This window comes from Haliotis rufescens, unplaced genomic scaffold (assembly GCF_023055435.1).
Source record: "Haliotis rufescens isolate VD_foot unplaced genomic scaffold, xgHalRufe1.0.p SCAF_13, whole genome shotgun sequence".
NCBI classification, from domain to species: domain Eukaryota; kingdom Metazoa; phylum Mollusca; class Gastropoda; order Lepetellida; family Haliotidae; genus Haliotis; species Haliotis rufescens.
In genome coordinates, this window is record NW_025963813.1 from 26897580 (window position 1) to 27025049 (window position 127470).

The 127470-nt window shown below is 43.3% G+C and overlaps 2 protein-coding genes across 2 annotated transcripts; both read right to left on the minus strand.

Moving 5' to 3' along the window:
* Positions 1-19322: 19322 nt before the first annotated feature.
* On the minus strand, positions 19323-39818 carry LOC124152510 (glyoxylate reductase/hydroxypyruvate reductase-like). Its single transcript, XM_046525471.2, has 5 exons — positions 39767-39818; positions 39247-39332; positions 33680-33863; positions 24259-24429; positions 19323-22300 (listed from the first exon to the last, which is right to left on the minus strand). Exons 2-5 carry the CDS (start codon positions 39280-39282, stop codon positions 21708-21710), a joined length of 984 nt encoding a protein of 327 aa, XP_046381427.1. The 5' UTR covers positions 39283-39332; positions 39767-39818; the 3' UTR covers positions 19323-21707.
* A 20332-nt stretch (positions 39819-60150) lies between these two features.
* LOC124152509 (proteinase-activated receptor 1-like) lies at positions 60151-109147 on the minus strand. Its single transcript, XM_046525470.2, has 2 exons — positions 108986-109147; positions 60151-63799 (listed from the first exon to the last, which is right to left on the minus strand). Exon 2 carries the CDS (start codon positions 63428-63430, stop codon positions 62174-62176), a length of 1257 nt encoding a protein of 418 aa, XP_046381426.2. The 5' UTR covers positions 63431-63799; positions 108986-109147; the 3' UTR covers positions 60151-62173.
* Positions 109148-127470: the final 18323 nt, after the last annotated feature.

The following is a 127470-nucleotide window of genomic DNA, read 5'->3' on the forward strand; positions in this document are numbered from 1 at the left end:
GCAGGAGAGTTACAGCAGGAGAGATACAGCAGGAGAGACACAGCAGGAGAGTTACAGCAGGAGAGATACAGATGGAGAGATACAGCAGGAGAGATACACCAGGAGAGATACAGCAGGAGAGACACAGCAGGAGAGACACAGCAGGAGAGATACAGCAGGAGAGATACACCAGGAGAGATACAGCAGGAGAGATACAGCAGGAGAGATACAGCAGGAGAGACACAGCAGGAGAGATACACCAGGAGAGATACACCAGGAGAGATACAGCAGGAGAGATACAGCAGGAGAGATACAGCAGGAGAGACACAGCAGGAGAGTTACAGCAGGAGAGATACAGATGGAGAGATACAGCAGGAGAGATACAGCAGGAGAGATACACCAGGAGAGATACAGCAGGAGAGTTACACCAGGAGAGACACAGCAGGAGAGATACAGCAGGAGAGATACACCAGGAGAGATACAGCAGGAGAGATACACCAGGAGAGATACAGCAGGAGAGATACAGCAGGAGAGATACAGCTGGAGAGATACAGCAGGAGAGACACAGCAGGAGAGTTACACCAGGAGAGTTACACCAGGAGAGATACAGCAGGAGAGACACAGCAGGAGAGTTACAGCAGGAGAGATACAGCAGGAGAGATACAGCAGGAGAGATACAGCAGGAGAGACACAGCAGGAGAGTTACACCAGGAGAGTTACACCAGGAGAGATACAGCAGGAGAGACACAGCAGGAGAGTTACAGCAGGAGAGATACAGCAGGAGAGATACAGCAGGAGAGATACAGCAGGAGAGATACAGCAGGAGAGTTACACCAGGAGAGACACAGCAGGAGAGATACAGCAGGAGAGATACAGCAGGAGAGTTACACCCGGAGAGATACAGCAGGGGAGTTACACCAGGAGAGTTACACAAGGAGAGATACACCAGGAGAGATACACCAGGAGGGATACAGCAGGAGAGATACAGCAGGAGAGATACAGCAGGAGAGTTACACCCGGAGAGATACAGCAGGAGAGTTACACCAGGAGAGACACAGCAGGAGAGTTACACCAGGAGAGACACAGCAGGAGAGTTACACCAGCAGAGACACAGCAGGAGAGATACACCAGGAGAGATACACCAGGAGAGATACACCAGGAGGGATACAGCAGGAGAGATACAGCAGGAGAGTTACAGCAGGAGAGTTACAGCAGGAGAGATACAGCAGGAGAGATACACCAGGAGAGATACAGCAGGGGAGTTACACCAGCAGAGATACACCAGGAGAGTTACACCCGGAGAGATACAGCAGGAGAGTTACACCCGGAGAGATACAGCAGGGGAGTTACACCAGGAGAGTTACACCAGGAGAGATACACCAGGAGAGATACACCAGGAGAGACACAGCAGGAGAGACACAGCAGGGGAGTTACACCAGGAAAGATACACCAGGAGAGATACAGCAGGAGAGATACACCAGGGGAGTTACACCAGGAGAGATACAGCAGGAGAGTTACAGCAGGAGAGTTACAGCAGGAGAGTTACACCAGGAGAGATACACCAGGGGAGTTACACCAGGAGAGATACACCAGGGGAGTTACACCAGGAGAGATACAGCAGGAGAGTTACAGCAGGAGAGATACAGCAGGAGAGATACAGCAGGAGAGATACAGCAGGAGAGATACAGCAGGAGAGATACACCAGGAGAGATACAGCAGGAGAGACACAGCAGGAGAGTTACAGCAGGAGAGATACAGATGGAGAGATACAGCAGGAGAGATACAGCAGGAGAGGCACAGCAGGAGAGACACAGCAGGAGAGATACAGCAGGAGAGATACAGCAGGAGAGACACAGCAGGAGAGACACAGCAGGAGAGATACAGATGGAGAGATACAGCAGGAGAGATACAGCAGGTGAGACACAGCAGGAGAGACACAGCAGGAGAGATACAGCAGGAGAGATACAGCAGGAGAGATACAGCAGGAGAGTTACACCAGGAGTGTTACAGCAGGAGAGACACAGCAGGAGAGTTACAGCAGGAGAGATACACCAGGAGAGATACAGCAGGAGAGATACAGCAGGAGATATACAGCAGGAGAGACACAGCAGGAGAGTTACAGCAGGAGAGATACAGCAGGAGAGATACAGATGGAGAGATACAGCAGGAGAGATACAGCAGGAGAGTTACACCAGGAGAGTTACACCAGGAGAGATACAGCAGGAGAGACACAGCAGGAGAGATACAGCAGGAGAGTTACACCAGGAGAGATACACAAGGAGAGTTACACCAGGAGAGATACAGCAGGAGAGTTACACCAGGAGAGATACAGCAGGAGAGTTACACCAGGAGAGATACAGCAGGAGAGTTACAGCAGGAGAGATACAGCAGGAGAGTTACAGCAGGAGAGATACACAAGGAGAGATACACCAGGAGAGATACAGCAGGAGAGATACAGCAGGAGAGTTACAGCAGGAGAGATACACCAGGAGAGTTACACCAGGAGAGTTACAGCAGGAGAGTTACAGCAGGAGAGTTACAGCAGGAGAGTTACAGCAGGAGAGATACAGCAGGAGAGATACACCAGGAGAGTTACACCAGGAGAGATACAGCAGGAGAGTTACAGCAGGAGAGATACAGCAGGAGAGTTACACCAGGAGAGATACAGCAGGAGAGATACAGCAGGAGAGATACAGCAGGAGAGATACAGCAGGAGAGTTACAGCAGGAGAGATACACCAGGAGAGTTACAGCAGGAGAGATACAGCAGGAGAGTTACAGCAGGAGAGATACAGCAGGAGAGTTACAGCAGGAGAGATACACAAGGAGAGATACACCAGGAGAGATACAGCAGGAGAGATACAGCAGGAGAGTTACAGCAGGAGAGATACACCAGGAGAGATACACCAGGAGAGTTACACCAGGAGAGTTACAGCAGGAGAGTTACAGCAGGAGAGATACAGCAGGAGAGATACACCAGGAGAGTTACACCAGGAGAGATACAGCAGGAGAGTTACAGCAGGAGAGATACAGCAGGAGAGTTACACCAGGAGAGATACAGCAGGAGAGATACAGCAGGAGAGACACAGCAGGAGAGATACAGCAGGAGAGTTACACCAGGAGAGATACAGCAGGAGAGACACAGCAGGAGAGTTACAGCAGGAGAGATACAGCAGGAGAGACACAGCAGGAGAGATACAGCAGGAGAGTTACACCAGGAGAGATACAGCAGGAGAGATACACCAGGAGAGTTACACCAGGAGAGATACAGCAGGAGAGTTACACCAGGAGAGATACAGCAGGAGAGTTACAGCAGGAGAGATACAGCAGGAGAGTTACAGCAGGAGAGATACACAAGGAGAGATACACCAGGAGAGATACAGCAGGAGAGTTACACCAGGAGTGTTACAGCAGGAGAGTAACAGCAGGAGAGATACAGCAGGAGAGTTACACCAGGAGAGTTACACCAGGAGAGATACACCAGGAGAGATACAGCAGGAGAGATACAGCAGGAGAGATACAGCAGGAGAGATACAGCAGGAGAGTTACAGCAGGAGAGATACACAAGGAGAGATACACCAGGAGAGATACAGCAGGAGAGATACAGCAGGAGAGTTACAGCAGGAGAGATACAGCAGGAGAGTTACACCAGGAGAGATACAGCAGGAGAGATACAGCAGGAGAGACACAGCAGGAGAGATACAGCAGGAGAGTTACACCAGGAGAGATACAGCAGGAGAGATACACCAGGAGAGTTACACCAGGAGAGATACAGCAGGAGAGTTACACCAGGAGAGATACAGCAGGAGAGTTACAGCAGGAGAGATACACCAGGAGAGTTACACCAGGAGAGATACAGCAGGAGAGTTACAGCAGGAGAGATACACAAGGAGAGATACACCAGGTGAGATACAGCAGGAGAGTTACACCAGGAAAGATACAGCAGGAGAGTTACACCAGGAGAGATACAGCAGGAGAGATACACCAGGAGAGTTACACCAGGAGAGATACAGCAGGAGAGTTACACCAGGAGAGATACAGCAGGAGAGTTACAGCAGGAGAGATACACAAGGAGAGATACACCAGGAGAGATACAGCAGGAGAGTTACACCAGGAGAGTTACACCAGGAGAGATACAGCAGGAGAGATACAGCAGGAGAGTTACAGCAGGAGAGATACACCAGGAGAGTTACACCAGGAGAGATACAGCAGGAGAGTTACAGCAGGAGAGATACACAAGGAGAGATACACCAGGAGAGATACACCAGGAGAGATACAGCAGGAGAGATACAGCAGGAGAGATACAGCAGGAGAGATACAGCAGGAGAGTTACACCAGGAGAGATACAGCAGGAGAGATACACCAGGAGAGATACAACAGGAGAGTAACAGCAGGAGAGATACAGCAGGAGAGATACAGCAGGAGAGATACAGCAGGAGAGTAACAGCAGGAGAGTTACAGCAGGAGAGATACACAAGGAGAGATACACCAGGAGAGATACAGCAGGAGAGTTACACCAGGAGTGTTACAGCAGGAGAGTAACAGCAGGAGAGATACACCAGGAGAGTTACAGCAGGAGAGTTACACCAGGAGAGATACACAAGGAGAGATACAGCAGGAGAGTTACACCAGGAGAGATACACAAGGAGAGATACACCAGGAGAGTTACACCAGGAGAGATACACCAGGAGAGTTACACCAGGAGAGATACAGCAGGAGAGATACAGCAGGAGAGATACACAAGGAGAGATACACCAGGAGAGTTACACCAGGAGAGATACACAAGGAGAGATACACCAGGAGAGATACACAAGGAGAGATACACCAGGAGAGACACAGCAGGAGAGTTACAGCAGGAGAGATACACCAGGAGAGTTACAGCAGGAGAGTTACACCAGGAGAGATACACAAGGAGAGATACAGCAGGAGAGTTACAGCAGGAGAGATACACCAGGAGAGTTACACCAGGAGAGATACACCAGGAGAGATACAGCAGGAGAGTTACAGCAGGAGAGATACACAAGGAGAGATACACCAGGAGAGATACACAAGGAGAGATACACCAGGAGAGATACAGCAGGAGAGTTACACCAGGAGTGTTACAGCAGGAGAGTAACAGCAGGAGAGATACAGCAGGAGAGTTACACCAGGAGAGTTACACCAGGAGAGATACACCAGGAGAGATACAGCAGGAGAGTTACACCAGGAGAGACACAGCAGGAGAGTTACAGCAGGAGAGTTACAGCAGGAGAGTTACAGCAGGAGAGATACACCAGGAGAGTTACACCAGGAGAGATACAGCAGGAGAGATACAGCAGGAGAGACACAGCAGGAGAGATACAGCAGGAGAGTTACACCAGGAGAGATACAGCAGGAGAGACACAGCAGGAGAGTTACAGCAGGAGAGTTACAGCAGGAGAGTTACAGCAGGAGAGATACAGCAGGAGAGACACAGCAGGAGAGTTACAGCAGGAGAGATACAGCAGGAGAGATACAGCAGGAGAGACACAGCAGGAGAGATACAGCAGGAGAGTTACACCAGGAGAGATACAGCAGGAGAGACACAGCAGGAGAGTTACAGCAGGAGAGTTACAGCAGGAGAGTTACAGCAGGAGAGATACACCAGGAGAGTTACACCAGGAGAGATACAGCAGGAGAGATACAGCAGGAGAGACACAGCAGGAGAGATACAGCAGGAGAGTTACACCAGGAGAGATACAGCAGGAGAGATACACCAGGAGAGTTACACCAGGAGAGATACAGCAGGAGAGATACAGCAGGAGAGACACAGCAGGAGAGATACAGCAGGAGAGTTACACCAGGAGAGATACAGCAGGAGAGACACAGCAGGAGAGTTACAGCAGGAGAGTTACAGCAGGAGAGTTACAGCAGGAGAGATACAGCAGGAGAGACACAGCAGGAGAGTTACAGCAGGAGAGATACAGCAGGAGAGATACAGCAGGAGAGACACAGCAGGAGAGATACAGCAGGAGAGTTACACCAGGAGAGATACAGCAGGAGAGACACAGCAGGAGAGTTACAGCAGGAGAGTTACAGCAGGAGAGTTACAGCAGGAGAGATACACCAGGAGAGTTACACCAGGAGAGATACAGCAGGAGAGATACAGCAGGAGAGACACAGCAGGAGAGATACAGCAGGAGAGTTACACCAGGAGAGATACAGCAGGAGAGATACACCAGGAGAGTTACACCAGGAGAGATACAGCAGGAGAGTTACACCAGGAGAGATACAGCAGGAGAGTTACAGCAGGAGAGATACAGCAGGAAAGATACAGCAGGAGAGATACAGCAGGAGAGATACAGCAGGAGAGATACAGCAGGAGAGATACACCAGGAGAGTTACACCAGGAGAGATACAGCAGGAGAGTTACAGCAGGAGAGATACAGCAGGAGAGATACACCAGGAGAGATACAGCAGGAGAGTTACAGCAGGAGAGATACACAAGGAGAGATACACCAGGAGAGATACACCAGGAGAGATACACCAGGAGAGATACAGCAGGAGAGTTACACCAGGAGAGATACAGCAGGAGAGATACAGCAGGAGAGATACAGCAGGAGAGTTACACCAGGAGAGTTACACCAGGAGAGTTACACCAGGAGAGATACAGCAGGAGAGTTACACCAGGAGAGATACACCAGGAGAGTTACACCAGGAGAGTTACACCAGGAGAGTTACACCAGGAGAGATACACCAGGAGAGATACAGCAGGAGAGTTACACCAGGAGAGATACACCAGGAGAGTTACACCAGGAGAGTTACACCAGGAGAGTTACACCAGGAGAGATACACCAGGAGAGATACACCAGGAGAGATACACCAGGAGAGATACACCAGGAGAGTTACACCAGGAGAGATACACCAGGAGAGTTACACCAGGAGAGATACAGCAGGAGAGATACACCAGGAGAGATACACCAGGAGAGATACAGCAGGAGAGTTACACCAGGAGAGATACAGCAGGAGAGTTACAGCAGGAGAGTTACAGCAGGAGAGATACACCAGGAGAGATACAGCAGGAGAGATACACCAGGAGAGATACAGCAGGAGAGTTACAGCAGGAGAGTTACACAAGGAGAGATACAGCAGGAGAGTTACACCAGGAGAGTTACACCAGGAGAGATACACCAGGAGAGATACAGCAGGAGAGTTACAGCAGGAGAGTTACACAAGGAGAGATACACCAGGAGAGATACAGCAGGAGAGTTACACCAGGAGAGATACACCAGGAGAGATACAGCAGGAGAGTTACACCAGGAGAGATACAGCAGGAGAGATACACCAGGAGAGATACACAAGGAGAGATACAGCAGGAGAGATACACCAGGAGAGTTACAGCAGGAGAGTTACAGCAGGAGAGATACAGCAGGAGAGTTACACCAGGAGAGATACACCAGGAGAGATACACCAGGAGAGATACACCAGGAGAGATACAGCAGGAGAGTTACAGCAGGAGAGATACACCAGGAGAGATACACCAGGAGAGATACACCAGGAGAGATACACCAGGAGAGTTACAGCAGGAGAGATACACCAGGAGAGATACACCAGGAGAGATACACCAGGAGAGATACACCAGGAGAGTTACAGCAGGAGAGATACACCAGGAGAGATACAGCAGGAGAGATACACCAGGAGAGATACACCAGGAGAGATACACCAGGAGAGATACAGCAGGAGAGTTACACCAGGAGAGATACAGCAGGAGAGATACACCAGGAGAGATACAGCAGGAGAGATACACCAGGAGAGATACACCAGGAGAGATACACCAGGAGAGATACACCAGGAGAGTTACACCAGGAGAGATACAGCAGGAGAGATACAGCAGGAGAGATACACCAGGAGAGTTACAGCAGGAGAGATACACCAGGAGAGATACACCAGGAGAGTTACACCAGGAGAGTTACAGCAGGAGAGTTACAGCAGGAGAGATACAGCAGGAGAGTTACACCAGGAGAGATACACCAGGAGAGATACACCAGGAGAGATACACCAGGAGAGATACAGCAGGAGAGTTACAGCAGGAGAGATACACCAGGAGAGATACACCAGGAGAGATACACCAGGAGAGATACACCAGGAGAGTTACAGCAGGAGAGATACACCAGGAGAGATACACCAGGAGAGATACACCAGGAGAGATACACCAGGAGAGTTACAGCAGGAGAGATACACCAGGAGAGATACAGCAGGAGAGATACACCAGGAGAGATACACCAGGAGAGATACACCAGGAGAGATACAGCAGGAGAGTTACACCAGGAGAGATACAGCAGGAGAGATACACCAGGAGAGATACAGCAGGAGAGATACACCAGGAGAGATACACCAGGAGAGATACACCAGGAGAGATACAGCAGGAGAGTTACACCAGGAGAGATACAGCAGGAGAGATACAGCAGGAGAGATACACCAGGAGAGTTACAGCAGGAGAGATACACCAGGAGAGATACACCAGGAGAGTTACACCAGGAGAGTTACAGCAGGAGAGTTACAGCAGGAGAGATACAGCAGGAGAGTTACACCAGGAGAGATACACCAGGAGAGATACACCAGGAGAGATACACCAGGAGAGATACACCAGGAGAGTTACAGCAGGAGAGATACACCAGGAGAGATACACCAGGAGAGATACACCAGGAGAGATACAGCAGGAGAGTTACACCAGGAGAGATACAGCAGGAGAGATACACCAGGAGAGTTACACCAGGAGAGTTACACCAGGAGAGATACAGCAGGAGAGATACACCAGGAGAGATACACCAGGAGAGATACACCAGGAGAGATACACCAGGAGAGATACACCAGGAGAGTTACACCAGGAGAGATACAGCAGGAGAGATACACCAGGAGAGATACACCAGGAGAGATACACCAGGAGAGATACAGCAGGAGAGTTACACCAGGAGAGATACACCAGGAGAGATACAGCAGGAGAGTTACACCAGGAGTGTTACAGCAGGAGAGTAACAGCAGGAGAGATACAGCAGGAGAGTTACACCAGGAGAGTTACACCAGGAGAGATACACCAGGAGAGATACAGCAGGAGAGTTACACCAGGAGAGACACAGCAGGAGAGTTACAGCAGGAGAGTTACAGCAGGAGAGTTACAGCAGGAGAGATACACCAGGAGAGTTACACCAGGAGAGATACAGCAGGAGAGATACAGCAGGAGAGACACAGCAGGAGAGATACAGCAGGAGAGTTACACCAGGAGAGATACAGCAGGAGAGACACAGCAGGAGAGTTACAGCAGGAGAGTTACAGCAGGAGAGTTACAGCAGGAGAGATACAGCAGGAGAGACACAGCAGGAGAGTTACAGCAGGAGAGATACAGCAGGAGAGATACAGCAGGAGAGACACAGCAGGAGAGATACAGCAGGAGAGTTACACCAGGAGAGATACAGCAGGAGAGACACAGCAGGAGAGTTACAGCAGGAGAGTTACAGCAGGAGAGTTACAGCAGGAGAGATACACCAGGAGAGTTACACCAGGAGAGATACAGCAGGAGAGATACAGCAGGAGAGACACAGCAGGAGAGATACAGCAGGAGAGTTACACCAGGAGAGATACAGCAGGAGAGATACACCAGGAGAGTTACACCAGGAGAGATACAGCAGGAGAGATACAGCAGGAGAGACACAGCAGGAGAGATACAGCAGGAGAGTTACACCAGGAGAGATACAGCAGGAGAGACACAGCAGGAGAGTTACAGCAGGAGAGTTACAGCAGGAGAGTTACAGCAGGAGAGATACAGCAGGAGAGACACAGCAGGAGAGTTACAGCAGGAGAGATACAGCAGGAGAGATACAGCAGGAGAGACACAGCAGGAGAGATACAGCAGGAGAGTTACACCAGGAGAGATACAGCAGGAGAGACACAGCAGGAGAGTTACAGCAGGAGAGTTACAGCAGGAGAGTTACAGCAGGAGAGATACACCAGGAGAGTTACACCAGGAGAGATACAGCAGGAGAGATACAGCAGGAGAGACACAGCAGGAGAGATACAGCAGGAGAGTTACACCAGGAGAGATACAGCAGGAGAGATACACCAGGAGAGTTACACCAGGAGAGATACAGCAGGAGAGTTACACCAGGAGAGATACAGCAGGAGAGTTACAGCAGGAGAGATACAGCAGGAAAGATACAGCAGGAGAGATACAGCAGGAGAGATACAGCAGGAGAGATACAGCAGGAGAGATACACCAGGAGAGTTACACCAGGAGAGATACAGCAGGAGAGTTAGAGCAGGAGAGATACAGCAGGAGAGATACACCAGGAGAGATACAGCAGGAGAGTTACAGCAGGAGAGATACACAAGGAGAGATACACCAGGAGAGATACACCAGGAGAGATACACCAGGAGAGATACAGCAGGAGAGTTACACCAGGAGAGATACAGCAGGAGAGATACAGCAGGAGAGATACAGCAGGAGAGTTACACCAGGAGAGTTACACCAGGAGAGTTACACCAGGAGAGATACAGCAGGAGAGTTACACCAGGAGAGATACACCAGGAGAGTTACACCAGGAGAGTTACAGCAGGAGAGTTACACCAGGAGAGATACACCAGGAGAGATACAGCAGGAGAGTTACACCAGGAGAGATACACCAGGAGAGTTACACCAGGAGAGTTACACCAGGAGAGTTACACCAGGAGAGTTACACCAGGAGAGATACAGCAGGAGAGATACACCAGGAGAGATACACCAGGAGAGATACACCAGGAGAGTTACACCAGGAGAGATACACCAGGAGAGTTACACCAGGAGAGATACAGCAGGAGAGATACACCAGGAGAGATACACCAGGAGAGATACAGCAGGAGAGTTACACCAGGAGAGATACACCAGGAGAGTTACAGCAGGAGAGTAACAGCAGGAGAGATACACCAGGAGAGATACAGCAGGAGAGTTACACCAGGAGAGATACAGCAGGAGAGATACAGCAGGAGAGTTACACCAGGAGAGTTACAGCAGGAGAGATACACCAGGAGAGATACAGCAGGAGAGATACACCAGGAGAGTTACACCAGGAGAGATACACCAGGAGAGATACAGCAGGAGAGTTACAGCAGGAGAGTTACACAAGGAGAGATACAGCAGGAGAGATACAGCAGGAGAGTTACACCAGGAGAGATACACCAGGAGAGATACAGCAGGAGAGTTACACCAGGAGAGATACAGCAGGAGAGATACACCAGGAGAGATACACAAGGAGAGATACAGCAGGAGAGATACACCAGGAGAGTTACAGCAGGAGAGTTACAGCAGGAGAGATACAGCAGGAGAGTTACACCAGGAGAGATACACCAGGAGAGATACACCAGGAGAGATACACCAGGAGAGATACAGCAGGAGAGATACAGCAGGAGAGTTACAGCAGGAGAGATACAGCAGGAGAGTTACACCAGGAGAGATACACCAGGAGAGATACACCAGGAGAGATACAGCAGGAGAGTTACAGCAGGAGAGATACACCAGGAGAGATACACCAGGAGAGATACACCAGGAGAGTTACAGCAGGAGAGATACACCAGGAGAGATACACCAGGAGAGATACACCAGGAGAGTTACAGCAGGAGAGATACACCAGGAGAGATACACCAGGAGAGATACAGCAGGAGAGTTACACCAGGAGAGATACAGCAGGAGAGATACACCAGGAGAGATACACAAGGAGAGATACAGCAGGAGAGATACACCAGGAGAGTTACAGCAGGAGAGTTACACAAGGAGAGATACAGCAGGAGAGATACAGCAGGAGAGTTACACCAGGAGAGATACACCAGGAGAGATACAGCAGGAGAGTTACACCAGGAGAGATACAGCAGGAGAGATACACCAGGAGAGATACACAAGGAGAGATACAGCAGGAGAGATACACCAGGAGAGTTACAGCAGGAGAGTTACAGCAGGAGAGATACAGCAGGAGAGTTACACCAGGAGAGATACACCAGGAGAGATACACCAGGAGAGATACACCAGGAGAGATACAGCAGGAGAGATACAGCAGGAGAGTTACAGCAGGAGAGATACACCAGGAGAGATACACCAGGAGAGTTACAGCAGGAGAGATACACCAGGAGAGATACAGCAGGAGAGATACACCAGGAGAGATACACCAGGAGAGATACACCAGGAGAGATACAGCAGGAGAGTTACACCAGGAGAGATACAGCAGGAGAGATACAGCAGGAGAGATACACCAGGAGAGATACAGCAGGAGAGATACACCAGGAGAGATACACCAGGAGAGATACACCAGGAGAGATACAGCAGGAGAGTTACACCAGGAGAGATACAGCAGGAGAGATACAGCAGGAGAGATACACCAGGAGAGTTACAGCAGGAGAGATACACCAGGAGAGATACACCAGGAGAGTTACACCAGGAGAGTTACAGCAGGAGAGTTACAGCAGGAGAGATACAGCAGGAGAGTTACACCAGGAGAGATACACCAGGAGAGATACACCAGGAGAGATACACCAGGAGAGATACAGCAGGAGAGTTACAGCAGGAGAGATACACCAGGAGAGATACACCAGGAGAGATACACCAGGAGAGATACAGCAGGAGAGTTACAGCAGGAGAGATACAGCAGGAGAGATACACCAGGAGAGATACACCAGGAGAGATACACCAGGAGAGTTACAGCAGGAGAGATACACCAGGAGAGATACAGCAGGAGAGATACACCAGGAGAGATACACCAGGAGAGATACACCAGGAGAGATACAGCAGGAGAGTTACACCAGGAGAGATACAGCAGGAGAGATACACCAGGAGAGTTACACCAGGAGAGTTACACCAGGAGAGATACAGCAGGAGAGATACACCAGGAGAGATACACCAGGAGAGATACACCAGGAGAGATACACCAGGAGAGATACACCAGGAGAGATACACCAGGAGAGTTACACCAGGAGAGATACAGCAGGAGAGATACACCAGGAGAGATACACCAGGAGAGATACACCAGGAGAGATACAGCAGGAGAGTTACACCAGGAGAGATACACCAGGAGAGATACAGCAGGAGAGTTACAGCAGGAGAGTTACACAAGGAGAGATACAGCAGGAGAGTTACACCAGGAGAGTTACAGCAGGAGAGATACACCAGGAGAGTTACAGCAGGAGAGTTACACCAGGAGAGTTACAGCAGGAGAGATACAGCAGGAGAGTTACACCAGGAGAGTTACACCAGGAGAGATACACCAGGAGAGATACAGCAGGAGAGTTACACCAGGAGAGATACAGCAGGAGAGATACAGCAGGAGAGATACAGCAGGAGAGATACACAAGGAGAGATACACCAGGAGAGATACAGCAGGAGAGTTACACCAGGAGTGTTACAGCAGGAGAGTAACAGCAGGAGAGATACAGCAGGAGAGTTACGTCAGGAGAGTTACACCAGGAGAGATACACCAGGAGAGATACAGCAGGAGAGTTACACCAGGAGAGATACAGCAGGAGTGTTACACCAGGAGAAATACACCAGGAGAGATACAGCAGGAGAGATACACCAGGAGAGATACACAAGGAGAGATACACCAGGAGAGTTACACCAGGAGAGATACAGCAGGAGAGATACAGCAGGAGAGTAACAGCAGGAGAGATACAGCAGGAGAGACACAGCAGGAGAGTAACAGCAGGAGAGATACAGCAGGAGAGACACAGCAGGAGAGATACAGCAGGAGAGTTACAGCCGGAGAGACACAGCAGGAGAGTTACAGCAGGAGAGATACAGCAGGAGAGTTACACCAGGAGAGATACAGCAGGAGAGTTACACCAGGAGAGATACAGCAGGAGAGTTACACAAGGAGAGATACAGCAGGAGAGATACAGCAGGAGAGTTACACAAGGAGAGATACAGCAGGAGAGATACAGCAGGAGAGACACAGCAGGAGAGACACAGCAGGAGAGTAACAGCAGGAGAGATACAGCAGGAGAGACACAGCAGGAGAGATACAGCAGGAGAGTTACAGCCGGAGAGACACAGCAGGAGAGTTACAGCAGGAGAGACACAGCAGGAGAGATACAGCAGGAGAGTTACACCAGGAGTGTTACAGCAGGAGAGACACAGCAGGAGAGACACAGCAGGAGAGTTACAGCAGGAGAGATACACCAGGAGAGATACAGCAGGAGAGATACAGCAGGAGAGATACACCAGGAGAGACACAGCAGGAGAGTTACAGCAGGAGAGATACAGCAGGAGAGATACAGATGGAGAGATACAGCAGGAGAGATACAGCAGGAGAGATACACCAGGAGAGATACAGATGGAGAGATACAGCAGGAGAGATACAGCAGGAGAGATACAGCAGGAGAGATACAGCAGGAGAGTTACACCAGGAGAGATACAGCAGGAGAGACACAGGAGGAGAGTTACAGCAGGAGAGATACAGCAGGAGAGACACAGCAGGAGAGTTACAGCAGGAGAGATACAGCAGGAGAGATACAGCAGGAGAGTTACAGCAGGAGGTGTATCGCCGCGCTGATACCGCTGACAGTTCCTTGTTTAAATCGCTATTTCCTTCACGACAATACAATGTGGGTCAAGTGCACAGGGTCTGAATGCCTCAGAGCTCCTGCCACTTCCCCCATAACTTCCCATGTGCATCATCACAAATTCGTTAACAGCAGCAGACGTGACCCAGTGGTTTAACAAAGGGAGCGGAAATATTTTGCAGTTATATAACAGCGTGTTACCTTGATGTAGGATGGATGCCCCAAGTCGTTGATTGGTTGGTTTGTTGTTTTAAGCCGCACTCAGCAATATTCCAGCTATATGACGGCGATCTGTAAATAATCGAGTCTGGACCAGACAATCCAGTAATTGACATCATGAGCATCGATACAGGCAATTGGGATACGATGACATGCATCAACAAAGTCAGCGAGACTGACCACCCGATCCCGTTAGTCGCCTCTTACGACAAACATAGTCGCCTTTTACGGCAAGAATTGGTTGCTGAAGACCTTTTCTACCCCGGATCTTCACGGGTCGATGCCCCAAGTGATGCAAGACAGTGGTCAAACCCACGAGCAAAGTATAGTGACAAGATGAGAGCCACAATCACGGCGAATCTTGGATTTAAACCAATCTCATTAAAATCAGATCTTACTCGCTATCGCTGAACAAAGATCTGAGGACATCCCATTACGGATCACGTCAGAGCGACCTTTCATCCGACCAATCAAAGCGTCGCTTACCAGATCATGAAAGTGACAAGCGGAATGTGTTTTCTAATCATGCAACCTCGAAAACGTTAACAGGGGGTGTTCCGAACGACAGTTACGGCCCGTATCTCTCGCTTCCGTGGCATAAACATTTGAACAGAGGAGGCGTTGCACAGTACGTAGGAAGCATTGCCATACAATCGCAACGATATATAAGACATATTGAAATGTTCGTTTGTTCAGTTTTTATACTTTTAATTGAGAACTGTGTCAACATATTTTTCAAGCGTGGTCTGAAATGCAAGTCGCCAGGTTGAAACGAGTGCCGTAAAATTCGAGAAAGCGAACTTTTTACGAGATACAATTGAATAGAGTGGTCTAGAGGATATAGCGTCTGCCGGGAGAGCGGAAGGTCGATGGTCTAATCACACAGCTGTGTCCCACGGAAAGACGCTTAAAGATGGTATACTTGTTGTTTCCCTGCCTGGCGTCGGCATTATAAATTTTACTCAGTCAATATACATTTTCATTGAAAAATGAGAATGTACTTCAGACAGATTGATTGAAATTGACTCCTCATTTTAATATCAGTAAAATCTCAATGTTTGAAGCAAAATGAAGATATATAGTTAATGGGGCATAAGCACGCACACATGATTTTACTACAAACAGATAGTCACCGTAGTTCGTATTTACCCATATCACGATCTGCTGACTGCTTTGTTCCCGGGCTTTATTTCCGACACCGCTCGGCAAAGTCCGGCGGTCGCCATTGTACAGTGTGAGATCATTTTGTATTAGAGAATTAGTGGCCCAACTTATTTAATTCTCTTGTGATCGAATGACACTCTGTTAATGTACCATGTATTGACTAGATGTATGTTATCTCTTATATGTTCGCTACTATATTCTTGTTTTGAAAATGTTTTTTGTATTTATGACTTGCAAACATTAAGGGAATTTGTATCTACATTCAGATATTTCTCATGTTCTTATGGTCGTTTTTGCCTCATCAATATTTGTACATAGCTTGTGGTGAATCTTTAATGATACCGTTGGATAGCTTATATTCAGCGCTTTATTTTGATACTTACGTTCAGTGTAGATGTAGTGGTTAGTTTGCTATTCGTGTTTTCCCCGTGTTTAGAAACAAACGTTAGCTAGGCGCCCCAGTTAGGCGTATTCCCCGGCGGTCCATGAGGTGATGTCACCTCCGACGTCCGCGCGCTGTATATCTAAAATCTTTCCAGGTTATATTTCTTCACCCTCCAGACTTCGTTACATCGTTCACGATTGTCTCGCTACTGGAGTGGTCACGGTCGAAACTCGTCAGTAAATGGGTTCGGGGCTATGTCGATCAAGATTCTAACTTTGTCTGGTTGAACTGAACTAAACCACAAGAGTTTGTTATACATAGTTTTGCTACTTATCCGTGGATGACTAACCTTCCCGCGTTTTCTAGGCACTCTGTGTTTCCAATACTCCGTTTTTCTAGTAATCCGTGGATAACCAGCCTTCCCGTGATTGTCTAAGTATTTGGTCTGTATGTCTGTCTGTCTGTCTGACTGTCTTATTCCTATGACACCCCACAATCTCATTAAAATCCGTTCTTAGTTCTCGCTGCCTCAAAACAAAAATCTATGGACACTCCATTTTAGGGTCACGTCAGACCGACCTTGCGCGAATTTGGAATGACTGACAAGGATTAGCAAATCAGAAGGCAGCTTTCTCGTGCTTTACTGCACCAATTTCATATTGGCGACTAAGCTTCGAAACATATTTTGACAAATTCTCGATTAAAAATTTGAAACCCGAACAAAAGAACATTCTGGAATGGCTAATAGATGGCCTATATTGTATGGATTCAGTCATGAAGCCCGTAACTATCGTTCGGTACACCCCGTGTTTAGAAATCACATTCCGACTGTCACTTTCATGATCTGGTAAGCGACGCTCTGATTAGTCGGATGAAAGGTCGTTCTGACGTGACCCCTAATGGGATGTCGTCAGATCTTTATTTAGCGGTAGCGAGAACAAAGATCTGATTTTATGAGATTGTGACACCCCCAATCATTGGAGCACAGCTCCGTGACACAGTTTCAAAGGGTGATTTTGTTGTTGAACGTTTTGCTTGAACTGTTCAAGGACATGTGAGACATTATATACAATTTATTATAATAACATGAAGACCTTGAGTTGACTTTTACAACACAATAAAGCTTTGTGGGTCAATTTCCTCCCCAGAATGAGTGCCAACAGGGCCTGAGAAGCTGGTATAAAACGTGTTCACATTACCGTCACTCATTTATCTGCACTCAAATCACATCAGGTTCATTTGAAGCGAATATAAAACATCCCCCCAAAGTGCTTCAAATACGGATGCAGACGAGTGATAGCAGATAACAGAGTGCTTGCCTGCTCCGGTTCATTAATTTGTTTAACCAAAATATCCCCTGGTGCATATTTTCAACCTCATTTTCACAGGGGTTTTTTTGGAGTAGGTTAATGGGTGACCGTGTTCGGCAGCTTGACTCGAGAGTTTGTCTTTGGCCCTGTCCAACACTGAAACACGGGTTACATCTTGTGCCGCCCTAGGCAAATGATTTTGTTCAAAATATTTTCGATCAGTCAGCAGTAAATGGGTACACGGTAGGATGAATTTTACGCTGTTTTGTTTTAAGCTTATTCCAGTCGTATCACGACAGGGGGACGGAATCGGACTCGTTGTACCCAAGTGGGGAATCGAACCCGGCTCCTTGGCGTGTTGGGCGAACGATTTTACCACTTGGCTACCCTACCACCACCAAATCCCGCGAGATAATATAAATATACTTAACAAAAGACCAACGGTATTTTTAATGAACCGACATGGATATCTGGTAACGAAATATTTTTTTTTCTGCGCAGTACGAGGTACATGGAAATTGGTAGTTTGTTTGTTTGATGTATATCGCCGCACTCAGCAATATTCCAGCTATATGACGGCGTTCTGTAAATAATCGAGTCTGGACCAGACAATCCAGTGAATAATATCATGAGCATCGATCGACACAATTGGGATCGATGACATGCAAGTCAGCGAGTCTGACCACCCGGTCCTGTTAGTCGACTCTTACGACAAGCATAGTCACCTTTTACGGTAAGCACGGGCTGCTGAAGACCAATTCTACCCCGGATCTTCACAGGTCGGTATATGTAAATTTCCAACAACGAAGTAGTATTTGCAGAGGCACCTTGCATCTTCAGCTGTTGTGGTGTAGGCTTGGTATTTGAAGAGGTATCATTTCAACCAGACACCTAAAACAAGATTTAAGGACATCCCATTACCTTTCATTCGGCCCAATCAGAGCGCTGCTTACCAGATCGGGAAAGTGACAGTCGGACTGCGTTTTCAATCATGCAACCTCGAAAAGGTTAATAAGGGGTTTTCAGAACGACAGTTACGGACTGTACGACTGATTCCGTCATCATCTGTCTCTCGCTTCAATGTGATAAACATTTGGACCGGAGGAGACTTTCCACTGCCGGTAGGAAGTACCGCCAGTCTCGGCCATCTCTTATACATTCCAGAATTTTCTTTTGTTCAGTTTTCAAATTTTGAATATTGTTTTCTGGAATGAGTCACCTGTTTGAAACTAGTGCCTTTAAAGTCGAGAAAGGTGCTTTCTGATTGGCTAATGTCGACTTCATGTTAGTCATTTCATTGGTCGGTCGAAATATCGCCCTGATTTAACATGTAATTTGATTTCCTTAGATCTTTGTTTAGCGGTAGATCTGGAGTTAGGTGTCATCTCTCGACGTCGCGTTGGTCACCAATTGAACATTACCCTCAGCCCTCTTCAGCAACCCATAGTTGTAAAATGTGACTATGCATGTCATAAGAGGCGACTAACGGGATCGGGTGGTCAGGCTCGCTGACTTGGTTGATGCAGGTCATCGATCCTAATTTCGTGGATCGATGCTCGTCACATCAATCACTGGATTGTCTCGTCCAGGCTCGATTATTTACAAACCGCCGCACTATCGCTGGATTATTGCTGAGTGCGGCGTTAAACAACAACAAACAAACAAACAAATGTACGAACGAACATTAACCAAGGATGAATACGTACAGTGTGGAGAGAAAAAAGAAGACTTAAGCAAGTTTTATGTTTTTTATTTGCATTAAAATACATAGGCATTAAAAGGGAGCCTCAATGTGCTATATGTACAAATCATGCCCTCTGCGAACGTGTATTTGACAAAACAAACATAACAATCTTCAATGTAAGCACGTCAAACATGCCTTATACTACCAATACTCTCTCACGCCCACATACGAGATCAACTATGCCTGATCTAAAAATCTGAAATCCAACATGTAATTCTTGGATGATGACGTGAATCCCCGATCGAAACAGCGACATGAAAACAATATACAATACCCCGTCTACTGTTTTCCACCAAACAATATCCACCTCTCGTATTATTTACCCGTTCTTTGTTTTGTTACCAAAACATAGGCAGTGTTCCATCACCCCATTTTGCTACAAACCTCTTTGCGAACACAAATGCTTTATGAAATGGCAAATTCCCACTTGGAATTCGTTGTTTTGAGATAAATCGCCCCTTTTCCCTTCCTGACCAAGACTTGAACAAAGAATTACTAGCATTTTGTCGCCAAGCTGAATTTTGTCTCCAAAGCAGTCTTCGTTCTTAGAAACGTACAAAAGGTAGAAAACTCAAAAGACAGAAAGGCTTGCATAATTGTCATTATTCTGAAATGAATAATATTGTCATAATATATACCTGTATATAGCCATTTGGTCTGACTCACAAATTGAGCAACTGTGTGCAACGTGCTTGGTTTAGATCAAGTATTAGTCTGCTACTGTCCTATATCACTACGAATGCACAGTGAAACGCCGTTAATCCGGTCGGTACACCCCCTTGTAAACCGTCCGCAGGTACAAATGACCGGATTAACGAATCAAAAGTACGGAGTTATCTCCTTTGTGTGTACAGAGTTCTATCCCGTGAGTGTGCGGAGTTATGTTTCGTGTGAATATTACTGTATCATAAACCCATCAGTCAACAGCTCTTACTGTTTCTGATCCCCTTTACAATGATTATAACTGAATCCTAAAACGCTTTGGCTTTTTCCGCTAAAGCGTTTGGTGTTGAACCAGACAAAGCAGTTGTCCAAGACACCGAGTTTGACTATTCGATACACAGCATCTGTCGTTATTACCTCCCTTGCCGTCCTAACATTATATGTCATTCTCGACCAATTCAACTAGCGGAATACAATGCTGAAAAATCCATAAACAAGACGCATAAAACTATGTACAAAGCTCCTCTGGACTCGACTGGCACAATAACTGTAGGCACACTTGCTGTCACTCGGCTCGCTTCTGTCCCATATGTTATCTCGGCCAACACTGGGTGGGAATCAATAATGAAATATATCAAACTGGTTTCAAAATCGAATGTCATACTTTTCGCACTACATGTGACAGGTGTCCGTATATAGATGACAGTGACTTTCACCACCCCAGGTAGTGCCAGGTGTGTGGAAAGCCCTATGCCGCAATACGCCGAATACAGCTTGCATGAACCTATTGCACATTGTGACTGCATCCGGGCAACCAAATAGTTGGAAATAATACCACCTAAGTATGGCACTGAATCGAGTGCGCATTGCATAAAATAACAAGGAAATATTTATGAGGTACAAAAGTCCTAGTAGAGAATTGCACCATGGTCACATAAACGCAAACAGTTAGGGAATTCAAATCCAAATGCCACACAGCTAGATTACAGGAGTTAAAGGACCGGGGATTTCCCTGCACAATAACAAAATGTGGGGCCAGTTTTTAGTTTTTATTTTATTTAATTTTACTTTATTTTTATTTATATATTTTTATTTTTTATGGGGGGGAACAAATATAAAAATAAAAATATTACATTCAACTCCTTAAAATATTTATAACTTTTGATAGGTTATACCTGTTAATCCATTATACACCATTTCTTATACAAGTCCTTGAAAGCTTTTCTTACAGTGTCCCTATCAAAAGTTGAGTTGTATATAACTGTGCACCATATTTCAGACAGAATACAAATTCAACATTAAAGAACATTTCACAAATGCGTAATTTTGGATAACATTTAACATTTGCCACTGAGAAATCTTGCCGCAGTGGAATACGGCGCAGCAATGCTGACTTCCAATGACTATTCTAACTCCGTGAATTTTCAATTCGTCACCACTCGCCATCTTCCCGGAACCAGCAATGGGCTTATTATGTCCGTTTGCGCGAGAACCAAGTTTATAAAATTGCCCCATTTGCGCGAAGACGGAACCAAGTTTATAAAGTTGCCACGAGAAGAGCACGAGTCGCCATTCGGCTAGTTCCGGACTGACACGAGTGCCTCGTCCTGTGACCAGCCCTCCGAACAATAACACGGGTACAAGGTAGCCAGGGAAATAGAAGCTCGCAGGTGTTATAAGCTCAGCATGTGGTCCATGAAAAACACCAATCTTTAACACACTTCCTTGGTCTGGTCCTCAGCGCACAGGGCATTCTTCAGACTCGTTGCCACCGTCATTGACAACTTGTGGCGCATGTCATACAACCTCTCGTCCGTCTGAGGTAGGAAAACACAGTTGTGGAGACCGGTCAGGGGGTACTTAAAGGGAACAGGTTCCTGGTTGCAGTCGTTAATGCCAGCAGCAGCAATGTGCCCGCCCCGAAGGGCTTCATACAGATCAACGTAGCTCATGGCGTTGCCGTTCTGGCAATCAATGATGACGGCGGTGTTCTTCATCTGCCGGAACACTTCCTTCGAGAACACCTGCGGTGGGTTGTTGTCGTGCTGTACACAAATACACATAATGTCTGACCGGCTGATTAGCTCCTTCCAGGAAACGATCTCAATGTCAGCGTTGCAGGTCTGCTTGCTGTAGAGATAATCTGCTGCTATGATGCAGGTCACGCCCAGGTCTTTCAGTCGCTTAGCAACGCCGTGACCGAGGATGGTTAGGCCGTATATACCAAAAGTCTTGTTGCGAAGGTTCTTCAGGCACACGGTGCTAACCGTGCCGTTTGCCAAATTGCAGTTGTCCAAGTAGGTTGCTGAAAAACAGAGAAATGCTCATGATATTAATCACTGAATTGTCTGTTCCAGACTCGATTATTTACAGACCGCCAATATATTGCTGGAATATTGTTAAACAACAAACAAACAAACAAAATAGGATAATATACATATTTCATTAACAAATTGGCAAAAAAATTTATTTCTATTGTCTAGCTACCGTTGTTAACATCATTCTTGGCTGCGTGTTGCAATCCCTTCCCAAAGAATATTAGTGAATGAGTATCACGGCGGGGAGGGTGGGGCAGGAGAAATGAGCTTCAAAATTGTACCCTTGTCTTCGGCGTGACGAGCGAACACTAAAACCGCTAGGCCTTTCCTATCCCCCTTCAAGAATATTAAATGGACCTGCGCTGACAGGGAAGGGCATTAACCAAGTAGCCAAGAACAACTACTTTCCCGCGCAGTGACAACGTACAGAAATCCCCCGGGAAGAAGGATATCCTTAACACTAACATACCTGGTCCGGGATTGCTGTTGCTATTTTCATCCAAGGCTACCATCCACAAATATTATTTGCTCAAAGTCATTAACAATTACATGATGGTATTAAGATAAGGCAAAAACAGTATAACGTTTCGGGTTTGGCCAAGGATAACGCGACGAAATGCGACGGCTGGGATTTACTTAAAAGGTAACATTGACAAACAGTCAAACATAATATGCATGATTCAGCAACTCTCACTCGAACTGTACAATATTTGTACTGTGGAGTGAAATCGTAGTTGTACTAGAATGCCTTTTTGCCCGCGACTCATAAAAGTTCAGTTGAGTTATATCTTCACTGCACTTGACAAGCCATAATGTCGTATATTCTCCCCACACCTTCAACACACACAACCTGCATAGACTCGACATGTATCCTGCGTCTAGTGCAGTTTCTTCTCTTAGTTTTAGGTAAGAAGGTTAGCGTGTTTGTGTGTGTGACAAACCATGTCAATTAAATCGAAACAAATGTACGTCATTGGAAAGCCAACATCAATTCACTCAAAATAACACCGACCGTTAAGATCAATATTTACAAACGAAAAGTTAGAAAAACAAGATAGATGTTCTAAAAAAATATTTACAAATCGAAGGACCCCATATGTACATGCAGAACATTCATTATTTTTCGTCATTTCACCCTATTTGTACACATGGCTGAGTGGTTTGAAAAGTATACTACTCAACTTTGGTAAGGATAATCGGGGCGGTCGGGTAGACTAGTGGTTAAAGCGTTCGCTCGTCACGCTGAAGATCCGGGTTCGATTCCCGACATGGGTGCATTGTGTGAAGCCCATTTCTGGTGTCCCCCGCCGTGATATTGATGGAATATTGCTAAAACCGGCGTTAAACCATACTCACTCTATCACTCACTAAGGATAATCAGACATAAAGACAGGAATATCCCTATCAAAACTGGAGTGGTGTATTTCAGTTGTATCCCGACCTGTATTTGACGTTTACCACTTTGGTGAAATCTTTTAGCACATCATAGTGCTGATAAACATAATCAAGGCAAATCTTGGATTTGAACCCGCAATCGCAATCGTAGGTTTCAATTGGCCGTAACAAGACTTTCTATTGCCTGCGAGTGAGTGAGTGAGTTGGGTTTAACGCCGCTTTTATCAGTATTCCAGTTATATCGCGGCGTGTCAGCATAATGTGGGAGGAAAGCCCGAAGTGATGCATGTCTCAGGTCACGGGTATGGTGCTGACAAACCTAGAAACATAATCGGGGCGAACCGGGATTCGAACCCACTATCATAGGTTTCTGGCGTGCCCAAGGGACGCAACTCTGCACAGCGAATCGCGGCGCCTTGACGACTTGGCTACCCGTGCCCACCTATTGGCTGCGAATAGACGACTGGGCCACTGTGTGTGACAGCTGTGTTATGAGAGTGTTTGTACTGAGAACGGAGCAACAGAGAACGCGCACTGGGATTTATCTTACCTTCGTTGGATGTCTTAAAGGCAAGAAGAATGAGTGCCAGAGTGAGGTCAGCTAAGCCCTGCGTTGATTGGACGGGACTGACGACAACCTGGATGCCACGTCTGTTGCATTCCTTGACGTCGATGTGATCCGTCATTGTCGACATGGTGGCAACCGCTCGCAGAGATGGCCCTGGTGGACGAAAACACAATTTGACAATACTTTACATTACAGGACAAACACAAACGGGCATGAAATACTCCTTTCCCCCTCCAAAATGACATGTCGGGTTGTGTGCAAGGCAAGAAATATTGGACGGTTTTCAATATCTGCTCCGGAAACGAGCATTACCCCCATTTTCAGTCAAAGTAATGCTATAGAAACTCGAAAAATAAATTTGTCAAAAATCCAAAAACTATCTAAAGGCACCAATTTACCACTAGACCTACCTATGTGCCAAGTTTGGTTAAGATATCTTTCACGAAACGAAACGAAACGAAACGGGACGGACAGACGGACAGCACTTCGTGGAGGGGGATAACAAACTGGTTTCCTCCAAGACATCCTGGTTTATCCAGCGTTAATATATACCCGTAGGCGTTTACCACTTGTATAATGCAGACAATCCTAGAAACATAATCAGCATCTGATTCGAAACCATAAACTCTGGTTTCGGGAACGGCAAAGGGACGTAACTCTGAACAGCGAGCGGCGACGCCTTAGACGACTGGGCCACCCCTGCCGTATTTGTATTGACCCTTATGTTAATACTCGTATAACATTAGTAACTGCATGGATGAGTGAGTGAGTGAGTGAGTGAGTGAGTTGGGCTTAACGCCGCTTTTAACAGTATTCCAGTTAAATCACTTAATGTGAGAGGAATGACCGAAGTTATGCAGTTTTCAGACGTTTACCATTTCGGTGAAACCCACGAGCACGGGTATGGTGCTGACAAACCTGGAAACATAATCGGGGCGAACCGGGATTCGAACCCACAATCAAAGGGTTCTAGCGTGCCAAAGGGACGCAACCCTGCACAGCGAATCGCGATGCCATAGACGACTGGGCCACCCGTGCCCCCTGACATGGATGAGAATGGTCTAATCAAGAATCCATCTCTGGAACAAAACCAACAGATGTCACCACTCAGATGTTCTCGTAGGTTCTCGTAAGTTCATTGTGAGATCATGCACATCGCTAATTGAACATCTGTTCGTTAATGACGGCATGTCAGGATACAGTCCGAGCAAGAACAAACTAGGTTTGACGACGGAAATACACTGCACTAAGCTCGGTCGAAAACGGTATCATTTAAAGAACTCACGTTAACAAAAATCTAGTTGCGGGTTGAAATGGTCTCGGAACACGGCTTCATTGCCTGGCGTGAACCTGGCGCAGGTGAGCGGTCGTTGATATCGTTTTTGTTTGTTTGTGTGTTGTTTAACGCCGCACTAGGAAATATTCCAGCTATATTACGGCGGTCTGTAAATAATCGAGTCTTGACCAGACAATCCACGCAATTGGAATACGATAACATGTATCAACCAATTCAGCGAGCCTGACCACCCGATCCCGTTAGTCGCCTCTTTCGACAAGCAAAGTCACCTTTTACGACAAAAATGGGTTGCTGAAGACCTATTCTCCCCCCAAGGCGTGGCAGCTTGATGTGGAAGGAAATCCCAAAATGACTCTCAGTCTCAGTTCGTATTTGTATATTTGAATATACCGCAAGCCATCTATTTGATGTTGTCACTTCCTACCTAGAACACTTCGCCGAACCCTTTGCATAAACGAATTGATTTTGTACATAATCATATGTAAATGTATGATAAAGAATTTTCGTGACCCTAAACATTTTTTCATTATTTTGTTTATATTTTTTAAGATTTTGCAAACACAAAACTATTTTAAGTCGCAAATACAAGAGATGGTGAACCGTCCCTGTGTGTTAAGTAGGGAGAATTTACGTTTCAAGGTTTTACATTTGTTATGAAATAATTTAGTTTTCCGGTAGACAACTACACACAAGATGTGGAGCTGGATTACCTGCAGATGTACCCGCGCAAAATTAATATTTGAAACCTCACGCTGCGTGTTCGGTTCTAAATCAATTTAGCGCAATTAAATCTAAAGGTGGCCAAGTTCTACATTGAAAACGCAGTATGTGTATCGCCTTACCACCACAGCAAGAAGAATCTTGAATGGGTTTTTTAATCCATGTCAACAAGTTAGTGAGTTGGGTTTATCGCCGCTTCCAGTATTTCAGTTACATCACGGCGAGTATAACAGTCATATCAGGGCGAGTATTTCAGTTATATCACGAGTATTACAGTCATATCAAGAGTATTTCAGTTATATCACGAGTATTTCAGTTACATCACGGCGAGTATTTCAGTCATATCACGAGTATTTCAGTTATATCACGAGTATTACAGTCATATCACGGCAAGTATTTCAGTTATATCACGAGTATTTCAGTTATATCACGAGTATTTCAGTTACATCACGGCGAGTATTTCAGTCATATCACGAGTATTTCAGTTATATCACGAGTATTACAGTCATATCACGGCAAGTATTTCAGTTATATCACGAGTATTTCAGTTATATCACGAGTATTTCAGTTACATCACGGCGAGTATTTCAGTTATATCACGGCCTGCAGCTTGTTGTCGAAAGAAAGCGGAAACTTTTCCAGGTCTTAGACGTGTACCCCACGGTATTATGCTGACAAACCTAAGATTTGTTTCTTTGTTTGTTGTTTAGCGCCGCACTGAGCAATATGACGGCGATCTGAAAAAAATCGAGTCTGGACCAGACAATCCACGCAATTGGGATACGATGATATGCATCAACCAATTCAGCGATCCTGACCACCCGATCCCGTTAGTCGCCTCTTACGGCAAGCATGGGTTGTTGAAGACCTATTCTACCCCGGATCTTCACGGGTCGACAAACCTAAAAACATAACCAAGACGAACCATGTCGAACCCATGATCAAAGATTTCTGGCGCGCCAAACGGCAAGAAGAAACACTCTTTCGTACATGTTGCTCTCGTCGTTTGTGAAGAATGGAGAGTCCGCATTCCATCCCGTCCTACACAACTGTTTCATTGATCAAGGTTAACATCCAACACTTGTTACAGCTACCAGACATCTCGTGATAAGAAACCCGACAACCTGGTTGTCGCCTCGATTTGATAACACGGTTCTACGGTAACGCTCGGGTAGCTGTGCACTTTCACGTGCACAGACGCGATAACGGGTTTTCGTCTGCATATTTGCTCGATATCTGATAATAATCACGCCCCAGCTGCCCGACCTTCCACAGATGGTCGTCTGATGGTCAAATGATGTCCAAAGTTCACGTCTGTCTGTTAAAGGTATGTTGGTTGGGTTCAAGTCTTGGTCCTTGAGGTCACTTGCCGCAATTGTTAACTTACGGCTGTATAGGTGTAACTGTGCGGCTATCACGATGCCACCTGTATCCTACATCCTACATCTATGGCCTACTGACACGCTCACGTAATACGAATGACACACACATGGGTGTGTGTTCGAGGGATTGACAATCATAGCGCGAAGCTAAGGCGACAAACAAGATCAACTTTAGGTCAGAGGGTTGTAATTGACTGACATTTAGTCCCCAAAACAAAATAATCTTATTTTGAAATATATGTCTACAAAATAAAAAGAACATAATCCAAATGGAGCCCAGAACAATCCTTAATTTCAGAGCTGAGGCAATCTAGACTTGCCAAATCATTCAAGACTTGAGTTGGACTCGTTTCTAATTCTCTAGGGTGGGGAGGACATACTAGGGCCAGTTCCACCTCTGTGTGAAGATCCGACACACCCCCATGGGATGTCGAGTCGGGTTAACTTTCTAAACAACCAATCAACATCGATGTTTCGAATACCTTGGAACGATCGTGTGAAGCATTTGGTGCAGCATATCTGATTGCAGTTTCTCAAAAATGAACATATACGGACAGTTCCGAAAAGCAATATTCCAGCTATATGACGGCGGTCTGTAAATAATGGAGTCTGGACCAGACAATCCAGTGATTGACATTAATGAGCATCGATCCACGCAATTGGCATACGATGACATGCATCAACCAAGTCAGCGAGCCTGACCACCCGATCCCGTAAGTCGCCTCTTACCACAAACATTGTCGGCTTTTACGGCAAGTATGGGTTGCTGAAGACCTATTCTGCCCTAGATCTTCACGGGGGTTCCTTCTTAATTATACAGATATATAACAAGTCACGTGTATCAGCATGTGGTTATAAAAATCGGCCTTCCGAATCCTTCCGAAAAGACACAACATGAATGTATGTATTGTTCATTTTTATTCTATAGAGCGAAGTGCTGAGGATTATGGTTTACTATGAAAACCTTTTCTAATTCTCGAGAGGGAGGATAATTTAGAAACGGCGAGAAATGAGAAGCACAGAATACAGGCAGCCTGGTAGATAATGGACATCCACCTGTTGAGACTGTGCAGGAGTTTATCCCACACTGTCGGTACAGAGGACATCGCACGGTTAACTGAACACTAACACGTCGCTCAAAGCTGAAAACGTTCTGGTTCGCATGACTTCTCTTTTATGCGCGTATGCGTATGAGTTTTTCATTATTTCGTTGTGCGGGGATATTAACAGTTGGGGCATTTTTATTGCTATGGGACGGTTTTCAGCTGAGATATCAATCTCTCCCCTTTCGAATTTAAAGCCTGTGCGAGCAAACATTTGGGTCATATCATTGCACTTTTCGAAGACAATTAGCCTACATTCTGAATCATGTCATCAACATACATACGTATGAATAAAAGACAACGATATACGTGATGTTTTAAAGTAAAGTCTTAAAGACAAATTCCAACTTGACTCACTCTCTGGACCATCGCCTAGTTGCTGATCCCAGACTAACATTGTAAATGAAATCTTTTGTTACAAAATACATTGCTTTCTGAATAACAACTTCCGGCGATAAACTTGCGGTTGTTATCCATAAAGTTGTATATACGTTTTCTTACTTACACACCAACTTCTAGAATGCCCATCAAACAGTTATTTTCCTGAAGCTGATTTGTGAAATAGAGCTGGCTAGACTTGCTTTTGCATAAATCTAGATAGGTTTTGTTTACATGAAATACATATATTCCAAGGTCATGGTGCAGGACTATGCTGACCCGTGTGTGTCTTCGTATCACAAACCCGTAGGAATTCAGACTAAAGTTCACGTGTCAAGCAACCTATGCCTTTGTTTGTTTTCGTTGTTTGTTGTTTAACGCCGCATTCAGCAATATTCCAGCTATATGACGGCGGTCTGTAAATAATCGAGTCTGGGCCAGACAATCCAGTGATGGACATCATGAGCATCGATCCACGCAATCGGGATACGATGACATGCATCTACCAAGTCAGCGAGCCTGACCAACCGATCACGTTAGTCGCCTTTTACGGCAAGCTTGGGTTGCTGAAGAACTATTCTACCCCGGATCTTCACCATTGTCCACAGAAGGGACTAACTGGATCTGGCCGCCCGGGTCCGCGACTTGGTCTATTGCATGTCACAACATCCCAACTGGATCGATGCTCACTGGATTGTCTGGTCCAGACTCGATCATCTACAGACCACTGTCATATAGTTTATCAATTGGGCGTTAAACAACAAACAAAACAAACATTATATTACAGACTTTCAAATGACTTTCCATTTTGCAACATCACCAGAAAGGGGCTTCAGGTTTCACACCCTAGCGGCGAAATATAACAGGCCTTCGGCGTGGCGAGAGAACGTTTTAACCTAGGCTTCCTTAACGCGCTATTTCCGACTTGTAAACAGACAAAAGGTTTAAGAAAAAACATTGCTTATCTGATCGGTGACTTAAATAGTATTCACCCAATAGGGATGACAATGCATTTCAAGTCATTTAAAGTTGGAAATAAAGTGGTCATAATGACAGAGCAAAACTGATGGCACTTGATAAGTAATGACGAAGCGAGAATGCTTATCTGGCAGATGTACTATATATGGTCGTCAAACAAGGGAGCAGTGTAGGTTTAATAGGTTAATTAATATTCCAACAACTCTATTTATCTATTTATCCCCCTTCGGATAGGATATTGTATTCGCCGTATTCTGCATTGATACATTGTATGGTGCATTTGTATGGTTCTGTGTTGACAGTGTCCGTTAACATACACGCGGTATTCTGTATGGAAACACTGAAGTGTATCGTCGTCTTACGCAGTGGTCCCTCTTGGTGGTGTTTCGTACGTATACAGTAAACTACGGTTATAACGAACTCAAATGGACCACTAATTTTAGTTCGTTGTAACCGTAGCTCGTTATAAGCATATATACAACATCTATACAGCAAATGGCCGGGCCCAATAATAAAGTTCGTTATATCCGTCAGTTCGTTATAAGCGTGTTCGTTATAGACGTATTTTACTGTATATACACGCCGTGTATTCACCATGATACATTATATGATACATTATATGCTATATTTACTCAATTTTTACTATTGATAGTGGGTGACGATGGTTTTACACCTCTTTTTATTCAGGAATATCGTTGTTGTTGGTTTGTTGTTTAACGCCGCACTCAGCTATATTCCAACTCCAACTGACATTCTCCGTCAGGACCTCGTGGGGGGTTTATATCCATAACAAAACAGCCAGCCGCCGACCAACGTTTCCCAGTTACATGCATTGTGGGTCGCCTAATTCAGGCAGTATTTGACACTGAATGATTGTTTGTTTTGTTTGTTTGTTGTTTTACGCCGCAATCAGCAATATTCCAGCAATATGACGGCGGTCTGTACATAATTGAGTCTGAACCATACAATCCAGTTATTAAACAACATTGGCATCGATCCACGCAATTGGGATCGAATACATGCATCAACCAAGTCAGCGAGCCTGACCACCTGATCCCGTTAGTCGCCTCTCACGACAAGCATAGTCGCCTTTTACGGCAATCATGGGTTGCTGAAGACCTATTCTATTATGTCTACCCCGGATCCAGACTCGATTATTTATAGACCGCCGTCATATAGCAGGAAAATTGCCGAGTGCGGCGTTAAACAACACACACACAAACAAAACTGAGTGAGACCTAGGTCAGGACGACCCTAGAGCAGAAGCCTTCAGCAAAGTGACTTATCTGTTGAAATGGTAATTTGTTTTGTTGGCTGTCAGATTGGCACGTGAGAACGTTGCCAGAATATGCCCCCCTCACACTGCGGAACTACATCGTTGAATAACAAACTGTGGGATTCACATTACACACTTGCTGGTCTCATCCCTGTCAGAATTCGGTCAGACTCGGTACATAACCGGTATACCACATGCTCGCGAAGGCGACTAGCACAGAGTACCAGACGGTCACATCATGTGACCTTGACGGGTGTGGACTACTTGTGACCAACGCATCCACGCACTCGACCGGGACGCCCCTGACTGGCGTCACACGTTTCATAATGTGATGAGTCGAACCTGGGTCTTCGGCGTGACGAGCGAACCACTTGACTACCCAGAGTCTTTCACGACACGTATATTCGTGAACAGAGAACAGAGCGCCATCGAACGAAGGATGTCTGTCTGTCTGTTCGTTGGTTTAACGCCGCACTCAGCAAAATTCCTGCTATATGACGGTGGTCTGTAAATAATCGAGTCTGGACCAGACAATCCAGTGATTGACGCCATGAGCATCGATCAACCGCAATTGGGATCTTTCGTCAAGCATAGTCGCCTTCTGCGGCAAGCATGGGTTGCTGAAGACCTCTTCCTGCCCGGATCTTCACGGGTCGAACGAAGGAGGTAACGTTATAATGTCGAGTCGCAGTATATGCTCAGGAATGCTTGATACCTTGTGACACAATAAGACATCTAGCTGCTAGTTCCTCGAAAACAAAACGTGCACCTTCCAAATACATGATATGTCGTTGCCACGCGACGTCTATATATAACAGATTACCGGGACCTGGCTAGGTCGTTCAGAAACAAGCAGAACAGGTACACAGGTAAACAAGGCAAAAAGAACCCCTTTCTCCCGGGTAGGAATTAGAAGTAAGCTGATGAATGTTTGCAGGTCGGATGCTATGGTCAAGGTCAACTGCGGAACAAGGTTCAAGGATGTCCAGGAAAGAGAGTCAATCATGAGGTGAGGTTGTTTGTTTGTTTGTTTGTTTTTAACGCCGCACTCAGCAATACCCCAGCCATATGAAGGCGGTCAAAATAATCGAGTCTGGACCAGACAATCCAGTGACTGACATCATGAGCAAATCCTGATAACCTGATCCCGTTAGTCGCATCTTAGAACGAGCATAGTCGCCTTTTCGGCAAGCATAGGTTGCTGAAGCCCTATTCTACCTCGGATCTTCACGAAAAATGGATTTAACATTGCATTCATCTCGTGTCTGTGTATGTGCGCGCGTGCGTGGTTGTGGATACTAGTCCGGTTTTATAATATTTGTACACTGAGATACCATGCCGCTGTTTAACATGGAAACCCGACCCAGACACAGCATACTGACACCGAGCCAGGCCTTGTTTTTGGCTTGACGAGTGATCACGTGGCTAACCACGCACGCCTATGTTTTTAACCGCATGCTAATACACGTGACTAACCTATCTACATTATCATCAAGGAAACTAAATTCTTTACCTCATACATTCTTTACCTCTGATTTATGATATATTTGTCTATGTTCAAGGAACCTTGACAAACTACATCCAGAGTATTTTGAACTTAATTACAGTCATTGGGCATATGACCCGTGAAGATCCGGGCTAGAATAGTTCTTCAGAAACCCATGCTTGCCGTACAAGGTGACTTTGCTTGTCGTAAGAGGCGACTAACGGGATCGGGTGGTCAGGCTCGCTGACTTGGTTGATGCATGTCATCGTATCCCAATTGCATGGATCGATGCTCATGATGTTAATCCCTGGATTGCCTGGTCCAGACTCGATCATTTACAGACCGCCGTCATATAGCCGGACTATTGCTGAGTGCGGCGTTAAACAACAAATAAACAAACAAACAAACATTGGGCATATACATGAGACGTGTGCATAGCTAATGCGAAAAGAATTCTGAAGTAACATGTTATTCAGTAAAAAGAATGTCAAACACTTTTTCTTTTATTGTTCTCAACCTAATTTTAAGAGAGCTTCAAGCAAATGAAGCTTTCGCGCCTTTCGTGACCTGGGTTGCGTTCGGCTAAGCTATCGTAGCGCTCAGGTCGATCGTAACTCCCATACTTATACACACTTACGACTGTCGTTGCGTCACGATCGCTTCGTGGAACGGACCCAGCTCGAGTCATGACGGGACAAAATCGTGTTTTCTAGGGAAAAGTGCGAGTGGTGATGAATGATCTCGCACGTTTTCGCTTAGCATCAAGGGGAATAAATAACTCACCTGCCGCGTCTAAAACCTCTCTGTCGATCTGGTCACTTCGCATGCACAGGATGCCCTCCACACCCACCACGCTCTGCAGAAGTTCCCCCCGGGGGACCCGCTCCTCGCTGTTCCACATGGACACGTTACATCCCTCCAGCAGAATGTCAACACCTCGCTGGGGCACCGTGCGTGTCACGTACACCTGCAATTGAACATGGAGGTCCGGTTAGAAGAAGAAGAAATAGAAGAAGAAGAAGAAAAATTGTTTATTTTTGTCTCACCCATGGTCACAAAATACATTACACCACAAGATAAAAAATGGCCACCCATTCAGGGTTATGAGAGACATTTAACATATAAACAAATTATAAATTAAATCACATATTTAAAAACATATAAGTATTGGGTCACACGAGCAACCTGCGCTTACAATATCAAATATTACCCACGATCTAAATATAACCTACAATACAATGCTTAAAGACGACCCGCAATGTAATATTCAGACACAGACCGCTGGAAACAGTGCAAGTGTACAAGTAATAAATTAATATTATATTATTATGATAAATTTACATCCATACGTCGTCGAAACATCAGGGACACTGTTGCAGCTAGGCAATGTTGTATCTCCTCGTTTTGCATAAGGTAAACAAACTGATTATTTTTGTCTAAACTGAGAAAATTATTGTCGGTGGTGTGAGCGTCCATCAGTAAGTTACAACGGATATCCGAGTATGGTCTGCAGTTCATTAGGAAATGAAATTCGTCTTCTACGATATTTTGATTACAATAGTTACAGGTTCTTTCCTCTAGAGGAACTGGTGGTCGACTAAATCTTCCTAATTCAATTTGAAGAGGTAGAGTGCCACATCTCAATTTAGCGAGATTACTTCTATGTTGTCTGCTTCTGATTAATTTAACGTATGGTTCTGTTAGAATTGGTCCATTGCAACCTATGCCTGTCGTATTGCATCCGATGGTCAGGCTCGGTGAGATTATGGCGTGACAACGTCCACCCACGGCGTGGATCGGTGTTCATAACATCAATCACTGGATTGTCTGGTTCAGACTCGACTACTTGCAGGCCGACGTCAAAACGCTGGAATATTGCTTTCAGGGACAGAACAGTTCGTATGGTAAAAACTAATGATACCCGGAACAATTAATGGAGGAAACACGGTATTTTCAGCCAACAACCAACAAGTATTTTGCTTACAGAGATACACTCATCCTCGATTATCCAGGGTATTATCTCTCTGCTTAGTATGATACATACCCTGGACCCGTTCCTTACAATAACTAGGTGACATGTACCACACGCTTATGAGAGACACATCATAGTGCAAACTGTTATTATATTTCCGACGTTAATTTTCCAATCGCTAACATACATATTAAAGAATTATATGACCATTACAATAAGTTAATCATCATTAAGTGTTCAAGATCAATACGACCCGTGAAGATCTGGGGTAGAATAGTTCTTCAGAAACCCATGCTTGCCGTAAAAGGCGGCTATGCTTGTCGTAAGAGGCGTTTAACGGGATCGGGTGGTCAGGCTCGCTGACTTGGTTGATGCATGTCATCGATCCCAAATGCGTGGATCGATACTCATGATGTCAATCACTGGATTGTCTGGTCCAGACTCGATTATTTACAGACCGCCGTCATATAGCTGTAACATTGCTGAGTGCGGCGTTAAACAACAAACAAACAAACAAAACAAAGATCAATGCAGTGAACACAAGTTGTCTGGACCTCGTTATTCCGGATACCCATCGTTTATGGACGATTACTCTGAGAAAACATGCGGGGACATGATTCGTCAATAGGGACGCATTCGGGCCCACTCGGGTTATTCCGGTAGTATGGTTGACTGATTTCAACATCATTACGTCCGATCCCTCCAAAAGTAATTTGTTCAATCGATTTCGAAGAAAGCTTGTAAAATTTCACATGATTTAGGTATACAGATATCAAGCAACCTTTGTGTAATGGGTCACGACAGCTGTCACATTGTGTGGGTTAATGTGATAGATAGTCACGTGAACCAGTGAAATTCCTTTATTGATTATCAATGGATATGGATTCCTCTCAATCCTGGCAGAGACATCACAGATAAAGGACGATTAACATCTATATTAACTATGTTTTACTGTTTATGTTTTTCTGTGATTTGGAGATTAATGGACCTCTCATTACAGCATATAAAATTTGACCATAAGGAAGTTGTGCGTTGTTCAACACTCAGTAATATTTCAGCTATGTGACAGACCGCCTCCGTGGTCTAGTGTTAGAGCGTCCGCCCGGAGAGCAGAAGGACCGGGCCGGGGTTCGATCCCCAACCGCGTCATACGAAAAAACGTTAATAGATGGTACTTGTTTTCACCCTGTCCGGCGCACGGCATAAAGGGCCTAAAACAAGGACTGGTCGGCTCGGAGTCAGTATACTGTGTTTGGGTGGGGTATTCATGTTAAACTGTGGCATGGAATCTCACTGAGCTAGCACCATAAATCGGCATCAGTCCGGGCTATTTCAAGCAGCCACACACACGTGCATGCACGTCGCTATGCAAGTACAATTATCTTGGACGCGACGTTAAACCCACCTCACCTCTGGTATATGACGGCGGCCACTAATAATCAGTATCTTGTCCAGAGAGTCCAGGTTCATGCTTCCCCAAAACATTTTAAATTTATACTAGAACGCTATTCCCTGCATTTTGGGACGGTTTATGTTAGATTTTATTTGTTAGAAATAGTGGTAATTTATTTATTGTTTTATTACTTATATATATACGTGTCCCCTCCCAACCACCCACATTTTTCGACTTTCATTCAAGAAACATCTCTGATGACATATGAAATCTGAACATTTAAAACGAATCGATATTACTTTTGTCTGTTTTTACATGCTCATTCGTGTGTGTGAAGATTCCGATTTCAAGTTAGACAAAACAAATCATGTTCAACCGTGCAGATTTTGAGTTAATAATTTACTGCATAGATGATTAATTGAGGATTACTTATTAACAATTGTGTTGGTTTTTTAGGTAAAAAATAGGTGTGCTTTTTTTGGTTAGGTTTAAGCAATAATAATGTGCGTGGGATGAACGTGCTGGCTCGTAACCCTGGGCGACAGATGTTGCATGTCACCCTAGGTGGCTTGCACAGTGCATGATATTCATTCCATCATGAGCAACATGCTTGTCTTAAGGTGCGACTAACGTGTTCGGGTGGGCAGACTCGCTGACATGGTTGATGCACGTCATCGTATACCAATTGTGTAGATCGATGTTCATGATGTCAACCACTAAATTGTCTGGACCAGACTACATTATTTACAGACCTCACTCATATAGTTGGAATATTGCGGAGTGCGGTGTTAAACTACATGCACAAGCTATTCAAAGTTGAATGAGAAGAGTGTCACTTCATCGAAGATTTTCGCGTGAAGCAACATAAGTGTTTGATTTAATTTGTACACAAAGATTTGACTCCTTAAAACCAAAAGAAAACACCGTCCGCTCAACACTGTATATACGCATTAAAGTTGGCAACTGTTGACAATTTGTTTGGTGTTGGCAAAAGAACAGATCTTAATTATAAATAATCCTCTTACGTTGACATAAACGTTCACATTGCAACAAATACACACAGTGCAAATTCACACATACATTTGCATCTGCTCCAGACATGATGCAAATTTGCTCCTGGTGTAAATATATACACATGAGTAAACGCGTTCACGTGAAAAGTATACTCACGTACGTATTTCTACACACGTATGCACATACACACACACACATGTATAGAGGCGCATGTGAACAGGGTAATAGTTTACAATTCGAAAGAGCTTTGATCAAGTCGACACTCTGACGTCACATGGACACAATTTATAAGTACGACTGGTATAATAGTTACGTATTTATAACATGTAACGCTTTGAAACGTGCTTGACATTGACACCTTCGTATTATGTACATGACTTGTGTGTATATCGCCTGGGATATGTTCCCGAAAGCAACAATTGCCTGCGAAAGTACCCCCCACTTGACAATTTGTAAAACATTACACAATTAATCCCTTGTGCGAGATTACCTGTAATCCCGCGTGACAGCTGTTCCAGACACGTCACAAAGCTAGCGTTTTAATTGCTACTTTCAATATCAAACAAGATGGCGATATGTCTATTTACGAAATAAGGCGCAATGGTTTCTCGTGTTGTGGCATTAATTGTACTCGGGCGGTAAATAAATTGTATAACTCTTTCTGACAATAACACCTACTTGATCTACAGGAAATTACACTATTCACAGTGAACTGTTGACAAAACGACGTTTGGTTTTATAACAGGTTGACAGCGACCGTGCAAGCAATGTTATCCATGATAAATACCGTTGAAACGTACCTACACTCCCAACAACCCTGCAAACAGCTCAACTCATTGGTTTTTTTTACACCTAAGTACACATTATAGAGTGTATGACGCCAGCTTCCTCTGATAAACTTGCCTGTTTTTTTACACCTAAGTTCACATTAACGAGTGTATGACGCCAGCTTCCTCTGATAAACTAGCCTGCTGACCGCCTACTGTACAAAAACATACCTGACGCTCCCAAAAATACAATATATTTTCATAATTATTGAAAACACATGTAGATTTGTATATAATACAGATAATAATTGAAAATGACTCCAAAACATTTGTAATGCGCATAGCCAATCTCGTGGAAGTGTCGAGGAAAATTATGGCATAATACATGCATTTTTAATGCTGCACTCAGCAGTATTCCGGCTATATGGCGGCGGTCTGTAAATAATCGAGTCTGGACCAGACAATCCAGTGATTGACATCATTAGCATCGATCCACGCAATTTGGATAAGATGACATGCATCAATGAAGTCAGTGAGCCTGACCACCCGATCCCGTTAGTCGCCTCTTACGACAAGCATAGTCGCCTTTTGCAAGCATGGGTTGCTGAAGACCTATACTACCCCGGATCTTCACGGGTGATATAACCAGTTATATATGCTCTATCATAAATAATATGAAATACACGTATATACCTAATGTGTTATCACAGGATTGATTCATCAACAAGGAGCTAGGCGACATCGCTTACATATGTCATTGACAAGTCACAATACACAACGCGATAACACTACAATCAGAACAGAAGACAGCTTAAAATTTAGCCTATGACATGACAACTCTGAGTTTTTGGCACATGACGATTCGAATATTATTTTTTAAATCCAGATATAGATCTAGTTGTTTGCGTATGGTTGTTACAATATCATATAGATCTACATATGTCCAATCAGACGTGGCAAGCTTCAGCAAAGTGTGACGCTCTCTTCAATCAAATGTTCTTTCAGCTGACTGTGACTCGTCAATTTTCCTGCCATTTTTCATGCTAAAGTTTTAATGAATAAATCTGTTTTCACGTCATCGCATGAAGGTAAGTGGATATATATATATGGATTTTCCAATAAAATTAACATTAATTGCTCTTTCAGAACCAATACGATGACTAATTTCAATTTCATAAACAAACAACGAAATCACGAATCGTACCTTAGCCCGAGTTTGTCGTCTCAATGGATCAGCCATTGTTGGAAGCCGATCAGTCTCGCCTCGATGCTGTATATTTCTGTCAGTTCCTTTAAACAAAGACTGACAGTTAGGGTGAAATGGACTTCTGACAAACTTGGCTTCTTCCGACTATCTATCTTCAGCCCACGGCAGCTCAAGCAGCGAATAAGCCGTGAAACTGAGAGAAATTTCACTGTAAACAAGTCGCCCCAGCTGTCTCGGAGACCGAGCTTGGTTTCCGATCAATCGCCTGATGTTCTGGTTTGTCCCGTGTGTTCTCATTGACTAGCTTAATCAGTTGAGATAAGGATGACAGTACCTGATGGTGAACCAGCTTATTGAGTCTATTCACCCGAATTGCGTCAGCATTCAACACGTCAACACATCGAACCAAGCTCAACAACACTGATGAACCTTGTGTGTCACGGTCGGTTAAATGCGGTCAGTTTGACCCATATAGAAAGCTCCTCACACCGTATAAAAGGCTTCGCTCAATACTTACGGCTTCGGACATGAAAAGCCTGGCTGTGTTGTAAGTAGCTGAGACGTCTTGTTTAAATATAGCACATCAATATGTTGTGTTCCCTGATTAGATTGCTAGTCACTGCATATGCTGCAAAACACTTATATGCACCGACCTCATAACATAGTGTTATGATTTGCAACTATAAAACGGCACGACATGCAATGATAACTGTCATTGGTCATTTGTTGGCGCAGATAGCACGAGGAAGGTTGCGTATTAGACTGGTCCCCTGCCTCTGTTGCGCACGTCACATAAAGCTGTGTGCAGCCAGCTGCAAGAGGACTTGGGACCAGTCCAGGTTACTGAGGTTTTCGTTTGTGGGACTGTGTATTTTACCCAACAGTGATTACTTCCCTTTGTCGCTTTTATTTTTCCTGAAATTCATCTTGCCTGTTACAATTACCGTTTACATATTATTTGAAGGAATCTGATGCACGAAGGCGAACATTTCAGGTTGTAGAAATTAGAAATAATGATACGGTGACACTCAGAGACAAATCTACAATTGTTAACTGACATAGGTTCACCTACTTTTTTTCCCAGCCAGTTAAAATGAGGATAAACAACATGTATGGGTGCATTCGTCCCGAGACTTCGATGTGATACCCGAGGCTATATATGGCGTGTGGGGGCACATCATCTGTAAAGGACAGTGTGTGCGAGTGTGTGTTTATGTTTGTGTGTGTGTGCGCGAGTGAGTGAGTGAGTGAGTGTGTGCGCGCGCGCGCGTGGACAAGTACAGCACAAACACAAACACACGCACATGCTCACACACGGATGCCATGGTGCTCAGAAACGACAGAGTGTGTGACATATCCACAACAGTATAATGGCGCGGCTTTATTTTTTGCAGTCGAAGTCCTCGATCATATTCGTTTTCGAGATGCAGAAATCACGTGTCCTTGTCTGCTTGCTTCGCTCCCTCGTCCCGTGAAGTCAGAAGCCTTGCCGTTGGCTGACTGATTGGTTTAAAGTTCACCTGACGCAACCTCCTATCGATGGACAGACAGACAGACAGACAATAGTATATTAACGTCTCACTTCTGTACATACATAAAACAGCTTTGTACAACTTGACATAGATAGAATGTACAGAACCATTCAATAGAATTATGAGAGACAAATTATCATAAAATTTATACATAAATGATATAAAGATGATATAGTAAAACGCTATCCATATAAAAGACGTTTTCTACGATAATGAATTAGAAAGCAGACTTTGGCAAGTATAAAACACACACTGGAGTCACTGAAAATTAAACAAAGTTTGTCGATATCAGGTATATCTAAAACAATCCAGTGATGGATATCAGGAGCATCGATCCACGCAACTTGGATTCAATGGCATGCATCAACCAAGTCAGCGAGCCTGACCACCCGATCACGTTAGTCGCCTCTTACGACAAGCATAGTCGCCTTTTACGCCGAACAATGGTTGCTGAAGACCTATTCTACCCCGGGTCTTCACGGGTATGTACAATATGCACAAACAGCTGTTTCATCACACATTTGACACGTGCAGGTTACACAATGTAATGCAAACAATGCTTACAAACATTCAGTTATTTACAATATAATATTACCCTGTTATGGTAACATTATGTGTCTATAATTCTGAATAATGCCCCTGTAAAGGCACGATAACGTAAGTTGTACTCTTGTGTGAGAGAATCCCACGACACGTCTTATACTGTCCAAACTGAAAAGACAAACTAGCCATCAGAATCTCCCATGTCCCAATCACTGACAAGGTCTTCACTTGAAACACGTGCTTTCCGCGAAGTAGGGTGTGTTTTATCGACTATCCCCTTCTGATCGAGGGTCACAATGCATGTAATGCAATGCATGTGTACAAGTGTTATCTTTCAGTGGAAATTTTGGGACCAGCCATGCAATTAAATGTTTCCCTAATGCAAAAACGTATGCAAAATTAGTGTGTACCCCTACCGGGATGCGAGTTTCTAGGGTCAAAGAATGTCTTACCTCGCCAGCCTCGATGATTGTGGTTCCGCGACGAAATCAGAAATTGTGCCAACTGACGTAAAACTGCTCCCGGTTAACATCGTTTGTATTTTGTAGTAGTCATTGGACCTTCCTGTACGCCCAAGTTCCAGGTGATTGTTGGTAAAATACCAAGTGTGATTCTGTGCCAACGAACCATGAACGTTGCTCAGGGGGGTGGTGGGGTATACGTAGTCAAGTGGTTAAAGCCTTCACTCGTCATGCCGAAAACCCGGGTTCGATTCCCAACATGGGTACAATGTGTGAAGCCAATTTCTGGTGTCCCCCGACTTGATATTGCAGCATAAAACAATACTCCCTCACTCAATCGTTGCTCAACTATGCTGATTTTCCGTACCCTGATTGAATTATGAACAGAACGCCGATCGGGAGTGGGGCGCTCATTCACTCACTCACTCTGCCTCTCTAGACAGCAGGGTCTTGGACGTGGCATGTGCGTTATTTCGCCTTGAGGCGAGGTATACATTTCAAGTGCGATATCAGTTCTTACTAGAAGCGCCCTTAAAACTCATAGTCAATCAGTATTGTCGAGCTTTTCGATCTCACTGCCCCTTTCTTACCTACTTCACATGTCATCGATCCCAATTGCGTGGACCGATGCACATGATATCAATCACTGGATTTTCTGGTCCAGGCCCGATTATTTACAGACCGCCGTCATATAGCTGGAATATTGCTGAGTGCGGTGTAAACCAACAACCAACCAACTTGACTACTTCAACGCACCCTTATTCCATCCTACCCTCTTCAACGTCTCTATTTGTTAAATGTTCATAATCGGCAGGAAGAGAGGGTTAGGCTTAACAATTTAACCACTGGGTCAACCCAATGACCATGTCATCAGAACAACGATGTGTTTACGTGTATGTCTTACTACATAGCCGAGCCGACACCGAGGTTTACATCAGCAGCACAAAGGGCCTCAGATGAATTATTCATGTGTGTGCATTACTCTAAATATAGCTCCTGATTCACGAAGGAGTGTACACATATGTTGATATAGGTGTTGCGTATATACCGGCCCTATAATCCCAAACGTGTACATTTGTATGTTCACACAATACTGTGTTCTATTAAATGCGCGTGGGGATATAGGTATGAAGTGGTCAAATTTTAGAAAAAGATTAATAATTTTAGTCTTCATATGTCTTCATGTGCCCATTCTTGATTACCCAGAGTACAACATCGAGGATGTGTACTTATATGTTTAGAATATCTCACGTTACAAACCCGTGAAGATCCGGGGTCGAATAGGTCTTCAGCAACCCATGCTTACCCTAAAAGGCGACTACGCTTGTGGTAAGAGGCGACTAATGGGATCGGGTGGTCAGGCTCGCTGACTTGGTTGCATGTCATCGTATCCAAATTGCTTGGATCGATGCTCATGATTCAATCACTGGATTGTCTGGTCCAGACTCGATTATTAACAGACCGCCGCCATATAGCTGGACTATTGCTGAATGCGGCGTTAAACAACAATCAAACAAAAAAACAAGTCAAGATCAATGCAGTTCATATATATTAAATCAGTTGCCCTTAAAATATGTGCGTGGGTTCTACGCCAGATAAAAATAACACGCTCAAAACACATTGTCCTTATCGCATGGACTTCGATCTCATCAACCTTGACCTTGCGGATGCGGACCATGACTTCAGCTGGCAAGCCAGGTCGGCGTGACCCTGGAGAATGAGTAATCAAGTTTAAAGAAACAAGGACCACCGGTTAACTCCGTATCATATTTACATTTACCTTCATCTCAAGTAAACAGGGGTATTTTATTCTCACAAGTGTATAACTTAATACTGACATTGTAGGCTAGACCACTTTAAAAAGTTCCTTGTTCCGAAAAAAAGTCCGACCTGAAAGCAGCGATAGAAGTCGGCACCAGTCCTGGACTCCTTGCCCTACTGCCCAATAGTTAAGGTATCAGAAGGAATAATAGAAAATTGTCATTTTTAAGGGTTTTGCTATGTGCCATCATTATAAGGACTGGTGGACTATAAATGTAAGTTGCTATCGCTGCCGAAAGTTAATGTGTGTTTTTTGCATGCATGGGACGAGGTGGATATATTTTATGTAATATGTCCTGACGACCAGTAATGGTGTTCGTGATATATTTTCTAATAACGGCCACGCAGATAAACACCATCTACTTCTTTATTTCATTGCTTTCATTTTATTCAGCTGTTATATATACACTTTCGGACTAAAGAAAGTATACACCAATGTTTGTTTGATGATGGCTGACAGCGGAACAAAGAAGAATGGTTATTCGGTGGTGATGTTTGTTTGTTTGTTGTTTAACGCCGCATTCGGCAATATTCCAGCTGTATGACGGTGGTCTCTAAATAATCAAATCTGGTCAGGAAAATCTAGTGATTGATATAATGAGCATTGATCCATGCAATTGAGCCTGATCATCCGATCCCGTTATTCTCCTCTTACGACTAACAGAGTCGCCTTTTACGGCAAGCATTGGTTGCTGAAGACATATTCTACCCCGGATCTTCACGGGTCGCCTTTTACGGCAAGCATTGGTTGCTGAAGACATATTCTACCCCGGATCTTCACGGGTCGCCTTTTACGGCAAGCATTGGTTGCTGAAGACCTATTCTACCCCGGATCTTCAAGGTTGAAGTAATAAGAAGAATTGAACTTGGGAACAGGGCCAAGCTTGGGTTGCTGAAGACCCTTTTGGCCTGGCAAACGCAAGTGTACTCCAGTGTTTGTTTGATGATGGCTGATAGTGGAACAAAAAAGAAATTGTTATTCGGTGGTGATGTATTCGGTACGAGATAATAGGCGATAAAACATAAGTAAGTCACTACAGGCTACAGTTTCAGCCTTGTAACGTTTGTAATTTGGGGGTCAAACCCCTTTTTCAAGCGTATAGATTCTTTTCCAGGCAGTGTATTTAATTATTTGGAAAATCGAAAAAAATATTATAATTTAAATTAGACCTTCATGTCCATGCATTTACACATAATGTGAGGTCGAACGTGCCCGTCAGGGGTGGTAGCTTAACTGAGGGGTTGGGGTGGCGGGGCTGAGGTATGCGGGGATCATTTCATCTGTGTGTAGTCTGTGAAAATACATATAATTGCCCCTAGATCGGCAAGGGGCAATGGGGGAGTTTTTGACGCGTCACGCCTATCTCCCAGGTTCGATTATACACAAGGATCGATCCAGTATGTGAGGCCATTTTCTGATTCCTCCCCCAGATATTCCTGGTTAGAATAGATCCCAAACAACCCATGGTCATCAGAGGCGACCAAATAGATCGGGTGGCCAGGCTAGGTGACTTAGCTAATGGCGTGTTATCCTACCCCGACTGCCTGGAACGTAATATCAATCTCTAAATTGTCTCGTCCAGACTCTTTGATGTAAAAACATAAGAAGAAGAAGAAGAAGAAGAATATTTTATTATAGTGTCACCCGCTGTACATATAAAATGACAAGGCAAGAATGTAAAAATTCAGCGGCCGGCCAAAATGGCCTACGAGACACTAAAAGACTCATAAAAACACTATTTTATATATGTACACACCACATTTAATAGCAATTATGAAAATAACATTCATAATATTATCCCCCATACAAACATCCTATATACACACAACCACATCCATTCCCACATCCAGACCTTCACTCACAGCAGCTTACGCAAACCACGCAAACACACCCGCACATTCAGACACACCCAAACCCTCATTGACATCACTTCAATCACATCCGAACCCTCGCTCGGACCCTCACCGTCACAAATCACTCTCACACACACCCTATTTCTTAAACACACCCTCACATGTATCCGTTCCCTCATCCACACCAACTCCCTCATCTGCATCCATCAACCACGTCCTCACTCGCATCCTCATCCCTCCCCGTCACCACCAAAAAGAAGCACCAACCACGCACAAAGACACCAGCAAAGCAACAATCTACCGCCGCATACACACACTCCCTCCCAACGACCCCCCCCCCCCCCCCCCCACACACACACACACAAACACACACTCACACACACACACACACACCCGCGACAACATGGAACAAGCACCCATCACAACCCCTCGGGCCAGCCCCCTATCACAACCCCCCTCGGGCCAGCCACCCATCACAAAAACATATTGTTGAGTTCGGCGTTAAACAACAAACACACAATAAACAAACAAACAAGCAACAAAGATACAGCTGGCGACCTGCCTTGAACCTAGACAGTACTCACCTAACTGAAGAGCTTATGTCACGGAGTGCATTTCCGGTTTTCCATGTCTCAAAATACCGTTCTACGTACCGCTGTACTTCGTACTCCTACTTCGGTTGAGTGATAGTATAAATTCTGCATCCAGTTACAGGTAATCAGTGCCTCGTGATGACGCTCTCTCTCTCTCTCTCTCTCTCTCTCTCTCTCTCTCTCTCTATCTCTCTCTCTCTCTCTCTCCAATCAGTTTTTATCAATGGTTCTGTTTCTAGTATATGGATTAAATACTATTTATTATAAGTACTTAACGTCGCTTATTATTTTCAGTATTCCTATACTGTAGGCCATGTGTAATGACAAAATTAGGCATATGTTGTTGAAATATGTGTTATATTTCCTGATAATGTGTCAACATTATGTAAAACGACATTTAAGCCTGTAAGACGGAGGCGGATCCGGGATTTTGAGTGCACGTAATACCTAAGTAAGTCACAAAGCGACTTGGCCAAGGGTGCAGTTTGTAACTTCCCATTTCAGCCATTTGTTAGACTGCTTAAAACAACATTTCCAGCTGGATGCCCAGCTAGGTAGCGACCTGTTACCTTAGAACAGCCCAGGTAGACAATAACATGACGCCAGATTGTTCTGTATCCTATGATTGTGATCTAATTTCTATTCTTTGAGAATATCCTTTTGACTATCCAACTAAAAGTATTTAGATTGAGTAGATACATGCAGCGTCAAAGAATGGTTATTTGCAGCGCCCGTGTAAGAAAGAAATCCTCAATATGAAGGTTTGTTGACTCAACATTTTAACCGCATTCTGCTTCTCTGTACTGACCGACATTCAGCGTCCGGGTATACCAGTATAGTTACATTCTGCTTCCCGGTCCGACACTACTTGTCAGTCTTCTCAGAACCCAGTGGCTACAGGACCCCTAGCCTGTAAGTTCCCATCCGTGATCACACCTCATTTTATCATCCAAAACTGGCTCCCACAGGAGATATCGCTTGGGTGCAATGAAATTGCCACTCTCCCACCCAGAGAGTGGAAGTGCGACCAGCATAGTGACTCTGCCACAGGCCAGCGCCATGTGACGCTACGTATCTAGATAAACATATGTCATAAAATTGTTAACTTTCATTGAGAAAATATCTTAAATCGTGAAAAACTATTTCCATTTGCGTAGTTTTCCTATGTTTACATTGGTTGTACGGCTCCACGTGCTGTCATCGAAGCCCAACGGAGAGCTAGCGATGCGGTCACTTTGATGCGTAAATATGTATTGTCATGCAACTCACTGTCGCAGTTGTAGTAGCATATCTGTATAATTATAAATACTTGCATTAGTCCGTTCTATTCTTATTTCTGAAAAATCGCGTTTGTTCACGAACAAGTGAGACGGCCGGTCACGTGATATGCAAATTAGCCTGTAGCCTGTAACGATAACTACGCAAAAGCAAGTAGATTTTCACGTTTTAGGATACTTTCTAAATGAACCGTAACCATTCTATTCGCTAGCTATCCTTAGGGCTTCGACGACAATACGTGGAACCGGACAACCATATTCAACAAAGTATAATACGCAAGTAAAATGTTCTACCTCACACATGTTAGGATATTTTGTCAATGAAAGTTAATAATTTCATGTTTATCTGAATGAATAGATATCTTTTAAAAGATGAAACACATATGTAATTTCAGAGACCGTATATTATTTGTTTTGGTGTCTTTAGTTGCCGTATTATATAAGGTTAGCAGAAAAATATTGGGCGAGGTGTCATCTTGGATTTTCCAACACCCACCTCACATATTTCACATGGAAATTCTGGTACCGAAATTCTTTATTTGACACTGTTTTGTGTTTTACTATCATTAATTGTGATGTGCAAGGACATTAATCTGTCTTTAGATCACGTTCGTGACTTTATTGATAAAGATTATAGTTAACATTTTCAACAAGGTTTGGCCTCTAAGGTTTGAAGAGTAGTCCACCTTTGACCCTTAACGTGCGGTTGTAAGTGTCAAGTTTACATTTTGACATGATATGTGCGATATGGATACCAGAGAGTGTAAACTTTTCGGCATAACAAATTCGTTATGGTGTCTTTAGTTGCCTTATACGGGGTCATATTAGGTAAGAAGAAAAAATATTGTGCTCGGGTGACGCCTCGCCAACTATTTATCTGCTAACCTAATATGACACTGTATACGGCAACTAAAGACACCATAACTAATACAGAAGAAGAAGAAGAAGAAGAAAATTATTTTATTTTCGTGTCACACACTGTACAGCAGTGACAATAAAAATACATAAATAGTGTGTACAGTGTCCGGCCATTATGGCCTACGAGACACGCAGGACGTCACATACATATAAGTAAAAATGAGAAATATCACAGCACATACATATACATAAAAATGAGTTATCACCAGTTATCACAGTACATACATATACATAAAAATGAGTTATCACCAGTTATCACCGGTTATCGCCAGTTATCAGAACATTCTGATACTAAGATACATGGAACTAGGCTGGTAGAGACGAAAGACACAGTTGTCTTCGCTCATACATGTGGTGAAGAAGCGCGGCTAGGGGTCTGACCACCTTATTGTTCCGCATAAAGAACACGGTCTGGTCGGCAGCGGACATCTGTATAAAGTTTGGATTTGATTGAGAAGCTAAATTCCATAAATCATAGCGTAAATCTGTATAGAGAGAACATTCAGCAAAAAAGTGTATTTCATCCTCAACAGCATTGCAATTACAGAATTTACACATACGTTCAATAAGCGGTGTTTTCGGGCGGGTGAATCTTCCTAATTCTATTTCTAATGGCAGTGAGCCGCAGCGAAACTTACTTAATATACTGCGCTGACATCTGTTCATCAATAAACTGACATGGGGTTCTACTGATAAAGAATCTTTAAATAATCTGTATGTACGTAACTTATTACCATTTACCTGGCCCGTATCGTTCCAGAGTCCATGTAACCAATCAGAATGGTCTAAGGATAACAGACATACTTTAGACAAGTTAAACTCTTCAGTAGAAATATTATTTAGATCATAAATTGGTAAATGTAAACTGACAAAGTAGTTGAAAACTGTATTATTCCAGGATCTACGGAATTTTACTGACCATCTGCAAATAATACTCAGCATTCGGGATTGATCTGCAGCATGCAAACTGCGCCAGAACCGAAGAATTTCAATCTTTTGTTTTGTAAATGAGGATGTCCAGCCCATTTCACCACGGACAGCCAAATTTGGAGTCTTTCTACCGACTGCTAAGAAAAATCTACACGCTCGGTTTTGGACAGCATTTATACAGCTAAATTCCTTAGTTCCCCAAATTGCCGATCCATAAGATAAGATAGGCTGGACCAAGTTATTGTACAAAGTTGTAAAAATGTTATAAGCTAAACCACCAACTGCTTTGAATTTACAAATTATAACACCAAGTGCCCTATTTGCAGATTTAGCTATTTCTTTAACTGTAAAATTCAAATCAAGATGTTCCTGTAGCCAGACACCTAGGTATTTATAAGCGTGAGTACTTTCAACCTGGTCAGACCCAATTGTAAACACAAAATCGGACATTTTAATGTAACTGGGACGATAGTGCACAACTTTAGTTTTCTTGATGTTGACAAGTAAGCGCCAACGTGCGCACCAGTTTGCTACACAGTCTAACATCCGCTGTAAAGAGTGCTCGTCAGGTGCTACGAGAGCAACATCGTCAGCATACATTAGGATACTCAGCATGTCAGTGTCCAGGTGGATACCACAGTGTAAGCTATTAATTTCAGCAGCTAAATCATTTATAAATACAGAGAACAAAGTTGGTGATAAAACACACCCTTGGCGTACACCTGAGTCAACTGGAAAGCGGTCTGTGTGGTGATCATTTACTCTAACACATGACCAAGTATCGTCATACATTGCCTGGACTGCTTGAAGAAAATTACCGTTAACACCAATTTTCATAAGTTTATACCATAGACATTTACGGTTAATTTTATCAAAAGCTTTCATAGCATCAATGTAACACACAAATGTCGATTGTTTTGATAGTTTCCTATTATTTATCACTGTGAATAAGCTGTAAATGTGCTCTTGTGTATTTCTCTTTGATCGGAATCCGTTTTGTTCATCTACCAGTATGTTATTCACCTCTAGCCAATTACTAAAACGGCAATTTAATATATCAGAATAAATCTTACAAGGCACGGACAGGAGAGCAATACCCCAGAACCATTACCTTGATTCGTGGATAACCTTGATTCGCGGATCGCGGTAATTATCGTGATATCTCGTAAATTAGGTCTCGTATGACGTCACACAGCGGTACTTTTGATGTACACCCTGCCACGCCTTGCTGACAAAAATGTTCCGATTCGCTGCATTGCAGGTAAGTACAGAAAAAGCAAATTCCAACACAGAGATAAATAGCCCCAGATCACCAATACCAAATAATATATTTACAAAACGTCAAATAAAAAATATACCGTAAGCACCATCCTTCACACATCTCGTCGTCTGCTTGTCTAGATGTCAATAAACATAAGTCACGTGACTTTGGGTGCTGGTCGTCTGTTAAAATTATAAAACTATGGCAACATTTTCGGACCATCTCGCATAGCTTCTTTTTTTCATTTTCATAGGGTTCACCGACGCCTTCACGACAGGGATACAAAAGTTACTCGCCTACAGCTTTGACTAATGCTTACTTATAAGTAAAAAACAATAAGGTTGCAGTTCATAAAGCAGCATAAAACTTCTCTGTACCCGAGCAAACACTGAGGGACAGGATAAAATTCAAGATCGATGTTGACACTTTCAAGTCAGGTGCGACTCCAATTTCTTTATGCGGATCAATAAACTAGACATGTTCACCATGTAAAATACATGGCATCCACCGGATAAGGATATACCAGAAAAAAGGTTATAACACGTCCCATTTTAATTCTGGAAACCCAAAAGTCCAGAAACTCTACGGTCTTTGTCCAGTCTCGGTTAAAGGTATTTACAAAATTAAAGATGTTGTTTTCATGGGAACATACCAAGGAAGAAAAAATGAAAAAATAATTGTTCAAAAACTCAATATTTAGACTATGTCGCCCATGGGCCTGCCCATGGGCGAGAATATGTTCCTTTACTTAAAACTCATGTTTTTGTTTCGCAAATACAGTTAATGTATTCATTCAAGTATCATGACACAAAATTTAACTCATTTTAACTTAATTCAACGATTTTATAGCGATATTGAAATATTTCGCCCTTGGGCGAGAAAAAGGTTTGGCCCATGGGCGAGAAAAAGGTTTGGCCCACGGGCAGGCCCATGGACGAGAATCTGTTCCTTTACTTAAAACTCATGTTTTTGTTTCGCAAATACATTAAATCATAGTATCATAGTATCATGACACAAAATTTAACTCATTTTAACTTAATTCAACGATTTTATAGCGATATTGAAATATTTCGCCCATGGGCGAGAAAAAGGTTTGGCCCATGGGCGAGAATATGTTCCTCTACTCAAAACTCATGTTTTTGTTTCGCAAATACATTAAAAGTATTTATTCAAGTATCATGACACAAAATTTAACTCATTTTAACTTAATTCAACGATTTTATAGCAATATTGAAATACTTCGCCCATGGGCGAGAAAAAGGTTTGGCCCATGGGCAGGCGATCCTGATGTGTATCATCGTTTAATGGGTCATTCATTAAAAGTAGGTTGTGAGGCGATATCAAAGGAGCCGCTCAATTTACACAGTGTCGTCCGTTTCGCGTGAACTACCACCCTACCCTGTCAGTTAGAGTTATGTAATCGGTACACAAATATATTTGGTGCGATGTCAGTGTGGAAGGAGTTTGAATTACGTCCGCCACTGGCCACAGAAATCCTCAAAGTATAGTAACAATCAACCAGGCCAATGCCGTACTTATAACCTAGTGACTCACGTAACAACGGCTGTCAATATGTCTGCTACAGCTACCATACCATCATCCCTGTCACAACAGGCGTATTAACGGCTTATTCAAAATATTAATTGTAGAAACGTCGTTACCAGACTAACGTACGTCGTATTCAGTCCTCAACTGGATGTTACATTCCTTATATCAGCTAACAGCCCTGTTTGTGAAAATATTTACTAGACAGAAGATTTAAAGACTAATAAAATCAATTGTAAGACCGCATAGACCATAAAACCGAATAAAATATGTCTTGGTATCATCTCTTGTGTATTAGATGATGGCAATGACCTGAAATGTTATAACGTTAGATTAAGAAGGAGAAACATTAAAGTGTTTACAATACTTGGAAACATGAGCAATAAGATGTAGCAACATAAACATGCATGGAATAGGGAAAATGGTGAAAATTGAAAAGGATTTTAATACAAAATTATTGAACTAAATAACTTGCCTGAACAGAAGGGGTACCCAAACTTGTTTGACAGTTATTCGTGTGTTGTAGACTGTCGAATGGGATTCATGTGTGTACGTAGGGTACGCATATCTATTGCAAGTTTTAGTACTCATACACTTTCTCTTTTTGTGGTGACTTGATTTCTATTTTCGTACATGATATGATTTCATTTTTATCTTTGGCTGCTATGTTTATATATGTTCGAGTAGCTGTCTGTCCCTCATAAATTGACATAGTTCTGCCTCGCTATTGCATCTCTTGACTACAGGAGATCTACAGCATATAGCGGATCTAACTGCAATTCTTGTTTTAACCAAGCCCGGGTTTGACATTCCAGTAACTGGATTCAGGTTGATTGCAAGATATGCATACCTCGTCATAGTGATTGTTGTGAATTCCTCAAAGTTTTGTTTGTTTGTTAGTTGTATAACGCCGCACTTAGCAACATTTCAGCTGTATGACGGTAAATAATCAAGCCTGGACCAGACAATCCATTGATTGACATCATGTGCATCGATCCACGCAATTGGGATACGATGACATGCATCAACCAAGTCAGCGAGCCTGACCACCCGATCCCGGTAGTCGCCTCTTACGACAAGCGCTTTCACCCTTATGCGTCAAGAATGGGTTGTTGAAGATCTTCACGGGTCCATTGAATGCAGGGATTTGTGTAAAGTCATTCAGACTGCATACAATGCCAACTCAAAAATTATACTCAGTGTCTCCGCAAAGTAATATACTACGGTACTTAGAGTACATGTGAGATTATACTCAGATTAGGGAGATGTTTAATCCATATAACGTGTTATTATTCTACCTAACAATGTATTTAATGAAATGAATGCAAAAGAAACTCAATGGCTAAAAGGTTTCATTGAAAAAACTACCCCTAGTCTTGCCTAATAAAACAACTGCAACCCGACACAGATTAAACGCAACTTACAAACACAATCATAATCTGGTTAGTCTGTATAACTCAAGGAGGCCGCTTACTCTGCCCACAGTATGACAGAATTGGGCAGTTCAGTAGTTAGGAGGTAAAACCAGGCAGGTACGCTGGTCACACTTGACTGGTCTGACTGATGATTAGGTCGTCTGATAATTGGGAGTGAACCATAGCAAGTCCTATCTGCGAAACTATTTGCTCCTTTTATGGGACCGATTAGTTTTATGACCATGGGCCTCGGCACAAGCGTGGTGTTGGAAGACAAGTTATACATGTACATCCGATATGGTGACTGTTTTTCGCTATTCATATTCTAAATACATTCATAATACCACAACATTTTAGTACTCCTCGAAACTTTACAATCACTTCAATATGTACAATAGATTGAACGACAACAAATGATATATTGCAGATTATTAAATCATTGTCTCTATTATCAGCCGCAAAGTTTGTATCGTTTGCATTGTACATAGAAATATTTTATCTGTCCTTTTGCAGATTTAGCCTCAGAATGTGTTCATTCGAATTAGGAACGAAAATAATTGCTTATCATGAGTATATATGATACAGTTAAAAGTTACTTGTACACTGTAGACGTATTCACTTTAAAGTCGCATACGACCTTCGCGAGCGAGTTGAATGATCCAGGTTAATTGGAACGAAGTCTAGAAAGGGTTATAAAGTTTTGTATTCGGTAATGTGTAGGTTTGTTAAATTTGTTTTTTTAAATTCCTTTTATTTCAATATGTAAAAACATAATTATGCGCTTAAAAACAGAGCTGACTTGATGGGAGATATGGCGTTAGCCACCTGAGATTGTCTGTTGGACACGGTTTAACCTTACTGTGTCCTCACCCTGGTTGTTGTAAGGGATTAAGAGCTACGGCTCATTGCATTTTTGGTTACAGCCTGTATCACTAAAGTGGACATGTGCAGGTGAACTCTGTTCAATTAGTATATGAAATGCCCAAAAATGTGAACTCCAGACAATAATAACCTGAGAGTAAATCCACGTGCGTCTGCCTTTCCCCTCGTTCACCTTCGAAATCCTTGATTATTATATCATGCCAGAGTTCTGAAATTCAGTGACAATGTTGCTGAATAGTAGAATCTGATGGACGTATTGTGCAGAACCTGTTTGACACTATGGGTTCCAGGACCACTAACACTCTAAGCTGAAAAAGTTTGGTCCTAACCGCCCCAACATCTACAAGTTTGTAAGCTTGTAGACATCATTAAGAAGTAATTAACAGTCCCATGCTGAGACCTTTCTCAAAATTCAGGCCGGTGGCAGGCTGCAAACAAAGAGAAGAAAATATCGCAACCCCGACACAAGTGTGCTCAGTCAAACAATGAACTTACAACCGGCAGAAAACAACTCCAGTCAATTGAGTATGCCGATGCTGTATCTCAGCCGTGTTGGCCTGAAAATTTAAACATGCTAATTAAATCCTTAATCGTATAATTATTTTTAATAGAAACCGTATCTTAATTTGTTCTGGCACTGTATCATATCGTGTATTTCATCTGTATATGTGTAATGTGTATATGTATAAATGACTACACTTATACCGCATATTCTGCAACAGACTATAATTAATCACCTTATTATTGTCTCTCCATTTACCATGGCTGACTGCAGTAATACCCTTTTAACAGTGGACACCGATATCAGTATACATGTAGGCTTTTTGTTCAAAAAGGAATATGCAGGAAATTAAATGTAACAATTAACTGTGTACTAATTACATGTTTGAATGTTATCAGTTTTACGTTCTGAGATACAGTGATGTAAGCATCTTCTACAATTAACAATACATGTATATACTAAAATGCAAAACTCTCTGCCGTAAGTTTTTGTGGAAATCATTCGATCAAGTAAAAATGACTGCCTGACAAGACGAATCAACTATTTATACCCGATAAAAGAAACTGCCTTATTTTAGGAACAGTGCTTTAACAGGACATTTGAAATTTCTAACAAGCAAATACATTAGAGACAGTGACTAGTCTACAGGTACGTAATCCGTATCAATCAAAGGTGTAAAAAAACTGAAAATCATATCTGTCTGAGACCTACCAAATTACCAAGTTTTATCATTACTATATTTATTACAATGCAAATACTTGAGTGATACATTTTTCAGAGGAGAGGGCATATACACAAGTATATTGCTTCCGTGTGTGAATGCAGGTTGTACTTGGCATCTCAGTTCTCAGTTTCATACCGGTTGTATAACTGAATTTGTATATGGAACCATGCGTACAGCATGACAATCACTTGCTATTCGTCAGTTTACAACACACATAACACGGTCAAACAATTTTGGGCACCGCTTTTGCAAGTTATTTAGTACAACAATGTTTTATTAAAATCTATTTCAATTTGTTTTCACCATTTTTCCTATTGAGAGTCGTTGTTACGTGCGTCCCTAAGTAATTAGTACGGCATTGACCTTGTTGATTGTTACTATACTTTGAGGATTTCTGTGGCCAGTGGCGGATGTAATTCAAACTCCTTCCGCACTGACACCGCATCAAATATATCTGTGTACCGATTACATAACTCTTATCGACAGGGTGGGGTGGTAGTTCACCGGACGACACTGTGTATATTGGGCGGTTCCTTTGATATCTTCCCCAAACATACGTTTATTGAATGACCCCATTAAACGATGATACACATCTCGATGAATATATCAAGGCACTAATTAATCTTTCATAAACATTTTTTTTGTCTTTGTGCTTAATGTATCCACATATCAACGAACATTTGTAAAACATGTATCCACAAAAAAATAAACATTTTCAGGCTAGGTATTTGCCCACAGCAACACCTGCATAACTGTTTATTCACGCGTGGTGTGGTAGATCGTAATTGACCGAGAGCAGGTATTGTAGAATCACCTGTAAATAAGGCCGACACTGTAATTAGATACAACGTACTAATGAGAATTATCATAAGAAGGCTGTTGTTTTTTCTGAACTGTTACCATTTTCATACCAAAAGTGACAATGCAGTTAAAAGTTGCTTAAGTGTCACAATATTCACTCACGTTTTCCTCAATCGCATTGAAACATAATTCCCACTGGTCAGTTCGACACCGCATGTAATTAAATAATTATTTCTAGATTTCGTTAGAATGTAAGATATTCAGCCAAACGTTATGCAATATAAGACGAATAGTTTTTTTCATAAAAATACGCGCACGCGTACCTGTATATTGCATACCTAGTGCCACGTAATTGCACAGTGTGATGTATCAACGGGACATAAAATGGGAAATGAAGTAGAAACTAACTAAAATTTAATGTTGTGGAAAATAACTCCAATGAATTGGAGTACACGCACATGAATTCGTATGATAAACTGTCAAAACGTTTTGAGAGGTAAGTCCGGGTTCATTAAAGATCGCTACAATATGTAAAACAGGTGAAATTTGTAGAACTTCTTTAAAGGAAACATCCAACCAAATGCTCTTTTTAAATAGTAATGTAATGATATAATATAAAGTATATTTCACATGATACAATATACTTTGCACACATTTAGTTGATGCTTTAAAGGGACTGACGAAAACATGGGCGAAATATTTTAATAACGCCGTAAAATAGTTGAAACATGTATCATGCTTGTAGACACACCTTTATGTATTTGCGAAACTGAAACTGTTGAGCAAAGGAAAATATTCCCGCCCATGGGCCAAACTTTCTCGTCCAGAGCGAAATATTTCAATAACGCCGTAAAATAGTTGAATTAAGTTAAAATTTGTTAAATTATGTGACATGAAACTTCTTATTACACCTTTATGTATATGCGACACTAAAACACAAGTTTTGAGCAAAGGGAAATATTCTCGCCCATGGACCTGCCCCTGGGCAAAACCTTTTCTCGCCCATGGGCGAAATATTTCAATAACTCTATTAAATAGCTGAATTAAGTAAAATTGAGTTACATTATGTGCCATGAAAATGGTAAGAACACCTGCTTTGAGTAAAGGAAAATATTCTCGCCCATGGGCAAAACCCTTTTCTCGCCCATGGGCGAAATATTTCAATATCGCTTTAAAATAGTTGAATTAAGTTAAAATGAGTTAAATTTTGTATCATGATACTTGAATAAATACATTTAATGTATTTGCGAAACAAAAACATGAGTTTTGAGTAAAGGAACATATTTTCGTCCATGGGCCAAACCTTTTTCTCGCCCATGGGCGAAATATTTCAATATCGCTATAAAATCGTTGAATTAAGTTAAAATGAGTTAAATTTTGTGTCATGATACTATGATACTATGATTTAATGTATTTGCGAAACAAAAACATGAGTTTTAAGTAAAGGAACAGATTCTCGTCCATGGGCCTGCCCATGGGCCAAACCTTTTTCTCGCCCATGGGCCAAACCTTTTTCTCGCCCATGGGCGAAATATTTCAATATCGCTATAAAATCGTTGAATTAAGTTAAAATGAGTTAAATTTTGTGTCATGATACTTGAATGAATACAATTAATGTATTTGCGTAACAAAGACATGAGTTTTGAGTAAAGGAACATATTCTCGCCCATTGGCCTGCCCATGGGCCTACCCATGGGCCAGACTTCGCCCATGGGCAGGCCCATGGGCGACATAGTCTAAATATTGAGTTTTTTAACAATAATTTTTTCATTTTTTCTTCCTTGGTTTGTTCCCATGAAAACATCATCTTTATTTTTGTAAATACCTTTAACCGAGACTGGGCAAAGACCGTAGAGTTTCTGGACTTTTGGGTTTCCAGAATTAAAATGGGACGTGTTTTATCCAATTAGGGTCAAACTTTGCCTGTCTGTGAAGTGATGATGTGGTCTGTTTGAGCGATGACCGGAGTTGAAAGTTAGAAATGCCAAGTCTCTCACGGAACACCGTGCCGAAGCTAGTTCAGAGGAATGTATCAACAAGTATTTTGATGAAGCTGCCATGGTTATGAATAAATACGGTTTACAATCAAGACCGAAAGGAATTTATAACGTAGATGACAAAGGAATCAACCAGTCCCATGTCGCACCCAAAAATGTTGGCTCAGGAAAATCCATGGCCTACGAGATTGTCGGTCGTCACACTTTTGGGAAGGGGAATCGCTCGGGGCATTATTCCACCTTTCTTTGTATTTGCGGGTGCTGGAATGCGCAGTGAATTGCTTGAAGGCTGTACAGCGGGAAGTGACGGAACTGTTTCTGAATCGGGATGGTCAAATGGTGTTATATTCCAAGATTACTTGGACAGGCATTTCCTTCGATATGCATCTCCAGCAACGCCGAATAGACCTTTGCTTCTTCTGTACGATGGCCACAAGTCGCACATTTCTCCGTCTCTGATAGACTGGGCAAAAGATCACACTATTGTGTTGTTTGTCCTCCCGGCTCACACAAGTCATATTTTGCAGCCAATGGACGTGGGATGTTTCGGTCCGTTTACAGTGCGATTAATCTACTATACAGCAGTGACAGTGACGATTAATCTACTATACAGCAGTGACAGTGACGATTCGCTGATATCCGATGACGAAACATTTTGCGTGCGTCATCACTTTCAGCCCGCTGAACTGGCCCAATGCACATCACTGTTTTTCGTACGATGGAGGCAGTGCATGTATCATGACTGTACCCACTGGGTGCACTTACAGTATTGTTTGTTGTCCAGTGCGCGTGCTCATGACACATTTTACAACGGTAACGGTACTGGTCTATCGTATATAGCGATACAATAATCTACTACGTAATCCACGAATCAAGGTGACGTCACACTTTGTGTGCAAATGAATGGATGTTGAATGCATATGGCTTCTGTAAACAAACTTTACAGTCACGAGTGGAATGCTCGTCATTTTCTTAGAGTTGAATAGATGAATTAAATGATAAGTGAGTATACAAAATGAAATCGGACATTTAAACCACGAATTTGGGTGAACTTTCCTTATACCAGAGACCATATTATAGATATCTATTATATGGTCTCTGCTTATATCCACGAATCAAGGTCACGTGATGGAAATCTCTGGTAATGTGTTGAATGGACTTGGCAAGGTGTGACGAATAGTCCCATCTCGCTTGTCTGTGGTAGAGTTACTGGGTTGACCCAAAGCAGCTCTGGACAAGAGAGTGATTAGACTGGGCAACCTCTCATGGAGACTTATCGCACTGGGAGGTAAAATACCTGCTGCGACAGTAATGCATGTACAGCCCGGCTCACTATGGTTGCAAGAGTTATCTCCCCTAGTTTACGCCAACAGATCTCCGGGCGGACGCTCTACTACAAGACCACGGAGGCAGTCTCCTTGAATATGTGACAGTTTATGCTCTCCCCCCTCTCCTCTGGAGAAAAACTGCCGTGTGAAGGATTCTGATTAACATTTTTTTAAAAACAGGTGCAGTTTAATGTTGATTTCATAACCTCACTTTCAATAGCTTTTCGGCCTTTTAGATTTATTATTTTTTTTAATTGTGCAAACTCATAAGGACTTCCTCATCAGTGAAAGGCATGTTAGATCACACACATGTGTTTACGTCATTTTAATAACACAGTTTCCTGATTAAGTATGAACGTGAAAAAGTGTCGTTTTGCCCGCCTTCGTAAATTATACGAGGCCCATTATGGGTGTAACTTGTCGTGGTTTTGCTGAAATATAATTATCGATGTTATTGCACCATTGTAATCATGCAATCTAAATAATGCAAAATAAAAACACGAATCTGAACTATACCGAATATTTTATTTTTTTGTACTCACAAAATAGAAAAAACAACAACAGAAAAACAGATGTAACAATTTGCCACAACAATATAAACCAATTTACAAAAAGAACCCTAACCACGTCTCACGTGAGACATGACCTTAGTAGGTGTTTTATGACCATACGATCACACTTGAGACCATTTTAACGATGACACACCACAAGTACATTCCAGCATAAACAATGTCTGACAATATGAATGCATCCATATAATATAACACACAAACATCAGAGACCAATCAGTCTCAATTATCAGCCGAAACAGATGTTCAGGAATGTTTTGAGCGGAAAGTACGGAAACGAATTAGGGTCATAGAAGTATTGTTGCCTATATGAGATGCCATGGGCCAGTGTGAACTATTTCTTGAAAAAATAGAATAAAAGAAACGTTTTGTGGCCTCGGTGATTTTCCTTTAAACTTAACCGACTATTTTTAAATTCCCTTTGGTTCTTTAAATTTGCATCTTGAAATTCAATTAGATATAAAAGATTATTATTTGATATTCAACATACCTTCTTGGATATTAATGCTAGCGTCTTGACTTCTTAAGGTAATTATTTGAATATTCAAGAAACTATCCATATAGAAGTTATGTATGCATGCATTATACAGTAGTTTCAGCTATAATTCCTCAGTATATTGCATCACTGAAACACTCGGGTCGGTTTACTTCCCTTTACACCACCTCTGACAAAACTAGCCTAGTGAAATGACGTCAGCTGACCGTTGCCTGTGAACTGTCATATCTTGTCGCTTATTATTCGACCCGGGAAGATCCGGGGTAGAATAGGTCTTCATTAACCCATGCTTGGCGTTAAAGGCGACTATGCTTGGCGTAAAAGGCGACTAAGAGGATCGGGTGGTTAGGCTCGCTGACTTGGTTGATGCATGTCATCGATACTAGATGCGTGGATCGATGCTCATGATTTTAATCATTGGATTGTCTGGTCCATACTCGATTATTTACAGACCGCCGTCATATAGCTGGAATATTGGTGTGTGCGGCGTTGAACAACCAACGCTTATTATTTCATATAACATGTCAGACGGTTTGAGAAACATCTGTTTGTAAGTTTTGTAGGTATATAGTTAGATATGGAGCAAAAAGCGAACAGAAACACTCTAAACATGAAGACAAGGACCGGACCTGTCCGAAGGTTGTGTTGTGTCACGTGATAGTCACGTGAAGGAAAGTAGTTCCAATATGGATTCCGCCATGTCCTTCCGAGATTGATTGAGATGAATGATCACTGAAGCTGTTCTGTGGAGAATTATTACCGGGAGTATTATCAGAAGCTGCGCCTCTAAAATCCTTCAATCTTTCTAAAGGAATTAACATTTACCTGTTGTGCATTTTGTGCGGGCAATTTGTATACCACTTACATTCGTGACCACCCGTGCCATTCCATACAAATCAAACGGCACGTTACGGAAAGGGGCGAGTGGTGACAAATGACACTGCAAACAAGAAAATGTATCATATTGACTCAATTCCAAGAAGGCCAACTGAAACAACGTGGCATCGTTATTTTCTAAGACATACCCAGCAATATTCCTCCCGCACAATGGTTCAACACGGCTACATGATGATTTACCATCTAAATGACGACAGTTTAGCCTTCTGTCAGTACATTTGCAGTCACGTCACTCTTTGGAGAGAACGGTATATTTCAAAGAGTTTTTAACTTAGCAAATGTCTATAATGTTTTATTCTGTTCAATGAATTATACTCTGGGCCACAAGGCCGAAATACTGAATAAACATGTCCGTCTGTCTGACAAAGGCGTTGTGGGTATATGGCCATGTGTAACAAACCATAATAAATGTCACAATATTAATCTATAAAAAGGTTATTTTACTGCAATCGGAACACAGCACTAATAAAAAAATATTTCAGGTTTGTTTGATTTAATTTTTCTGAGAAAACTAAGACTGATTCCAGTCAAAGACTTACGAGAATTAATTCAAGACCAGACACCTATTTGAAACTGGTTTAGAATTTGTCCGTCTCTTCACATTCCTCATGTTCTCTCTTCAGAGAGCTGCCAGGCGACGATGAGTTAGGCGTGCTTGTATTATTCCCAGTGAAGGTGCTCCCCTGATATTGGGATTTTGTGAGAACGGTAAAGAGTTTTCCCCCTTGGCAACGTAACCTCTTGCACGCGATGACCTCGCGAAGCGCCATTCTGAATCGCGATCCCGTCATGCAGTAAAGGCAGAAGTTCACACACTTGTTGGAATACAGAAGATATAGAACCATAGAAAACACGTATCCATTGATTTTTTGTACCTCCGGACCTTCGGCTTTCATTTTCAAGGTCACGGCAAGATGCACCGAGAATGGAAACGTCAAAAGTAACAAAGCAAACGAATCGGCCAACAACATGGCCGTTATTTGCCGCCATTTTAACCGGGACTTTGTATTTCTTCTAGCCGAAACTTCCGAATTGTTGTTTTTCATAGTTTTTCGGAAACTTTTCCCACCGGCGTTTTTGACACTTTTTATTATGATGCAGTTGCTGAAGATGATGACGAGGAAACACAAGGACAGGAATGCTATATGGATCCACGGCCAGACCTGGTGATAGAAATGACAGTACGACAGAGAGGATAGATCGACGTCACACATTCTGTCTTTCCTGTCCGCCGGCACGATGACGGACGTAAACCAGAAATGGAACTCCTTTAGCACTACAACAACTGCTAGCACTGCTATGACAATCTTAGCCCGCTTGATACTGTTTGCTGAAGAATTTTTTAAAGGATATTTTATTGCGTACGCTCGATCAGCCGTCATGGCGGCTGTCACCATAATGCTGAAGTCACAGTTTCCCCAACCATAAAAGTTGAAGAACTTGCACATAACATCCATAGCCTTGTTTCTCGCAATGGCTTCTGGGAAATTTACTGACACCCAATGAGCGATCAAGGAGATCAGAAGACTTGAAGCATCGTTGACCGCTCCAGCCATCATGTAAACGGAAGTGGACAGATTCCGGAAGTACTTGTGGCGCATGACCATGATGGCGAGCACGTTGAAAACATTCCCGAATATGATGAGTATCGGGGGGATATACAAATTGACAAAAACTATGACTTCGTCGAGGGTGTCCGGTTGGGCATCGTTGGTGGAATTGACGTTGCTGACCCTGCAGACGTCAAAGAATGCTGTACCATTAGTATCGGGCCCGAGCGAGGTGTTTAGCACAGGTACTGCATGATTTGAAGTGTAAGAAATATCAGTCATCATAGCAGTATGAATGTATGACGCCAAGTTTTCAAAATACAGACATATTCCAAATAAAACTCACAAATACATCGCCTAGAACCGCCATATGATTCCACAAGTAGGCATCCATTCACAGCATATTTACACAGCATATCAACACAGCTTTATCAGTCAAAGGTCGCGGACGATTCCTTTACACCTGGTCCACCTGTACCATATGGCTTCAGGTAAACCGCCACGTTGATCAGATGTAAACATATCCGTAGAAGTTTATCAGCGGCGAAGTAGATCTGATGAACACACAGGGTATAGGCCTTTCCTCATTAGACGAATGTCCTCCTTACCTGGCCTGATAGCTGTTCACACATATCACGTCAAACTCAAGGGGACCTGAAACACAGAAAAAACATAACGCTATCAGGTCACGTGAATGCAAAACTGTCTACATTATTGTTGCGTGACGATTGAGATCGTGGAAGAATTACTCGGTGCTGATTAGGCGATAGGTACTTCCTGTTCGATTGTTTCGTTTCATAGTGTATTATATACTGATGGAAACAAATAAGGGATCGCATAAAGTGTTTGGTCAATGAGTCCGAATGTTGTTATTTTTTTGTGGCCGTTTTTCGGAAGTACATGGTCAACATCTCCAAAACGCAGGCCATCACCTGTGGGAAGACATGTTGTGCACGTGTTTCAGTAGTTTTTCATGGCACAGTGGGGTATAAAGTCTTCTACTGTAAGACCGATCATATTGACATCAACTGCGTGAAACATGCCAAGACAGTACATGTGTTTGAAGGAGAAGTGGCAGGCAATCGGGATGGTGAGGTCAGGCCAGTCACTGCGAGATGTTGCAAGACACTTTCAGAAGTCCATCAGTGTCCACTCACGACTGTGGAACCTCTACAGGCAGACCGGCGATGTTGTCATGAGACGTGGGCGTGGGCGACCAAAGAAAAATACAGCTCGTCAAGATCGTCAGATTCAGCTGATTTGTTTGAGGGATCGCTTTAAACCTGCTCCAAAAGTGAATGCCGAGTTCAGAGCTGTCACACATCTACGGTTAAGGGATCGCACAGTACGTAACAGGCTGCGTTCAGCGGGTCTACAAAGTCGCCGTCCCGTGGTAGGAATCAAGATGACTCAAGAACACAAACGGCGAAGGTTACAGTGGGCAAGGCAGCATTGAGCCAGACAGCTGCGTCGTTGACGATACACCATGTTCAGCGATGAGTCTCGTTTCAATATGGACAATGCAGATGGTCGGATACGTGTTTGGAGACGACTTAATGAACGATGCCAAGCATGCACTGTCAAACAGCATGACAGATACGGAGGTGGATCAGTGATGGTCTGGGGTGGAATCACCTACGACAACCGAACAGATTTGATTCGTGTGGATGGTCGTCTAACTGGTGTTCGTTACTGTGACGAAGTGTTACGCCCAGTGGTGCTTCCGTTCGCTAACAGAGTTGGGCGGTTGTTCGAGTTTCAGCAGGACAATGCAAGGCCACATACTGCTCGTGTTTCAGCCGATTTTTTTAGGCAGAACCAGGTCGCTGTGCTTCCATGGCCGGATAAAAGTCCAGACGTTAACCCGATAGAACATTTATGGGACGTTCTTGGTCGTTGGGTGCGAGATCGCATTAATCAACCTCGTAATCTGGACGTGATGTTTGACTGTTTAAGACAAGAGTGGCATAATGTTCCAAGGGCTACAATCCGGGCCTTAATTCGGAGTATGCCAAGACGTTGTCAGGCTGTTGTGAGAGCTCGTGGTGGTCACAGGTCATACTGAAGAACTGAGATTAAGTCATTATTTACCATGTAGCTTTCATTTGATCAAGTGTTGTTTAAAAATCTTATGTCTGCATCATTTATGCGATCCTTTATTTTATTCCATCAGTGTATATAATATATCCTGCTACTCTTGTATTGTTGGGCATGACGTAAGTGGTTGGAGCCTAACGATTAAGCGGTGACTATGCTTGCCGTAAGAGGCGACTGACGGGATCGGGTGGTCAGGCTCGCTGACTTGGTTGATGCATGTCATCCCAGTATCCCAGTAGCGTGGATCGATGCTGATGATGTCATCATGATTGTCTGGTCCTGACTCGATTATTTACAGGCCGCCGTTAAACAACAAACAAAAACAAATATTCCTATCGTCATGTCAAGACAAGAGAACTGTTTCAATATTTTGGGTAATCTTTACGTGATAATAAATTGTCTCCTCAGTTGGGTTATGTGTGCAGCATGGTAATCCCGCTTGAAGGAGCGCGTTTCCCACACAGTAACTTCTTTGAATACTTTGCGGTATATAAAAAACGATATCCTGATAACGGTGATAACGTGAGGTCCATATGTTTTGGATATAAACTCCCCACGAGGTCTTGACGGAGATTGTACGCCCGGGGAGTAGGGAAATAGGGGAGGGTCGACCTATGAACCGTCTAAATACAAGAAATAGCAGGAAAATAAAGAAAACATTGACATAGTTTATAGTGAAACAATACAGTGTATCACGGTATAAAAGGAATTCGCTCAAAGAGAAAAATCACGTGCAGCCTGGACTAGATGGAGTCATGACAGGATAATCTGAACACATTCTCATCACCTGTAACAGGGGGTTACAAAACTGATCACGATATGTAAGGTTGCAGGTTCGATTCACGTCATGGAATTTTCATGTTCAAAACAAATTTCTGACTTTTAACCAATCATCAAACACAATTGTGTCCTCAACAAGAGGCAAGTTTATAAAACGTTAAATTTCACGGAATGCCCGCTTACTCGGGTATACTTTAGCTGGAATGACCGTTTACCCGGGCATTCTGAGAGAATAACTCCTTTACGGGTTTACCCGAGAAAAGACGAACTTATCACAGAGTGACATCGGTAGAGGTTTATAAACAGCGAATATACGCCAGTAGGCTAGGGGTATAGGCAATGTGAGCTTCCTGTTGTACAGCTTTGCAGGAATACTGAGTGATGTTTCTGGAAGGGCTTATAGTACTCGTGACATGTGTAATACTTCAGGAAGTTAGGCTATTTGTAGGGTTTGATTATGGGCACGTTGAAACATGTACATATTTATCGTGTTGCACAGTGCATGTAAAGGCAATATATAACTTGTAGCGGAGTAGGGGCTCTCCCGTCATGACCTCATGGCTCTCCTAGGGCTTCAAATACATTATGTTAAAGACACCCCTATACTGAACAGTATACTCTAGTCCTTTGTTTCCACATCTAGATTTCGGGACACGAAAGGTCCCCGGCACCCCATGCTTGTCTCCCTGTGTGGAATCCGGGCCAGAATAGGTCCCCGGTACCCCAATGCTTGTCTCTGTGACGATTGCAGGCCCGAATAGATCCCCGGTACCCCATTGCTTGTCTCTGAGACGATTGCAGGCCCGAATAGATCCCCGGTACCCCAATGCTTGTCTCTGAGACGATTGCAGGCCAGAATAGGTCCCCGATACCCCAATGCTTGTCTCTGTGACGATTGCAGGCCAGAATAGGTCCCCGGTACCCCAATGCTTGTCTGTGAGACGATTGCAGGCCAGAATAGGTCCCCGATACCCCAATGCTTGTCTCTGTGACGATTGCAGGCCAGAATAGGTCCCCGGTACCCCAATGCTTGTCTCTGTGACGATTGCAGGCCAGAATAGGTCCCCAGTACCCCAATGCTTGTCTCTGTGACGATTGCAGGCCAGAATAGGTCCCCGGTACCCCAATGCTTGTCTCTGTGACGATTGCAGGCCAGAATAGGTCCCCGGTACCCCAATGCTTGTCTGTGAGACGGTTGCAGGACAGAATAGGTCCCCGATACCCCAATGCTTGTCTCTGTGACGATTGCAGGCCAGAATAGGTCCCCGGTACCCCAATGCTTGTATCTGTGACGATTGCAGGCCAGAATAGGTCCCCAGTACCCCAATGCTTGTCTCTGTGACGATTGCAGGCCAGAATAGGTCCCCGGTACCCCAATGCTTGTATCTGTGACGATTGCAGGCCAGAATAGGTCCCCGGTACCCCAATGCTTGTCTCTGTGACGATTGCAGGCCAGAATAGGTCCCCGGTACCCCAATGCTTGTCTCTGTGACGATTGCAGGCCAGAATAGGTCCCCGGTACCCCAATGCTTGTCTCAGACGATTGCAGGCCAGAATAGGTCCCCGTTACCCCAATGCTTGTCTCTGTGACAATTGCAGGCCAGAATAGGTCCCCGGTACCCCAATGCTTGTCTCAGACGATTGCAGGCCAGAATAGGTCCCCGGTACCCCAATGCTTGTCTCTGTGACGATTGCAGGCCAGAATAGGTCCCCGGTACCCCAATGCTTGTCTCTGTGACGATTGCAGGCCAGAATAGGTCCCCGGTACCCCAATGCTTGTCTCTGTGACGATTGCAGGCCAGAATAGGTCCCCGGTACCCCAATGCTTGTCTGTGAGACGGTTGCAGGACAGAATAGGTCCCCGGTACCCCAATGCTTGTCTCAGACGATTGCAGGCCAGAATAGGTCCCCGGTACCCCAATGCTTGTCTCAGACGATTGCAGGCCAGAATAGGTCCCCGGTACCCCAATGCTTGTCTCTGTGACAATTGCAGGCCAGAATAGGTCCCCGGTACCCCAATGCTTGTCTCAGACGATTGCAGGCCAGAATAGGTCCCCGGTACCCCAATGCTTGTCTCTGTGACGATTGCAGGCCAGAATAGGTCCCCGGTACCCCAATGCTTGTCTGTGAGACGGTTGCAGGACAGAATAGGTCCCCGGTACCCCAATGCTTGTCTCAGACGATTGCAGGCCAGAATAGGTCCCCGGTACCCCAATGCTTGTCTCAGACGATTGCAGGCCAGAATAGGTCCCCGGTACCCCAATGCTTGTCTCTGTGACAATTGCAGGCCAGAATAGGTCCCCGGTACCCCAATGCTTGTCTCAGACGATTGCAGGCCAGAATAGGTCCCCGGTACCCCAATGCTTGTCTCAGACGATTGCAGGCCAGAATAGGTCCCCGGTACCCCAATGCTTGTCTCTGAGACGATTGCAGGCCAGAATAGGTCCCCGGTACCCCAATGCTTGTCTCAGACGATTGCAGGCCCGAATAGGTCCCCGGTACCCCAATGCTTGTCTCTGAGACGATTGCAGGCCAGAATAGGTCCCCGGTACCCCAATGCTTGTCTCTGAGACGATTGCAGGCCAGAATAGATCCCCGATACCCCAATGCTTGTCTCTGAGACGATTACAGGCCAGAATAGATCCCCGGTACCCCAATGCTTGACTCAGACGATTGCAGGCCTGCATAGGTCCCCGGTACCCCAATGCTTGTCTCTCTGTGAAGAATGCGGGCCAAATTAGATCCCCGGAACTCCTTACTTATCTCTCTGTGACTCATCCGGGTCAGAATAGGTCCCCAGTGCCCCTTAATTATCTCCCCGTGAAAATTCCCAGCCAGAATAGATCTCCGGTACCCTATACCCCAAAGGTCTATGCTTGCCAGGCTGTGAGGATTCTGTGAGCAGACTAGGCTCACCTGGCTCAGACACCAGTATTTTCAGGCCGCCGTGATACAGCTGGACTATTTCTAAATATGGCATAAAACAACATTCACTCACTCTCTTCTCGTTTGTTAGACGGAAGTGGCAAAGTCTTGCACCCGGAATTCTGAATAGCCAGTTCGTCCTCGCTGTACGATGTGGACGCCATTGTGTCTGGCAATATTGGTTTTACGCCTCATTATCCATTTTTTTCGATTGCCACGGTTTGACGCAGAACATTTATTGCACTCTAAAACTGTGACTGATTACCCCATAGTGAAAACCCTCATTATTGTCTGATACTTTTAAGTTGCCCAGCTACATCTATGGGGAACAACTCACAAAAGACACTTTCCTCTCAAAAATAATGTCGTCCAATTTACGACGTTATCAATGTTTTATCATGAAATAAACCACGCTTCGTTCTTCATTGTTCTTCGCGTAGCTATCTTATTATAATATCATTATACCATTATAATATCATACGTCCTTGCACGGGGCCTCTGAATAATACATATTATACGTTATACCACGGGGCCCCATTATAATATCATACGTCCTACCACGGGGCCCCATATTAAAGTCATACGTCCTACCAGGGGCCCCATATTAATGTCATACGTCCTACCAGGGGCCCCATTATAAAATCATACGTCCTATCACGGGGCCTCAGAATAATACCATACGTTATACCAGGGGGCCCCAGTATATTGTCATACATCCTGCCACGGGGCCCCATTATTATGTCATACATCCTATCACGGGGCCCCATTATAATGATATAAGTCCCATCACAGACCCTATTATAATGTCATACATCCAACCACGGGGCCCCGTTATTATTACATACGCCCTACCACCGGGCCCGATTAATGCCATATGTTCTATCACATGACCCGTTATAATGCCATATGTTCTATCACCGGACCCGTTATAATGCTATATGTTCTATCACCGGACCCGTTATAATGCCATATGTTCTATCACCTGACCCAGTTATGTCATATGTTCTTTCACCGGGCTCCGTTATAATGCTATATGTTCTATCATCGGACCCCGTTATTATGCCATACGCCCTATTCCCTGGCTCCATTATAATATCATCCGACATCACCACAAACCGTCTGTACCCCACGGATGTGTTTATGTGTTTATTGATTGTCATCGATTTGTATTTGTGTATTGGTTAACAATTTGATACAGTCTATAGACTTTGACTGTTATTGGAGCAATGGCATTCAAACCCACGGAATACAAATGTCTCCATTGTGATATTTAATGTTACTATGTATCAGTATTAACGATTCAGCTGCAATGATTATATCCACTCAATCGCACATTCTATTCCTCAAGTTGCCTTTATGGCATGTTATTAACGTGTTCCTGATATCAGAAAGGGTGTACGCTGTACTACTTGCGAAAATTCTCACGGATGAATAACATTCATTATCTATAACAGACTGACTGCACACAGTTGTCCACTGACATCATTGTAGACACGTGTCTAGAAATAAAACCCAACTTCCAGGTGCTCCAGACAGAAGGGTGTCAAACAATATATCATTGGAATGTGAAATATGATATTCAATTCATCAAGTAGTTTAAATTAAGCCGTGTGCCTATTCTACATAACAACGTAAAACCCGAACGCCAGAATGAATGAGGCATCCCGTTTGTCGAGAGTCTGACAGGCCATTATGTTGTTATTTCGTTACGAAATATAACCAGATGCCCCACACACCGACACAGTGATACAATGCATGGTACGATGCAGTTTACTCGACACATTCATTCATTCATTCATTCATTCATTCATTCATTCATTCATTCATTCATTCATTCATTACACCCGTGAAGATCCGGGGTAGAATAGGTCTTCAGCAACCCATGTTTGACGTAAAAGGTGACCATGCTTGGCGTAAGAGGCGACTAACGGGATCGGGTGGTCAGGCTCGCTGACTTGGTTGATGCATGTCATCGTATCCCAATTGCGTAGATCAATGCTCATGATGTCCATCACTGGATTGTCTGGTTCAGACTCGATTATTTACAGACCGCCGTCATATAGCTGGAATCCGCTGAGTGCGGCGTTAAACAACAAACAAACAAACATTCATTCTCTATTGCGTGTGCGTAAAAACGTCGAAATAAGCAAAAATGCTATTTATGAAAAAACTAAATAAACAAAGTACAACCAAATCAATTGTCTGTTGTTTCTGCTGACTGAAAACTGTAGTCTTGAATGTTTATGCCATAAGAGTGAAGAACGGGGTGTGTATTAAGCATTTGACCAACATATATAGATAAATTCAGACAAATCATCTGATTCGTAAAATACGTTGAAAAGTGTGTTTTTTTATTTCATTCCTGTGACAACCATATTGTTGATCTTAAAGATGGACCAGGTATAAATTACGCTCTTTAAGAGGAAATATTACTCAGTGTTGTAATGTTAAATTTGAATCATAACATTAACTCAAAAACGAGTTACATAATATAAATAATTTAAAAAGTGGTGTGTATATAGGGCAGAGGTGTTGGTGTATAGTAGAGTTGTGTGTACAGAACAATGTTTGTTGTTTTGTTTTGTTTTTTTGTTTAACGCCGCACTCGGCAATATTCCAGCAATATGAATAATTGAGTCTGGACCAGACAATACAGTGATTAACATCACGAGCATCGATCCACGCATTTGGGTTACGATGACATGCATCACCCAGTTAGCGAGTCTGACCACCCGATCCCGTTAGTCGCCTTTCAAAACGTGGTCAAAACGGATCCTGTTTGACAAACCACTGAAACATCAGCTTGAATACAAGGGCCATATATTTAGTCATGTATATAGCATGTATGAGGTACAAACTGTAAGTGCATTTGTCAGTTAGAATACCTTGCACACTCGTCGAGTATTTCGTTGTCGCATGCCTGGATAGTATTTACAGATAAGCCAGGAACTAGTCCCGTCACCATACACGTTATGTCGGTGTATATACATATCCGGTATGTTGTGCACTTCAGTGCTCTACCAGGAAGCATGGGTCATAAGTTGAGATAATAGGTTATTGCCTCCGAGGGAATTCCTGTTTCATTGAACATTATAAAATATCTCGGATGACCCTCTGAATTTGTCACGAACACGATGCAACCCCCATTTTGGACTCTTTTCGTATATTAGTGTACGAGGAGAAAAATCCGCAGATACTTCTTCTATAGATGTGCCTAACGTTTTTGTAGTGTCGAGAAATTTCAAGCAAAAATACAAGTGTAAGCATGTATATAACGGGAGTGGTTGGCGTTAAATATTTGGATCATGATTACGAGGTGAAATCTGGTTTAACGTCTCGTCCAAGATCATTGCACGACGTGCATGCACATGTGTGTGTGTGTGTGTGTGTGTGTGTGTGTGTGTGTGTGTGTGTGTGTGTGTGTGTGTGTGTGTGTGTGTGTGTGTGTGTGAGTGTGTGTGTGTGTGTGTGTGTGTGTGTGTGTGTGTGTGTGTGTGTGTGTGTGTGTGTGTACCACTACCGCTAGGCCACGGAGGTTCTTACGAACTACGGGGAAATAAGGATTATAAACGTCTTCTTGAAATTAATGTTTTCAGTCCAGAACCTTGTGGGTATGATGTCAAAACAAAGGCTATGTTTACGGGTCCGACCGCCCCCGTGGTCTAGTGGTAGAGCGTCCGCCCGGAGAGCGGAAGGTCCATGGTTCGATCCCCGGCCGCGTCATACCGCGAAAGACGTTTTTAAAAGAAGGTGCTTTTTGTCATCCTGCCTGGTGCTTGGCATTAAGGGACTGATCGGATCGTAGTCAGTATACTCTGTCTGAGTGGGGTATGCATGATCATGTTAAACTGCGGTATGGTATCTCAGTGAGCTTGCACTAGAAATCCGAATCAGTCCACACACACACACACACACACACACACACACACACACACACACACACACACACAACAACAACACACACACACACAAACAACAACACACACACACACAAACAACAACACACACACACACAAACAACAACACACACACACACAAACAACAACACACACACACAAAAAAACCACACACACACACAAAAACAAACACACAAATCAGCAATATTCCAGCTAAATGACCAAGGTCTGTAAATAATCGCTTTGAAAAATATTTTGAAAAAGGTCTCCGATTCAAAATTTGAAAACTGAACGAAAGGATAGTCTGGAATGTCTGATAGATGGCCTCGAAAAGAATTGCAGTGCTTACCAGGCGCGTTGCAAAGTCTCCGTCCCAATGTGTATCCCACTCACTGTAGATGTAGACGATGATTTTGAAGAAATAGTACAGCCCTTGACTGTCGGAATAACCATTTCGAGATTTCGAAAACACATTCCGACTGTCTCTTTCCGGATCTGGTAAACGACGCTCTGATTGGTCGGATGAAGGCCGTTCTGACGTGACCCGTAATGGGATGTCCTCAGGTCTTTGTTAAGCGAGAACTATGAGATTTTATGAGATTGGCCCCCGGCTGACGACCAGGGGCGGTATACACAAAGTTTCTTAGAATATTTTTGAGTACCGCCCCAGTATAGGTTGCTGGGGACCTGTTCTTACCCGAAAGACCCACGGGGTTACGTGAATATAACAATGAATATGCACATACAAGTAAATTAACCGTTATTTACAGGGTATATTGAATACACACCTACATAAACCATGCATATATCTCACACATAAATGTCAGATTCTGATTAGCTGAGACCCATTCTATTATTTTGATCGTATCCCACTAACACGTAGTTTACAGTTCTACATTTGCTACATACCAACCGCTATTTTGTATCTCGAATTAATAATGTAAGACGCCATTCTTCGGATATTTACGATATTTTCCGAATGAAATAGCTCTGGGGGAATAACTCTAAGTTTGGTTTCTGTCGTCTGCTGCTTCGATGAATGTGAAAAGTGGATACATGCCTAACTGGATATTCTTACCGATTCGGACCAAAACATGCATGCATGAGACATACCTGCAATATAATTAGTGAGTTAGGTTCTACGCCGCTTTTAGCAATAATATTTCAGCAATATCACGGCGAGGGTCACCAGAAACAGACTTCACACATTGTACCCATGTGGGGAATCGAACCCGGATTTTAGCGTGGTGGGAAATCATCAACCACCAGGCTACCACCGATTCGCTTCACGATCGTTTTGCGCAGATGGTCCCAGTGCACTGTTTAGGCACAAAATAGTTCCAAAAATCGGTCTTACCATTCACTGACTCAATGTTAATATATAGGAATTACGACCGTCTTAGCCCTAAGACTGTTTTGTAGAACGGGGCATTGGGCCCATTTGCACAGAGTTCGCTTAAAACTTTTATAAAGTGTAGCAACCACAACAGCAGAGCTCTATGATCGCGTTTTGGAACGAAGCAGATCTACCGCGTTTAGCATTACCCTTTGGCCACGGCATCCTGCTTTGCGATTTGATACACCCATTCTGGTAAATCTTACCCTGTTGGTCTCACAGTATAGGATGCGCTACTCCAACACACAATTCATCAACAAACGGGCATGGCTTGACTGGATGCCGTGATGTCTTTATGACGGTGATGGTCACCAACGTTAAGCACTGTGTATTTGCTAAAACCTAATCCGGGCAACTATACTGTCATATTGCGTGTTATCGAGAGCTTTATACATACAAACAGGGGCAAAGAACATTGTCAAACAGAAGCTTAATCGAGGCATGTGGTCTTGTGGTGTGATCACCCGTGCTCAAATATCAGTGGTCGGGGTTCCAGCATTTTAGGGAACAGTTTTACTTTGCAGGAGTACTGCCCGCAGCGTCAGGCAACAGACAAACACTCAGTTTTAAATTCAAATTACGGGAGTGACAGGTGCTACTGGGAGTGCAGGACATGCTGACCCTCTTCGCGAACGTATGGTGTCGTCACTTCTTTTCAGTGATCAATTCTTATACATATCACCGCTATTTTGCCTTTCGCTCCAAATGGAATCTGTTTGGACGGGTAATCGAGTCTGGTTAATTTCTGGTTTCTATATGAAGTTGGAAATAACATTGGCAAACAGGCTTTATCAAGACATGTAGTCGGGAGGTATGATCACCCGTGCTCAATCATTAGTATTTTGAGGGAGGCACGGGTGGCCCGGTCGTCTAAGGCGCCGCGATTCGCTGTGCAGAGTTGCGTCCCTTGGGCACGCCAGAAACCTATGTTTGTAGCTTCGAATCCCGGTTCGCCCAGATTTTGTTTCTAGGTTTGTCAGCACCATACCCGTGCTCGTTGGTTTCACCAAACTGATAAACGTCTGAGACCTGCATCACTTCGGGGCTTTCCTCCCACATTAAGCTGACACGCCGCGATATAACTGGAATACTGTTAAAAGCGGCGTTAAACCCAACTCACTCACTCACTCACTCACTAGTATTTTGATTCTAGCATTTTCGGGAATATATTATTTTTTTCATATCACATTTTTCACCTCTTACCAGGGCGTTGTTTACTGGTTGCGTGGTCTAGTTGATAGAGAGTCCGCCCGGAGAGCGGATGTCATGGGTTCGATCCCCGCCCAAATGGCGTTAAAAGATGATACTTGTTGTTACCCTACCGGTGGCTCGGCATTAATTAAGGGGCTAAAACAAGGACTGGTCGGCTCGGAGTCAGTATACTGTGTCTGCATGGGGTATTCATGTTAAACTACGACATGGTATCTCAGTGGGCTAGCACTATAAAATCGACATTAGTCCGGACTAGTACAAGCAACCATACACACACATGTGCATGCACGTCGCCATATTATGCAATATTGTTCAACGCAGCGTTAAACCCTTGAACGTCACGTTAATCCCTACTTCACCTCACATCACCTGGTGGGATTTGGATGTTTACTTGTGCCTCCAGGTGTAATATCAAATTCAAATAACTACATTCTTCTTAATGTTAAAAAAAATACATATGGTCTTTGGGTGGTTTACAAACAAAACAAGCAAACTGTAGCTGTACGTGTTTAATATTAATTATTGATACGATTATTGATACTTAGACTGCACTATCAAGAACATCCATGTTCCACGCTTCAAATATGATGGATAATCTTAGAACTGTCATAATATGAACTGTATACTTATTAAGTCCAAAGATTCGGAACCCTCGTTTATACTATCCTCTTTTAAAACGTAGAATAAATTACGGAAAGGCTTGTTGGTTTTACTTTTTACAGGACATAAGCACGCTTGAAAACCTGCGGGATTGGGCAGCCAATCCTTTTCAGGTTCAGACATTGCGAAGAAAGAAAACGGGAAGAGACATTGATTAACGATCAACACGCAGACCAGTGAAGTGACATTCAGATTGTGCTGGCTTCTGCCTCCTGACCGTAAAGACATTCAATATTGCTTCAGGTATATCGAAGATGGGATATCGTTCAATAGTGGCCAAATAGCTTGTTCCCTTCCATTGATTCACACACCTGAGCTGGAAATAAAGGAGACCAGTGAAACCATCCCATCTGTTTCATATTTACATCTTTGCATATTGATTCAGAGTGACAAAACACTCTCCACAAGTCTGTATGAGAAGAGGGATGACTTCAACTTGACAACTGTCCCTTCATGTCGAGCAATATTGGTGTCTGCAGCGTTAGGCCTCTACATTTCCCAACTTATAAGTATAATAGACCATGCTGTTTCCAAGAAGATTTCAAAGAGCGTCGTACGATTCTGGCTCAAACGTTGTTTGATCAGGGTTACAAATTTCATTGCCCGGGTAAAGTTTGCAAAAACTCAATGGAAGATATATGGAGAAATTTCAAAATTTGATCAGTGACAAAATTATGTCCTTGTAGCTCTCTTCTTTGACTTGTAGCATATGTTTCCGTGGGCTCAGTTGCAGGTGTACAATTGACTTGCCTTTGCATGTGTGACGGCTCGGTGTGACAGCATACGTTCACCTTTTCGCAAACACCTCGAACACTATTTAATAGTTATTCATAAACACATGCTTATTATATAGAGACCGCCTCCGTGGTCTTGTGATAGAGCGTCCGCCCGGAGAGCGGAAGGTCCGGAATTTGATCCCCGGCCGCATCATACCAAAAGACGTCAAATGATGGTACCCTGTCTGGATCTCGGCATAAAGGGGCTAAAACAAGGACTGGTCGGCTCGGAGTCAGTATACTGTGTCTGAGTGGGGTATTCATGTTAAACTGAACACACGTGCATGCACATCGCTATATAAGTGCAATAATCATGGACGCGACGTTAAACCCAATTTCACCACCTCACCTTATGATATAGTCGGAATCGTACATTTGACTCTGAGTTAAGCACAGAAATCGTATGATTATGGAAATGGTTTTGTGACTTTTATTTAAACTTTACAAATACGCATGTCTTCCTTTCCAGAACCTTCTGGTGGCGGTCCTACTTGTGGTCCTGTATTTATTAGAATATCAAACACAGAGGAGTTCAGTCGACCCTATGCGTCTTTGAACATATATAAATCTGACACTCGTGGTCAGGAGATCGTAAATTTTCACATGTTCATTTGACATTGACAGACAGGACACTCAAATTACAGGACAGGACATTGAAAAACACGAAATATATAGTAGACACATGTGTGTCAAGAGAAGAAGACCTACATCACTCGTATCAGTTAGCATATGAGATAAGACATGCTGCAAGTTGGCATATGTGGCTGCGTTTTGCTCGGAGGACTGCTGTGAGGCCAAAAGCAGTAAACATTTACTCTATAATGAAATTGTGTGAGTGCTCACCGGTAGAGTAGGGCATGCCTATCCTTTTCGTGAACACCTGGTTTTTTCAGTGATCCATTCATATAATTTCCATCACTATTTTGCCTTTTAAGCACAGTGGAATATGTTTGGCAGATAATGGAGACTGGTTGTTTACTGGCCTTGATTTTTTATTCTATTCCTACATAAGTAGATTTGAATATATGTCATTGTATGAAACACGTCTACTGATACACAAGTGTGTCATTGTAGGAAACACGTCTACTGATACACAGTATGTCATTGTATGAAACACGTCTACTGATACACAGTATGTCATTGTAGGAAACACGTCTACTGATACACAGTATGTCATTGTAGGAAACATGTCTACTGATACACAAGTGTGTCATTGTAGGAAACACGTCTACTGACACACGAGTTTGTCATTGTATGAAACACGTCTACTGATACACAGTATGTCATTGTAGGAAACACGTCTACTGATACACAAGTATGTCATTGTATGAAACACGTCTACTGATACACAGTATGTCAGTGTATGAAACACGTCTACTGATACACAGTATGTCATTGTATGAAACACGTCTACTGATACACAAGTATGTCATTGTATGAAACACGTCTACTGATACACAGTATGTCATTGTAGGAAACACGTCTACTGATACACAAGTATGTCATTGTATGAAACACGTCTACTGATACACAGTATGTCAGTGTATGAAACACGTCTACTGATACACGAGTGTGTCATTGTAGGAAACATGTCCACTGATACACGAGTGTGTCATTGTAGGAAACACGTCTACTGATACACAAGTGTGTCATTGTAGGAAACACGTCTACTGATACACGAGTTTGTCACTGTAGGAAACACGTCTACTGATACACAGTATGTCACAGTATGAAACACGTCTACTGATACACAAGTATGTCATTGTATGAAACACGTCTACTGATACACAAGTGTGTCATTGTAGGAAACACGTCTACTGATACACGAGTTTGTCACTGTAGGAAACACGTCTACTGACATACGAGTTTGTCATTGTAGGAAACACGTCTTCTGATACACAAGTTTGTCACTGTAGGAAACACGTCTACTGACATACGAGTTTGTCATTGTAGGAAACACGTCTACTGATACACGAGTTTGTCACTGTAGGAAACACGTCTACTGACATACGAGTGTGTCATTGTAGGAAACACGTCTTCTGATACACGAGTTTGTCACTGTAGGAAACACGTCTACTGACATACGAGTTTGTCATTGTAGGAAACACGTCTACTGATACACGAGTATGTCATTGTAGGAAACACGTCTACTGATACACGAGTTTGTCATTGTAGGAAACACGTCCACTGATACACAGTATGTCATTGTAGGAAACACGTCTACTGATACACAAGTGTGTCATTGTAGGAAACACGTCTACTGATACACAGTATGTCATTGTATGAAACACGTCTACTGATACACAAGTGTGTCATTGTAGGAAACACGTCCACTGATACACAGTATGTCATTGTATGAAACACGTCTACTGATACACAAGTATGTCATTGTAGGAAACACGTCTACTGATACACAGTATGTCATTGTATGAAACACGTCTACTGATACACAAGTATGTCATTGTATGAAACACGTCTACTGATACACAGTTTGTCATTGTAGGAAACACGTCTACAGATACACAGTATGTCATTGTATGAAACACGTCTACTGATACACAAGTGTGTCATTGTAAGAAACACGTCCACTGATACACAGTATGTCATTGTATGAAACACGTCTACTGATACACAAGTATGTCATTGTAGGAAACACGTCTACTGATACACAGTGTGTCATTGTAGGAAACACGTCCACTGATACACAGTATGTCATTGTATGAAACACGTCTACTGATACACAGTATGTCATTGTAGGAAACACGTCTACTGACACACGAGTGTGTCATTGTAGGAAACACGTCCACTGATACACAGTATGTCATTGTAGGAAACACGTCTACTGATACACAAGTGTGTCAGTGTAGGAAACACGTCTACTGATACACAGTATGTCAGTGTAGGAAACACGTCTACTGATACACAAGTGTGTCATTGTAGGAAACACGTCTACTGATACACAGTATGTCAGTGTAGGAAACACGTCTACTGATACACAAGTGTGTCATTGTAGGAAACACGTCTACTGATACACAAGTGTGTCAGTGTAGGAAACACGTCTACTGATACACAGTATGTCATTGTAGGAAACACGTCTACTGATACACAAGTGTGTCATTGTAGGAAACACGTCCACTGATACACAGTATGTCATTGTATGAAACACGTCTACTGATACACAAGTGTGTCATTGTAGGAAACACGTCTACTGATACACAAGTGTGTCAGTGTAGGAAACACGTCTACTGATACACAGTATGTCATTGTATGAAACACGTCTACTGATACACAGTGTGTCAGTGTAGGAAACACGTCTACTGATACACAGTGTGTCAGTGTAGGAAACACGTCTACTGATACACAGTGTGTCAGTGTAGGAAACACGTCTACTGATACACAGTGTGTCAGTGTAGGAAACACGTCTACTGATACACAGTGTGTCAGTGTAGGAAACACGTCTACTGATACACGAGTGTGTCAGTGTATGAAACACGTCTACTGATACACAGTGTGTCAGTGTAGGAAACACGTCTACTGATACACAAGTGTGTCATTGTATGAAACACGTCTACTGATACACAGTATGTCAATGTAGGAAACACGTCTACTGATACACGAGTGTGTCAGTGTAGGAAACACGTCTACTGATACACAAGTGTGTCATTGTAGGAAACACGTCTTCTGATACACAAGTGTGTCATTGTAGGAAACACGTCTACTGATACACAAGTATGTTAGTGTAGGAAACACGTCTACTGATACACGAGTTTGTCATTGTAGGAAACACGTCTACTGATACACGAGTATGTCACTGTAGGAAACACGTCTTCTGATACACAGTATGTCATTGTATGAAACACGTCTACTGATACACAGTATGTCATTGTAGGAAACACGTCTACTGATACACAGTATGTCATTGTAGGAAACACGTCTACTGACACACGAGTTTGTCATTGTAGGAAACACGTCTACTGATACACAGTATGTCATTGTAGGAAACACGTCTTCTGATACACGAGTGTGTCATTGTAGCAAACACGTCTACTGACACACGAGTTTGTCACTGTAGGAAACACGTCTACTGACAACAGTATGTCATTGTAGGAAACACGTCTACTGATACACAGTATGTCATTGTAGGAAACACGTCTACTGACACACGAGTGTGTCAGTGTAGGAAACACGTCTACTGACACACGAGTTTGTCATTGTAGGAAACACGTGTACTGACACACGAGTGTGTCAGTGTAGGAAACACGTCTACTGACACACGAGTGTGTCATTGTAGGAAACACGTCTACTGACACACGAGTTTGTCATTGTAGGAAACACGTCTACTGATACACAGTATGTCATTGTATGAAACACGTCTACTGATACACAGTATGTCATTGTAGGAAACACGTCTACTGATACACAGTATGTCATTGTATGAAACACGTCTACTGATACACAAGTGTGTCATTGTATGAAACACGTCTACTGATACACAAGTATGTCATTGTATGAAACACGTCTACTGATACACAGTATGTCATTGTAGGAAACACGTCCACTGATACACAGTATGTCATTGTAGGAAACACGTCCACTGATACACAGTATGTCATTGTAGGAAACACGTCTACTGATACACAGTATGTCATTGTAGGAAACACGTCTACTGATACACAAGTGTGTCATTGTAGGAAACACGTCTACTGATACACAAGTATGTCATTGTATGAAACACGTCTACTGATACACAGTATGTCAGTGTAGGAAACACGTCTACTGATACACAGTATGTCATTGTATGAAACACGTCTACTGATACACAAGTGTGTCAATGTAGGAAACACGTCTACTGATACACAGTATGTCATTGTAGGAAACACGTCTACTGATACACAAGTATGTCATTGTAGGAAACACGTCTACTGATACACAAGTATGTCATTGTATGAAACACGTCTACTGATACACAGTATGTCATTGTAGGAAACACGTCTACTGATACACAGTATGTCATTGTATGAAACACGTCTACTGATACACAAGTGTGTCATTGTAGGAAACACGTCTTCTGATACACAGTATGTCATTGTATGAAACACGTCTACTGACACACGAGTGTGTCATTGTAGGAAACACGTCTACTGATACATGAGTATGTCACTGTATGAAACACGTCTACTGATACACAGTATGTCATTGTATGAAACACGTCTACTGATACATGAGTATGTCACTGTATGAAACACGTCTACTGATACACAGTATGTCATTGTATGAAACACGTCTACTGATACACAGTATGTCATTGTATGAAACATGTCTACTGATACACAAGTGTGTCATTGTAGGAAACACGTCTACTGATACATGAGTATGTCACTGTAGGAAACACGTCTACTGACACACGAGTTTGTCACTGTGGGAAACACGTCTACTGATACACATTGACGACTACAACGCTATAGAGAAATACGTCTACTGCTACACAAGTGTGTCATTGCCGACTACAACCCTATAGAGAAACACGTCTACTGATACACAAGTGTGTCATTGCCGACTACAACGCTATAGATACTCCCACATTTTAATGCAATGTTTGCTAACGCTTGTATAATGCATGCAAATAATACAAATATCGTTGGATGATCTTTGCTGGCGTTAAGATAACACTGATCAATATCGCAGATTGTTGGTATATTAAACAGACGTCAGAAGTTTTGTGTCATTAATTGATAAGCTGGGAGTTTGTGTCAAGGATAAGTGCCATGTGTTTGACCATCACAAGAGTCATGTTACTTATCGCTGTCATGGTGACTTCTCTTCATGCTAATCTATAGTATCTACGTATAACCGAGTGGATGCTGGCGTGTCACGTGATGGCTTTGTCGTCAAGTTGCGTCCTTCACTGCAACCAACAACAGATGCATACAGCATCATCACTAAAATAATGATGGGGTTGTGTTGTCAAGGAGATGGCAACCAGTTCATACCAGAAAAGGATTATCTCCATAATGGCATGCCACAATATTGTGATTTCGCTTGGTGTTAATGTCCGGGTTTTCGGTTCATTTTGCACATGTCGTGCGTTTTAATCCGTAAGTGGCTTTAATAATGTAGTGCATAACAGGCATGCGGGGCTTTTAGTGTATCTACATCCGTCAGTGTAATCTGTACCTGTTGGACCTTTTAATGCTGTTAGTACTCTGTCTCTTTTTGTTCCTTGTGACCATTCAGTGTTTTTAATGTGCCGTTAGTACCTTTCTTGTTTTGAGGTTTGTTAGTTGTTTAACGCCGCACTCAGCAATATTCCAGCTGCATGACGGCGGTCTTTGAATAATCCAATCTGCATCGGACGATCTAGTGATTGAAATTATGAGCATCGATCTACGCAATTGGGATACGATGACATGCATCAACCAAGTCAGCGAGTCTGACCATCCGATCCCGTAACTCGCCTCTCACGACAAGCATAGTCACCTCATACGGAAACCATGGGTTGCTGAAGACCAATTCTTACCCAGGTTGTCCTAAAAGGATGGAACAACATCTAACGTAAAAAAAGCAAAGCAGGTTTAGGTTTACGCTTCACAACGCGGTATGTCGTATGAAAATGTCGTGAAATATTACATATTCCACCTAAACCAATCAGTCGTAACTCAAGGAACGGCAGTATCAAGCGCTCCTTTAAACTTATAGCACACGTGAGGTATTACAGGCACATAAGTATGTGGTATGTGCGTGTATGTACCTGCCACATTCTAAAAATGTACAAGCCCATAAAAAGGATGGTGATTGTATCGTGCTTTAAAAGACCATTCCGACACCCGGCATGTCGTAAAATGAAAAACAATATTCTTTTTCCCATATAAAAAGTACGGGCGCATGTCAATGCCGGGTTTCCATATAACAAGTGTATTGTAAAGTTAAAAACAAGTGGCCAAGAGTGCCGGTTTAAGATAAAACAAGTACGGTGGAAAGTCCTGACAAGTGTACATGTCCCCAGGAGACGGTAATGTGAAATCCTACTCCCAAATTGAGATCTCCCTATACACATGTACCTTGTCGTGACAGGTTGACATACAGCAAGCTCACATAGGTTGCGGGTAGGGCCTATAAACATTACAGCCTTCAACGTGCGGTCTATGTTACATGATTTATTATAATAATGGTAATTTTATACACTTGAGTCCCTTCAGTAAAGTGTCCTCAATCAATACATGTAGTGGTTATTTGTATTGTCTTGCAGTAAAGCATGTTTGTCTGTCGCGTGAGCTGACGAATTTGATGTTCATGTTCTTGCTTTTTTACCAGAAATATTTTTATAAATTATTTTTATACATTTTTTACTTATCTTCACGACATTTCTCTGGAAACCACAGTGTTATTGGGGCAGACTTAAAGTAGTTCCGACATGAAGTATTATTTTCCTCGTGTGATATATCGATTATTTATTTTCAGATAAATACAGTATTTCATCACTAAATGCATATTAATGAACCCGTTAATCCCGACAGCGCGGTGACTATTGGAAATCTGTTGGTACACGTACAGCGAAACCTCGTTTAACACAGCCTCAACTGCCGAAGGACAAAGGTCGGCACTCCCACACTTTTACATAGACTTACGACAGTCGTAGGACTAAGGTCGGCACTCCCACACTTTAACATAGACTTACGACTGTCGTAGGACTAAGGTCGGCACTCCCATACTTTAATATAGACTTACGACAGTCGTAAGACTAAGGTCGGCACTCCCATACTTCAACATAGACTTACGACAGTCGTAAGACTAAGGTCGGCACTCCCATACTTTAACATAGACTTACGACAATCGTAGGACTAAGGTCGGCGCTCCCATACTTTAACACAGACTTGCGACAGTCGTGGGACTAAGGTCGGCACTCCCATACTTCAATATAGACTTGCAACAGTCGTAGGACTAAGGTTGGCACTCCCATACTTCAACATAGACTTACTAGTCGAAGGACTAAGATAGTAACTCCCATACTTTAACATAGACGTACGATAGTTGAAGCAGTAAGGTCGTAACTCCCATACTTTAACATAGACGTACGATAGTTGAAGCAGTAAGGTCGTAACTCCCATACTTTAACATAAACGTACAACAGTTGAAGCACTAAGGTCGTAACTCCCATACTTTAACATAGACGTACGACAGCTGAAGCACTAAAGGAGTAACTCCCATACTTTAACATAGACGTACGATAGTTGAAGCAGTAAGGTCGTAACTCCCATACTTTAACATAGACGTACGACAGTTGAAGCACTAAAGGCGTAACTCCCATACTTTAACATAGACGTACAACAGTTGAAGCACTAAAGGCGTAACTCACATACTTTAACATGGACTTACGACAGTTGAATCACTAAAGGCGTACCTCCCATACTTTAACATAGACGTACGACAGTTGAAGCACTAAAGGCGTAACTCCCATACTTTAACATAGACGTACAACAGTTGAAGCACTAAAGGCGTAACTCCTACACTTTAACATAGACGTACGCCAGTTGAAGCACTAAAGGCGTAACTCACATACTTTAACATAGACGTACGACAGTTGAAGCACTAAAGGCGTAACTCCCATATTTTAACATAGACGTACAACAGTTGAAGCACTAAAGGCGTAACTCACATACTTTAACATAGACTTACGACAGTTGAAGCACTAAAGGCGTAACTCACATACTTTAACATAGACGTACGGCAGTTGAAGCACTAAAGGAGTAACTCCCATATTTTAACATAGACGTACGACAGTTGAAGCACTAAAGGCGTAACTCACATACTTTAACATAGACTTACGACAGTTGAAGCACTAAAGGCGTAACTCACATACTTTAACATAGACGTACGACAGTTGAAGCACTAAAGGCGTAACTCACATACTTTAACATAGACGTACGACAGTTGAAGCACTAAAGGCGTAACTCACATACTTTAACATAGACTTACGACAGTTGAAGCACTAAAGGCGTAACTCACATACTTTAACATGGACTTACGACAGTTGAAGCACTAAAGGCGAAACTCACATACTTTAACATAGACTTACGACAGTTGAAGCACTAAAGGCGTAACTCACATACTTTAACATGGACTTACGACAGTTGAATCACTAAAGGCGTAACTCACATACTTTAACATAGACTTACGACAGTTGAAGCACTAAAGGCGTAACTCACATACTTTAACATAGACTTACGACAGTTGAAGCACTAAAGGCGAAACTCACATACTTTAACATAGACTTACGACAGTTGAAGCACTAAAGGCGTAACTCACATACTTTAACATAGACTTACGACAGTTGAAGCACTAAAGGCGTAACTCACATACTTTAACATAGACTTACGACAGTTGAAGCACTAAAGGCGTAACTCCCATACTTTAACATAGACTTACGACAGTTGAAGCACTAAAGGCGTAACTCCCATACTTTAACATAGACTTACGACAGTTGAAGCACTAAAGGCGTAACTCACATACTTTAACATAGACTTACGACAGTTGAATCACTAAAGGCGTACCTCCCATACTTTAACATAGACGTACGACAGTTGAAGCACTAAAGGCGAAACTCACATACTTTAACATGGACTTACGACAGTTGAAGCACTAAAGGCGTAACTCACATACTTTAACATAGACTTACGACAGTTGAAGCACTAAAGGCGTAACTCACATACTTTAACATGGACTTACGACAGTTGAAGCACTAAAGGCGTAACTCACATACTTTAACATAGACTTACGACAGTTGAAGCACTAAAGGCGTAACTCACATACTTTAACATAGACTTACGACAGTTGAAGCACTAAAGGCGTAACTCACATACTTTAACATAGACGTACGACAGTTGAAGCACTAAAGGCGTAACTCACATACTTTAACATGGACTTACGACAGTTGAAGCACTAAAGGCGTAACTCACATACTTTAACATAGACGTACGACAGTTGAAGCACTAAAGGCGTAACTCACATACTTTAACATAGACTTACGACAGTTGAAGCACTAAAGGCGTAACTCACATACTTTAACATAGACGTACGACAGTTGAAGCACTAAAGGCGTAACTCCCATACTTTAACATAGACGTACGACAGTTGAAGCACTAAAGGCGTAACTCACATACTTTAACATGGACTTACGACAGTTGAAGGACTAAAGGCGTAACTCACATACTTTAACAAAGACGTACTACAGCTGAAGGCACGTGCACGTTGTCCTGTGCACAGCGCACAGGTCACAAATCTGTGACGCACTGTTAAGCAACGTTGGTTACGGAGAGTAGTTGGATGGGTGACCGCGTTCAACGTTCTAGGGCTTCGGTGGTTGTGTCACCGTAGTCAGGTGACTTTGTTTGAAATATGCCTCTGTTCACCCAGCAGTGGATGGGTACCAGGTAGGATGAGATCATCATGTGACTGTTAACCTTCTTGCACCTCATAGGGTATTTTGGGTCGTATACTCCACAGGGAGCCGAGAACGAAAATCCAGTGCACAATGATTTATTGACCGGGATAAGAATGTAACGCCATGGGCGTGGAGGTGTCGCATTACATCATCATCATCATCATCATCATCATCCATTCATTTTGTAACGTAACATTGCATGCACTCTTTGTTTCAAGTACTATACGCTTTTCACACCCCCGACAAGACAACACAGCTAATATCACTGATGTCATTACAGCAATCTAGACCTCATACATTATATATGTTTCCACCTGTCATTACCTGTGTTTCTTCAACAGATTACGACTAATGCGTTAATGTTTCATTATCACTGTAATGCAAAGCTGAAATAATATATAACCACGTTTGCATATTCATCTAAATATTTCATGACAGTATTGTTACCCGTGAAGATAAGGGGTAGAATAGGTCTTCAGCAACCCATGCTTGCCGTAAAAGGCGACTATGCTTGTCGTAAGAGGCGACTAACGGGATCGTGTGGTCAGGCTCGCTGACTTGGTTGATGCATGTCATCGTATCCCAATTGCGTGGATCGGTTCTCATGATGTCCATCACTGGATTGTCTGGTCCAGACTCGATTATTTACAGACCGCCGTCATATAGCTGGAATATTGCTGAGAGCGGCGTTAAACAACAAACAAACAAACAAATGACAGTATTGTGTGTCGTGCATACGCTTGTGACTGGTACTTGATTGCATGTATGCTCACGGTTGCCGTTGTGGTGCGTGGCATGGTGTCGCCTATACCCTTTGTCATAAGGGATAATGAATGATGTGGGTTTAACCCGCTTTGAATTTTAGATGACGAGTTTCTTTTCGAGGTAAAGGTGTCCACTGACTTTGTTTCATCGCCAATACTTAGAGTCCCCAAATTCTTCCTCTATAAACAGAAAGACATTTAAAGTAACATCGTCAATACTTCATGGGCTTGTGAAAACAACATTCCTCCACATACAAAAAGAGTTAGGTTCCAAAGTTGTCCACAGTACCACACCATAGCACCGGGCTCATCACTGACTGTGAGGAGCGGTGAAATGGGCTTCTGTCCAGAGAGCGGAAGGTCGGGTGTTCGATTCCCGGCCCTATCATACTTAAAGACGTTAAAAAGATAGTATTGTTGCTAACCTACCCGGCGCTCGGCATTAAGGGGATAAAACCAGGACTGGTCGGTTCGGAATCAGTATACTGTGTTTGAGCGGAGTATTCGCTAAATGAGTGCAATAATCTAAAACCCGACGTTAAATCGCATTTCACCTGACATCTAAATATTGCGCTCCTCCACCGATATGTGTTTTGCCCGCATTATTACAACATATGTGACAAGGCCGCCTCTGAGGACTGCTTTACCACGGTGTAGCAAGAGTGTATTATGTTTATAGGGTCATAATACATTCATTTCACATTAACTAACAGCATGATTTCCCTATAGAGTTTGATAATGTTATATTGATGAAATTGATATGTTAAGCTCTCACAATTCCCCAAATTTCACGTCACCAGGGCTCACAATCACGTTTTTACGGATTTTATTTCAAGGTAATTATAAGATTTCTTTGTAAGTGATTAATGAACACATGATTACGAAATAGACGCAATCAGACAATGGACTCATGATGAAAGGGTTTTGTTGCTTTTAATTTAATGAAACACGTCAGTTTCACAAAATATTTTATTTAAATTATATATCGCTCAAGAGACGTTAATTTCAAAACATGTATCAAATTTGAAATAAATGCACGCCTCCTTACATTGTTAAGTGCAATAGTTGTAAAGTGAGTGAGTGAGTTGGGTTTAACGCCTCTTTTAACACAGTATTCCCGCTATATCACGGCGTGTCAGCTTAATGTGGGAAGAAAGCCCGAAGTGATGCAGGTCTCAGACGTTTACCACTTCGGTGAAACCCACGAGTATGGTGCTGACAAACCAAGAAACATAATCGGGGCGAACAGGGATTCGAACCCACAATCATAGGTTTGTGGCGTGCCCAAGGGACGCAACTATGCACAGCGAATCGCGGCGCCTTAGGCGACTGGGCCATCCGTGCCCCCAGTTGTAAAGTACTTATTGATTGGACACAATCATTTATGGTCTGAAAGTTTAGCTGGCACATTACCCAACAGGAAAAAAATTATTTTTGATTTTGTTTTATATGTCCAATTAGATAATATAAACATATTTTATCAGCTTAATGAACAAAGGTTTCACACATATGGGCTCTCTCCCTATTTACAGTATTACATATCGTTTAAGTACATCGTCTATGTATAACATATAATTTCCATGCATAAATGCATAAAAACATACGTTTACATACAAGCATCATGACAATTACTGTTGAATTACTGGTGTCCCCTGCCGTGATACTGCTGGAATATTGCTAAAAGCGGCGTAAAACCATACTCACTCACTTACAACTTATGGTGAAAATGTAGTATGTGCGAGTCAAAAGAACGTATACACTTAAAAATAGGAATTGGTCAAAATATTACAAACGTCATCGAAACGTTACTTGGCTGAAAACAGTCGCCGAAACACTGCAAACTTAAGGTCCAAAACACAGCTGTGATCCCCGTATCAAACACATCGATCACCATTGAATAACCATTTTATTGTAGCCACTATCAAACTGGATGCATGTCAGGCAGTGTACATACAGGTCTTACCAGTCACCGCTAACAAGTCACTGCTAACCAGTCACCGCTAACCAGTCACTGCTAACCAGTCACTACTAACCAGTCACTGCTAACCAGTCACTGCTAACCAGTCACTGCTAACCAGTCACTACTAACCAGTCACTACTAACCAGTCACTACTAACCAGTCACTACTAACCAGTCACTGCTAACCAGTCACTTCTAACCAGACACTGCTAACAAGTCACTACTAACCAGTCACTACTAACCAGTCACTACTAACCAGTCACTGCTAACCAGTCACTGCTAACCAGTCACTACTAACCAGTCACTGCTAACCAGTCACTACTAACCAGACACTGCTAACCAGTCACAACTAACCAGTCACTACTAACCAGTCACTGCTAACCAGTCACTGCTAACCAGTCACTGCTAACCAGTCACTGCTAACCAGTCATTGCTAACCAGTAACTGCTAACCAGTCACTGCTAACCAGTCACTACTAACCAGTCACTACTAACCAGTTACTGCTAACCAGTCACTACTAACCAGTCACTGTTAACCAGTAACTGCTAACCAGTCACTGCTAACCAGTCACTACTAACCAGTCACTACTAACCAGTCACTGCTAACCAGTCACTACTAACCAGTCACTACTAACCAGTCATTGCTAACCAGTCACTACTAACCAGTCACTACTAACCAGTCACTGCTAACCAGTCACTACTAACCAGTCACTGCTAACCAGTCACTACTAACCAGTCACTACTAACGAGTCACTGCTAACCAGTCACTACTAACCAGTCACTACTAACCAGTCACTACTAACCAGTCACTGCTAACCAGTCACTTCTAACCAGACACTGCTAACAAGTCACTACTAACCAGTCACTACTAACCAGTCACTACTAACCAGTCACTGCTAACCAGTCACTGCTAACCAGTCACTACTAACCAGTCACTGCTAACCAGTCACTACTAACTCTCTGTCTGGCGCTCGGCATTAACGTAAGGACTGGTCGGCTCGGAGTCAGTATAATGTGTCTGTGTAAGGTATCCAACTGTAGCAAGATACTGCAATGGACCAGTTCTATGAAGTCTGGACCAGTACAACCAGCAATAATCTCGACGTTAAACCTCAGTTCACTTCACCTGACCTATTATGGATTTATGTTAATATTTTCTAGTTCGCGTTTACGGCAAAACGTTATATATTAATATCTAACCAGACGCTGTGGTTAATAATGTGTTCTTATTTCGAGAACCAACATGCATACTGCCGACCCACACGCAACATTTACGACATAAACTGCTCCGTTTCTTGGAACTGCAGCTGAAATGAGCGCATATGTTGATGTTTGTGGGGATTACTGAACGTCGATTGAAGAACACGCATAATTTTATTGGCATATCGCTTTGGAAACAAATATTTAACTCGATTCTAGAAAGCACCTAATGAAGAACCCATATGGATCTATTTGCTATGGTCTTAAACCATGGATATTACCGTCGATTTGTTCGCATTTAGAGAACAGTTTTTGTGATTTCCATCGCCCGAACGACCATACTTTAAGTTAGCATGCCCGTCGACTCGAAGTAACTAATAACGCTAACAACATAGAGTGATTGACGTTATGACATGAGTTATTTCCCTTTGAAGTAACGGGTAAGGGAATACTATTAACATCTGACCGACCGTCGCCACCAATTTGTTGAGACACAAAAAGGGTGTGGATGACACACGTGGAACACGCTGACGTCTGTCATTCTGCGAATAGTTGCTCAGCCTTCCAGTAAGTAGATTGTGTTCCAGATTCTATAATATAATGGTCGCTGTGGCTTAGTTGGAAAATTATGCGGCATAAAACACTCTCTCTCTCTCTCTCTCTCTCTAGCTCTCTCTCTCTCTCTCTCTCTCTCTCTCTCTCTCTCTCTCTCTCAGTAGCATATCTCTCCTTGCACTCTCATATTCTCTCTCTCTCAGTAAGCATATCTCTCCTTGTACTCTCATATTCTCTCTCTCTCTCTCTCTCAGTAAGCACATCTCTCCTTGTACTCTCATATTCTCACCCTCCCTCTTTCTCCCCTCTCTCTCAGTAAACATACCTCTCCCTGCTCACTCTCTCTCTCTCTCTCTCTCTCTCTCTCAGTAAGCATATCTCTCCTTGTACTCTCATATTCTCACCCTCCCTCTTTCTCCCCTCTCTCTCAGTAAACATACCTCTCCCTGCTCACTCTCTCTTCCTCTCGCTCAGTAAGAATATCTCTCCTTGCACTTTCATATTCTCCCCCCCCCCCCCCTCCCCTCTGCTATTCACTCAGTAAGCATATCTCTCCTTGCACGCTCAGATTCTCTCCCCTCCCCCCCCCCCCCCCCCCTCTGCTATTCACTCAGTAAGCATATCTCTCCTTGCACTCTCAGATTCAACTAGTTTCTAGTCTTCATATTCCCAGTAAACACAATGACATTCACGCTTCTTAATTTTCGAAAGACAACTTGAAAATGTTTCGACATTAACGTTGGTTAGAGTTTCAGCCCTGACATATGACTTTAATCTGTGAGTATAATACGTTGACCAGTTGAGCTAATCAGCACGGAATGCACACAAAGGATGCAATCCCGGCAAGGGAGAGTTGGTTTTAGTAATCTGTACCCCACTCCAGCTTTGCATTACGTGCTTTCTATAGGCGACTTGTGTGCCTGCTTTTAATCAGAATTGTCAGTGGAATATGTTGAATATACGAATACTAAGGGTTGCACGATGTGAACAGGGGGCTATGGTTATGCTTGTCGTGGAACAGTTCTCTGACGATAGCCTGTGGGTGGATTTATTGCCCAGCTTCTAAAGCAATATGTGGCATTGCGAAAGATCATACTGTACATCAACGTTTTATATACTAGTCTCTCGTGTTAGCCCACGCGATCAGCCTTTGGTTTTAACTGACGCACCTTTATGACTGGGAATCTGTGGTCGGAATGTGAGGGGGCACAGGTGCCCAGACGTCTAAGGCCGCGATTCGCTGTGCAGAGATGCGTCCCTTGGGCACGCCAGAAACCTATGATTGTGGGTTCGAAAAGAGGCGTTAAATCCAACTCACTCACTCACTCAAGGTGATAACCGATTTGATTAGACTCAGATTAAATGCAATCATATATTCACGATATAAACGGGAAAGCTGCTAGAATGGCATGCTTCCGCTGTGAGTTCCGGTGATGCTTTAAATGTAAAAATGTAAAATGCTTTATTTGTTGTTTTACACCGCACTCAGCAATATTCCAGCTATATGACGGCGGTCTGTAAAAAATCGAGTCTGGACCAGACAATCCCGTGATTGACATCATGAACTTCGACCCATGCAATTGGGATCGACGACATGCATCAACCTAGTCAGCGAGCCTGACCACCCGATCCCGTTAGTCGCCTTTACGACAGGCATAGTCGTCTTTTACTGCAAGTATGGGTTGCTGAAGACCTGTTCTACCCCGGGTCTTCACAGGTCTCGCATATCAGGAAAAGCGGAGAAGACAAGGGGGTAAAACATTTGCTTGAAACGTCCGGGTCGATTTCCAAAACATATTATATGTATATTTTCACGTATTCCTAGTTTACCTAAGCAAAGCAGGCTCGCTTAATCAATCAACTAGAACATCACTCATGACATTCAGTATCACTCATAAAGCCTCTGTAATTAAAACATACATTAAAAGTCACTGCGGCCTTCTGAAATTATAGAAAGAACAATCTGAGAGGGAGTTAAATCAGTATCATAATGGACACTGAAAACAACTTTCTTTGAATCAGAAATAGATAATGAGTGTGACAATTGGCGGCCATCTTGAATTTTGCAGCCATCTTGGAAGTCCAGGTGGCTTGCGTTTTATCTTTCAGTATGTATACCAATAAGAATTACTGATGTCATTTTTCATGCTTGAACAAGTTTTCACCATTTGAACAATACTTCTATATTTTTACCTTCATATTCACAAATACATTGTGTTGACCGTCCCCAACAATAACTGCCCAGATTAACAGAATCCGCACGAACGAAGTGTCGCTGTACTGAAAATAACTATTCGCATTCAGAAAGTTATATCTGATATCTACCTAAACAACCCCTTTATTCTCTACTGTGCCTAATGCGACGTGTGGATCCGGGTTAGACTTGCTCTCTGGCAGCCTGTGAGGGTCGTAAGAGGCGAGCCTGGGTTGGGTGGTCATGCTCGGTCACCATGATTCCCGTGTCAAATACATCACCATCGAAAAACCATTTCTTGTTTAATTTTGAGCCACCATGAAACATGGCTGTATACGCTCATAACAGTTGGCGTTACCACGGTGCTATTGACGAAACCTCGCTATTTTCAAAGACCACGGAGGCACAGTCTGGCATCAGTAATGTAACAACGTCATCTTTTGCACTTTCATTATCTAGCTCGGGGTAATGGCTACTACGACGGCTTTGGTGTTGGATGAGGAAAAACAGTACAAAAAACAAACGGAAATAAAAGCTAAAAAAATTAAGCTCCGAACACAGTCCACTTCGCGTGCTGTCAAGTACTATATAATTTCTATCGCTTTTTGACTCCAAACCGACAGTCACCCCGGCAGTATTCATATAAAGCCATGCCCATTCGTCTCAAACAATGGCTGGGAAATGGGGTTTGCTATAAATCATAACGACTTAACGCGTGTCGAAAATACTCTACTTGTTCATCAATACTGCCTTTGTGACGTGGTCGCAAGGGGCATTTCACACACACGGTGCGCCAACTCTTGTGTACACACCAAACATATGCAGCTTGCCAGTAGGTTCCTCAGCCACATTACCTGATCATTTCAATCAATCTGGATCATATCAGCGTTGGGTTTATTTGCAAACTGACGCCGATGTAAGTCAGTGAGATGAGAACAAGAGCCGTGTTAATAGTGTCGTGGTGAGAGTTCTGCCCGGCAATGGAAACTCGCTTTTCGCCTGACCATGAGGCTAGGCCGAGTCGTTGTTTGTTTGTTTGTTTGTTGTTTAACGCCGCACTCAGCAATATTCCAGCTATATGCTGGCGGGATGAAAATACTCAATCTGGACCAGACAAAACAGTGACTGATATTATTAGGCAGGGACCCATTCTGTCGGAGTATCAAGTCACCAAGTCTGACAAGATTTGTTTGTTTGTTTGTTTGTTTGTTGTTTAACGCCGCACTCAGCAATATTCCAGCTATATGACGATGGTCCGTAAATAATCGAGTCTGAACCAGAACCAGTGATTGATATAATACGCATCGATCTACGCAATTGGGATTACGATTACGATGACATGCATCAACCAAGTCAGCGAGCCTGACCACCCGATCCCGTTAGTCGCCTCTTAGGACAAGCGTGGGTTGCTGAAGATCTATTCAAACCCGGATCTTCACGTGTCCTGACATCTAGAGTGCTCAAGACGCTCGTACGACATGCATAGGTCTCTAGGGGCCTACTCTTACACAACGTAAACCATGAAAACTAGGTAACAAAGTCTTTCATCTTTTATCTTTCATTTAATTTGTGTATTAAAAAATATTGAAAACAGCAAAAACGTCATATCCATACAAACATACAAATGAATCCTCAGCAATATTGTCAAAACATTTGACCAAACTTCAAAATCATTTGTAAAAAGAACAGACATTTAACAAACGTCCTCGTTTTACTTGAAGCAACGAATGTTGACCAGTCACGATATGCAATGACTATTCCAGAGATTGAAAGGATGCGGGTAATCCCCATCGAGGCAAGTTGATCATAGTGGAGCCCACCGAACGCCAGTAATAAGAGATGACCCTCAAAGACAGACATCAGTATGTATGAGACGGTGACACAATGATGCTTTGAGTGAGTCATTGTTACGGTGGTGAACTAGAATTGAGTTTCATCAAACACCACAATTGACCTATACGTAGCAGCAGACTAGATGACTTCTTGGAGAATTTATGGCGTTAGGCACCAACCATTTAATAACCTGGGGTGGCCAGGCTGGGATTTTGCTGGAATGCCTGAAATTAGCTATATCTACCTGTGGAATGTCTGACATTAGCAATATGAATATGTTCTTGGCAGTCTTCTGATGAAACCTATTATAAACTAATGAAGATAATAGGTCTGGGACAAGTCCAAATTTACAACCCGGGTACCCACCCCACTATTACCCGACCCTACCCGGGTACCCACTGTAGGTCTCAAGAGATAAGTACACATGTCCGATTGGGAATAGTTTGACCGTAGCCGTGGCAAAATGTATTTAGATACTTATATAAAACGATCTGGTCATGCATACACTGAAGTTGACTGAAGTTTCATCTTTATTCAAACATATAAAAGTCAGAAAGAAATGCGAATATTTGTCACTATAGTGTAACCGTGGAAGTTCTACATACCTTTTGCCATTAAACAATATATCACGTGACTAACCACGGGTCCGGGTAGTCCTGTAGGTATCCGGGTCCTACTCAGGACCCACCTGACCTGAGAACCCGAGTTTCCCGTCCCAGCCCTAGAAGATAATATCCGAATTCTGCAATCAGCTGAGTTGACAATGTAATGCATAATTATGACTCTGCTTTGAACAACCTTTCAGTTATATCTTAGCTCATTGCGGGACAAAAAAAACTCACTGTACAGGGTCGTGTAGACTAACATCTAGTCTCTGAAATGAACATATTTTACAGAAAAAAACAGTTGTTAAATTATAGTTTTAAAATATAATAAAAAGGAGCCCAGAGACTTTCTTCATTATCAGATGAAACTGCAGTAATCTAGACTTGCCAAACATTATAGACTTGCATGGGCTATATTGTATATATTTGTTTCAGGGTCTGTATGGCAGACTAAGGGTCGTGTCACTTTTGTGAAACCACCACAAGGTCGGACTGGTGTTGACTTCAGCTATCTCCATTTTACTCTGATGAAATGCAATATATCACATTACCTTTAGAAAAGAGGAAAATAAATATAGTTTTCTATCATTTCTAACACAAGATTTCTAACAACAGATTCTTGCAGTTAAGGTACGCAAACCTGCTCAGGTATAAGGCACCCATACACGGAAGTAACACAGATTATCAAATTGCAGTTCACAAACCGTTGACGCGACTGACAGCCTGAAGAGGAACACTGACCGCCATATCCTGCCAATCCTGCGTCCGCCTGCCCTCGTTATAACGTGATTACAGGTCTTAATTGGTAGTGACTGGTAACCATCTGACACGCCGTTATTGCTTTACGAATTCTAGGTTGCGTTCTCCGTCTCCCATTGACTGACGGACGGTCGGGGAGCCTAGTGGTTAAGGCGTTCGCTCGTCACGCCGAGGACCCGGGTTCGATTCCCGACATGGGTACAATGTGTGAAGCTCATTTCTGGTGTCCCCCGCTGTGATTTTGCTAAAAGCGGCGAAAAACCAAATTCACTCATTCACTCCAATTTACTGAGTGGGACAGGTGTTTTCATGGAATTTTAAGGTGCCACGACTCTCTGGATTGCTTATTCGAGTGAGTGAGTGAGTGAGCTTTAAATAGCATGATTAAAATCATTTCACCAGGAATAACGTGGTGGACACACCAACGGTCGTAATCGGGATAATCCTATTTTTTTAAACAGGGATATTGTGACAAGGCCGAGGACCGCAACACACAGTGACGTGCAGCGCCGCACATGCCGTCCCTGATAACGCACGGAGGATGGACAACGGGAAGCTGATACAGGGAAGCATCACGATGTTATTAACATTATTTGTGAGACTGGGCGGATAGTTATTGGTGTTGTGAGATATTGCGTGATCCTAATCCCTGAACGGCCTTCCCGTGGCATGACGAGAGGAGCCGAACGTTTGACGTCTGGACTTTATAATCATACCTTCGTCTTTCTGATTATAATTAAACACAATACACTCTACATCAAGTGCATTTAACGTCGTTTACCATCACGAACAGTGAAACCTTCCTCTCATAGTATGAGTCAAGATATTCCATTGTACCATATGGTCAAGACTACGCAGGACTTGCCAGACACGGGTCATTAAATGTAGCTTTCGAGGGATTATTCCAGACATTTTCAAACCTGAGGATGCCTATTTCTGTTATATTCACGGACAAGTAGTTGCAATGCTGTTCTTTCAACAATTGACATGTCTTTGCATGTATTTGTGACTGTGCCACCGCGGGGCAGGATACGCTCACATTTTCGTGAACACCTGGTATCATCACGATTTGATAGTGATTCATAAACACATGCTCATGAAACAGTCGGAATCGTACAGTCGACTCTGCTTATAGCAGGGATTTCCTCTTAATATGGAAGGTGTTTTGTCGCTTTTATTTGGAACGCTGTTAAACATGCTCTTGGAAAAATAAAATTTATATCAGAAAAGTGGACGGAATTATTCGAGATATTATTTTACGAATTCTTGTTCTTAGGATTATGATTCCAATTATTCTTGGATTAGTAGATTAGAAACACTATTGAATTAGTAGACTTAGAAGCACCATATATTCGCGGACAAGTAGATTAATTCACACTAAGCCTCCAGATTCAGACACTGTAGATATACCTAGTCTAGTAGATAGAGAAACTTGCGAGAAAGTTTTATTATAGAAGATTAATACATTGCAGACATTCTTGGACCAGTGAATTAATACATTGCAGACATTCTTGGACCAGTGGATAAATACATTGCAGACATTCTTGGACCAGTGGATAAATACATTGCAGACATTCTTGGACCAGTGGATAAATACATTGCAGACATTCTTGGACCAGTGGATTAATACATTGCAGACATTCTTGGACTAGTGGATAAATACATTGAAGACATTCTTGGACTAGTGGATTAATACATTGCAGACATTCTTGGACCAGTGGATTAATACATTGCAGACATTCTTGGACCAGTGGATAAATACATTGCAGACATTCTTGGACCAGTGGATTAATACATTGCAGACATTCTTGGACTAGTGGATTAATACATTGCAGACATTCTTGGACTAGTGGATAAATACATTGCAGACATTCTTGGACCAGTGGATTAAGATTCTCGAGACATCTTGGACTAGTGGATTAAGATTCTCAAGACATCCTGGACAAGTGGATTCAGATACTCAAACATCCTTGGACTAGTGGATTAAGGTACTCAAGACATTCTTTGACTAGTGGATTAAAATACTCAAGACACCCCTGACTAGTGGATTAAGATACTCAAGACATTTTTGGACTAGTGGATTAAGGTACTCGAGACATTCTTTGACTAGTGGATTAAAATACTCAAGACACCCCTGACTAGTAGATTAAGGTACTCAAGACATTCTTTGACTAGTGGATTAAAATACTCAAGACACCCCTGACTAGTGGATTAAGATACTCAAGACATTCTTGGACTAGTGGATTACGATACTCAAGACATTCTTTGACTAGTGGATTAAGATACTAATAGACATTCTTTGACTAGTAGATTTATACAATGCAGACATTCTTGGACAAGTGGATTAAGATACTCCAGACATTCTTGACTAGTAGATTAAGAGACTCCAGACATTCTTGGACAAGTGGATTAAGACGCTCCAGACATTCTTGGACACGGAGATTTAGGTTTTCAATTACGGTTATCAGTAAATGAAAATTACACCGAACACTCGTTGGATATAAAGCTACTTATTTTTTCATAAAGATATATGTTAACATAGGTTAATAGTAAAGAGGTCACATATATTTTGGTCTTGACGTCAGACTTCCAGGATTGCGCATCATAGCTGCAACTAATACCACCATATCCTCAGCTGCCGCCACTGAATCTAACCTTTGAAATGAAGACATATATATTCAGGTTGCATTATCAAGTGTAATTATCCCTGTTGTCACGACTTGAAATAGCAAAAGGCGCAATAAGGCGCCGTCATGAAATGAAGAGTACTAGAATATGGGGCATTAAAAAGGACTTATTATAATTATCATCATTGTCTTAGGCATTATTCTCACAACAAACAATGAATGTGATCGTTACCATTCTATCCATCTATCAGCAGCAGCAGCAGCAGCAGCATCACGATCACGACCTTCATACACCATTCAGACGATCAATACCGTCACCATTCAGGTCATCATCATCATCTATCATCTTCACCGCCGTGATATTGCTGGAACATTGCTAAAAGCGGCGTAAGACCATACTCACTCATCATCATTATCATCATCATAACCATCATGATCGTCGTTATCATATCAGGCCACCATCATAATCAACATAACCATCATCATCGTCGTCGTCGTCATTGTTGTACGTAAATAGCAACAGCGTAATAACAGAGTTTTAACTATCACAAAACTATTGCAAACCTGTGGTAGCCACCCTGATATGATTTTGATACAGTGAAAAGTAGCAAGCTTTGAGTTTTCCCCGAACCAAGTACCAATACTAAATCAATTTTACACTTGATCAAGAAGGGAATTACGTGGCCACGTCATCTTGTCAAAGGACTAAGGGAACACACAATGAAGTAGAAGTGATACAGCATTGATTCGTGGTGAGGGGACGTATCGACTGCGGCCACACGTCTCCCCCTGTATGGGGTCACCAGTCATTTATTGAACGTTATGGACGGCGACGTAGTATTGATTCAGTCACTTTGCTTGGAGACTCCGGTTATTGATATTCTTTTAGATATCATGAGAAACTATGAACTGTTGCTGGCAAGGCATTATTAGATATTACATCTTCATTAAACACATTATTGTGAATATAGAAAGGCTCGATTGTAACGTAATCATCCGTAAACAGAACTACGTCGACATTAAATGTAGCAGCAAATAACGATTATCATTTCTAATGCTAGTCAATATGTGATATGATTTACAGTTTGTATGGCTGTTTTTTTATTTGTGTTGAATGTCCCGTTTCGGAATTAGTTAGAACCCTTTTACACATACCCTGTTAGAGGTCATGACCCAATGTCATTTCCTATTCTGTTAGATGTCATGACCTAGGGTCAGTATTTACCCTGTTAGAGGTCATGACCTAAGGTCAGCCTTTACCCTTTTAGAGGTCATGGCCTAAGGTCATCGGAAAAAGCGTTTGCTTAATGGGCATTCAGTAGGGTAAAACGTCGTTTTAGGTCAGTGTTTCAGTCACACCACGGACAGAAAGCAAATGAAGCAGCTTTACCATTAAATAAGCCACATGGACATTAGTATGGTACTGACAAACCAAGTATTATAATCGGAGTGGATCTGGGATTCGAACCCGCGATCTCCACATCGGACACATGTGAAATTGTGAAGGACTGTCACATTTTGTAAACGATGATCAGTTGTGACGGTCAAAATATTCATGTTTGCGTATTCAAGGAGGGTAATCTCGGGAGAGTTTAACAGTGGAAGCACGTCGTGCCGCCGTCGTTAAAAACCAAGGGAGTTCAGAGGTTTTCGATGCACTAATGTACTGAAAATAATACCCCTCTCCCCTCCCCTGAGCTCCCCTCCCCTCCCCTCCCCTCCCCTCCCCTCCCCTCCCCTCTTATACTTGTAACATTTTTACGCAAAAGCACTGTATATTTTGAATCTAAAAAAAATATGACTCTCCCCAAATATGTGTATTATCTAATATGTCCCTCTCCCTGATTCCCTCTGACGTACCCCCTATAATAAATTAGCGGTCCATGATCTGTTTACTGTACTTTTATTATACAGATCTGTCTTGCTATGAATTATCACCCTAACTACACAGGGAAGTTCGCACTTTAAAGCACGTCAATTACAACGAGGTCTATACACAGACGAGGCTGACAGGGTCCATGGTTTCAAAATATACTGCCGGGCAAAAGAAAGTATACACACTTGAAAATTGGATTTGACAAAAAAGAACAAATACAAACGTTACATGGCTGAAACCTGGCGGCGCGAGTACCGCTCCCCTTATAGGGCCACACAGCTCGGACTAGTAGGCTCTCCCACAAGTTTGATTCAAGCCAGTCGCCACTTTTGTAGGCTCAAATTGTCTTAGGACTATCGACACAACATTTTACTACCTTAATGATACTTAGTTTCATACATGGCATTAATAATATGGTCTTATTTGAGTGTAGGGTGTGTTGTTTCACTTCGCTTTGAACAGTATTTGAGTTAAATTACGCCGTGTCACTTGAATGTCAGAGGAAAGAGATCAGATCCGGGTTAGAACAGGTCTTCAGCAACCCGTGCTTGCCGTAAAAAGGCAACTGTGCTTATCTAAAGAGGCGACTAACGGGATCGGGAGGTCAGTCTCGCTGACTTGGTTGATGCATGTCACCGTATCCCAATTGCGTAGATCGATGTTCACGATGTCAATCACTGGATTGTCTGATCCAGACTCGATTATCTACAGACCGCCGTCCTATAGCTAAAATATTGCTGAGTGCGGCGTTAAAGAACAAACAAACAAACTAAACGTCTCAGACGTTGACATACATGTGCCAACAAACCGAGAAGCATTATGAGGTCGAATCTTAGTTTGGAACCCACATCATACGATCTGGACACGCCTAAGCGGCGCAACTCTGCAGAGCGAATTGCAGCGCCCTAGCCGGCAGCTTGGGCCACCCCTACCCCTGTACTATCAGAGCAAGGATATGTCATGTGTCCTATGCAACGTGACAACGTGACAGTGTGCACGATCCATGATAAATTGACATATTGTTGAATAACAACCACGGCTAATGCTGGAGTATATGAATGAGTGCTATGTGATATCACCAAACAGGTTTGGAGTGTCTGGTAATAAAGCTATACAGATAATTACTTCGTGGAAAGCACTGTCTCTTCCCGGACGAAGACAAAGGTAGTGATTTAGCACGCCATTGACCGCGGGTCTTAAACGTAATTTGTTGCATATGCAACCTGTGTTTACACAGCCATGATAGCTGGGCAATATGTAATGTCTCGTTTCAGAGTTTTATTGCCCGCTTTTGAAAGACCAAAACACAAAAAAATTCAGCGCGATCAGAACGAAGCCCAGAAACTGATGTTAATTGCCAGACGAAGTCGTCAGGTGACGAACACTGACAAATTAGAACACACTGAACAATAGCGTCAATGTTATAATATATTTAATGATATAATAACAGTAAACTATGATTATAACGCACTCAAAGGGACCACTCAGTTTAGTTTGTTATATCCGTCACTTCGTTATAAGCGTGTACAGTTTACTGTATTTGGTTTATATTTAGCGACAAAGTCAGCAATATCCCTGCAACATCACGGCCCTGTGTACATTATCGACAAATCCACGCAGCCTTACACGTTGTCGGGGCACAATGACACACAGATCAGACATTGTGACCAAACGATCCTCACTGCAATCGGCTCTACCACAAGCAGAAAGAGTGAATGAGTGAGGTAATGTGGTTTTACGCCGCATTTAGCAATATTCCCGCCGTGTTACGGCATGGGACACCAGAAATAGCTTCACGCGTTGTACCCATGGGAATTCGGGCCTTCGGCGTGACGAGCGAACGCTTTAACCATCGGGCTAACCCACCGCCCACAGAGGCTGGTGAGTGTATTGTGTGAATCGAGCAGTATTCTATGGTTCCGGTGTCACGTCGAAGACCCGGGTTCGATTCCCCGCATAGGTACAATGTGTGAAGCCCATTTCTGGTGTCCCCGGCCGTGATATTGCTGGAATATTGTTAAAAGCGGCTTAAAACCATACTACTGTCTCAGGTCGTCCGCATGTCTGACAACCCACGGAGAAGAACATAAATGGTATAAATTTCTGATATTGAAATCTTGGTTGGTACATCTGAGGTTCAAGTCAAATCGTTGAGGTGTCAAATTGCTATTATATTTTCTGTACGTGTCCATTTAATGCTCACCGTGCTGGACATGCTGAATGTCTCTCATGGATATCATTAAAGTGTCGTGATCAAAAACAAATGTGTGTGTATATACAGCGACGCTTTTAAAACGACACCCCCAAGTCACACTCATTCATGGTCGTGAAAAGATTCTTAACATACAAAATATATTGGTAAATAGTTTACGTTATTGCCAAGGGAAATAGCGATAAACCTTCCGAAAAAAGCCAACCAGTCCGTTAGACCTGTCAACAAACCAAGTAGCGGCAATTATAAAATTATAAAATTTCACAGATCGTAATTCGTGTGTGATAAAAATACATATTTAATATGTTGTCAATAATGGCGAGCTAGAAACGTGATGTACCGGGGGTAGATATCGGGGTTTGATACCTGGATTTGATACCGATGGTAGATATCATGGTTTGAGACCTGGATTTGATACCGGGGGTAGGTATCGGGGTTTGATACCTCGATTTGATAACGGGGGTAGATATCGGGGTTTGATACCTGGATTTGATAACAGGGGTAGATCTCGGGGTTTGATACCTGGATTTGATGCCGGGGGGACATATCGGGGTTTGATACCTCGATTTGATAACGGGGGTAAATATCGGGGTTTGATACCTCGATTTGATACCGGGGGCAGATATCGAGGTTTGATACCTGAATTTGATACCAGGGGGAGAAATCGTGGTTTGATATCTGGATTTGATACCGAGGGTACATATCGGGGTTTGATACCTCGATTTGATACCGGGGGCAGATATCGGGGTTTTATACCTGTATTGATACCGGGGGTAGATATCGGGGTTTGATATTGGAATTTGATATCTGTTTTTTTATCCCGGATTTGAAACTTGGGATTGATACCTGGATATGTGACCTTGATGTATGGGCTTGATACTTTGATACTTCTTTTCATAGCCCAGGTTTGATACCTGTGTCACATAACCGAGTTAGATACCCGAGTTTGATACCTGTGTCACATACTCGAATTAGATACCCGGGTATGATACCCGTATGCCACATAACTGAGTTAGATACCCTGGTTTGATAACTGTGTCACATAACAGGATTAAATATCCGGGTTTAATACCTCTGTATCACACAACCGAGGTTGATACCTGTGTGCCTTATAACCGAGTTAGATACCCAGGTTTGATACATCTGTGCCTCATAACCGAGTTAGATACCCGTGTTTGTTACATGTGTAACACAACCGAGTTAGATACCCAGATTTGATACATCTGTGCCTCATAACCGAGTTAGATACCCGTGTTTGTTACATGTGTAACACAACCGAGTTAGATGCCCGGGTTTGATACATCTGTGTCACATTACCGAGTTAGATACCCGTGTTTGTTACATGTGTAACACAACCGAGTTAGATACCCTGGTTTGATACATCTGTGCCTCATAACCTAGTTAGATACCCGTGTTTGTTACATGTGTAACACAACCGAGTTAGATACCCTGGTTTGATACATCTGTGCCTCATAACCGAGTTAGATACCCGTGTTTGTTACATGTGTAACACAACCGAGTTAGATACCCTGGTTTGATACATCTGTGTCACATTACCGAGTTAGATACCCGTGTTTGTTACATGTGTAACACAACCGAGTTAGATACCCTGGTTTGATACATCTGTGCCTCATAACCGAGTTAGATACCCGTGTTTGTTACATGTGTAACACAACCGAGTTAGATGCCCGGGTTTGATACATCTGTGTCACATTACCGAGTTAGATACCCTGGTTTGATACCTGTGTCACACAACCGAGTTAGATACCCTGTTTTGATACCTGTGTCACATAACCGAGTTTGATACCCGTGTTTGTAACATGTGTAACACAACCGAGTTAGATACCCTGGTTTGATACATCTGTGCCTCATAACCGAGTTAGATACCCGTGTTTGTTACATGTGTAACACAACCGAGTTAGATGCCCGGGTGTGATACATCTGTGTCACATTACCGAGTTAGATACCCTGGTTTGATACCTGTGTCACACAACCGAGTTAGATACCCTGTTTTGATACCTGTGTCACATAACCGAGTTTGATACTCGGGAATGATACCTGTGCGCCGCACAACCGAGTGAGATACCCGAGTTTGATGCTTCTATGCAACATAACCGAGTTAGATACCCTGGTTTGATAACTGTGTCACATAACCGAGTTTGAAAGCCGGATTGGATACCTGTGTAACATAACCGAGTTAGATACTCGGGTATGATACCTCTGTGTCACGTAACCGAGTGAGATACCCGAGTTTGATACTTCTATGCCACATAACCGAGTTAGATACACGGGTATGATACCTGTGTGCCACATAACTGAGTTAGATACCCTGGTTTGATAACTGTGTCACATAACAGGATTAAATTTCCGGGTTTGATACCTCTGTGTAACACAACCGAGTTTTGATACCTGTGTGCCTCATAACCGAGTTAGATACACGGGTATGATACCTGTGTGCCACATAACTGAGTTAGATACCCTGGTTTGATAACTGTGTCACATAACAGGATTAAATTTCCGGGTTTGATACCTCTGTGTCACACAACCGAGTTTGATACCTGTGTGCCCCATAACCGAGTTAGATACACGGGTATGATACATGTGTCACACAACCGAGTTAGATACTCGGGTATGATACCTGTGTGTCACACAACCGAGTGGGATACCCGAGTTTGATACTTCTATGCCACATGACCGAGTTAGATACTCGGGTATGATACCTGTGTGTCACATAACCGAGTTTGAAACCCGGGTTTGATACCTGTGTCACAAAACCAGGATAGAGACCCGGGTTTGATGCCTGTGTGTCACATTACCGAGTTTGAAACCCGGGTTTGATACCCTTGTGCCACACAGAGACCATATACCGTGTATGGTCTCTGTGTCACATAACCGAGTTTGAAACTTGCGTTTGAAACCTGAAAGAATATCGTGACCTGTAGCCTCACCAGTAAATAAAATTTCCAACGATTTAATTTCTCAAACAAATGTTTTTACCCAAGTTGTAATGCTACCTGCACATACATCGTGTGCGTGCAGGGTTGCGTGCACGCGATAACTAGCTTAGATGCTGAGCATTCGATAACAATGCGTACGTTACAGATAGTTGGATCACGAGCACTTCAGGAGACAGGTTTGTTATGTTGGAGTATTTACATTATTGATCACAGGGACATACACACCAGTAATTGTAGAAGTAACGTGATTATTGATATCTGCACAGGAAACAGAAGCCGATTACAAATCTGAAACGTTTTAATATCTAAGATGCATCGAAATCGGAATCCGGAGAATGTTTAGTTACCGCGTTCCCTGTTTCATTATGTACGGTTTCCATACAAAGTGGAAGAGATATTTTGATGCAGTTGATTGTTAATATCGCAACATCTAATACCCGACAACGTATGCTCTGCTAGTTATATTCCGACTCCGTTGTAGTGTTAAATGCATGGTAGCAGATGTTTGTTTTTTCTGGTGAAATCAGGTGTTTATCTCATTAAGTGACCTGACATGTTGGTATTTGATGATGGCGCAGCTATGAGCGAAACTGTCAACACTTCCAGGCCACGGGAAGAGATAAAGACGTTGTTTGACGAGGAAAGCCAAGTGCTTTTAGATTATTTATTACGTATTTGCTCAATGATCTATCGTCGCAGTCAAAGGTAGTTCCGGCATTGAGTATCATTTCAATCGAGTGGATGATGATGTTGCAATGTTGTAGTCCTGTATATAGGGTTGAAAACTACAGATGATAAAACATACCATGGAATACCCCACAACGTATACTATGTTGCAATGTTGTAGTCCTGTATATAGGGTTGAATACTACAGATGATATAACATACCATGGAATACCCCACAACGTGTACTATGTTGCAATGTTGTAGTCCTGTATATAGGGTTGAATACTACAGATGATATAACATACCATGGAATACCCCACAACGTGTACTATGTTGCAATGTTGTAGTCCTGTAATAGGGTTGAATACTCAAGAATATATAACATACAATGGAATACCCCACAACGTATACTATGTTGCAATGTTGTAGTCCTGTATATAGGGTTGAATACTACAGATGATATAACATACCATGGAATACCCCACAACGTGTACTATGTTGCAATGTTGTAGTCCTGTAATAGGGTTGAATACTCAAGAATATATAACATACAATGGAATACCCCACAACGTATACTATGTTGCAATGTTGTAGTCCTGTATATAGGGTTGAATACTATAGATGATATAACATACCATGGAATACCCCACAACGTATACTATGTTGTAATGTTGTAGTCCTGTATATAGGGTTGAATACTACAGATGATATAACATACCATGGAATACTCCACAACGTATACTATGTTGTAATGTTGTAGTCCTGTAACAGCGTTGGATAAATGTGTTGTATTAGCATACATGGTACCGCATAAGAAATCTACATACCACCTGATACTTTCGATTCTTTCGATATAGAGGGTCGTCTTCATCGATAGGACTATAACAGGGAATGGGATGGGATCATGGGTTCGTCATATCAGTATATTCGATACAGAGGGGGGTCTTATTGAATCAGTTCATAAACAACTTTTAGGGATGGGAATACATGTTCGACATACGGGTACGGTCGAGATAACCGAGTTGGAGGTTCGGCTGTATTTGTCGTCACAATCTCGAGCCTTACCCATCAAAGCGTGCACTGACAACAGTAATTGAAGGAGAATCTCCCCGGAGTGTTCCATCATACAAACAAAAGGAATTAACGGAAATGAATTAAAAATATATAGCTCTAGACTGGATACCAATGATTGGCATGTCGAAACATATGCAGGCATCAGCAAATTCATGCGGTAATTGAAACCAAATGTTGGCATATGACATGAACGTTCTTCTTTCGTGTCAACGTGTATATATCATAGCTGTGTTGAGGTAGAATATGTCAGGTTTTGTTTGATAGACATGTAAATAGAACCGGTGACGTAGTCAAAATATTATTCAGATAGAATGACACTGAAAAGCAGGCTAATAATATATAAGTATTTTTAAACAGACATATGAGTTTGTTTGACTTACCCGGCGCCCTTATGGAGTGTTGAAATGTATTGACTGGTGTTCGCTCGCCGTGAGCCTGTGTGGAGCTCTACCGAGAGCCGCGCTTAGTACACCCACTCAACCTCGATCAATACTCTCATCAGCGCGTGTACAACCGCCGTGAATAGTAAATATTGTACCAGGGTGCATCGACACGATAGGTGAAATACTTTATTATCAATTTTACAAAAGACTGCATGTATGCACAGGGATTTTTTGCAGTCGGCGAAACAACTGGGTTGTACTTCGTTACGTGTTTTTTATCGAAGTTGCCTACAGGCTGCGCGGAGTCGTTTGAGTCACGTGACCATGGCCCCGTCTGATTTTATATCACGGCAAACAAATACCCCTCGACTTGAATCGTTTTTTAGCGTCACTTGGGCTGTTGCAACGGGAATGCTAAGTGATACGAAAATCTGCGTCACGTGACAGTGAAACCGATAGATATACAGTGTCAAGTTTAATCTAATTTATGATAAAGCCAACAGTATGTTGCAAACGGCCTGTAAAAATCTCAAGTCAAAATTGGTGTACACGAAAACACCATAACGTTATCAGTATGTATGGAACTCATAACGCGGTTTTAGTTATTGAATATACTATTATTTATCATTTTAAAGTGACAGATATACTGCTTCCGAAAAGTTAAGGACATCGGGTGGGTGAAAGGGGGGTCAGCGTGGCGTTCAGGATTACTGGACTTATATCGCGAGGTGCATGGACGTGTGTGTGTGTGTGTGTGTGTGTGTGTGTGTTTGAGGGGCTGTGGCTGTTTGTACTAGTCAGGATTTATGCAGGTTTGTATAGTGCTACCCCACTGAGATGCCATGCCGCAGAGGGTCCTGGTGAGAGATGGTCCTGGTGAGAGATGGTCCTGGTGAGAGATGGACCTGGTGAGAGATGGTCCTGGTGAGAGATGGTCCTGGTGAGAGATGGTCCTGGTGAGAGATGGACCGGGTGGGAGATGGTCCTGGTGAGAGATGGACCTGGTGAGAGAGGGTCCTGGTGAGAGATGGTCCTGGTGAGAGATGGTCCTGGTGAGAGATGGTCCTGGTGAGAGATGGACCGGGTGGGAGATGGACCGGGTGGGAGATGGACCGGGTGGGAGAGGGTCCGGGGGAGAGATGGACCGAGTGGGAGATGGTTCGGGTGAGAGATGGTTCGGGTGAGAGATGGACCGGGTGGGAGAGGGTCCGGGGGAGAGATGGACCGAGTGGGAGATGGACCGGGTGGGAGATGGACCGGGTGAGAGATGGACCGGGTGAGAGATGGACCGGGTGGGAGAGGGACCGGGTGAGAGATGGACCGGGTGAGAGATGGACCGGGTGAGAGATGGACCGGGTGGGAGAGGGACCGGGTGGGAGATGGACCGGGTGGGAGAGGGTCCGGGTGAGAGATGGACCGTGTGGGAGAGGATCGGGGTAGGAGAAAGTCCGGGCCAAAGAGGGTCCGGGCCAGAGAGGGTCCGGGTGAGAGATAGTCCGGGTGAGAGAGGGTCCAGGCGAGTGGGGGTCCGGGTGAGAGATAGTCCGGGTGGGAGAAGGTCCGGGTGGGAGAGGATCGGGGTATGAGATAGTCCGGGTGAGAGAGGGTCCAGACGGAAGATGGTCCGAGTAAGTCACTCAAATTTCTTTGCACGTGTTTGTGACGGGCGAGAGAGGGTCCTGGTGGGAGATGGACCGGGTGAGAGAGGGTCCTGTAGAGAGAGGGTCCTGGTGAGAGATGGACCGGGTGAGAGAGCGACCGGGTGAGAGAGGGACCGGGTGAGAGAGGGTCCGGGTGAGAGAGGGACCGGGTGAGAAATAGTCCGGGCGAGAGAGGATCGGGGTAAGAGATAGTCCTGGTGGGAGAGGGTCCTGGTTAGAGATGGACCGGGTGAGAGAGGGTCCGGGTGAGAGAGGGTCCGGGTGAGAGAGGGTTCGGGTGGGAGAGGGTCCGGGTGGGAGAGGTTGCGGATGAGAGAGGATCCGGGTGGGAGATAGTCCGGGTGAGAGAGGGTCCTAGTGAGAGATAGTCCGGGTGGGAGAGAATCGGGGTATGAGATAGTCCGGGCGAGAGATGGTCCGGGCGAGAGAGGATCTGGGTGAGCGAGGATCAGGGTGGGAGATAGCCCGGGTGAGAGATGGTCCTAGTGAGAGATAGTCCGGGTGGGAGAGAATCGGGGTATGAGATAGTCCGGGCGAGAGAGGGTCCGGGTGAGAGATAGTCCGGGTGAGCGAGGGTCCGGGTGGGAGAGGGTCCGGGTGAGAGAGGGTCCAGACGGAAGATCACCCAAATGTCTTTGCACGTGTTTGTGACGGGTGCCACCCTTGGGACACACAGTATCATCACGTTTTGATTGTGATAAATGCTCAAGATATGGTCGGATTCGTACAATGGACTGTGCATTTAGCAGATATTTCTTATGACTATGGAAAGGGTTTTGTCGCTTTAATTCTCTTGCACGTTAACATAATAATAACATTGATTAACAAAAACAGAGCAGCGATAAACCCAACTCACTCATAGATGTCAGCTAACTAACGTTCTGCATGGAGGTGTATATATTGTTGCAGCCTCTTCTATGGAATACTACAAGGGACACTGTCGCGTTCTCGCACAATTTAACGTCTTGTCGCGTTGTCCCATTGACTCAATGTCGCGCTTTGGGTAATTTTGACAATTTTGGCTTGGCGACAATCCGACAACGCGACAATGCCCCTTGTTGTATTCCATACTCCTCTCCCCTTCAGTGATTCCACTTACAATACATGCATTTAGTTCCCCACCGCATTGTCGAAAACCTTATTTGTTCACGGATGTGCTAACAACAGTCAAACATCAATATAATGATTTCTCTATCTGGAATATCAACTTGAATGCAAAACACAATTTTCAGATTCAAGCATTTATTTATATTGATAATTTTCTTTTCTTACATATATTTTCATAATATATATACTGACGGGCAAAAGAAAGTATACACCCATGTCTTTCCCGGCAGTTTATATATCGTTTGTCACGCTCGTAATTTTTACTTTGATTTTTATATTTGTTTATTAACGAACTGCAGAAAAAAACTCATATTATATGTACAATGAAAACTTGTTTGTCCGGAAACCGCACCTTTCAGACGATTGCTGTAAGGAGTGTTTACATATACATTTCCGTATTCCCGGGGAAAAAAATACGGGGATTGTCAGCGCGTGTTGACATCAATGAAGACTTTGAATGATGAGGATAAAGTTACTTTGGTTGTTGACTTCAGTATACACTTCCGCAAAACCCAATCCGGGTTAGAATTGATCTTCAGCACCCATGCTTGTCCTTAGAGGCGGTTAACGGGATCAGGTGGTCAGGCTTGCTGACTTGTTTGATGCATGTCGTATCCCAATTGTGTAGGTCGATGCTCATGATGTCAATCACTGGCTTGTCTGGTCCAGACTCTATTACTTACAGACCGCCGTCTTTTAGCTGAAATATTGCTGAGTGCGGCGTTAAACAACAAACAAGCAAAGTTACAAGTATAGACAATGGATTTCGATTAGTCTGTTTCTGGTTGAAGGTAGGGGGCAGTTTGCATTCACACTTTTTTGTTTACAACCCTGACATTACTGCACCTATCTCATTCTCAACGGCAATACATATTAGATAAAGCCAAACACCGTTTGAGTCGAAGTTAAAGAGACCTACTTACGTCCTTCAAGTTTTCCGAGGTTCGACACAACCCGAAATAAATGTTAAAAAAAGAAAGAATACAGGGGGAAAGAAGGCGACCATGCTTTTACTTTGAGACAACCGTAAGTTCGACACATCAAAGTTCGACACAACGTCGTTTGGCTGTATAATTTTCAAGAATATTTAACAATGTCATTGTGCATGTTCTGAAATAATTATACTTGAGTGAGCACTTTGATAAAACGTACATAAACACAGTCATCTGTAGGCATACTACATTTCGAGTTCTCAGAGCTTGTTTCTGCGGAGGGATTCCAGGACAAAACAGGTTTCCTACATCTAATACTTGCCTCTCCGTGGGGATTCCGATGCAGAATTCACCCCAAGCCCCCAAGGGCTCTCTTTTTTTTGTGATTCTGAGAGAGACAGGTCGATCCATGCTTGTAAAAATCAAAAGATTACAATTTGTGAGTTGATTGTATGCCATCGTCTCCACACGTCATGAATCGTTGTTCATGCTATTAGCCACTGGTCCGCCTGGCTTAGATTGAATAATTTACGGTGGCTGATTGGAAAGTAGTATTTCTAAATGTGGCGTAAAACAACACTCACTCACTTGAGGAGAGGCGTTACAAGAATTTTTTATGACCGTTTTTCGCACCACATTCATTCCCTCGCTTACATATGCCAATAACTATGAAATTCCAGATGGGAAATGGCGTTATTGCCCTCACAAACCATGAAAGTGAAATATAGATTTCATATTAAGTGTCCTTCACAAAACAAAGCAAAGAGTGACGAAGTTACCAAAAACCGCGACATTGCAACATTTTACCATTATCGCATTGTCCCGCTTTGCTTATTTTATTTTATTTTACCAAATGGCGACAACGCGACTATTGCCCTTTAATGATTCCATAGACCGCCTCTGACACTACGAACGTAATTATAATGCTCAGTACATTACATCGTGTCATACTTTGCAATGACAGAATACATTCGATGGTTCAGCAACATTATTATCTTATAATAACGTGTTCACACGGCCTGCTTGCTATCGTTCTTTTCAAGTGCAACGGTCCGTTGAAAATAAGATGTCTCCAGTACATGATTGTTCATGAGTACACACGACCTTAAAGTTATGTCAGTGCAGCTGAATTCTTGACATGCTTTGCCACTTGCAACATTTTCATGTGGGGGTATTCAGTCCATGAAGTGTGTGTGTGTAGTAGTAGTAGTAGTAGTAGTAGTAGTAGTAGTGTAGTATTTGTTGCGTCATAATGACTATGATGTAAGAGTGACAATAGAGGGATAAGTAAAACGTACATGTAGTCCTAGGCAACAGCCAACGTTATGCTTTTGACGTCATAACATTATATATACACATATGAGTTGAACAAAACGGCAACCAGAGCACAGATGCAATCAGGCATCAGTTCTATACAACACACAATAATGTCATGAATTATTCAAATCAATATGCAGACGAGGTTATATATTATTTCAGCTTTGCAGTACAGTGATAATGAAATACTAACGCATTAGTCGTAATCTGTTGAAGAAACACATGTAATGACAGACGGCAACATATATAATGTATGAGGTCTAGATCGCTGTAATGACATCAGTGATATTAGCTGTGTTGTCTTGTCGGGGGAGTTGAAAGCGTATACTGCTTGAGTCCATACAGTGTTCTGTTACAACGTCACTATTTTCGGATGGGTAGTTATAGATCAAAATGTTCTACTAAAACTCGGACTGCTTTCTCACACATGTCTGTCGTCCTATGAAATGCCAAAAATGTTGTAAATAATTCCCCAAATAACAATAAATTCAACAATAACAATAATAATAATAATAATAATAATAATAATAATAATAATAATAATAATAATCCACATCCTCAAGCTTGCTCAATGCTCATTATTACCCCAGTCAAGGAATCAGTGTCCTGAGGCGCTAGAAAGTTAACAGTCAGATAACTATCTCATCCTACCGGGTACCCATTCACTGCTTGGTGAACAGGGCAACGGATATAAATACAGTAGAATAAAGCATGTGGGTACAAATATATTTGTATTCTTGATCTAACTGAATTTAGATCAAAGGGAGCATAAAGTAAAGAATCATTTGTAAAAAGTCGTATATTGGAATGTATATTTTCAACAATGTCATTTGTATAAATAAGAAAAGCAAAGGACCAAATACAGATCCCTGAGGTACGCCGTCTGCTGAATGTTTTGCAAAGCGTATTATTACCCCGGTCAGTGAATCAGTGTGCATTCGATTTCATTCTCAGCTCCTTGGCGAGTATACAACCCAAGCTGCCTGAAGCGCTAGAAAGTTAACAGTCACATTATCATCTCATCATGTCGGGTACCCATTCGCTTCTGGGTGAACAGAGGCCTATTATTTCGAACCAAGTCACTTTCCTAAGGAGATACCACCTGTGACAGTTGGGGTTGGCATTTGAGCCTTACATGTGGGAAAAGCTCAAAGTCCAGCGTATTGCGCCGATGCCAAGAGATTACACCAGAACCCCCTGTTGTATGGAATCGCTCAGACAGATTGACAGCGTTAGAGATTAAGCCACGGTTCTGTGGGGGGTCAGATCGTCCAGACAGACTGTCAACTTTAGGGATATAGCCACGGTTCTGTGTGGGATCAGATCGTCCAGACAGACTGGCAACTTTAGGGATATAGCCACGGTTCTGCGGGGCGTCAGAACGTCCAGACAGACTGACAACTTTAGAGATATAGCCACGGTTCTGAGGGGGATCAGATCGTCCAGACAGTCTGACAACTTTAGGGATATAGCCACGGTTCTGTGTGGGATCAGATCGTCCAGACAGTCTGACAACTTTAGAGATATAGCCACGGTTCTGAGGGGGATCAGATCGTCCAGACAGTCTGACAACTTTAGAGATATAGCCACGGTTCTGAGGGGGATCAGATCGTCCAGACAGTCTGACAACTTTAGGGATATAGCCACGGTTCTGTGGGGGATCACGTCGTCCAGACAGACTGGCAACTTTAGGGATATAGCCACGGTTCTGTGGGGGGTCAGAACGACCAGACAGACTGACAACTTTAGAGATATAGCCACGGTTCTGTGTGGGATCAGGCCGTCCAGACAGTCTGACAACTTTAGGGGTATAGCCATGGTTCTGTGGGGAATCAGATCGTCCAGACAGACTGGCAACTTTAGGGATATAGCCACGGTTCTGTGGGGGATCAGATCGTCCAGACAGACTGGCAACTTTAGGGATATAGCCACGGTTCTGTGGGGGATCAGATCGTCCAGACAGACAGGCAACTTTAGGGATATAGCCACGGTTCTGTGGGGGATCAGATCAGACAGACAGACTGACAACTGTAGGGATATAGCCACGGTTCTGTGGGGGATCAGATCGTCCAGACAGACAGGCAACTTTAGGGATATAGCCACGGTTCTGTGGGGGATCAGATCGTCCAGACAGACAGGCAACTTTAGGGATATAGCCACGGTTCTGTGTGGGATCAGATCAGACAGACAGACCGACAACTTTAGGGATATAGCCACGGTTCTGTGGGGGATCAGATCGTCCAGACAGACTGGCAACTTTAGGGATATAGCCACGGTTCTGAGGGGATCAGATCGCTCAGACAGACTGACAACTTTAGAGATATAGCCACGGTTCTGTGGGGGATCAGATCGCTCAGACAGACTGACAACTTTAGAGATATAGCCACGGTTCTGTGGGGGATCAGATCGCTCAGACAGACTGACAACTTTAGGGATATAGCCACGGTTCTGTGGGGGATCAGATCGTCCAGACAGACAGGCAACTTTAGGGATATAGCCACGGTTCTGTGGGGGATCAGATCAGACAGACAGACTGACAACTGTAGGGATATAGCCACGGTTCTGTGGGGGATCAGATCGTCCAGACAGACAGGCAACTTTAGGGATATAGCCACGGTTCTGTGGGGGATCAGATCAGACAGACAGACTGACAACTGTAGGGATATAGCCACGGTTCTGTGTGGGATCAGATCGTCCAGACAGACAGGCAACTTTAGGGATATAGCCACGGTTCTGTGGGGGATCAGATCGCTCAGACAGACTGACAACTTTAGAGATATAGCCACGGTTCTGTGTGGGATCAGATCGTCCAGACAGTCTGACAACTTTAGAGATATAGCCACGGTTCTGTGGGGCGTCAGAACGTCCAGACAGTCTGACAACTTTAGGGATATAGCCACGGTTCTGCGGGGCGTCAGAACGTCCAGACAGACAGGCAACTTTAGGGATATAGCCACGGTTCTGTGGGGGATCAGATCGTCCAGACAGTCTGACAACTTTAGGGATATAGCCACGGTTCTGTGGGGGGGTCAGAACGTCCAGACAGACAGGCAACTTTAGAGATATAGCCACGGTTCTGTGGGGGATCAGATCGTCCAGACAGACTGGCAACTTTAGGGATATAGCCACGGTTCTGTGGGGGATCAGATCGTCCAGACAGACTGGCAACTTTAGGGATATAGCCACGGTTCTGTGGGGGGTCAGATCGTCCAGACAGTCTGACAACTTTAGAGATATAGCCACGGTTCTGTGGGGGATCAGATCGTCAAAACAGACTGGCAACTTTAGAGATATAGCCACGGTTCTGTGTGGGATCAGATCGTCCAGACAGACTGGCAACTTTAGGGATATAGCCACGGTTCTGTGTGGGATCAGATCGCTCAGACAGACTGACAACTTTAGAGATATAGCCACGGTTCTGAGTGGGATCAGATCGTCCAGACAGTCTGACAACTTTAGAGATATAGCCACGGTTCTGTGGGGCGTCAGAACGTCCAGACAGTCTGACAACTTTAGGGATATAGCCACGGTTCTGTGTGGGATCAGATCAGACAGACAGACTGACAACTTTAGGGATATAGCCACGGTTCTGTGGGGGATCAGATCGTCCAGACAGACTGACAACTGTAGGGATATAGCCACGGTTCTGTGTGGAATCAGATCAGACAGACAGACAGACAGACTGACAACTGTAGGGATATAGCCACGGTTCTGTGGGGGATCAGATCGTCCAGACAGACTGACAACTTTAGAGATATAGCCACGGTTCTGTGGGGGATCAGATCGTCCAGACAGACTGACAACTTTAGAGATATAGCCACGGTTCTGTGTGGGATCAGATCGTCCAGACAGACTGGCAACTTTAGGGATATAGCCACGGTTCTGAGGGGGATCAGATCGTCCAGACAGACTGACAGCTTTAGAGATATAGCCACGGTTCTGTGTGGGATCAGATCGTCCAGACAGTCTGACAACTTTAGAGATATAGCCACGGTTCTGTGGGGCGTCAGAACGTCCAGACAGTCTGGCAACTTTAGGGATATAGCCACGGTTCTGCAGGGCGTCAGAACGTCCAGACAGTCTGGCAACTTTAGGGATATAGCCACGGTTCTGTGGGGGATCAGAACGTCCAGACAGACTGACAACTGTAGGGATATAGCCACGGTTCTGTGGGGGATCAGAACGTCCAGACAGACTGGCAACTTTAGGGATATAGCCACGGTTCTGTGGGGGATCACGTCGTCCAGACAGACTGGCAGTATTAGAGCTTTAGCTCCGGCCTTTTGTTTCAACACTTCCTTGTCTAAATCTTCCATCTGCTGAAGTGAGCTGTGAAGAAAATCTTTTCATGAGGAAGTTGTGCGTAACCGATAACGTGTAGCGGCAGGGGTCAAATACATTTATTTCTCTCCCCTAGGCCCATATCAGTAAGCTTCACAGTTGTAGACACGTTTCTTATTCGGTGTCAAATGTTCGTCGTATGTCTTTCCCTTTGACTAAACGGCTCGAGCTGTTATCGTTAACAAACTTGTCCGTATATTGTTCAGTGATCTAAAACATGACTGGATAATAATAATAATAATAATAATAATAATAATAATAATAATAATAGGCCCGTTTACAGGCTCAGACGTATCCAGGCCAACAAAACTGATCTTTTCCTTTTTGATAAATCCAATGAAATCATTTATGTCATTGAATTTTCTGTCCCTTTTGACAATAATGTGATTGACAAGATTCAGGAAAAACATGTCAAATATGCGGACTTCGCTTTCGAAACGTCACGCTTGCATCCTAAGTACCAAGTTGTCCTACTCCCCATTGTTCTCGGTGCCCTAGGTGTGTTATCTCCCAATCTGTTGACTGACATTGGGAGAGTACCCGGGTGTGTTACCAGGAATACAGCCCTTCTGACAATCTGGGTAATGCAGAGGGCTGCAGTGTTGAGGTGTCTTCATATTCTCCGAAAAGTTCTCGGTAGGTTCGACCAGGCAGCGCTTCCTAGGTGAAGTCCCATTCGCTGTCTGGGCTGCGTGTAGAGGGGGCAAGGGTCCTGAGCTGATGATGAGCCTAACCAGCCTAACTGTGCCAGGATCAACCAAACCCTCTTGGCTGCTTTTTTTATTTTTAATTATTAATTAAGATTAAAAGAGATTAAGACGATTTCATTATTATTATCACTATTATTTATAATGTGACAAATCCACACATGCTCAAAGCACTCCATTATTACCCCTGTCAATGAATCATTGTGCGATTTTTATTCTAAGCTCCCTGGGGAGTATACAACCCAAGCTGTCTGAGGCGCTTGAAGGTTAATAGTCTCATCCTACAGGGTACCCATTTACTGCTGGGTGAACAGAGGCATATTCCAAACAAAGTCACTTGCCAAAGGAGACACCACATGTAACCTGTGTTTCAGAGTTGGGCAAAGACAGCATATGTGCTGTAAGCAGCGTCCATAGTACGATATATAGTATATATCATGAGCATGTGTTAATGAATCAATGTGATACCAGGTGTTTGCGAAAAGGTGATGGACACACCGGTGGTACCCGTCACAAACACATGCAAATGCCGAACTCTATTTCCCGATTCTGAAATAGGTGTCCCTTTAATATCGACAGATGGTAAACTGCATACACAAGAACACTCATTCGGCCCCAGGCATGTCTGCCAGGCCTGCACATACTACGACCCGTTAGACCAGCCACGTGGACCTATAGGGTCTGTTGTAAAAACGTGGAACCTAATGATAAATACAAAATAAATACAAAATAAATACAAAATAAATTTTTAAAAAACATTATAAAAGAAGACTCATCCAGATGCTGTACTAGAAACCACATTCTTATCAGGTGCCTCAAATCCTAAGTACTTCACTGAGAGCTGCTTGCATGGATCTGTTAAATACATCTTTTACAGGGTTATATATATTGCAAAATTATGTTATCTTACAGAAACAGACGCGGGCAACTTCATGCAATGGACATGTATTTACGTTCAAAGCACTTATTCGAAATGCTGTATAAATATATGTACTGTTTGTTTATTTAAAGAAAGGGGAATCCAACTTGAGTATGGAAATATACGAGTCAGAGGTTCGACTGGTGAAGGGTTTAAAGATTTAGTAAATATACAAACGTCCCTGGTGTTATGTTGGTATCCTCCCATCAGTCATACAGGCCATTTGTCATACAGCTTACGGGTATAACAACATAGGATATGCATGACTGGACCACTAATCCCCTGCCTTCTACCTATCAATTTGGGCTGTTCCACACAGATCATTAACTGTGTTTATGTTTAAGTTTGATTTCTAGGGAACACCAGGATCATGATTATGAATGATCTTGTGCTAATTCATTTGCAGATTGTAAGAAAACAAATTGTAAAGCAGAAAAGTAATTAATAATTAGTATGGTTTATTCAACATAATATTATAAATATGAACCATGTTTAACAAGAATTAATAACATAATTCAACATTCAAAGCATCATAATGGCGGATAATGGCTATCCAAGCTTCAATAGGTGACCTGCAGCATCAAGGAACTGGATTGTTCTTTTCCTTCCTTGGGTCAGTTGATCTTTCAGTCTCTGGAGTATATTGTCAACCTCACGGTAGACCCGCTTTCTACTTGGTTCAGGTGCACCGAGGTTTATCTGCGCCAATTTCACCTTGTCAGCTTTCTCAATCATTCGGAAGACTTCTATCAGACGGTAGATGTTTGGGTGTTGGTGAGGAAGACTTCTATTCAGCTTGTTGTGGAAGCCTTCCAGGTTGGTGTTGGTCCTCGGGTGTCATGGTGATTCCATAGGAGAATCGGAAAGCGAGCATCATAATCTACCCAAGTCAATACCATGTAGTCGTTGAAGGTCTCAGCTCTGGGTAGATCAGGTGTGTGCTGCATTGCTTCTAGCCAGGCGTCTTGGACATCATCTGCAGGGGATAGCGCTAGACCTGCTGCCCGTCTAATCCACTGTTGCACTGCTGGATCTTCTTTATAGGCTACAGCCAACCCGAGGTCTTGTGTCTTCCGCCCTTGACTTCAGCGTTGGGGAACTCCAACTGGATGGCACGGATTGCTGCTTGTTCAAAATCTGTCTGCAGGCGAGAACTTACAGTGACTTTGATCTTCTCACAAGATAACCAGCTCACAACAACTCACCCTTTATGAATTTAACATTGTTGTAACAAAGACCTTAACTCAGAGTGTTGGGTCAGACCATTACAGCTTAAGATGAGTGCTCTAATTACCACCCTACTCAACTGTATGACGATTGGCAATAACAAGGTCTGTGACAAATGGCCTGTCTGACTGATGGGAGGGAACCGTTATGTTAAATCTACGCACCTAATCTTAATACGAAGCGGATAATTCTGCGGGACTCGTGATAGTATCAACTTTGTCAGGTTTGGAGATGAGATATACAAGATATTTGAAAAGAAAACACAAAGTATATATTTTGGTTGTCTTAATACCGTACTATGTAATAATAGTACTATGTGCTATGGAAAATACGTTAGTGTTTATCAGTCAATAATTTCATACTTCGAAGTTTACACTGTTTCTCTCATGCTGATTGGCCGAAGGGGGAGTCACGTGATCTGATATTTGGAGTTCAGACACCTGTGAACGGACAAAAAATGTTCACACGATGTGAATTTTTTTTTGTGAAATTGATCGTGTGAACTTTTGCCGGAACTACTTTCCGGGGTTTCCCCGAATTCTGTGTTCACGAATCAACTCGTTTTTCTATTTTCTTTTTAATCCCTGCATTTTTCAGCAATATAATTAATTTAGTATTTTTGCCTGGTCTTGTAACATTTCATCTGACTTATAAATAAATTAATGCTTTGGTTCTGGTGTTTGATGTCGTCTAGCTGCTACATGAAACAAAATGGATTGTCCTTGCGGTGAAAGGCTATATGGAAAGGCTATCTTTCAATACTAATAACGCAAGTGAAGAAAATTAATTCTGTAAAATTACTTAGGTGAACGAAATTGATTTATTGAGCGATATTAACTTTGATGGCTTGTTTTCGGAAATGACAGGAATCTAGCAACAATGAAAACAATGTCGTACCCTGCTCAGATGTGGCCGCTGACACAGATCAAACGCGACAGCTCCTGATCAATCCCAAACTAAAACCCGATTTACTATCGTATCGGGGAAAAAATCTAAGATTTTGAGAAAACATTAAACATAAAAAGGTAAGGAAAGAAACTTAAATTTTAAAAAAAAAACAAAAAAAACCTTGCCTACCTGTTTTACCTATTTGTCATGGGAGACGAGAAAATATCCGTAGACGGAATTAGAAATCTACTATTCAAGTTTCTGAGTTGGCCGACCTCCTCCGTGCATTCTAGGCCGAGAAGCGGCGGCACATGAGTAGTGACGGGACACAGTAATGAAGCTGGCATCAGGTCATACAGTAGGTCATCTCAGGAGACAAGAAACACCAGCCAAGTAAAGTATTACAGCACACACGGCAAATCACAAACTCCAAATAGAACACACTCTGACACAAAACACACAAGTTTCAGAGCACTCCGTTCAATCCCCACCAGTCTATTCCACATCGTCCGAAATGGTTTGCGATTATCCAAACACAAGCAACACATTCATAAATCGGTGATATTCCCAATTTGCTCCTGCGATGAGAGGGTTCACGCGTCGGGGTGTTATCTATAACTGCTCCATAAACGTCATTTTCAACAGCAGTAAGTATAAATTTCATCCTCATTCTCCCGTTCAACTCGAAATGCACCTCTTTACAAACTTATGCTCGGAGGTTCACACAGTTTAACCAGCGCTTTTAAATCGTTCACACTTCAATGAACCCATCCAAACTGACGTTCAATTCTTAAGATAGTACACTGAAAACTCAGTGAGGCTCACTGGGAGGACTTCCGGCAAAATGTGCCACTCGACTGAGATATCCAATTTACGATTTCAGATAAATACAGTATTTTATCACTCAATACATAACATACTGCAACTCAAGCGAGAGCTCTCCGTTAATTCTACTCCATTGTCCCTATGCTGGTAAGCCTCATTAAGTTCCGGGGTGGAATAGGTCTTCAGCAACCAATACTTGCCGTAAAAGGCGACTATGCTTGTCGTAAGAGGCGACTAACGGGATCGGGTGGTCAGGCTCGCTGACTTGGTTGATGCATGTCATCGTATCCCAATTGCGTGGATCGATGCTCATGATATCAATCACTGGATTGTCTGGTTCAGACTCAATTATTTACAGACCTCCGTCATATAGCTGGAATATTGGTGGGTGCGGCGTTAAACAACAAACAAACAATGTTGGTGAAGGATATGAAGCGGGGGTTTCATCCAGTTACACCACGTGGTCGGGTAGCCGAGTGGTTAAAGTGTTCGCTCGTCAAGTCGAAGGCTAGGGAAAATATGTGAAGCTCATTTCTGGTGTCCCCCGCCGTCATATTGCTGGAATATTGCTAAAAGCAGCTTAAAACCATTCTCACAGAGTTACATAGATAGTAAGTGAGTATTGTTTATTACCGCTTTGAGCAGTATCTGTGTTGAAAGTTTAATGTTAAAGAAAAGGCCTAAGTGGTGCATGTCGTAGGCATTTATCTCTTTGGTGAGCACTGCAAAAAGCACTGTACAGGGGACTTCACACTCCAACGACCATATAAAGACTCAAAACTGAGATATAAGAACACACGACCATTCTGAGCATTGAATATATGTTAAGTGAAATGAGGTCTTCGTTCCAAACACGCTTTAACGTTGACAAACTCGAGTGAATGAATATGATTTTAGGCCGCTTTAACAGTATTCCAAACATTGATGGCGGGGAACACGTGGGCCTTTGGCTTTACGATTTTAACTTTAACCACAAGGTCATCCCATCACTTATTTGATGAGGTTGTCTACCTGACAACGTCAAGTGAGTGAATATTGCTTTACGTCGCACCAAGCAAAGTTATATCCATTTGTGGATTAATGAACAGTTGTGTTGCTGCCGGAATTTGTATCTTTCTTGACAATTCTCCTTTCAACGTATCATGTTGTGGGGCTTTCATTTTTAAGTATCTGCTACCCTGTGGTTCAGCCTCTGATCTGTAGCAATGTATGGAAAGTACGTACTGTAACCAAACACCTCAGAAAAGAGGTATTACGCTCTCCTCTCCTGCAGCCAGCAACTCCATACAACCAGTGTTTATTCGTGTTTCCCGGTCTATCAGGTAACGCCTCATGTGTGTAACGAGATTCCTAGTGATCTGCTTTCTACTGACCATTAAGTGTTAGCTTGCAGTCGACCAGCAAATATAGAAATTGTTGTTCTATTGACCAGTGAAACTGATAACCTGTCGCCAGGAGATTTACTATTGACCAGCGCATCTGTTGACTTTCATGTATGGCTATTGACACGGGTTTTAGTATTGACCAGAACATCAGCTGTGTTGAACCATCTGTCAACCTGTCGGCATGGAAAGGTTGCTAGTATTGTGGAAAATCGTATCTGTTAACTTGTAGGCATTGAAAGGGGTTTTACTATTGTGGACAAGCGTATCTGTAAACCTGAAGGCATGGGAAGGGTTTAACTATTGAGGGACAGCGTATCTGTATACCTGAAGGCAAGGTGGAAAGGTAAATAATGAAGCGACGGCAGATGTTCAGCTTCATAGTTTGTATTTTAGATCCAGTTAAAAAAGTACAGGGGGGGGGGGGGGGGGATCGTCGCTTCATCGTCCAATGCGATTTGATGCGATGCACGATGTTGCGATGCGATGTAAGATGTTGCCAGTATGCGAAGCGATGCGGTGCGGTGCGGTGCGGTGCGGTGCGGTGCGGTGCGGTGCAAGATGTTGCGATGCGAGGAATAATGATACGATGCGATGCGATGCGATGCGCGATGTTGCTCTCTGATGTTGCGATGCGATGGACGGGATTGCGATGCAAGGGATGATGTTGCTATGCGATGCACGATGCTGCTATGCGATGCACGATGTTGTTATGCAAATTTGCGATGGTAGTCTGAAATCCAGACTCCCTGACCTTTTGAAGAAACATGCATTTAAGTCCCGAAGTTTATTATAACAAAACGTATGTACATGTATATACATACAACATTATATCCCATGTCAGAGCCCACCTGGGCTTCCATACTACACTGCTGTACAAAACCGATCTGATAGTGGACCGTCTGGCATCATCGTAACATCGCCTTATAGGATGACCCAGATGGGTCTCCCTACTACACTAACCCGTGAAGATTCCGGGGTAGAATAGGTCTTCAGCAACCCATACTTGCCGTAAAAGGTGACTATGCTTGTCGTAAAAGGCGGCTAACGGGATCGGGTGGTCAGGCTCGCTGACTTGGTTGATGCATGTCATCGATCTCAAGTGCGTGGATCGATGATCATGATATTAATCACTGGATTGTCTGGTCCAGACTCGATTATTTACAGACCGCCGTCATATAGCTGGAATATTGCTGAGTGTGGCGTTAAACAACAAACCAACCAACCAACCAACCAACCCTACTACACTGCTGTGCAAAAACGATCTGTAAGTGAACAGTTTGGCATCACAGGACGGCCAACCTCGGCCTCCATAGTCCACTGCTGCATCATATCCATCTGGTTGTGGACAATCTGGCAACCTCGTAACACCACCTTGTAGGATGACCCACCTGGGCCTCCATCGTACACTGCAGTATCCATATGGAAGTGGACATTCTGGCATCACAAGATGGTCCACCTCGGCCTCCATAATACGCTGCTGAGCAAAATCGATCTGGGGGTGGGCAGTCTGACGTCACAGGATGGCCCACCTGGGCCTCCATAGTACATTGCAGTGTGCATCTGGAAGTGGACAATCTGGCATCACAAGATGGCCCACCTCGGCCTCCATAGTACACTGCAGTATGCATCTGGTAGTGGACATTCTGGCATCACAAGATGGCCCACCTCGGCCTCCATAATACGCTGCTCTGCAAAATCGATCTGGAGGTGGGCAGTCTGACGTCACAGGATGGCCCACCTGGGCCTCCATAGTACATTGCAGTGTGCATCTGGAAGTGGACAATCTGGCATCACAAGATGGCCCACCTCGGCCTCCATAGTACACTGCAGTATGCATCTGGTAGTGGACATTCTGGCATCACAAGATGGCCCACCTCGGCCTCCATAGAACACTCTGTGCAAAATCGATCTGGAAGTGGGCAGTTTGGCGTCACAGGATGGCGCACCTCGGCCTCCATAGAACACTGCAGTATGCATCTGGTAGTGGACATTCTGGCATCACAAGATGGCCCACCTCGGCCTCAATAGAACACTGTAGGTATACATCTGGAAGTGGACCGTCTGACGTCACAGGATGGCCCACCTCGGCCTCCATACTACACTGTTGTACACATCTGGTCTGTCAACATCCTGTCCAATAAAGTTAAGTGCGTTAAACCACGAAGTGGAAACACTTTATTTGCCAATGGTGATTATTGAATCAATAATACCTCACATGATTACGGTATTCGGTAATAACATCAACAGTTTAAATCATAAGTCCCAAGCACGAGAATCTGAAGGCACACAAGTTCAGTAGCGTGTGTGGCCACCATGTGCGTTGACAACTGCCACACAAGGCCTCCGCATGATGCTTGTGAACACATGATTGGGAAGACGACGCCATTGTTGCTGCAAAATGGTGCCAAGATCTTGCAAATTCTGGGGTTGGTTCTAGAGAGTGCGCAGACTTCTGCCAAGAGCATCCCAGGCGTGTTCGATGGGACTAAGGTCGGGAGACCTTGACGGCCAGTCCATTACGTTGACTCCCGCATTCTGAAGGAAATTCCTTGTCAAAATTGCTGTGTGGGATCTGGCATCGTCCTGTTGGAAGATCAAACCGGGTCCATGTGCTGCCATAAAAGGCAGAAGTTCTGGTGCCAGTACCTGGTCGCGGTAAGCAGCAGCGTTGAGGTTGCCACGGATGACAAGAAGCCTGGAACGTGCATTGCCACAGAAAGCACCCCACACCATGTCACTTCCGCCTCGAAATCTGTAAACTTCCTGTACACAACACTGGGCGTAACGTTCATGACGGCGCCTCCACACCCTCGCCCTACCCTCAGCAAATCGAAGATGAAATCGGGATTCATCACTGAAGACGACTTGATTCCAATTCCTCTGAGTCCATCGTAAGTGTCGCTATGCCCACAATTGACGTTGACGTCTGTATAATTGAGTCAGAATCGGCCCGCAGTATGGCCGTCGTGCTTGAAGGTGAGCAGTTCTCAGACGGTTTCGAACAGTTTGCGCACTCAGTCTACCCCTAAACAGTTCATTTCTGGTTGATGTAACCGTCAAAAATCGGTTACGGAGGTGACGTAAGACAATCTGACGATCCTCTGCATGTGACGTCACACGTGGTCGACCTGGCCGAGGGCGATCAGCGGTGGTACCCGTTTGCTGTAGACGCG

Excerpts from the sequence above, each read along its gene's own strand:
- LOC124152510 (XM_046525471.2), bottom strand. The coding sequence starts at position 39,282 with ATGGCTGATCCATTGAGACGACAAACTCGGGCTAAG. Across the intron at positions 33,864-39,246 it reads GACGACAAACTCGGGCTAAG|GTGTACGTGACACGCACGGT; the intron begins GTACGATTCGTG and ends GTTCAATTGCAG. Across the intron at positions 22,301-24,258 it reads CTTTAAGACATCCAACGAAG|CAACCTACTTGGACAACTGC; the intron begins GTAAGATAAATC and ends TCTGTTTTTCAG.
- LOC124152509 (XM_046525470.2), bottom strand. The coding sequence starts at position 63,430 with ATGATGACTGATATTTCTTACACTTCAAATCATGCAGTACCTGTGCTA.